This window comes from Budorcas taxicolor, chromosome 11, assembly GCF_023091745.1.
Source record: "Budorcas taxicolor isolate Tak-1 chromosome 11, Takin1.1, whole genome shotgun sequence".
Lineage (NCBI taxonomy): Eukaryota > Metazoa > Chordata > Mammalia > Artiodactyla > Bovidae > Budorcas > Budorcas taxicolor.
In genome coordinates, this window is record NC_068920.1 from 10121467 (window position 1) to 10243362 (window position 121896).

General features: G+C 51.5%; 4 protein-coding genes across 9 annotated transcripts; 2 read left to right on the forward strand and 2 right to left on the reverse strand.

Annotated features, from left to right (window-relative positions):
* The first annotated feature begins 27865 nt into the window (after positions 1 to 27865).
* Positions 27866 to 55293, forward strand: RIPK1 (receptor interacting serine/threonine kinase 1). 3 transcript variants are annotated; one of them, XM_052648612.1, is made up of 11 exons: positions 27866 to 28096; positions 35728 to 35926; positions 36615 to 36771; positions 37386 to 37523; positions 38793 to 39021; positions 40990 to 41139; positions 44244 to 44320; positions 48711 to 48801; positions 50260 to 50829; positions 52163 to 52315; positions 54414 to 55293. In XM_052648612.1, exons 2-11 carry the CDS (start codon positions 35775 to 35777, stop codon positions 54698 to 54700), a joined length of 2004 nt encoding a protein of 667 aa, XP_052504572.1. In that variant the 5' UTR covers positions 27866 to 28096; positions 35728 to 35774; the 3' UTR covers positions 54701 to 55293. The 3 variants fall into 3 exon arrangements, with proteins under 3 accessions (XP_052504572.1, XP_052504573.1, XP_052504574.1); XM_052648613.1 differs by having other exon boundaries at positions 50266 to 50829; XM_052648614.1 differs by lacking the exon at positions 40990 to 41139.
* Positions 55294 to 58110: 2817 nt separating this feature from the next.
* On the forward strand, positions 58111 to 78103 carry BPHL (biphenyl hydrolase like). The gene is made up of 7 exons (XM_052648624.1): positions 58111 to 58227; positions 63444 to 63547; positions 66257 to 66423; positions 67825 to 67978; positions 71927 to 72058; positions 74064 to 74187; positions 77796 to 78103. The coding sequence occupies exons 1-7, from the start codon at positions 58121 to 58123 to the stop codon at positions 77881 to 77883; spliced, it is 876 nt and encodes a 291-aa protein (XP_052504584.1). The 5' UTR covers positions 58111 to 58120; the 3' UTR covers positions 77884 to 78103.
* A 674-nt stretch (positions 78104 to 78777) lies between these two features.
* On the reverse strand, positions 78778 to 118404 carry LOC128055993 (tubulin beta-2A chain). 4 transcript variants are annotated; one of them, XM_052648619.1, is made up of 4 exons: positions 118345 to 118404; positions 81151 to 81259; positions 80717 to 80827; positions 78778 to 80033 (listed from the first exon to the last, which is right to left on the reverse strand). In XM_052648619.1, the coding sequence occupies exons 1-4, from the start codon at positions 118399 to 118401 to the stop codon at positions 78973 to 78975; spliced, it is 1338 nt and encodes a 445-aa protein (XP_052504579.1). In that variant the 5' UTR covers positions 118402 to 118404; the 3' UTR covers positions 78778 to 78972. The 4 variants fall into 4 exon arrangements, with proteins under 4 accessions (XP_052504579.1, XP_052504578.1, XP_052504580.1 ...); XM_052648618.1 differs by lacking the exon at positions 81151 to 81259 and adding an exon at positions 93859 to 93967; XM_052648620.1 differs by lacking the exons at positions 80717 to 80827; positions 81151 to 81259 and adding exons at positions 93425 to 93535; positions 93859 to 93967.
* LOC128055999 (tubulin beta-2B chain-like) lies at positions 115666 to 116730 on the reverse strand. The gene has a single exon (XM_052648628.1). The coding sequence runs from the start codon at positions 116563 to 116565 to the stop codon at positions 115666 to 115668; it is 900 nt and encodes a 299-aa protein (XP_052504588.1). The 5' UTR covers positions 116566 to 116730.
* Positions 118405 to 121896: the final 3492 nt, after the last annotated feature.

The following is a 121896-nucleotide window of genomic DNA, read 5'->3' on the forward strand; positions in this document are numbered from 1 at the left end:
ACGCAAATGCAAGCTCATCTGGAGACTCTACTGAGGTGGTAGGATGGTAATGGAATGTCCAGAATAGGAGTGTGATGGGAGGGGCACACAGGTCTTTACTGACCTTTGGGAAATCAGTCTATGACAGCTATATATTCAAAATCATTTAAGAAAGTAACAATAGCGTCAGTCTAGGTATTCACTGTTGTAAAGCCTCCTGAGGGAATGAGCTGAGAGTTGCTTTTTCAGAGCCTGCCGTGGGGGCCCCAGGGGTCGGGTGGGCTCTGAACCATCTAAGATGTGACTGTCTCAGTGGACTAAGCCCAGAGGCCGTGCTAAGTCCAGATCTGATAGTAACCCCCAGATGGCCGGGTCAGAGGCACGATGCTGATAGGCAGTTCAGACTTCCTAAGCCCCTCACCTCTTAGGGGTTATAAGTGAAAACCCCCAGAAAACCACCAAGAATTTTGTGCAGTTTCGGTAGAAGTGGGGAGCCCAGTGAATAAGGGCATTTAAGGACCCAAGGGATTGACTGGAGGAACACGAAGGATTCGTGCCCGAAGTTGGTGCTGCAGGTGGCCCGAGCTGCTGCTGGAGCAGGGCCCTGCCAGCCCGGGCCTTTCTGTCCGCCCCTCCGCTGAGGACTGTCCTCTCCCGGCCCACGGCCCCTCAGGAGAGAGGAGGGTTCAGGGCCGGCAGACAACCCAGAGCTCACAGAGGCCCCCCTTTGGCAACATCCGTATGGGAGCCCTGAATAAATTCTTCAGGAAGAAGAAAACCATCTTTCCAAGAGGTGGCAAGTTTAGAAGCATGGGTTATCGGAGATGAGGATGAAAAGCCTTGACAAGAACTTTACCTGATTCTCAAACTCCTTGGAAGAATGACCTAAAACATATTTGTGTTATGTATTATCTTTTTAAGGTCTGGTGCAGAACAAGAATTGATGATGTAATTGCATTGCTCTGTCCCCTGGCCCAGCGTTTGGCCTTTGGCACGGCCCCTGGCATGGGGGGTATTTCCCATTCCACCTCCCGGGAGGACGAACATCCTCACGGCGTCCGAGAGGCCAGAGCTCCTGGCCTGGGACAGCCAGGCACAGGTCGGGCGAGCCTGCAGGCCTTCCCACGTCCTGTGCCTCTCTGGTCACCCTGCCATCGGAGGGTAATGGGTCTCAGTCCTGAGGAGCTTAGGCCAGTCCTTCCCACTGTGGGTTGAGTCCAGGACTGGAGGAGACGGAAATAAAATTCCATTCTTACAATCAGGTCGATACTTGTCGGGGTGTGGCTGTGGCTGGGGGCAGAATCAGCATTCCATCAGCCTGGGTCTACAACGTGAACTTCTTTTATCTTCAGAAGAGCACAAAACTGATCACCTGAAATAACACAGTTAGACGCGATTTCTAATAGCCTGCTTGTCTCATCATGCGAGGCCGTGAGTCGCCCTGCCCTATTTTCCCATCGTACGTGTTGTGAAATCGAGTGGCAGCGAGCCGTGCAAGTCACCGCCGAGTGTGAGTGGTCTCTGTGCGTAAGGACTGTGCACTGAGCAAGCCTCCCTGCTCCGCTGGGCTGCGGTGATGCTACTGATGCTTTGCTTCTTCCTTGAATTACCACCGAGCGGAGTTTTTTCCCAGGATTTTTTTCTTGTCCAGATTTAGGTAAGAAGGTGGTCACTGTCCGTGTCTTCCAGGGGGTCCCCGAAGTGCCCCGGAGGTGGCTGAACTGAGCCAGCAGAGCCGCGGCCGTACCGTGCCATCTCTATGTGGTGAACGTTGAGCTGAGGGCCGCAGGGAAGATGCCTCCGGTGAGTTTACGGTTGATATTTACACCCATTCTCTAAATGTTCCCCTTCTTTTTCTTCATAAGAAATTATCCAGCTGTGACCACGTGTTGAACGGCAAAACAAGGTCCAGGAGCGGGGTTTAGGGAGGAGCTGGCGGCACCCCTTCATCATTTCAGAGCCATGAACACCCACCTCCAGTCAAAGTGCAGACAGACGAGCGCTTTGAGCTGCCGACTGACCAAGCTCACGGGCCTGAGACGGGCTTTCGGCACTGCTGGACCCGACAGCTTGTACTGGTTCTGTTTGCTGTCCTCAGAAGATGGAGCACCTAGCGCAGGCGTCTGCAAGGAGTCTGTGAGCACACGACGTGGTCCATTAACCTGCACTACCTGGTGTCATGAGCCTGTAAGTCACAAGCGACTGGACGCTCTCACAAGGGAAGGTTTTCTCATAAATACGAGACCTCATGCTCCATCACTTTCCCTCTCTTTCCTATCCAAATAACAGGTCCAAAAAAAAAATGCTCCTGCCAGATGCTGAGTCTGGGATGTTGAGTGGGCCATCTTCCCAGCAGCTTGGTGTCAGCATCTGTAGGATGGAGATAACAAGCTTCAAGCCTGTGTATTTTACAGAAAAAACGTCTCTGTGCCACAGGCATTCCGTGTCATACGGCATCTGGTACTTGACACGTGTTCCACACTTAGTTGGTACTGACGTCCGAGTCCACGGGAGGGTGGTCCTGGGGACACAGTCAGAACCACAAGGACCACAAACTTGATGTTCTGAGTCCCCAGGCCAAACACAGCTGGGGCTCCTCAGTCAACCGCATTCCTTTCACCCCGCTGCGGCCAGCTTGGACCCGGCCTTGCCACCATTGTCCTGGTCCCTGGGATCCCAGGACCCCTGCCCAACAAGGCTGGAGGACTGGAGGAGAGACCCCTTGTCTCTGTGCACCCTGATGCTTGTCCCCTGCTTGTGATCTTCACACATGGACGCTGGCCTGAAAGTCAACACCGGCCCACAGATCGATTCTCATCTGAGGTGCGGCCACCCCGAGCCGTGGAGCCCCCCGCGGTAAGCCCCTTACCGCACTTCCTGGCCTTGGGCCTGTGGAAGACCCCAGGGCGTCTGGGTCTCCAGTGACTCAGAGGGAAGGAAGCCCCGAGCCTGGCCCTCTGACCTGCTCCCCAGTACCGAGGGGGACGGGCTGGGCTGGGTGTTTGCTTCCCTCTAGTGGCGGGTGCTGGAGGGAGCAGGGACCAGGTGGCCTTCCTGGAGGGGCTCCATGACTCTTCCCCGCCCCCCGGGTTCCTCCCAGCCCAGTCTGTCATGAACACCCTGTGCTGGGTGTCACCACGGCTCTTCACCCAGCCGGTTCCCTCCGCTCCTTCATTCCCAGGGTGCAGCACAGCAGACGCCCCCACCCAAGCGGGTCCCACTGAGCTCACCTCCTCCCGGCCCTGCTCCCCGCAGCAGGGGTGTGAGCCGGCCCTCCCCGAGCGCACGCGTCCGCGTCCGGGCTCTGACCTGCCCTCCTCCGTCAGCCCTGGCAATCAGTCAGCCTGGACAGTCATCAGCTTGAAGAGCTGAATCTGAACATAGAGACGAAACTCCAGTTGGGACGTGATCACCTACTTTGCCCTCGTGGCCCCCTCTCTGGCGCTGTGTGACGCTTTGTGCTAAAGCAGGGGTCCCCAACCTCCGGGGTCCAATGCCTGATGATCGGAGGTGAAGCTGATGTAGTAATAAACTGCACAAGAAGTATAATACACATGAATCATCCGGAAACCATCCCCCGGCTACGCATGGAGAAGTTGTCTTCCACGAAAGCAGCCCCTGGTGCCAGCAAGGCCTGGGGACCGCTGTGTTAATAAAGGACAGCGCCTTCCAGCAATGCCCGCTGAGCGCTGACCCCCTGAATCCTCGGGACGGAGCCCAGGGCAGCCCTTCTGGCCGCGTTCTCTGTTGTGCAGTGCACCAGGCACCCCCAGGCTGAGGCTGCGGCGGGATGACACATGCCAGCATGGTGCCCCCAGGGCATCTGGCACCAAGCGCAGCCGTCTCATGCTGCTTCCTGCAGGATGCAGGATGTCTACGTGGAGCAAAGGCCGAAGAGAGGAAGAAGCGTGTCTCCAGGAGGAAGCGTGTCTGCTCAGAAAGGGGGTGGCTGAAGGCTCTGAGAGCAGAATTTTGAAGTGTGATGGCCACCACGGGAAACTGCTTTCTCACTCGGTGGGCCCTGGACCGTAGCTGGTCTCAGCCGCAGGCAGAAGGCAGAAAAACCGCAGGCATCACTCCAGCACATCCTGTGCACTGGGCCTCACCCCGCTCAGGGTCTGCTTGGCAAGGCCGCATAAGGGTGTCTGCTTTGAGGTTAGGGGCATTTAGTCTGTCTTGAAGGGGCTTTGGGATGCTCATTTCTCTGAGTGAATGTGGGGGGTGGGTTCCAGCTGACAGTCCTGTGTGATGCCTGTGCTGTGGGCTGCACATTTGTACATCTGAGGAACTTGCCATCACATGAGTTTTGCTCCCAAGGCCGCCTCAGAGAAAGGAAAGTGACAGGCGCTATGGGCCCAGGGGCTGGCAGTCCTCTGAGGACAATAACCAATAAACTGGGCAGTAACCGGCCAGGCACTCAGCCCACAGAGGGGGCCACTGGCTCTGGGGCAGTCTCCAAGGAGGCCAGGGGTCCACAGCGTGGGGTCAGGACCCCCACTGCATCCTACCCAGCAGGAGGTTGAACCCACCACCAGCACAGCCCCCTCTGCAGGGGAACCAGACCCCCGGTAGCACCCAGCCATCTGCGGCTGGGAGGGAGGGTGTATGTAGCCCGTGCTTGGAGGCCTCGGCCCTGCTCACTTGGGGTATGGGGGGCTGCTCCCCAGGGTGGCCTCTTGCTTGCCCAGCAGCTCCAGAGCCACGCCGGCCTGAGGCACACCTTCTCCACCGGGCCTGAAGCCCCCGCCAGCTGTGCTCTGGCGGGCTGTGTCCCTCGGCCCGGGGGCGCCTGGAGAGTTGCTGAGGCCTCCCATGCACTCTTTCAGCGCTCCTCTGATATATTCCTCATATTAAACTTCTATTTAACCTGCTACGTGCCTTCTGCCTCCTCAGTTCAGTTCAGTTCAGTTCAGTCGCTCAGTCGCGTCCAACTCTTTGCAACTCTATGGACTGCGGCACGCCAGACCCCCTGTCCTTCACCAACTCCCGGAGTTTTCTCAAACTCATGTCCATCGAGTCAGTGATGCTATCCAACCATCTCATCCTCTGTCACCTCCTTTTCCTGCCTTCGATCTTTCCCAGCATCAGGGTCTTTTCTAATGATTCAGCTCTTCACATCAGGTGGCCAAAGTATTGGAGTTTCAGCGTCAGCATCAGTCCTTTCAACGAATATTCAGGACTGATCTCCTTTAGGATGGACTGGTTGGATCTCCTTGCAGTCCAAGGGGCTCTCAAGTCTTCTCCGGCACCACAGCTCAGAAGCCTCGACTCTTCGGCGCTCAGCCTTCTCTATGGTCCAGCTCTCCTGGCAGCACCGGGACAGCTCCATTTCATGTTGCACGTAAAGGCTTCACATGGTCAGGAGCTTCCATGAATTAGGGTGACTGATCTCCAGTGAAGCCGAACCTCCCCACGTCTTCAGAAGCTGTTCCAGAGGCCCCTGGATGCGCGTCCCGTGACGCTGTCTGCTGCTTTCGTGGGGCTCATTCTCCACTACGGAGAGTTTCCGTCACAGATGCGTGTACGGAGCCATGTTTTCTTCTACCCTTGCTGTTTCTCCTTTCTGGAAGTAATGAGAATTTATGAAGAAAATATTGCTTACATTTAATATTTTAACTTCATTCTTGAGGACTTATCTGAAGAAAATTGTTTAAAAATCACCAAGTTACACTTTTCTTAAAGAAGAAAATTCTAAGTGTTATTTGATGAAGCAAGTTTCACTGTATTACACTGATATAATGGCATAAACTGAGAGGAAAAATACATGGTGTTACTCATGGCCTAGAAATCTGCTCACTGTGAGTTGGAATCAGGTGAAGCAGGATTATGCAATCATTAAGAATGGCCTTTATGTTGTTGTAGGAACCAACACAATATTGTAAAGCAATTATCCTTCAGTGAAAAAGAAATACATTAAAAAAGAAAAAAGATGAAGAAGAATGGGCTTCCCTGGTGGCTCAGACAGTAAAGAACCCGCCTACAATGCAGGAGACCCAGGTTCAATCCCTGGGTCAGGAAGATCCCCTAGAGTAAAGGAACGGCACCCCACTCAAGTATCCTTGCTGGGAAAATTCCATGGACAGAGACTCCTGACGGGCTACAGTCCATGGGATTACAGAGAGTCAGACGCAACTGAGTGACTCACATTTTCACTTCTTTTTTTTTTTTTTTTCCACAAGAAGGGGCAGCTCCTAGGGCTGACAAGCCATCCTGTCACATCCTATTTCGGCAGAAGTCGTGAGACTCTGGGCAAGACACAGGACGCTGTGACCCACAGCGAGAGAGCCGTGCTAGGGCTAACCCTTCTTCTGTGGTGGGCCCCCCTCCGCTCCCCCAAGGCCCCCCGCGGGTGCCTCCACCGGCAGAGGGCAGCTCTACAGGAGCAGAACCCTAGCTTATGCTTCCTGAACAGGAAAAAAAAAAAAGAAGCCACTGCGTTTAGAGGAAGCCAAGGCGAGCCTGCTGTTTCCTGGACAGGGATGCTGGCACCTCCTGGCGGCCGCCCGCTGCAGACGCGGCCCTGGGAAGCCCCTGGGGGAAGAGAAGGGACTCGAGCGCAGGGAGCGCTCGGCAGGCTTAGGGCCTGGGGCCTCGCCCTTCCCAACAGCAGAGTGAAAAGTAGGCGTGAAGCACGGAGTCAGAATGAAAAAGGCGTGAAAAACTAGTTTTGTTGACGTGGTTCTGTTTCCTTCGGCATTGTTCCTTGGGCTTGCTGCCTACAGATACGTGTGTGTAAGCGTATTTGTGTACGAGGACTGGGCAACAAGCACTGTCCGTCTGTTTGCAGAAAACCGGGCAAGAGAGCTCTTCCTGCCACCGCCGCCTCTGCCTGTCTCCTCTGCCAGAGGTGCGCGCGGGTGCAGGCCACCGGGAGGACACGTCGTCTCCCCTCGTCCCCCGTGGTGCACAGCTCGGCACCTCCCGGGGGCACCCTGTGAGCGCCAGCTCCGAGCTGCCCCCGCCCCCGCCCCGAGGCATCATTCATCCACGGACGGGATGGCTTTGTTTCTTCTTTTCCAACTCTTGTCCGCTTTTGCCTTCTTGTGTTTTTAGGGGAACTTCCTATACCATAGCTGGACATCCTTATCTCATTACTAATCTTGATGTGAATGCTTTTACGGATTCACCATTAGTATGAGGAATCATTGATGAATTTCTCCATTATTTGTATGTACGTATTAAGGTAAGCATGTTTTAAACTTCAATCTGTTGACTCAGTAAATTTTAGGGATTGCTTTCCTGATTGTAAACTAACCATGCTTTCTTGGGAAACCTACTTGGGCCATTGTGTATTATCTTTTTTATATCTCCATGAATTATGTTTGCTAATAGTGGATTTTGCATTTATGTCGATGAGTTAAGATTAGCCTGTAATTTTTTTTCCTCTTTCCTTGTCAGATTTTAACATGAAACTTAACCTCAAAAAATGAGTTGGGAGTGCAGCCTCTTTCTCTGTATCCTGGATTAACTTGATTAAGAGTGAAATTGTTCCTTGAATGTCTGGTAGAGCTGTCCTGTAGAGCCATCTGGATGTGAAGTTCTGACTTGACTCTATGCCTCTGAATTAGGTGAGGAAGGCACAGTCTTTCACCCAGTCTCTCCTGCTGAGTGCAGCTGTAAAGCCTGGAGAGATGCTTGAAGTGAAGTCAAGTCGCTCAGTGGTGTCCAACTGTTTGGGACTCCGTGGACTGTAGCCCACCAGGCTCCTCCAAACCATGGGATTCTCCAGGCAAGAATACTGGAGTGGGTTGCCATTTCCTTCTCCAGGGGATCTTCCTGACCCAGGAATTGAATCCAGGTCTCCCACATTGCAGGTAGATGCTTTAACCTCTGAGCAACCAGGGAGGGATGCTTAAAGACACTATTACAGGAGTGTAGCAAGTGAAGTTGCAGACGGATTGGGGACGGCCAGCGCTCGAAGTCCTACCAGCCTGGCAACGGGTTTACCATTGTTCCCCTCCAGAATTCCCCTGAACTCACCGCAGCCCCAGACCCTGAAGTAGGCGTAGGTTGAAGACAGAACATCTCCAGGAAAAGCCCTCTGGTTCTGGTTTGAATGGCAAGAATGAGAACTGCTCCTTTCCAGGGAAAGTGTGAAATATTCTGTTCTTTTTCTTTGGCAATCCAGCTTGCAAGCAACCCTGCCATGGCAATTAATGAAGCCTGTGATATCCCAAAGCCTTCCTCCCCAGTCATGACACCATGGCCCCGAGACGCTGGGATCAGGTCCTGACTCTTTCCATTGGTCTCCTCCCATCTCTTGACTTCAGCCAGGGGTGCACTTAGTGGGGCACGTGTCAGAGTCTGTGAGAATTAAAGTCCCAGCTTCCTGTCTGCAACTGGAAATAAGGTCCCAGAGTACCACAGAGTCCTGGGGAGACCATGGAGAGGCAGAGAGAGGAGCACGGGAAATTCATACCCTTAGGCTGCCTGTGAACTCCTGGGCTCACCTGCAAGCTACCACCCTGTAGCTCTGACTCCCGACCGCAGGGCTGAGAGCCGAGCACAGCTCGGGTTCCAGACTGGACACTAGGTGGCGCACACACGCTGGGTCGGAACAGCCCAGCCGAGGTTTTAAGACCCGCACCACCTGGAACTACAGCCCACTGGGACTATGGGGCTGAACCTAACCAGGTTTAAAGTGAAAGTGCAAGTCGCTCAGTCGTGTCTGACTCTTTGCAACCCCATGGACTACACAGTCCACCGACTTCTCCAGGCGAGAGTACTGGAGTGGGTAGCCTTTCCCTTCTCCAGGTGATCTTCCCAATCCAGGGATCAAACCCAGGTCTCCCTCATTGCAGGTTGGTTACCTGCTTTAAAAAACCCCCCAAAACTAACAGAATTCTCCATGGGATTTCAGTAAGACCCAGGGTTTCCTGACGTAATATGAAACATAGCTAGAACACAGTTCAAAACTAACTGCTTGGCGTTCAAAGAACCAGGAAGATCTCAAATTGCATGGAAAAGAAAATTGAGATGCTAACACCAAGAGGACACAGATGTGAGGATGAGCTGACACAGAGACTTCACTTGAGGAAGATCCCACACGCTGCAGGCCAACTAAACCCATGTGCCGCAACTCCTGAGCCTCTGCTCTGGAGCCCGGAAGCCACAGCTCCTGAAGCCCCCCGGCCCAGAGCCTGTGCTCCGCAGCAAGAGAAGCCACCACAGTGAGAAGCCTGCGAGCTGCGATGAAGAGCAGGCCCTGCGCGACACAGCTCGAGAAAGGCCGTGCAAAGCAAGAGACCCAGAACAGCCAAAAATAGATAAATACAGTCATAATTCATGGGCCAAAGAGGAAGACTTGAGGGAAATTAGAAAGTATTTTGAACTAAGTGAAAATGAAAATACAACATGAAGACCTGTGAGATCCAGCTAGAGAAGTGCCTAGAGAGAAATTCATAGCACTCAGTGCTTATATTAGAAAAGAAGGTCTTGAATCAATCTAAGCGTCCACCTTAAGAAGCAATAATAAAAAGAGCTACACACACCCAACAGAAACAAAAGGAAGGAAATAATAGAGATAGGAGTACAAGTGACATAAAAAAACCAAAAACAATGGAGAAAATCAACTGAATTCAAAGCTGGTTCTCTAAAACAATAGTGAGGTTGATAAACCTCTAGAAAGACTGAGAAAGCAACACAGGAAAAGACACAGATTATTGATATAATTATTAAAGACAGGCTATCACTACAAACCTGCAAACAATAAAAAACCTAAGATGCCAATAATACTATAAACATCTTTACACACATAAACTTTAGATGAAATGGACCAGTTCCTTGAAAACTACAAACCACTAAAATGTACCCAAGTTGCAATAGACAGAATTAATAGTCCTATAATTACTGAAGAAACTGAATTTATAACCTTTCAAAAAAGACGTCTCTAAGTCCATATAGTTTTACTGGTGAACTCTACCAACTATTTAAATGAGGAAAAAATCAATTCTACACAATCTGATCCAGAAAATAAAAGACAGAATATTTCCCAACTCCTTTTACAAAGCTAACGTTACCATAACAGCAATTAAGTAAATAAATAATTATTCTATCTCACGATACCTGTGGCATATCACTATACCCCTGTGTGTTTTTAACATAAAAGCAAAAATTCTCAGCAAAAAGTTTGCAAATCAGACCCAGTGACTTATCAGTTCAGTCTCTCAGTCATGTCCAACTCTTTGCCACCTCATGGACTGTAGCACACCAGGCTTCCCTGTCCATCACCAACTTCCAGAGCTTACTCAAACTCATGTCCATCGAGTCAGTGATGCCATCCAACCATCTCATCCTCTGTCGTCCCCTTCTCCTCCTGCCTTCAATCTTTTCCAGCATCAGGATCTTTTCAAATGAGTCAGCTCTTCGCATCAGGAAGCCAAAGTACTGGAGTTTCAGCTTCAGCATCAGTCCTTCCAAAGAACACTCAGTACTGATTTCCTTTAGGATGGACTGGTTGGATCTCCTTGCAGTCCAAGGGACTCTCGAGAGTCTTCTCCAACACCGCAGTTCAAAAGTATCAATTCTTCACTGCTCAGCTTTTTTATAGTCCAACTCTCACATCCATACATGACTACTGGAAAAATCATAGCTTTGACTAGACAGACCTTTGTTAGCAAAGTAATGTCTCTGCTTTTTAATATGCTGTCTAGGTTGGTCATAACTTTTCTTCCAAGGAGCAAGTGTCTTTTAATTTTGTGGCTGCAGTCACCATCTGCAGAGATTTTGGAGCCCAAGAAAATAGTCTGTCACTGTTTCCACTGTTTCCCCATCCATTTGCCATAAAGTGATGGGACCGGATGCCATGATCTTAGTTTTCTGAATGTTGAGCTTTAAGCCAACTTTTTCACTCTCCTCTTTCGCCTTCATTAGGAGACTTAGTTCTTCTTCAGTTTCTGCCATGGGGTGCCGTCATCTGCATGTCTGCGGGCGTGCTTAGTTGCTTCAGTCATGTCTGACTCTCTGTGACCCTATGGACCATGGCCTGCCAGGCTCCTCTGCCCATGGCATTCTCCAGGCAAGAATAATGGAGTGGCCATATCCTTCTCCTGGCATATCTGAGGTTATTGCTGTTTCTCCCAGCAATCCTGATTCCAGCTTGTTTCATCCAGACCAGTGTTTCTCATGATGTATTCTGCATGTAAGTTAAATAAGCAGGGTGACAATATACAGCCTTGACATACTCCTTTTCCTATTTGGAACCAGTCTGTTGTTTCATGTCCAATTCTAACTGTTGCTTCTTGACCTGCATACAGATTTCTTAAGGGGCAGGTCAGGTGGTCTGGTATTCCCATCTGTTAAAGAATTTTCCACAGTTTGTTGTGATCCACAGTCAAAGGCTTTGACATAGTCAATAAAGCAGAAGTTCATGTTTTTCTGGAACTCTTGCTTTTTCGATGACCCAATGGATGTTAGCAATTTGATCTCTAGTTCCTTTGCCTTTTCTAAATCCAGCTTGAACATCTGGAAGTTCACAGTTCAAATACTGCTGAAGTCTGGCGTGGAGAATTTTGAAGATTACTTTGCTAGCGTGTGAGATGAGTGCAATTGTGCAGTAGTCTGAACATTCTTTGGCATTGTCTTTCTTTGGGATTGGAATGAAAACTGACCTTTTCCAGTCCGGTGGCCACTGCTGAGTTTTCTAGATTTGCTGGCATTGAGTGCAGCACTTTCACAGCATCATCTCTTAAGATTTGAAACAGCTCCACTGGAATTCCATCACCTCCACTAGCTTTCTTGGTAGTGATGCTTCCTAAGGCTCACTTGACTTTGAATTCCAGGATATCTGGCTCTAGGTGACCATCATGGTTATCTGGGTCATGAAGATCTTTTTTGTATAGTTCTGTGTATTCTTGCCACTTCTTCTTAATATCCTCTGCTTCTGTTAGGTCCATACCATTTCTGTCCTTTATTGTGCTCATCTTTGCATGAAATGTTCCCTTGGTATCTCTAATTTTCTTGAAGAGATTTCTAGTCTTTCCCATTCTATTGTTTTCCTCTATTTCTTTGCATTGATCACTGAGGAAGGCTTTCTTATCTCTCCTTGCTGTTCTTTGGAACTCTTCATTTAAATGGGTATATCTTTCCTTTTCTCCTTTGCCTTATGCATCTCTTCTTTTCTCAGCTATTTGTAAGGCCTCCTCGGACAACCATTTCACCTTTTTGCATTTCTTTTTCTTGGGGATGGTCTTGATCCCTGCCTCCTGTACAATGTCACGAACCTCCATCCATAGTTCTTCAGGCACTCTGTTTATCAGCTCTAATCCCATGAATCTATTTGTCACTTCCATTGTATAATCATGAGGGATTTGATTTAGGTCATACCTGAATGGTCTAGTGGTTTTCCCTACTTTCTTCAGTGAAGTCTGAATTTGGCAATAAGGAGTTCATAATCTGAACCACAGTCAGCTCCCAGTTTTGTTTTTGCTGACTGCATAGAGCTTCTCCATCTTTGGCTGCAGAGAATATAATCAATCTGATTTCAGTATTGACCATCTGGTGATGTCCATGTGTAGAGTCTTCTCTTGTGTTGGAAGAGGGTGTGTGCTATGACCAGTGCATTCTCTTTGCAAAGCTCTGTTAGCCTTTGACCTGCTTCATTTTGTACTCCAAGGCCAAATTTATAAATGGCATGACAATGTGGGTATACATCTCAGGCATGCAAGGCAGTTTAATAATTAAAAGTCAATGTAATCCATTATACATTAATGCAGAAAAAGTAAATAATCATGTTAATTAGTACAGTAGAAGCCTTCATGACAAACAAAAACAAAACTTTCTCAGCAAATGTGGATAGAAAGAAACATCCCTAAGCTGATACAGAGCATTTGGGATACCTGGGTTCGATCCCTGGTTTGGGAAGATCCCCTGGAGAAGGGAAAGGCTACCCACTCCAGTACTCTGGCCTGGAGAATTCCATGGACTGTATATGTATAGTCTATGGGGTCACAAAGAGTCACGACTGGGTGACTTTCACTTTCACAAAAACCTACAGCTAATGTTAAACTTTTTCTGATAAAGACTAGGGCAAGGATGTCCACCCACCACTCCTATTCCACATCACACTGGAAGACCTAGTCAGGCAACAAGGAAGGGACATGGAAGTTACACACACAGCAAAGGAAAATCTAAAACTGTCCCTGTTTGCAGATTATATGATTGCTTACATAAAAAATTTTGCAGAATATACAAAAAAAACCTTCTAGAACAAATCAGAGAGTTTAGTGAGGTCACAAGATACAATAGCAAGCTGTATTTCTATATACTAGCAATGTACAGTTGGAAACTGAAACTAAAATATTTATGAGAGAAAAATGAAATAATCTAACAAAACACGTACATTGTCTCTATGCTGAAAACTACACACCGATAACAAAAAATTAGAGTAGATCCTTAAATATAGAAACACACCGTGGCTGTGGATTGGAAGAATCAATAGTAAGTCAATTCTCCCCACCCCCCACCTTACACATTCCCTTATACATCCATTTAATACAGTTCCAGTCAAAATCCTAGAGGATTTTTGGTAAATACAGAGAAGCTGATGCTCAAATGTATGCTGCTAGAAAAAGGCAAAAAAGCTGGAATAGTTAAAACAGTTTTGAGAAAGCATACATTTGGATTCACACTGCCCAGCTTGAAGACTGACCCTAAAGCTGCAGTAATGAACACAAGATCAACTAAAGAAGAGAGAGGGATAGACCCACACAAGTACAGCCAACTGATCTTTTTTAGCATTTTAAAAATTAATAGTAGGTTATAAATGAAAACTAAAGGAGAAATAGAGGACTTAAAAATTTTAAAGTGTTAAAAAAAGAAGAAAAAGAGAAGAAGAAAAAACAAACATCAAAAAAAAAAAAGAGAATTATCGTAAAGATGGTAAAGATATATCTAGGACTTTCTGTGGTGTTCTTGGGGGCAGTGTGGGGTCAGTTCATTTTCGGATAGTTCCTTGGTCCGGCTTATATTTCTCAAGATCTATAGGCCCCTTCCTATGTAGTGGGTACTAACGACAGGATTTTAATCTACTGCACCTGTCACTTCCAAGGCGGTTCCCTCACAAAGATGCCACAAAAAAAAGAAAACTACAGGCCAATATCACTGATGAACATAGATGCAAAAATCCTTAACAAAATTCTAGCAATCAGAATCCAACAACATATTTAAAAGATCATACACCATGACCAAGTGGGCTTTATCCCAGGGATGCAAGGATTCTTCAATATCTGCAAATCAATCAATGCAATTCACCACATTAACAAATTGAAAAATAAAAGCCGTATGATTATCTCAATAGATGCAGAGAAGGCCTTTGACAAAATTCAACATCCATTTATGATAAAAACTCTCCAGAAAGCAGGAATAGAAGGTACATACCTCAACATAATAAAAGCTATATATGACAAACCTACAGCAAACATTATCCTCAATGGTGAAAAATTGAAAGCATTTCCCCTAAAGTCAGGAACAAGACAAGGGTGCCCACTTTCACCACTACTATTCAACATAGTTCTGGAAGTTTTGGCCACAGCAATCAGAGCAGAAAAAGAAATAAAAGGAATCCAAATTGGAAAAGAAGAAGTAAAACTCTCACTGTTTGCAGATGACATGATCCTCTACATAGAAAACTCTAAAGACAATTACTCCACCAGAAAATTACTAGAGCTAATCAATGAATATAGTAAAGTTGCAGGATATAAAGTCAACACACAGAAATCCCTTGCATTTCTATACACTAATAATGAGAAAGCAGAAAAAGAAATTAAGGAAACAATTCCATTCACCATTGCAACGAAAAGAATAAAATACTTAGGAATATATCTACCTAAAGAAACTAAAGACCTATATATAGAAAACTATAAAACACTGGTGAAAGAAATCAAAGAGGACACTAATAGATGGAGAAATATACCACATTCATGGATTGGAAGAATCAATATAGTGAAAATGAGTATACTACCCAAAGCAATCTACAGATTCAATGCAATCCTTATCAAGCTACCAGCGGTATTTTTCACAGAGCTAGAACAAATAATTTCACAATTTGTATGGAAATACAAAAAACCTCGCATAGCCAAAGCAATCTTGAGAAAGAAGAATGGAACTGGAGGAATCAACCTGCCTGACTTCAGGCTCTACTACAAAGCCACAGTCATCAAGATAGTATGGTACTGGCACAAAGACAGAAATATAGATCAATGGAACAAAATAGAAAGCCCAGAGATAAATCCACACACATATGGACACCTTATCTTCGACAAAGGAGGCACGAATATACAATGGATTAAAGACAGTCTCTTTAACAAGTGGTACTGGGAAAACTGGTCAACCACTTGTAAAAGAATGAAACTAGAACACTTTCTAACGCCATACACAAAAATAAACTCAAAATGGGTTAAAGATCTAAACGTAAGACCAGAAACTATAAAACTCCTAGAGGAGAACATAGGCACAACACTCTCCGACATAAATCACAGCAGGATCCTCTATGACCCACCGCCCAGAATATTGGAAATAAAAGCAAAAATAAACAAATGGGACCTAATTAAACTTAAAAGCTTCGGCACAACAAAGGAAACTATAAGCAAGGTGAAAAGACAGCATTCAGAATGGGAGAAAATAATAGCAAATGAAGCAACTGACAAACAACTAATCTCAAAAATATACAAGCAACTCATGCAGCTCAATTCCAGAAAAATAAATGACCCAATCAAAAATGGTCCAAAGAACTAAATAGACATTTCTCCAAAGAAGACATACAGATAGCTAACAAACACAAGAAAAGATGCTCAACATCACTCATTATCAGAGAAATGCAAATCAAGACCACAATGAGGTACCATTTCGCACCAGTCAGAATGCCTCGATCCAAAAGTCTACAAGCAATAAATGCTGGAGAGGGTGTGGAGAAAAGGGAACCCTCTTACACTGTTGGTGGGAATGCAAGCTAGTACAGCCACTATGGAGAACAGCATGGAGATTCCTTTAAAAACTGGAAATAGAACTGCCTTATGAACCAGCAATCCCACTGCTGGGCATACACACCAAGGAAACTAGAATTGAAAGAGACACATGTACCCCAATGTTCATCACAGCACTGTTTATAATAGCCAGGACATGGAAGCAACCTAGATGTCCATCAGCAGATGAATGGATAAGAAAGCTGTGGTACATATACACAATGGAGGATTACTCAGCCATCAAAAAGAATACATTTGACTCAGTTCTAATGAGGGGGGTGAAACTGGAGCCTATTATACAGAGTGAAGTAAGCCAGAAAGAAAAACACCAATACAGTATACTAACGCATATATATGGAATTTAGAAAGATGGTAACGATAACCCTGTATGCAAGACAACAAAAGAGACACAGATGTACAGAACAGACTTTTTGACTCTGTGGGAGAGGGAGAGGATGGGATGATTTAGGAGAATGGCATTGAAACATGTATAATATCATATAAGAAATGAATTGCCAGTCTAGGTTCGATGCAGGATACGGGATGCTTGGGGCTGGAGCACCGCGATAACCCAGAGGGATGGTATGGGGAGGGAGGTGGGAGGTGGGTTCAGGAGTGGGAACTTATGTACACCCATGGTGGATTCATGTTGATGTATGGCAAAACGAATACAGTATTGTAAAGTAAAAAAAAAAAAAAGAAAGAAAGAAAAGAAAAACTGAAAACAAATTAATAGACCATTTAAAAGAACAGTTTAGATTTATAGACTAATTGAAAGATAGGGCAGAATTTCTGCATGCCCGTGGATATAGTTTCCCCTTTATTCAGTTCAGTTCAGTTCAGTCCTTCAGTTGTGTCTGACTCTTTGCGACCCCATGAATTGTATCATCCCAGACCTTCCTGTCCATCACCAACTCTCGGAGTTTACTCAAACTCATGTCCATCGAGTTGGTGATGCCATCCAGCCATCTCATCCTCTGTCATCCCCTTCTCCTCCTGCCCCCAATCCCTCTCAGCATCAAGGTCTTTTCCAATGAGACAACTCTTCGTATGAGGTGGTCAAAGTACTGGAGTTTCAGCTTTAGCATCACTCCTTCCAATGAAGACCCAGGACTGATCTCCTTTATGATGAACTGATTGGATCTCCTTGCAGTTCAACCGACTCTCAAGAGTCTTCTCCAACACCACAGTTCAAAAGCCTCAAATCTTCGGCGCTCAGCCTTCTTCACAGTCCAACTCTCACATCCAGACATGACCACTAGAAAAAACATAGCCTTGACTAGACGGACTTTGCTGGCAAAGTAATGTCTCTGCTTTTTAATATGCTATCTAGGTTGGTCATAACTTAACTTTCAAGGAGTAAGCGTCTTTTAATTTCATGGCTGCAGTCACCATCTGCAGTGATTTTGGAGCCCAAAAAAATAAAGTCTGACACTGTTTCCACTGTTTCCCAATCTATTTCCCATGAAGTGATGGGACCAGATGCCATGATCTTCGTTTTCTGAATGTTGAGCTTTAAGCCAACTTTTTCACTCTCCTCTTTCACTTTCATCAAGAGGCTCTTTAGTTCTTCTTCACTTTCTGCCTTAAGGGTGGTGTCATCTGCATATCTGAGGTGATTGATATTTCTCCCGGCAATGTGGATTCCAGCTTGTGTTTCTTCCAGTCCAGCGTTTCTCTTGATGTACTCTGTAGAGAAGTTAAATAAGCAGGGTGACAATATATAGCCTTGACGTACTCCTTTTCCTATTTGGAACCAGTCTGTTGTTCCATATCCAGTTCTGTTGCTTCCTGACCTGCATATAGGTTTCTCTAGAGGCAGGTCAGGTGGTCTGGTATTTCCATCTCTTTCAGAATTTTCCACAGTTTATTGTGATCCAGACAGTCAAAGGCTTTGGCATAGTCAATAAAGCAGAAATAGATGTTTTTCTGGAACTCTCCTGCTTTTAGGATGATCCAGCGGATGTTGGCAATTTGATCTCTGGTTCCTCTGCCTTTTCCAAATCCAGCTTAAACATCTGGAAGTTCACGGTTCACATATTGCTGAAGCCTGGCTTGGAGAATTTTGAGCATTACTTTACTAGCGTGTGAGATGAGTGCAATTGTGCGGTAGTTGGAACATTCTTTGGCATTGCCTTTCTTTGGGATTGGAATGAAAACTGACCTTTTCCGGTCCTGTGGCCACTGCTCAGTTTTCCAAATTTGCTGGCATATTGAATGCAGCACTTACACAGCATCATCATTCAGGATTTGAAATAGCTCAACTGGAATTCCATCACCTTCACTAGCTTTGTTCATAGTGATGCTCTCCGAGGCCTACTTGACTTCACATTCCAGGATGTGTGGCTCTAGGTGAGTGATCCCACCATCGTGATTATCTGGGTCGTGAAGCTCTTTTTTGTACAGTTCTTCTGTGTATTCTTGCCACCTCTTAATATCTTCTGCTTCTGTTAGGTCCATACCATTTCTGTCCTTTATCAAGCCCATCGTAGCATGAAACGTTCCCTTGTTCTCTCTAATTTTCTTGAAGAGATCTCTAGTCTTTCCCATTCTGTTGTTTTCCTTTATTTCTTTGCATTGATCACTGAGGAAGGCTTTCTTATCTCTCCTTGCTATTCTTTGGAACTCTGCATTCAAATGGGAATAGCTTTCTTTTTCTCCTTTGCTTTTCACTTCTCTTTTCACAGCTATTTGTAAGGCCTCCTCAGGCAGCCATTTTGCTTTATTGCATTTCTTTTCCATGGGGATGGTCTTGATCCCTGTCTCCTGTACAATGTCACGAACCTCATTCCATAGTTCATCAGGCACTCTGTCTATCAGATCTAGGCCCTTACATCTATTTCTCACTTCCACTGCATAATCATAAGGGATTTGATTTAGGTCATACCTGAATGGTCTAGTGGTTTTCCCTACTTTCTTCAATTTCAGTCTGAATTTGGCAATAAGGAGTTCATGATCGAGCCACAGTCAGCTCCCGGTCTTGTTTTTGCTGACTGTATAGAGCTTCTCCATCTTTGGCTGCAAAGAATATAATCAATCTGATTTTGGTGTTGACCATCTGGTGATGTCCATGTGTAGAGTCTTCTCTTGTGTTGTTGGAAGAGGGTGTTTGCTCTGACCAGTGCATTCTCTTGGCAAAACTCTGTTAGCCTTTGCCCTGCTTCATTCCGTATTCCAAGGCCAAATTTGTCCATTACTCCAGGTGTTTCTTGACTTCCTACTTTTGCATTCCAGTCCCCTATAATGAAAAGGACATCTTTTTGGTGTGTTAGTTCTAAAAGGTCTTGTAGGTCTTCATAGAACCGTTCAGCTTCAGCTTCTGCAGCGTTACTGGTTGGGGCATAGGCTTGGATTACCATGAGATTGAATGGTTTGCCTTGGAAACGAACAGAGATCATTCTGTCATTTTTGAGATTGCATCCAAGTACTGCATTTCAAACTCTTTTGTTGACCATGATGGCTACTCCATTTCTTCTAAGGGATTCCTGCCCACAGTAATAGATATAATGGTCCTCTGAGTTAAATTCACCCATTCCAGTGCATTTTAGTTCGCTGATTCCTAGAATGTCGACATTCACTCTTGCCATCTCCTGTTTGACTACTTCCGATTTGCCTTGATTCATGGACCTAACATTCTAGGTTCCTGTGCAGTATTGCTATTTACAGCATCGGACCTTGCTTCTATCGCCAGTCACATCCACAACTGGGTATTATTTTTGCTTTGGCTCCATCGCTTCATTCTTTCTGGAGTTATTTCTCCACTGATCTCCAGTAGCATATTGGGCACTTATCGACCTGGGGAGTTCCTCTTTCAGTATCCTATCATTTTGCTTTTTCATACTGTTCATGGGGTTCTCAAGACAAGGATACTGAAGTGTTTGTCATTCCCTTCTCCAGTGGACCACATCCTGTCAGACCTCTCCACCATGATCCGTCCGTCTTGGGTGGCCTCACATGGCATGGCTTAGTTTCATTGAGTTAGGCAAAGCTGTGGTCCATTTGATCAGATTGTCTAGTTTTCTGTGATTATGGTTTCAGTGTGTCTGCCCTCTGATGCCCTCTCACAACACCTACCGTCTTACTTGGGTTTCTCTTACCTTGGACGAGGGGTATCTCCTCACCACCACTCCTCCTGACCTTGAACGTGGAATAGCTCCTCTCGGCCCTCCTGCGCCCACGCAGCCACCGCTCCTTGGACGTGAGGTTGCTCCTCTCAGCAGCCGCCCCTGACCTTGGGCATGGGATAGCTCCTCTCAGCCACTGCCCCTGACCTCGGACATGGAGTAGCTCCTCTAGGCCACTGCCCCTGACCTTGGACGTGGGATAGCTCCTCTTGGTGGCTCCTGCACCATTGCAGCCTGGCATTCTCGCCTTTATTATCTTACATTAATATGGCATGTTTGTTACAGTTAATGAACTAATAGTGATACCTTATTATTTTTAGAAGTCCATAGTTTATTCAGATGATCCTGGTTTTTACCTAGTGTCTTTGCTTCTGTTCGAGGGCTCCCTTCCTGAGACCAAGTTGTACTCAGTTGTCATGTCTTCTTAAGCTTCTTTTATCTGTGAGAATGCTGAGATTCTCACTTTCAATGACCTTAAGGGTTTTGAAGAATGTTGGTCAGCTACATTGGATGTCCTTCTAATCAAATGTGCCTGATTTTTCTCATCACTAGGCTGGAGTTATGATTTGGGGAGGATCAGAGAGGTAGTGCCATTTTCATCTCATCATGTCGAGGGTACATACTTACAATAGGATTTATGATGACTGGTGTTGAACCCGATCTGATCAGCTGGCTGAAGCCATTGTATTCTGTATGCCACATTTCCATGGTGTGTGCTTTGGAAAGAAGTCACTTTGTGGAGGCTACACTTAAAGAGTGGGAGTCATGCTCCCCCTTGGCTAGCCTAGGGGGCTAATATATGCAAATACAGAAAGTTTGTAAATAATTCATTGGAATTTTTAATTTATAATTATAAATACATTTATAATTTATTTGGAATTCTTCTGCATAGAAGGTTTATTTCTTCTCTATTTATTTATTTAGTCATGAAATTAAAAGATGCTTACTCCTTGGAAGAAAAGTTATGATCAACCTAGATAGCATATTGAAAAGCAGAGACATTACTTTGCCACCAAAGGTCCATCTAGTCGAGGCTATGGTTTTTCCAGTGGTCATGGTGTGGATGTGAGAATTGGACTGTGAAGAAAGCTGAGGGCCGAAGAATTGAGGCTTTTGAACTGTGGTGTTGGAGAAGACTCCTGAGAGTCCCTGGGACTGCAAGGAGATCCAACCAGTCCATTCTGAAGGAGATCAGCCCTGGGATTTCTTTGGAAGGAATGATGCTAGAGCTGAAACTCCAGTACTTTGGCCACCTCATGCAAAGAGTTGACTCACTGGAAAAGACTCTGATGCTGGGAGGGATGGGGGGCAGGAGGAGAAGGGGACGACAGAGGATGAGATGGCTGGATGGCATCACTGACTCGATGGACATGAATCTGAGTGAACTCCGGGAGTTGGTGATGGACAGGGAGGCCTGGCATGCTGCAATTCATGGGGTCGCAAAGAGTCGGACACGACTGAGCAACTGAACTGAAATGAACTGAATTTATTTGTATCATTATGCATTCACGGATGTTATTTTCTACTTTAGGTGATAATCCACTGCTACTTTAAAAAAATTATTTTATTTATTTACTTATTTTTGGCTGCTGGATTTCCGTTGCTGTGCGGGCTTTTCTTTGGCTGCGGAGAGCAGGGGTACTCTCTGCTGCAGTGCATGGGCTTCTCCTCGTGGTGGCTCCTCTTGTTGTGAAGCACAGACTGTAGGGAGTGTGGGCTTCAGTAGTTGCTGCTCCCAGGCTGCCAAGCACAGACTTACTAGTTGTGGAGCACAGGCTGGGTTGCTCCTTGCTATGTGGAATCTTCCCCAACCGGGGGTGGAACTCATGTCCCTGCATTGACAGATGGATTCTTTACAACTGAGCTACCAGGGAAGCCCCAATGCAATTTTTAAGGTATCTTGCTCAATGTCTTCCAGCTTTGGCCACTGAGAACCATTTTGGAAACAAGTTCTGGTCACTGGGCCTGCTGGTTGCTCTTTCAGGCTCCCTCAGCTGGCAGAGTAAAGAAATGTATGTGTGCAGCCAACCTATGTGTATGCCTGTATGTGTAAGTATTTCTCTGTGCAGCCATCTGTATCCACATTAAGTTCTTACTGTCGTCTACTCTGTCCCTCCCATGCGGATTATTCTAACTGCCGCCTCTTTCTTATCTGTAAATTCTCTGACAAGAAAACTGGCTCCCACCATCCACCTGCTCAATTGTTCAGGCCCAGCAAACATGTATAATGGTGTCAGAACTGTGAAACCGGTGCACCGTGGGAACTGACTTTATCAGCTGAAATGCTGACCTGTGTTAACTGGTGCACCATGGGAACTGACTTTATCCCCTGAAGCACTGTCCTGTGTGAACTGGCGCACCGTTGCAACTGACTTCATCCACTGAAGCACTGTCCTGTGTGAACTGGTGCACCGTTGGAACTGACTTTATCCCCTGAAGCGCCGTCCTATGTGAACCGGTGCACCGTGGGAACTGACTTTATCCCCTGAAGCGCCGTCCTGTGTGAACCGGTGCACCGTGGGAACTGACTTTATCCCCTGAAGCGCCATCCTGTGTGCAGTTCCTTCTGCTTTAGCCTTAGGGCCTCCTCTCCTTTCCACAGAGACCAAAATCAGCACTTCCCCACCCCCAGCTCTCCTTGGTGTGGTCGTTTTGTACTTTTGTGATACAGTTAGGCTCTCTTGTCACAGTCTACTTTTTTTTTTTTTTTTAATCTCCAGCATTATTAGGAGCATAAAGTTCATTCTTGGTATAGTCAAGTTCTGTGGGTTTTCACATGTCTGATCTTATGTACTCATCATGACAGTGTCATATAGAATAGTTTCACTCGACTGAAATTCCCAGTGCTTCACCTGTTCATTCCTCCCCTTCCATGCCCACACTCCTGGCAACCACTGATTTATTTTTTTTTTAACCACTGATCTTTTTATGGCCTGTATAGTTTGCCTTTTCCAAAATGTCATAGAATGGAATCAAACAGTACGTGGCCTTTTCAGACTGGCCTTTTACTTAGAAATAGTCATTTAAGCTTCATCCGTGTGTCTCTGTGGCTTGATAGCTCATTTCTTCCTATTGCTGAATAGTCCACTGCATGGATGTACCACAGTTTATCCTTCACCTATTAAAGGACATCTTGGTTGCTTCCAGTTTTGGGAAATTATGAATAAAGCTGCTATAAACATCTGTATTCAGGTTTTTGTGTAGACTTGACTTTTCAATTCATCTGGGTAAACAAGAAGAAGTATAATTGATACTAAGACCGTGTTTAGCTTTTTAAGAAACTGCCAAACTTTTTCCACAGTAGCTGTACCATTTTACATTTCCAGCAGTAATGAAAGTTTCTTATTTTCCATATCCTCTTCAGTAACTGGTATTGTTATATTTTATGGTTTTAATTTTAGCCATTCTAAAAGGTATGTAGTGATGGCTATAATAAACAGCTCATTGCTGTTTTACTTCCTTTATGACAAATAATACTAAGCACCTTTTCATATTTTTTTGCCAGGTCCATATTTTCTCACTGGGCTTTCCAGATATTTTGCACATTTTTAATATGGTAGTTTCATTTTGTACTGTTGAGTTTTAAGAGTTTTTAAAGAATATTTGAATAGAAATCCTCTATTAGATACATGCTTTGCAAATATTTTCTCACAATATGTGAAACCTCTTCATTTTCTTAATAGTCTCTTTCCAGAGCAGAAGTTTTTCATTTTAAGAAAGCCTAATTTATCAATTTCTCTATCATAGGTCATGTTTTTGGTATTATATCTAAAAATTCATTGCCAAAGCCAGGGTCACCTAGATTTCCTGTTTTCTCTAGAAGTTTTATAGTTTTGCATTTCAAATGTATGACTGTGATTGTTTAGTTAGTTTTTGTGAAAGGAATAAGGTCTGTGTCTACATTTTGGGGGGAATATCATTCTAATTATTCCAATCCCATTTGTTGAAAAGTATCATTTCTCTATGGAATTACCTTTGCTTCATTGTCAAAGATTAGTTGACTGTATGGGTGGGTCTTTTCCTGGGTGTTCTAGTCTGTTCCAGTGATCTATGTGTGTTTTCTTTCATCAGCACAATACTGTCCTGACCTTTGTACCTCTGTAGAGTTTTGAGGTCGGGTGATGTCTGTCCTCCAACTTTATTCTCCTTCTACAGTATTGTGTTGGCTATTCTGAGGTTTTCTGCATTTTCATAACATAGTTTTCATATAGAATTAGTCAATATCAACAGAATAACTTCCCAGGCTTTTGTTGGTACTACATTAAATCTGTAGATAAGTTAGAAGAACTGACATTTTAAGAATATGTATTCTTCCAATCCGTGAATTTGGAATATCTTTCCATTTATTTATACCTTTGATTTCATTCATCAGAATTTTGTCATTTTCCATGTTCAAACTTTTTCCGTATTTTCTTAGATTTATGCCTAATTCATTCTTTGATGCTGATATAAATGATATTAAGTTTCAGCTGTTCATTCTTCTTCTTGTCCTACGGCACTTGCTCAGACTTGCAGTACAATGCTGACTAGGAGTGGTGAGAGGAAACTTGCCCTGCTTTTGTTCTTAGGGGGAAAGCATCCAGTTTCTTACAATTAAATATGATGTTATCTGAAGATGTTGTGTGTGTGTTTAGTTGCTTCAGTTGTGTCCAACTCTTTGCAACCCTATGGACTGCAGCCCACCAGGCTCCTCTGTCCATGTCAAGTTAAGGAAGTTCTTCTGAATTCATAGTTTGCTGAGACTTTATCATGATTGGGTGCTGGATTTTCTCAAATGCTATCCTGCATCAACTGATATATCGTTTTTCTTCTTTAGCTTATGGATATGATAGATTAATTGATTTTCTAATTTGAATAACCCATGCATGCCTGGAATAAATTCCAATTGATCATGACATATAATTTTTTGTATACATTGTTGGATTGAGATTTGCAAATATTTTTTGAGCTATTTTGTATTTATGTTTAAAAGATATAGTTTTCTTTTTCTTGTAATGTTTTCAGCTGATTTTGGTGTTAGGGTAACGCTGACATCATAAAATGATAAGAAGTAATCTCTTTGCTTATGTTTTCTGGAGATTGTGGAGAATTAATATATGCCTACTCAGATTATTTAAATTTCTGTGTTTCAATAGTTTGTCTTTCAAGAAATTGGTCCATGTCATCTGAGTGATTAAGTTTGCAGGCATAGGGCTTTTAGTCTTTGTTTAGTGCACTTTTTGATGGACCTGAGTGTGGAGGAGCTGGAAGGCTTTAAGCATATACTGAGAATGTATTTGCTCTACTCATGACGAAGGTTGGAAGGTGGGACAAGCATAACAAAGGGATATGAGCGTTCACCGAGTGCCCAAGGCTGGGAACGGATAATGAAGGGTTATACGCCTGGCCTTGAGCCATTTGAAGGCTTCCTTCTGACCACCTGTTTTTGGGAGCAAGGACTGTTGTTTTATGATACGACTCTAAGTTTTGCCAAAGCTATCTATGGCTTGGGCGGTGGGAACTGTATTTTATGTTTGAATGTTTTGATGTTTTATCAAGAAAGGCTATGTGCAAGTCTGTTTTATGTTCTGTTTTCTGAGACCATATATCTGCAAAAAGTCGGATAACAAAATTTGTCAGTCTACTAGAGGCTGTCCCTGAGTGTCCTTTTCAGAGTGCGGCCCTCTGAGCTTTACACCTGAGTTTGAGCAAGCTTCAGGAGTTGGTGATGGACAGGGAAGCCTGGCATGCTGCAGATCAGTCCTGGGTGTTCATTGGAAGGACTAATGCTAAAGCTGAAACTCCAATACTTTGGCCACCTCATGCGAAGAGTTGATTCATTGCAAAAGACCCTGATGCTGGGAGGGATTGGGGGCAGGAGGAGAAGGGGATGACAGAGAATGAATGTGCTGGATGGCAACACCAACTCGATGGACATGAGTTTGAGTAAACTCCAGGAGATGGTGATGGACTGAGAGGCCTGGCATGCTGCGATTCATGGGCTCGCAGAGTCGGACACGACTGAGCGACTGGACTGAACTGAACTGAACTGTGTTTTGGCAGAGCAGTCTTTTCAGTGTTTTTTTGGTGTCTCTCAGAAAATGAAGACCTAAAGCATCACACCTTGCAACCTGGAGATTTTATCTACTAGAAGAGATACCTCCAGAAAAACTCTCTTCAGCCTTTCTGGAAAGGCCCCTGTCAAGTGCTCCTAACCGACTCGCGTGACAGCAGACTCTAAGGGATTGACTCTTGGACTCACGCGACACACTTAAAGAGAGCGCTACCCCTACTGGACCTGCACATCATCTGGTGACCTGAGAGTAAAGACTGTTCAGAATTGAAGCAGATGACTTCTAATGAGACAGTTTTCCCAAAATACTCAGAACAGGCCTGTTGGAGTTGGTCACCATACCTTTGATGACGACACTTCAGATGATCGCCACCGTCTGTTATCCTGGAAATGTGTGAACTTTAGGCAAAAAGTGTTCACAGTTCTGCTACTCCTTGTTACTCAAACGTAACCTCAATAGGTTTGCAATCCACACTTTCCCTCGGATGTGAAATTGTACAAAGGAAAGGGCCTCCCTGGCACTGAGATACAAAGTCACTGACACACAAAAATCTCACACTTGGATCACCACTGCTTTCTGAGAGATTCTGATCAAAAGGGGGAAATGTAAAAAACAAACACACAAAAAACAAATCTCAAAGAGTCAGGAGATCAGAAAGGCTGGAGAATCTTTTCCAGCAGAAATCTTTTTTTTCCCCCGGCAATGACTCAGCCCATGAAAAGCAGTGGACTTTTAAAACATCTCTCCAACTTCCTTTTCCCCCATAAAGGTGTCCTCTCCATTTGCATGCAAGTTCCCAGGGTGGCAGACCTCAAATTGCAATTCTTTTCATAATAAACTTGTTTATGCTAGAGAAATAGTTGGCAGTCCATTTATTTTAGGCAGACAATATGTGGTGGCATCTCATTGGTTTTTCACAGTTTCCTAATATCCTATAATATTGAGCATCTTTTCATATACTTACTTGTCATTTGTATCGTGAGGAGTCTGTTGAGATCTTTTGCCTTTTCTCAATTGCATTTTTCCTTCTCTGGCATTTCTAGTATACTTTGGATAACAGTATTTTATCAGCTATGCTTTCTGCAAATATTTTCTCAGTTTGTGGCATCTCATTACCTCCAGATATCTTTTTATAGTATGTAATCATGCTACATATATAATTAACTTTCCATCATAACACTATAGCAACCATTTCCCATTTTGCTTCAGACTTCCCAACCATCCTCGTATGATGCTGGTTCCTCCGCAGCCCCACAGAAGAGATTATCCCCACGTCACAGGTGAAGGAGATAAATGCCTGGGAGCTTGCTACCTAGGGTTCCCGCGCTGCTGACCTGCAGAGCTCAGAATCCCCCGGGGAAGCAGCCCATCGTCTCCGGCCCTGCCTGCCGCGCCCGGCAGGTTTCTGTGAGTGGTTTCCGTGACTCGGCATTTCCTCTGTCCTCTCGGCCTCCCAAACCGCTCTGAGAGCACGATCCTCAGTCTGAGCGCGTCCCGGGGTTTCAGAACGGCCCGGAGGCCTCTCCAGACGCGGGGCGGGCGCTCTCCCCACCCTCCTCAGGGGCAGGAGCGGAGGCGGAGCGAGCAGTCCACGCCCTCCGCCGGCCGGGCTCCCTCAGTCGAAGCGCGGGCGGCGCGGCCACCGGATCGGTGTCCCGGAGCGCCCACCCCGGAGCGCGGGGCCCCAGCGGGCCCACTCCGCGAGGAAGCCGAGCGCGCCGACCACTGGACAGCACGCGACGGACGGCTGGCCCGCGGAGCCGGGCGCGGTGAGGGCAGGGCAGGGCGGGGCGGTCCCCGCCCGCCTCCCAGCCGACGGCTCCGCCCCGGAGACCCCTAATCGGGCCCGGCGTGCCACCCCGGCCTGCGCCGGCCAGGTACTGCCGGGCGTCGGAGCAACTCTAGGCTGCGCCGCCGCCTCCTTCCTCACCCGGCCTGGGGCCTCAGGAAGTCTCCCGCGAAAGCGAAAGCGAATCTCTCGGTGCGTCAGCGCGGGACCGCCGGGCCCAGACCAGTCTCTGGGGCAGGCTTCCGGCAGGGGGCGGGGCTTCGGCTTCCGGTGGGTGGGGGCGGGCGACGCGGCTGCCGGAGTTCGGGCGGTGGGCGTGGCCCGCGGCGTTCCTGAGGTCGGGCGGTGGGCCAGTAGCGTGGTGGGCGTGGCCCGCGAGTTCTCAGGAGGCAGATGGTGGGCCTTTAGGGTGGTGGGCGTGGCCCGCGAGTTCCCGGAAGTCAGACGGTGAGCCGGTAGGAGGGTGGGCGTGGCCCGCGAGTTCCCGGAAGTCAGACGGTGAGCCGGTAGGAGGGTGGGCGTGGCCCGCGAGCTCCCGGAAGTCGAGCGCCCAACTGCCAGCCGTCGGCGGTCCCTGCGGCGTCTCGTCTCGCCCGGAGTTTGGGTCTGGCGGGACCGGGCGGAGATTTGGCTCCCGCGCGATAACTGCCTGAGGTGGAGACGGCCCGCCACGTGGTTTGCGCTGTGGTGTCAGGGGAGGTGGCGGGTCTTCTCTGCGGTGTCGTTACGAGCTTTCGCCGCCCCGGGTCACGGGGGCGCCGGGGCCGCCGCTGCTCGCGACGCCGTCAGACGCCTTCCCGCGCCGTCTTCGACGAGAGCTGGGAAAGAAGGGTCGACGGGCACGGCGGGGAGGGCGTCGTCACCCGGTGGCGCGTGCTTTTACTAAGTGACTGAGCGCGCACACGCTCTCGTAGCCTCTTTAGAGTTTTGAAGAGGGTGAGCGCCACCCTTCTTTGCTCACGCTGGACAGCCTCCCACGGAGGCGGGGTTACTGTTCATTACTTTGTCTCTCGCTGTTCCTTCGGCTCTTCCTTGCTCGGAGCTCTTGCGTGTCCTGGACAAAGCCCGAGGCCCGTTACACTCAAGCGACTTTGCAATAGAACCGCTATTACTTCTCCCTCCATTCACACATGAAGAAATCAAGGCAGGAGTGACTTCTTACTTGATCTACGTTTTGTAACCATCAGGTACGTAGGTGCAAGAGTGGGGAGGAAATTGTAGTCAATTATAAATATGGGAAACTGCCCCCTTCTAAACACAAAAGGTAAAGAGGCAGCTTGTTTAAAACAGTTGAGGTATCTCATCATCGTAATTATTATTACTGGTAAAACAACTATAATGATTAACTAATTTGCATGTTTCACTGAGCTGAATTGAGCACCACAGATACATTGCACTTTCAGGATTGTGAATATTCGCGAGAATAAAGAAAAATATCCCTAAATAACAGTTTCCAAAATTGAAAATTTCTCTTGGATGCTTATTAATCAACAACATGGTAATACCACCAGTATGAGCTGGGAATTTGAAAAAGCACAGCTTCCCATGCTATGGTTGGACGTTATACTTCGGCAAAAATGATCGTGTTAACCTGTAGAATATTGATTTTGAACCGCATGTTTTCATATGTTTTTAAAATTTAGTCTGTACTTTCCCTATGTTTCTGAATGTAGCATACTTATTTACTATAGGTGAGCAAAATTGTAAGGTTAGGTCTTTGAATCTGATTTTAACGAAGACAAATTATTGTTTGCTCTCTGGAGAAGTAGCATGTGTTAGTGAACTGATAGTGGAAATTTGAGTGAAGACATTAAGACTCAATTCTGGGATCTGTTACTCTAGGTGAATCATTAAACTCCAAATTATAGTTTCTTAGTTTGTAACTTGGAACCGATGTATTAATAAGTTGGTACTTCACAGGATCATCATGTGCAAGATAACACTGGGTTGAACTCTTGTAGTTTTCTCTCTTGCTCAGAGCTCTTGTTTATCTGAGGCAAAGCATCAAGCAGTTAAAATCAAAGAACCTTGAGAAATTCCCATTGGATGCCTGAGTAAAAACAGAGTTCCATGTGCAGAGGAAAAGGGGGTCATGATAGTTGGGTAACCAGCATTTTCTGTCAGACTCATCATGTATGGTCCTCACTGAAACATTGAAAAAAATCACCCTCAACCACTTAAAGGTAAATATGAAATTTTTTTAACTTAAAAAAATTATTTATTGTGATACACAGAAAAGAACACACATCCATAACTGTTTGACTCTCTTAATTGTCCTGAAGTGAACATTAAGAAGAAACAAGTATTGCCATCACTCCCCGACACTTCCTTTCCTTCCCTGCCTCCTGCTTCCACCTCTTAGTAACTACTACCCTAACTGTTAATATTGTAGATTAATTTTCCCTGGCTTTTTGATGTTATATATTGTTAGTTATTTGTATTCTTTCCCAGTTTTACTGAAGTATAGTTGACAAAATTGAATATAGATATGAATATTTTTTATATAGACTTACAGATAACTTGTGAAGTTTCTTGGAATTTCCAATTTATTTCAATTAATTTCCAATTAATTTCAATTAATTTTCCAATTAATTTTGAAAATCCATTAAAATAGACCGTTATATTCTCTGTTGAAAGTACTTGGTCATAAGATGATATGACAGGTTAGTGTGTGTTCATTAATTACTCTGTAACATGACTTTACAGTGTGACTTTCTCCTTGCCTACTTTCAGAGTTTCTGTGACTCTTGGGTATCTAAGCCACTCACCAGTCCCTCCTAAGATATTCAGTACTTATAGAGTTGAATCATTCATGGGGGAATGGCCAGGGGAAGGGGGGGAGCAATAAAAACAAAACAAGTCATTGGAAACCATGCCAAAGGTGCGTGAGCTGAAGTGAGACCAGGCTAAACCAGCAAACCACAGACCAGGAGAGCCAGCTGGGGCCAGGAGGCAGCCTCACAGAGCACTGCAGGCCCGCCTGGAGGCCCCTCTCCCTGGAGCTGCATCGCTCCTGCAGGAGGCAAGGCAGGTCCTAGTTGGTCTTGGCAGCTCCAAAGAGAGAAGACCTGGCGGAAGGACAGAGAGCAGGCAGAAGTCCTCATCTGGCTGAATCTTAATACCCTGCGGTCATAGTGGAGGGCATGGTCATAACTCCTTCCTGTTCTGTACTGTCTGGGAGCCGTTTTTAATGTTACTAAACATTCATGCTGTGCTTAGTCACCCAGGTGTGTCCGACTCTTTGTGACCCCATGGACTGTAGCCCACCAGGCTCCCCTATCCATGGGACTGTCCAGGCAAGAATACTGGAGTGGGTTGCCATGCCCTCCTCCAGGGGATCTTCCCGACCCAGGATTTGAACCTAGGTCTCCCACATTGCAGGCAGATTTTTTACCAGCTAAGTCACCAGGAAAGCCTAAGAATACTGGAGTGGGTAGCCTGTCCCTTCTCCAGGGGAGCTTCCTGACCTAGGAACCAGAGTCTCCGCATTGCAGGCAGATTCTTTACCAGCTGAGCTACTGGGGAAGCCCACTAAACATTCACATATAACATCACTTTTGAAAACTGTAGGTGGCGTTCGTAACGTGACTGAGCCTTAACTCGCTCTCCCGTGTCACGCGTGTGTCAGCTGCGTTCTGTGCTTTTGCTGCTCTCTCTAACGTTACTGGGAATATCCTTGTGCGTAATCTATATCAGTGTCTCTGATTTGATTCCTTAGGATAAAGAATTACTGAGTGAGGAACTTAACTCCCTTTAAAAAAAGAAATTTTATTATAAAGGTAACTTGTGTAAAAATTGCAAAATGTAATAAATGTGTAAAGAAGAAATAAAAGTCACCTGACCATCCAGATATCCTTGCTAACATTTAGGTGTCTTTCACTGTGTCTGTTTTTCCTGCACATATAGCTGTTTGTGTCCCTAGCCATCTACCTATTAATGTATTGACTATATAATTCTGCATTTTATGAATGTGCTATAATTCACTTTGTTTTTGGATGATTAAATAGTTCTCTCTTTTTTTTTAAAAAAATATCCATTCAGTGGCCACCTGCCTCATGCCAGGTCATGTGCTGGATAGCGCATGAGACAGCTCCCTGCCTTCTGTGAGCGTAATTGAAATAGCTCCCAAATTACAGCTGTCTAACTGTTTCAGAGTACTGGGTGCTGTGAAAATGTCTAATGGGAAGACATAAGGATGGCTTCCCTGAGGAAACGACAGCTCTGAGACCTCAAGGAGGAGCAACTTTTAGCCAGGAGAAGAATGTGTCCTCAGAAGCTTGTAGGGGAGAGTGGACACCCCCCACCCCGCTTCACAAGGACTGGTCCATAGAGAGCTGCTGAGAAGAGTGGATCCCAGCGGCACACCCCCATTCTCACAGCCTGGGGAACAGCGTGAACGTGACGAGTAGGGGTAGATGGGTGGGCCAGACATAGCCAGAGCCACAAAGCAGGCACCAGTGTGCGTTCACATGTTCTCATACACTTCTCACCAGTCTGTGAGGCAGTCATTATTGTTTCCTTTTGCAAATGAGGAAATTGGGGCTTATGTAAGTTACCCAAGGACTGATAAATTAAAGCTAGAGTTCATATGGGAGAAAAGCCTGTGCGCTCTTCACCGTCGTGACAGCTTCTAGTAGCTCACCTTCGGGCCCTGCCTCCCCTGCCCCCACCATGGTCATGCCCTTTACTGGGCAGCCTCCCCACACCCAAAGATGTGCTGCTTTCCAGAGGGCACTTCCTCTTACTTGGAAGTGTCTCATGTTACGGGAAAATAGCTCATAGTGTCATCTGCTGTGCTGATATGTGAGCTTTGTTGGAGTAGCAGGGCCCACCGAAGACTTTGTGCAGGATGTAGAAGGTTGGTTACCTGAGCCAGACTACGTCAGGCCACTGACAGGACTGCTCTCAGCTTAGGCATTTCCAGAAACCCCTTCAGCCACTTAAAAGCTTCCCATCCCAACATTTTATTAAAAATTTCAAAGTGCAAAGTTAGGTTTTACACCTGCAGCTAACATCATGCTAACAATGAAAAACTGAAAGCTTCTTAAGATCAGGAATAAAAGGGGAATTCCTTGGCCCAGTGGTCAGGACTCTGTGCTCCCACTGTTGAGGCCCTGAGTAGAATCCCTGGTCCAGGAACTAAGATCCCACAAACCACATGTGTGGTGCTGCCAAACAAAACAGCAAGTCAGGGCCAGGGTGCCCACTCTTGCCTCTTTATTCAACGTGGTATGAGAAGCCCAGATCCATGAGGCAAGAGAAGGCATGTGAATGGGAAAGGAAGAAATGACGCTGTCACTGTTTGCGGATCATGCGAGGCACGTAGAAAGCTGAAGCACTCCATCAGGAAACTGTTAGGACTAAGGAGCAATTTCAGCAATGCCGTAGGGTGCAAAGTCACCAAGTAAGTAAATGCTAGTCGCTTAGTCTCATCTGTCTCTGCAACCCCATCGGCTGTAGCCCACCAGGATCCTCTACCCATGGGATTCTCCAGGCAAGAATACTGGAGTGGGTAGCCATTCTCTTCTCCAGGGGATCTTTCCAACCCAGCGATTGAACCTGGGTTTCCTGCATTGCAGACAGGTTTTTTACTGTATAAACCACCAGGGAAATCAGTATACAAAAGTATTTTGCATTTCTATATACTAATAAAATGAGCTATCAGAGAAATTAAGACAATTCCATTTATAATTCCATCAAAAAGAATAAAATACCTCAGAATAAATTTAACCAGAGAGGTAAAAGACATGTAATTGAAAACTATCACATATTTAGGAAAGAAACTGGAGACATAAAAATAGTCCATTCTCATGGATTGGGAGAATTAATATTGTTACACACTCCATGCTACAGATTGAGTGCAGTTCCTATAAAAATTCCAATGACATTTTTCACAGAAATTGAACATAAAATCCTAAAATTTGTATGGAACCACAAAGACCCCAAGTCATCAAAGCAATCTTGAGAAAGAAAAAAGCTGGAGATACCACACTTCCCAGTTTCAAACCATCTTACAAAGCTATAGTGATCCAGACAGTGTGGTTCCAGCATAAACACATACGTGTAGATCAGGGGAACAGAACAGAGCCCAGAGAAACCCCCACATACGTGATCAGTTAACTTACAAAGGAGCCAAGAAGGCCCCCAACTTTACGGTGGCTGGCTTGGTCATCGTGTAGGCACATGTATAAGAAACTGCCGGGGCTTTTCTCCAAGTGATGGTACCATTCTGTGTTCTGCCACAGATGTGTGAAATCCCTGTTCACCGGCACACGGTGGTGACCTTGTTCACTCTGGACACTGGTGGGTGTGCACGGCTGTCACATGGTGGACCCCAAGGGTTTTCATTCTTCGTTTCAGTCTGGGGAAAATAAATGAATCGAAGGGGAGGAGGAGGAAGCAAACAGTTGTGTTTATGTATATATCGTACACTTCATGGCCAGTTCCTCTCCTTCCCACATCTTCCTGTCCTTTTTAGATCATGCATTGTTCTCTTCAGAGCCTTCAAATTTATTTTTGTTGTTCATAATTACTTTTAAGCCTGTTTATTTCTAAAGCTATTCAGTAGTTTAATTACCTGAACGTCTTTGGTGCCTAATACAGCTTTTCGTAATATCTGTGGGACTTGACTCATTGTGAACTTTTTTCGTTTGCTTTTTTTGTTGTTTTATAATTTTGTAAAGGGAGCTCATGTTGAGTTAGGCTTTATTTATGGGACTCTTGTCTGGCTTGGAGGTGTTTTGTTTTCTTTAGCCTTATAACCCAGAGATGTCATCAGCCTGTGACCATTTTCTATATAAAAGTTCTTAACTTGGGGGATCTTGACATGAGAGATAAGAGGAGTATAAATTTAAAGTCCAAATCTATTAGAAGACAGGCCCAAGGTTAGGAACTGACACAGAATGTTTTTTCATTCCCCAATCCCAGTCTAAGACGAGTTCTTTTGCTGGTGAGTTGCTTTTTCTGTTGTCCACCCTTTCACTGGGGTAGGGGGCACACTGAGAAGCGCAGTGTTACGGGGGAGTCTTGGTTTCAGCCCTCTTTTCTCGCGTGTCCTGATCTCAGCTCTGGCCTCTGGCTGAGTTTTAAACCCTGACCTTTGGATGCTGAGGTTGGCGGTGCCCCCACCAGGCCACTGTCTCGGTCAGTTTGGCTCCTGTAACATTACCACAGACGGGGTGGCTGAAACAGCAGTGATTCCTCACTCTTCTGGAGCTGGAAGTCCAGCAAGTCCGGTGTCTGGTGCCGGCTCACTTGCTGGTTTGCAGATGCTGGCTGTCCTCTTGTACTCTCACTGGGTGGAGAGGCAGAGACTGCCTCTCGTGTCTGTTATAAGGACTCAAATCTCATTCATGAGGCCGCCTTCATAGCCTAATCACTGCCCGGCCCCACGTCCTCCTAATACCATCACACTGGAATTGGGGCTTCAGCGTAGGAATCTGGGGAGACACATACACCCAGTCCACAGCAGTGGTCACATGGCCCTGCCCACGGCCTGCTTGCCTTCAGTCCTTAGTGCCCTTTTCCTTTCTGCTGCGACTACCTGTGCATTTGATTGGATGTTTGCATTACGTTACCCAAGATACACGGGCCCTTTATAAGAGGACTTTTTAGATTTTCCTAATCTTCCATGTTTGTAGAAATGAAAGTCTAAGGAAGAAAGATTGTGGTCTCCTGTGATTCCTGGAAATAGGAAAAACATTCATCTTAGAGACTATAAATCTGTCTTCAAAAAATAAAGGCACACCAGGCGCGTGGCGGAGCGTTTATACGCTGTTTGAGTGACGACTTGCCTGTACTGGCCTGTCCTCTTTTCTTCACAGGGTTGTGTGTTTCCGGGGCATTCTGACGCTTCAGAAGGAAAGCGGCCATGTCCTTGGACGACATTAAGATGAGCCCCAAGGACTTCCTGGAGCAGGCTGACCTGGACAGTGGGGGCTTCGGGAAGGTGTGTCTGTGTTTACACAGATCCCACGGGCTGGTGATCCTGAAGAAGGTGTACACGGGCCCCAAGCGCACCGAGTGAGTCAGGGCAGAGTTGGGCAGGCCACGTGCTGTGCCAGGGCGGTGGAATCGGGTGGCACAGCCTTTACGAGACAAACATGGGTGCAAGGGTCAGCCCTGAGGCTTCATGTCGGATGGCCCTGCAGGGCGGTCATTGACATCCCTGACTCAGGAGGATTCAGACGCCGGCTAGGGGAGAGCCCTGAGCTGGGTAACAGAAGAAAACTGAAGAGGAGGAAGCAGAGAGGAGGCGGCCCAGGGCGATGCGGGGGCGCTGGAAGAGGAAGGGAGGAGCAGGCGCGAGGGGGCGAGGGCCTGCTCCACGGCGGGTGAGGCCCAGCCGCGAGCCTGGGGACGAAGCCCTGGTCCATGAGTCACAGCGTCCGGGACCCCCTCTCTGCGGCAGTCGGGAAGCTGTTGTATTTCCCTCCCTTCTCGCCGGAGTGGCTGTGAGAGAGGCCGCGGGTGTAGGCCGCTGTCCAGCGCGGTCCTTGTTTCCCGGCCGCATTTCCTCGCGGCTCTTCAGCTGTGCGTTGATTGGTCATCGGTTTAGCGCTTCCTGCGCACCGGCCGTGGTTCCCGGGAAGGAGGCCCCCGGGGTGGAGGGGCAGCCCTGGGGACCCTTGGGGGCGTGCCCGGGGGCGTTCGCAGGGCCGGGAGGGGAGCGGGCTGCCCCGCCCGTCTGACCCCCGCCCCCCGCCCCCAGGTACAACGAGGCCCTCCTGGAGGAGGGCCGGATGATGCACCGGCTGCGGCACTGCCGCGTGGTCAAGCTGCTGGGCGTCATCATGGAGGAGGGCAGCTACTCGCTGGTGATGGAGTACATGGAGCAGGGCGACCTCATGCGCGTGCTCAAGGCCCAGGTACGCCTCGCCCGCCCGCCCGCCCCTGTGCCTCAGACTCCTGTGCGAATGGCTGGTGGTTTGGATTTTCTCAAGGATAACAACACGGAATGAGGAGGGTTTCCAACAGCAAGATTCATCCTGTTTACCAAAGCCAAATAATTTTCATGCATTTGTTAAAAGTGTAGGTACCTGGACTTTCCCGGTGGTCCAGTGGTTGAGACTCCCTGCTTCCACTTCCAGGGGGCACGGGTTTGATCCCCGTTCGGGGAACTAAGATCCCTGCTTGCCCTGTGGGGCGGTCAAAAAACAAGTGTATGCGCCTGTTAAGAGCAAGGCCTGTGCTGTTTGCTCAGGAAGCAGTAGCAAGTATGACAGAGACAGGTAACGGGGCGCAGGTCGGGATGTGAGTGTCTGGTGTGGGGGTGTGTTGACAGACACGCCCTCAGCGAGCTGTGGGAACACAGCTGAGGGCCCTCACCCTGCGAGGTGGTCAGGACGCGTCTTCGGGGCCTGCCAGAAGGGAAGCTGCTATCTCTGTCCTCAGGTCCGGATCCGCTGCTCTTGAAGGAAGCTGGTCCCCTGGCCCCTTTGAGTCCCTTTCCGTCTCCCGGACTGACTGTCCCTTGTTCCAGGTCAGCATCCCCCTGTCCGTGAAAGGGAGGGTCATTATGGAGACCATCGAAGGGATGCGCTACCTGCATGGAGAAGGGGTGATACACAAGGACCTCAAGCCAGAAAACATCCTCGTTGACAGTGACTTCCACATCAAGGTAAACCGCAGTCAGGGCTTCTGGGGGATCAGCGTGATTCACATTCTCAGTGTGAGTCCTTTTTCCGGACATGATGTGTGCCCAGTGCAGAGCTAGCCCAGCTCCTCCCTGGTGACGGTGGTGCCAGAAAGCTCTACCAAGGAATCAAAAGAGAGAGACTTGGTGGAGGTAGTTATCTTTATTTATTCCTTTACTTACATCTCCTTTTAAAAAATCTGTTTCCTTTTGAAAACTCTGTGCACTGTAGTGAAAGGAAAAAGAGGGAGGGTTTTCTTTTCTCCTCTAGGTGGACTATCATGTCAAGTCGGCTTTGGCAGCAGGAATCCCAGCCGAGCACAAGGGTCTGAAAGGGGAAGTGACATTGCGGGGAGGACGCAGGAACTGCTTACCCAGGCATCCCTTTACCAGAAGATTCTGCTTCTAGCACTCTTATTCCAGCCCTGGACAGGGTTTTCCTTTTTTCCTGTGTCTTTAAAAGAACGTTCTTTACGTTAATAACTTACCTTTTATGATCTGGGTTAGAATTTGAGGATTTTAGACAATCACATGCCAGAAATCATCCCCAAAAGCGTGGGTTCCCTGAAGCAAACGTGGAGCTGCCGCCTCTGGCGTCTCCACTGTATAGCTCTGTCATTCTGCCCTGCCTCCTCCTTCTGTTCTGTGTCTGAATTTGGCGTTTTTTTCTTTGCCCTTTTGTCTGTCTTTCCCCTCTTCCACATCCCATCTTCTCTCAGGTTCAGGCTCCCAACTCAGCACGAGTGGCGCTGCAGTCCTTATCCTCAGTGTGTCTTTGGGATCCTTGGAAATTCACATCCATGGGCTTCTGGACACCTTTTGGGAAAACAGAAGGTGCAGTACCATGTGCTACACAACCTGCTGAAAAGAAAGTACCTGTTTTCCCAGCCTCAGAATCAACAGAAAACATGCAGAGTAAACGACGAGTTAGAACAGACGTGGCTAGCTGTTCTTCTCGGGAATACCTTCTGCTTTTCTCCCCATCAACCACCCCCCCCCCCACCCCCAGATATTGCGTAAGAATCGAGACGCCAGAATTTCACACAGACTTTTCTTAGGGGAGATTTTCCAGACGGCTGAGGACAGATGTTTTCTACTAGTTTGTTCAGAGATAGCTGTTTTAAACCTGTCCAGTACAGCTGTTGCTGCAAATGTTAGAGTCCCTTCATCTACTGGATAAGCCCCCGATTTAAAGACAGCTCTGATTTGCTTGCTGCCGTCACAGAAGCGTCCCGTTGGTTTGCTCTCCTGCAGATAGCTGACCTCGGCGTCGCTTCCTTCAAGACGTGGAGCAAGCTGACGAAGGAGGAGCACAACGAGCAGAGGAAGGCGGGCGGCAGCGCCGGGAAGAGCGGTGGCACGCTGCACTACATGGCCCCCGAGCACCTGAACGACGTCAACTCCAGGCCCTCTGAGAAGTCCGACGTGTTCAGCTTTGCCATCGTGCTCTGGGCGATCTTCGCCAACAAGGAGCCTTACGAGAGTAAGGCGTCGATAGAGGAGGGAGGCTGGGGGTCAGTGGGAGTTGTTCGGTGGGGTAACTGTGCAGTGAGGTCGTGGAGGTTTATCACTGTTTGTTCAATGTCTGTCTCACCCACGGGACTGTGAGCTCCACGGAGGCCGGGACCACATCTCATCCATTCACTGCTCTTCCCCTGGTATCTACACATAGAACGTAGTGGGTACTCGGCAAGTGTTTGTGGAATGGATAGTAATCTCAATTTAGGAATCGGGGGTCATAGGACAGATCGGAGCTTGGATAGTGCATCTCAGCTTGCAGGGTGCTCGACGATCCAGGCTTCCTCCCGGCCAGGAAGGCTTGCTTGGTTCTCCTTATGAGGCCTTTCAGGGCATACACTCCATACTTTCATCCATCCACACACTCCATACTTTCATCCATCCACTCACTCCTTCGTTCAGGAATTGTTTCTTTGCAGTACTTACTGTGGGCTCTTTACTTGGAACTGAGTCTATAAAGATGAGAAAGGGTTTGCGCAGGAGAACAGGTACATGAGTAGCTGTTCTTCAGTGTGTTAAAGTGAAGTCTCTCCGTCATGTCCAACTCTTTGCGACCCCATGGACTGTAGCCTGCCAGGCTCCTCCGTCCATGGGGTTTTCCAGGCGATACTGGAGTGGGTTGCCATTTCATTCTCCAGGTCAGTGTGTTAAGAACCTGAACTAATGACCCTTCTCCTGCCTGCTCTTCCTGGGTGATTGTCAGCTCCCAGGGTTCAGTCCCCTCCTTGCTGATGCTGCTCAAACCTCCAGTGGAGGCCTGGACGTCCTCCTGTCTGTTAGATCCAGTCCACGTACCAGAGGACCCCCCAAAGCAGTATCCCCCAAAACAAATCCATGTTCTCTATGCTGCCCAAGTGGCTCACTCAGCTCTGCTCTTACATCCAGAAAATGGTGTTACCGTCCACCAACCGAGCTGCCCAACCAAGAACCTCAGTTTCCAGACTCAGCCTTGCCCTCCCACATCCAATCAGACATCGAAACCTGTGAATTTGGGAATCCCTGGCAGTCCACTGGTTGGAACTCACACGTCCATTGCCGAGGGCTGGGGTTCAGTCCCTGGTCAGGGAACTAAGATCCTACAGGCTGCGCAGGATGGCCGGCAACTGTGGCCTCCGGGTGTATCAGATCCAAGATGCGCCCGCGTCTGTCTGTCTCCAGAGGACCCTGTCCGGTTCACACCCTCTGTGGCTCCTCATGGTGCCACTGCTCACACTGCCGTCAAACAGGCCGATCAGGCCTCTCAGTCATCTGTTTAAAATCCTTCCAAGACACCACTGACATTCAGGGTCAAGTTCAAACCCCTCAGTGTGGAGCACAGGGCCCTCTCTGGTTTGGCTAAGCTGTTCCTTCCCTCCCTCACCTCAGCCAACATGCCCAGTTACACTGCGCTGGTCATAATTTCCAGACACATCTTGATTTCTGCAACTCCCAGTCTATTCAGATCCTGCTTTCTTGGCCTGGAATCTTCCTCTCTGAATCTTCCTTCCCGGTTCTTTACCCGGATAACTCCTGTTTATTCTTTTGGACTCAACAAAGCCTTTTCTGACTTTCCAGTAGTGGTCCTGTCACCAGAACCCTTTGTGCTTACTTCTTGAATAGCCAGTATCGCTCTGAATTTTAAGTCACTCTTATTCAGCTGAGCTCCTTCAACACAACCGCTGTCTGCTATTTGTCTCTGTATTCAAATCTGGAGTGTGGCACTGGCTTTGTTTACATATTCAGTCATCTGCCAGGAGGCAGCTTTGCCGGTAATCCGTCTTTCCTCTGTTTGATCGTCTCTGCAGAGGAACAGGTCCGCTCATCGTCCCAGGGCATTCTGCCCCTCCCTGGTACAACCGGGAGAGATCAGTGGCCTGGTCCAGGTTCTGTCACCTCCCTGCCCGAGAGGAGTGGGCCCTGAGCGTCTCAGCTCTCCTTCCCGTTTGCTCTGTAGACGCCATCTGTGAGCAGCAGCTGATACTGTGCATCAAGTCTGGGAACAGGCCGGACGTGGAGGACATCATTGAGTTCTGCCCGCGGGAGGTCATCGACCTCATGAGGCAGTGCTGGGAGGTGAACCCGGACGACCGGCCCACGTTCGCGGGTGAGTCCCCTCCGTGCGGCCACCGCCTCCCTCCCACGTGGCCGTCTTCCTAGCGAGAGGCTGACGGGCGGTACTTGGGTTTTTAAGAAACCGAGTTCCACTCCTGATTTCAAATTGATTTCCTAGATTCCAGAGGCTTTGTTCGAAGAAAAGTTGCCATCTCTCTCCCAAGCATGAAGGCATACAAGGTCCTTTTGTTTCTTGGTGGTATTTTTCCCCATAGGTAAAGTTTTTAAATTGCATTAGAATATTCGTGACACATAATTCACCACTGTAACCATGTTTAGGTGTTCAGTGCAGTTCAGTTCTGTTCCACTGTCTGCAGCCCCACAGACTGCAGCTCGCCAGGCTTCACTGTCCATCACCAGCTCCCGGAGCCTGCTCAAACTCACGTCCATTGAGTCGGTGATGCCATCCAACCATCTCACCCTCAGTCGTCCCCTTCTCCTCCCGCCTTCAATCTTTCCCAGCATCAAGGTCTTTTCCATGAGTTAGTTCTTCGCGTCAGGTGGCCATAGTACTGGAGCTTCAGCTTCAGCATCCGTCCTTCCAGTGAATATTCAGGACTGATTTCCTTTAGGACTTGTTGGATCTCCTTGCAGTCCCAGGGGCTCTCAGGAGTCTCCTCCAGCACCACAGTCCAGCGGCATTTAGCACATTCACAGCATCTTCACTGTCCCCACCTGAAAGCGTGCTCGTTCAGCACTGGCTCCCCACCCCTCCCAGCCCCTGGCAGCCGCCACCCTCCTGTGTGTCTCTGTGAACTTGGCTTCACAGGGTCCCCCGTGTAGGTGGAATCCTACAGTGTCGTCCCGTCGTGACTGGCCTGGTTCACTGAGCACGGCGTCCAGGGTTCCTCCAGGTCATAGCCCGTCAGGATCTCCTCCCTATTTCCCGCTGAGCGGTGTTCCACAGCGTGAGGACCGCACCGTGTCTGTCCAGTCACCCGCTGCCGGATGCTGGGGTGCTTCGCGGCCGTCGGACTTCTTAGCTTCTTTGGTCTCGGTTCCTCCCTGTGTAGCTGGCGTCTCTGGAAGCGTTATTTGCCTTCTGCATCGGGCTGAGAGCAGAGGAGGAGGGAAGGGACTGGAGTCCGCCACACCCGTGTGCCTCTTCTCATGCCCTGCGTCACTGAGGACCTTGCCAAGGCCCTGGAGGCAGCGGGAAAGAGGAAACCGGGCCAGGAAGAAATAAGGAGCAGGAGGGGAGTTAGGAGGCTGCAGCGGGCTCTGCGCTCGTATTTCTGCTTTGAGGAAGCAGAACTGAAACCCCACCAGCCGCTCCCATGAGAGGCTATAGGGGTGACTGATTCAGTTGCCTGCCTTCTTGCTCAGTCAGCCTGAATCTTGTTCTGGCTTGGTTTCTTCTCATGCCTTTTCCACCTTTTTAAACTAAGATTCTGCTTCTGAGATCATTGTAGACCTGTACGCAGTTGTAAGAAATAATGCAGACATCCCGTGTACCCTTTACCTAGCTTCCTCCAAGGACCACACCTGGCCAGACTCAGTGCACACCACAGCTGGAACACTGACCCTGACACAGTCAGATTCAACACACACCGTCTCCACAAGGGCCCCTCCTGCTGCCATTCACAGGAGTGAAGCTGCTGTGGACACTCACGTTTCAGGTTTTTGTGTGAATGTAAACATTTCTCTAGAGTAAGTACCCAGGAGTTAAATAAGTGAGTCATAGGTGGTTTCATGTTTAGTTCAGTTTTTTTTTTTTTTTTTTTAAAGAAACTACCAGTCTGGGTATTCCCCGGCTGTCCAGTGGTTAGGGCTGTCTGCCGTCACTGCCAGAGGAGACCCAGGTTCAATCCCTGGCTGGGGAACTAAGTAAGATCCCAAAAGCTGTGCAGCATGGCCAAAGAAAAAAAAACCCTGCCGAACTGTTTTCCAGAGTGGCTGTACCATTTTATCTTCTCACCAGCTACGCATAAGTGATCCCGTTTCTCTGCACCCTTACCAGCACCTGGTGGTGTTGCTGCTTTTTAGTTTAGCCACTCTGATAGGCATGTAGTGGCGGGTCAGTGTGGCGCTGGCTTCATCTCCCCAGTGGCTGATGATGGTGGGCACCTACTTGCCAGTGTCTTTGCCGTCTGCGTCTCTTCCACGGTGCAGTGTTGCTCTGTGTCTTTTACCCACTTCCTAATTGGATTTTGTCTTTTCACTGTTGAAGGTAGTGCTCTCTGTATATGCCCTATAGTATTCCTTTCTCGGGCATGTGATTTTCACTTAGCTTCTCCCACTCTGGAGCTTGGGTTTTGGTTTTTTTTTTTCCATTCTCTTCTCAGGATCTTTCACAGACTGAAAGTTTTTATTTTGATGAAGTCTTATTCATTAATCTCTCCTGTTGTGGATGATAATTTTGGTGTCAAGTCTGAGGACACTGTCAGGATTTGATCCAAAATACTTCCTTCCCTTTTTTTTCTGAAAATCTTAGAGTTTTACATTTAAGTCTGTGTTAAGTTCTTTTTTTTTAATGTTTGTCAAGGAAAATTCATTATTGCCAGCAAAAGAGTGATAGCACAGAACTAAATATTTGGTTGTCTTTCTTTGCCATTTATTTTGTTTATGTCTTATTGGGAAAATACCATGATCCACGCCGAGTTAATTTTTGTATTTTTGTGTGAGATTTAGGCTGCATTTTGTTTTTTCCTTCTTGCCCTGCTCCACCTCCATTTGCTGAACGGCTGTCTCTCCCCGTTACTTTGTCTCTCTGACTCTTTATACCAGATCCCTACCCTGCATGTTCCATCCTGGATCACCTCTGATACCAGAGGGACAGAAACAAGGAGCCCACCCTTCCTTTTTCATCTGGATATTAGCCCTCTTAGGCAGGGCCTTGTGCTGCAACAGAGCAACTACCTAAAGCTGCCTTCTGTTAGGCAGGAGCCCTTGGTTTCTTTCCAGTGGTATCCCTGCCTTCCTTCTGTCTACATAGAAATTAGTCTTGTCTGTCTGTTTATGAAAGTGATTTAAAGTTTTATTCTGTTGCTTTGCCCACAGATTAAGGCACATAATTCAAAGATAATAGACTGTTAATATTTAAATTTTTAGAAAATACTTAAGAAATTTTAAAGTGTTTTCCTTTTTTTCGTATAGGCATTGAAGAAAAATTTAGGCCTTTTTATTCAAATCAATTGGAAAATTATGTAGAAGACGATGTGAAGAGTTTAAAGGTGGGTGACATACCAGGTGCATTAAAGCAAATACACAGTATCAGTCATGAAAACCAAAGCTAAGATTCAACTGAGATTCAAGCTAAGCAGCTGGGGAACTGGGGAGATCCCTTGGAGGAGGGCATGGCAACCCGCTTCAGTGCTCCTGCCTGGAGAATCCTCAGGGACAGAGGTGCCTGGTGGTTCCAGAGTAGGACACGACTGAGTGACTAAGAACAGCACGCGGCACAGCTTGGTAACCACAAAAAAAAACAAAATTAGCAGTTTTATGCAGAGGTCATCAAGTTAGCATTACTGGACCCATTCCTCTGTCAAAACAAATGAAGTGAGAGGAAAACCTATCTAGCAATATGGAAAAAGGTAAGCACAGCATTACTGGAATAGGATGGAAAGAAACCATAGGTGGATCAGTCATGTTGAAGAATTCTTAAAAGATTAAAAAGTCAACAGGATTATCTTTTGAGACATATAACAGGAAAAAAAGTTTTAAAAGGCCAACCCAAACATAATACTCAAGAACTGCTAGAGGAGGAAGTCTTGGGTCAGCGTGTAGAAGAACAGATGTCACCTGGCACGTTGGCGGGCATTGTCACCCGGGAGCCATGCTTGTGTTTGTTTTAGAAGTTGGCTCTTCCCTCCAACTCCTCCGTGCTGAGCAGCAGATGGGAGCAGACCCTGCCCGGGATCACAGAGGTTTGTCAGAGGCCGGAGCCAGCTAACCAGCCGAGAGGAGCAGAGACCTTCCCACTCACACGCTCGGGAAGCAAGCTACAGTCCTGCTGCTGCTAAGTCGCTTCAGTCGTGTCCAACTCTGTGCGACCCCAGAGACGGCAGCCCCCCAGGCTCCCCCGTCCCTGGGATTCTCCAGGCAAGAACACTGGAGTGGGCTGCCATTTCCTTCTCCAATGCATAAAAGTGAAAAGTGAAAGTGAAGTCACTCAGTTGTGTCCGACTCTTCGTGACCCCAGGGACTGCAGCCCACCAGGCTCCTCTTGTCCATGGGATTTTCCAGGCAAGAGTACTGGAGTGGGGTGCCATTGCCTTCTCCTAAGTTTTAACATATTGCTCTAATCATGAGAGAGAGAGACTGTGGTAAATAAAACAGGCAGGAAACAGAGGTTTTAAAATACATACAGACACACACACACACGTAGTCAGACAGTCAAGAACTGCCAGACTTTGGAGGGACACCTACACTGTAACAGAGAGGTGCCCAGTGCAAACCAAGGAAGGAATCACAAGGACATCGAGGAAGACAGTCGCTAAAGCAGAAAAGCATGAGTGCAGCGCTCAGGGAAATCTCACAATGATAAAAGCTTCATTTCACCAGAAAGATAATAGCCTGAAGTCTGTCAGCCTTTGAACAGCACAGATTTGAACTGCATAGGTCCAGTTAACTCAGATTTTTCTCAGTAAATACGTACTACATGACCGTCACTTGGTCGAATTTGTGATATGGAACCACAAATACGGAGGCCCGGCTGTAAAGATGTATTTGGATTTTCGGCTGTGAGAGAGATGAGTGCCCCGACTCCTCTGTCCTTCAAGGATCAGCTGTGTAACTTAGAGAAACCAGCTCAACTAGAGACAGAAAACCTGAATATTCCTGTAACTATTAAAAGAGTTAAGCAGTCTTACAAGAAAATTCCACAACCACATAACTTAATCAGCAATTTCTATCAGATATTCAGTGAAGAAGTTACCCTGATGTCGTACAACTTGTCTGGATAAGAGAAGAGGGAACTCTCCTGAGCTCATTTTATGAGAGGAGCATAACCTTGATTCCCAGACCTGAACGGCAGATACAAGAAAGGAAAACTACACAATGATTTCACTTACCAATATGGTTTTGAAAATCCTGAATAAAATATAGACAATTGAATCCACCAATGGACGATAAAGATTGAAAAGATATGTGGTTTCACTAACACAAAAGCAAAGTGAATTCATTATAATTTTTCATCCATTAGATCAACAACAGTTTTGAAAGATTGATATATCAAGTGTTGGTGAAAATGCAAAGTAACAGACACTTTCATGCAGGATTAGTAACAGTGTAAGTTGGTGAAGTCTATTGAAATGTGAAGCATCTCTCAGACTTTTAAGCATGAACTTCTCCTGCAGCTCTACATAGTAATCTATCCTGTTCACGTGTATGCTCAAAGATTTAGCTTCAGATGTTTGCACCTTTGTGAGACTTATAATTTGGAAATACATAAATTTGGAAATCACCCAAATGTTTCTAAGTAGATGTACTAAGTTATGGTTCAGTTCAGTCACTCAGTCATGTCTGACTCTTTGCGACCCCATGAACCACAGCACGCCAGGCCTCCCTGTCCATCACCAACTCCCAGAGTCCACCCAAACCGATGGTCGGTGATGCCATCCAACTACGTCATCCTCTGTCGTCCCCTTCTCCTCCTGCCCTCAATCTTTCCCAGCATCACGGTCTTTTCAAAGGAGCCAGCTCTCCGCGTTAGGTGGCCAAAGTATTGGAGTTTCAGCTTCAACATCAGCCCCTCCAGTGAACACCCAGGACTAATCTCCTTAAGGATGGACTGGTTGGATCTCCTTGCAGTCCAAGGGACTCTCAAGAGTCTTCTCCAACATCACAGTTCAAAAGCATCAATTCTGCACTCAGCTTTCTTACATCCATACATGACTACTGGAAAAACCATAGCCTTGACTAGACGGACCTTTGTTGGCAAAGTAATGTCTCTGCTTTGGAATATGCTGTCTAGGTTGGTCATAACTTTCCTTCCAAAGAGCAAGTGTCATTTAATTTCATGACTACAGTCACCATCTGCAGTGATTTTGGAGCCCAGAAAAATAGTCAGCCACTATTTCCACTGTTTCCCTATCTATCTGCCATGAAATGATGGGACTGGATGCCATGATCTCCGTTTTCTGAATGTTGAGCTTTAAGCCAACTTTTGCACTCTCCTCTTTCACTTTCATCAAGAGGCGCTTTAGTTCTTCTTTCTGCCATAAGGGTGGTGTCATCTGCATATCTGACGTTATTGATATTTCTCCTGGCAATCTTGATTCCAGCTTGTGCTTCCTCTAGTGCAGTATTTCTCATGATGTACTCTGCATAGAAGTTAAATAAGCAGGGTGACAACATACAGCCTTGACGTACTCCTTTTCCTATTTGGAGCCAGTCTGTGGTTCCATGTCCAGTTCTAACTGTTGCTTCCTGACCTGCATATAAGTTTCTCAAGAGGCAGGTCAGGTGGTCTGGTATTCCCATCTCTTTCAGAATTTTCCACAGTTTATTGTGATCCACACAGTCAAAGGCTTTGGCATAGTCAATAAAGCAGAAATAGATGTTTTTTCTGGAACTCTCCTGCTTTTAGGATGATCCAGCGGATGTTGGCAATTTAATCTCTGGTTCTGCTACCTTTTCTAAAACCGTCTTGAACATCTGGAAGTTCACGGTTCACATATTGCTGAAGCCTGGCTTGGAGAATTTTGAGCATTGCTTTACTAATGTGTGAGATGAGTGCAGTTGTGCAGTAGTTTGAGCATTCTTTGGCCTTACCTTTCTTTGGGATTGGAATGAAAACTGACCTTTTCCAGTCCTGTGGCCACTGCTGAATTTTCCAAATTTGGTGACATATTGAGTGCAGCACTTTCACAGCATCATCTTTTAGAATTTGAAACAGCTCAACCGGAATTCCATCACCTTCACTAGCTTTGTTCGTAATGATGCTTCTTAAGGCCCACGACTTCACATTCCAGGATGTCCAGCTTAGGTGAATGTGAGTGATCACACCTTCGTGATTATCTGGGTCGTGAAGATCTTTTTTGTACAGTTCTTCTGTGTATTCTTGCCACCTCTTCTTAATATCTTCTGCTTCTGTTAAGTCCATGCTATTTCTGTCCTTTATTGAGCCCATATTTGCATGAAGTTATGGTTAGTAACTATATAATCATTTAGGAGTGGTGGAAACTAACAAATGACATGGAAAGATCTTCAAGACTTATTGTAAGTGAAAAAGTAAATCCCAAAACCACAGAGCATGACTCTGCATGTGAGTGCTCGGTTGCTCAGTCATGATAAATGATAATAAAAAAAAATTTTTAATCAGTTGGCTTTATATGCCAGGGTTTATTTTGGTTTCATTATATTCATTGTTCTGTATGTCTTTCCTTAGTCCAATACCACAGTTTTGATTACTGTAGCCATGTAGTGAGTTTTGAAATCAGGAATCTTTTTTAAGATTGTTTTGGCTATTTAGGAAAAAAAGTTCATTCATTTTTTTTAATATTCACTGCTTGTAAGAACTATGTGATATTTCTACCTTCTGAAAAATACATTCTTGTAACAATTTTTTGGAACTATTTTCTACTGTTTACCTAAAGTATGTTGTTATGCTCTTAATTTTAGAAAGAGTTTCCAAGCCAAAATGAAATTGTAAAGAGAATGAAGTCTCTCCAAATTGACTGTGTGGCAATAGCTCCAAGCAGGTCAAATTCAGGTAACTTACATTGTGATTGAAAATCTATTTATTTACTTGTTCGCTCGTTCACTCACACAACGGCGTAAAATGTTATTTACAATTGTATGAGAAAAAGAAGCTGTAAAATTTAACGCCTGTCTTCAAGGAATTTATAGCATATTTGTAGTTAATATACATACCTTATGTACATAAGATACATATGGACTTCCCTGATAGCTCAGTTGGTAAAGAATCCGCCTGCAGTGCAGGAGACCCTGGTTCGATTCCTGGGTCAGGAAGATCCACTGGAGAAGGGATAGGCTACCCACTCCAGGATTCTTGGGCTTCCCTTGTGGCTCAGCTGGTAAAGAATCTGCCTGCAGTGCAGGAGACTTGGGTTCGATCCCTGGGTTGGGAAGATCCCCTGGAGAAAGGAAAGGCTACCCACTGCAGTATTCTGGCCTGGAGAATTCCACGGACTGTATAGTCTGTGGGGTCGCAGAGAGTTGGACACGACTGAGCAACATTCACTTTCAAGATACATATATTTGAAATACTAGGTAACAACAGGTTCACCAAAACCATAAAGTGCCCTGAACACATAATCTGATAAGGACACATAATATATCTGACAGGGAGGAAGTGACCGTTCATGAAGAGGAGAGGAACAGGTAGGAGCAAAGTCCTCGAGAAGGTCAGCGACGAGCCTGCCCAGAGGGCGTGCAGGGAGGCTGGCCGCGGGGTCAGGCAGGGGTGCTTCGCTCGCTATAACAGATGGGAGAGCAGTCTCAGAAATCAAAGCCGCTCGTCAGTTGTCTGTTCTGGGGCAAATTACTCAACTTGTTGTGAGCCTCATCCACCCTTATGGTAATAACTGCTCCTGGTCTGTTGCGCTAAGTCACTTCAGTCGTGCCTGACTCTTTGCAACCCTGTGGACTGTAGCCTGCCAGGCTCCTCTGTCCATGGGATTCTCCAGGCAAGTGTCCTGGAGTAGGTTGCCATTTCCTCCTCCAGGGAATCTTCCTGACCCAGGGATCGAACCCCTGTATCCTGCATCTCCTGCACTGGCAGGCGGGTTCTTTACCACCAGCACCACCCGGGAAGCCCATTCCTAGTCTTACAGGGCTTTTAAAGAATAAAAGAACCCACGGAAATGCTCAGCCCAGAGCCGCTGCCGTTCTCATTTTCCAGCCCTCATCACACCAAGGAGACACTTTCTCTGCTCCAACACGAGTCCCTTTCTTCCTTAGTCACTCCCACAACACCCGCTTTTCTGCTGCTTGCTCATAACTTCCTTGTGCTCTCTCACCCCCAGCAGGGACAGCTACTCACTGCCTGTACAGCTCGCAGGAGGGAGACCAACTAGTAACTGCTTTTGATCTGTTCTCAGAGTTTTCAGTCTGTTATCCGAGGTGCAGAGTCCCGATGGTGCTCGGGGTCTGTGTTACTTCCGAGTGTTCCGTGATGCTCTTTCCGATGCTGGTCATTTCTTTCCAGCCACAGAACAGCCCAGTTCACTGCACAGCTCACAGGGCTTCGGGATGGGTCCCGTGGAGGAGTCCTGGTTTGCTCCCGCCCCAGATCACCAGCCGGAGGAGAATGACTTCCTGCTAAACAGTAAACTCCAGGAGGAGGCCAACTACCACCTGTATGGCAGCCGCATGGACAGGCGTACAAAAGAGCAGCCCAGACCGAACATGACTCACAGCAGTGAGGAGGAAAGGAGGCGCAGGGTCTCCCACGACCCTTTTGCACAGCAGAGACCTTATGAGAATGCTCAGAGCCCAGGGATAAAAGGCTTCGCTTACCCTGGTGTGATGAGTCACACCAGTGCAGCCCAGCAGCCAGCAGGGCTAAGCAGCCAACCCCAGTCACCATACTGGAGAGATGCATCATTTCCTCTACCTGGGCTTGGAGTGAGACCGCTGGACCTGGGGACCACGAGTTCACGAGTTTGGTATGCGCCAAACCCAGGCCACATGCCAAGCCTATATAAAACTCCGGTGCCTGAGACCAACCTCCTGGGGAACACACCCACCATTCCATTCACCTCTGTGCCATCAAGAGGTAAACGGGCCTTGGAGTCACACTGTTCTTTCAAATTTTCCTGAAAATAAAGCCAGCCACTGCTCTGTCACCAACTAGAAGGTAACAAAGGTCAAGCCATTTGGAGTCTTCGGCCACCAGACGCACCTTGCCCCCCGGGATAGTGTCATCAGACCCCTCAGCCTAGGCTGTCCGTTCAGGTGGGCTTCAGGCAGCTGCCCACACATGCGGGGTGACAAAGCCTGTCCTCCAGGAGGCACCCTTGGCTCTAAGCCGCATCTCAGTAGCCCACTGTGTCCAGGCTCTGATGTAAGGGGAAGTAACTGCCTGTATTCTTTCATTTGCCCTTGCTGTTTTCTGAAGGTAAGAAGTCAGTCTCAGACACGTTCATCCTTTATCTTGTCTAGGCCAGAGACTACCATTTGTGATGAAAACCACATTGTTGGGCACCCATCCCCTCCAGAACTCTTCCTTCTTCCCAACCCAAACCTGTCCCCGTCAGACACTAACTCCCCTTTCTCCCTCCTTCCCAGCCCCCGGCAGTCAGCCTTCCGTTTTCTGTCTCTACGAATTTGTGACTCTAGGGACCTCATATGAGTAGAGTTATACGGCATTTGTCCTGTTGTGACGGGCTTACTTCACTGAAGAAGGAAATGGCAGCCCACTCCAGTACTCTTGCCTGGAAATCCCATGGATGGAAGAGCCTGGTTGGCTACAGTCCATGTGGTCACACAGAGTCGGACACGACTGGCCGACTTCCCTTTACTTCACTGGAGACAGTGTCCTCAAGGGTCATGCATGCTAGGTCATGGGCCAGAACTCCCTTATTGTGAGGCTAAAGAGAATGCATCACCATTGTGTGGCCCGTCCAGAATGGACCGCATTTTGTTTATCTGTTCATCTGCTGACAGACACTTGGGTAGGTTCCACTTTTCGGCTGTTAGGAATAATGCTACAAACATGCGTGTATAGATATCGGATTAAGACCCTGCTTTCAGTTCTCTGGGGCATATACAAGTAGAGTTCCTGCATCGTATGGCAGGTTTTTTTTTTAACTTTTTGAGGAACCACCACTGGTTACCACAGTGGCTGCATCTTTTTATATTCCCACTAGCAGCGCACAGAGGTTCGTTTCTCCACATCCTCGCTGACACTGGTTGTTTTCTGTATTTTTGATAGTTTCCAACCTAATGGATGTGAGATGATTCAGCCAACTTTTAAAGAAGAAAATTTCAAATGGTGGCGTAGGATGAATTATTTAACTTAAGCAGTCCTGCCCCTTTACCAGGCTGTCCTTTTTTCTCTTCCTTGCAGTCTAGATATACTACTTATCTCTGTGTTTCTTTCTAATTAGATGAGTCTGCGAAATATACCATACACAACAGTTCTGGCATTCAGATTGGCGACAGCAATTACATGGAGATTGGTGGAATGAGTTCATCAGTACTCGACAGCATGTACATGAACTTGAAAGAAGAGCCGGCTTCTAAGTACCAAGCCATCTTCGGTAAGCTGCCCTTGAAGGACTGATCCTACAGCAACCTTGAACTTTCTCACCTGATTATTTCTCTGATGACTCTCCCTGAAGATGCCCTATTGCTCCTCATGTAATTTCCGTGGACGTGCTTTGTACTTATTTATGTGTGCTGAGGCCATAATTAGAATATCTAATTCATGGGTTTGCTATAAAAGTGAAATGAGTCAATACAAACAAAGGGCTTATACACTGTCTGGCACATGGTAAGATAGAAAAGTGTTAAACACACCATCATCATCAATATGGCCACCCGGACCCAGGAGCCCATCAGGTCCTCGTCAGAAGGATTCCGTAAAAGACAGAAGACTATGCCCTCAGCTGCACTTGCGAAATAAAAATTAGAGGGCTTTCTCTTATGGGATTCCCCTATACAGCTTCATAACATTAATCCCAAAACACAACCTGGGGACAACAGTGCGATTTAAGAACCCAGCTTTCTAATCCACCCCAGGACTGGCATTCTCTTTTTTTCATCAAGGGCCAGAGAGCAAGCGTTTCCAGCTCCGCTGGCCCTGCCGTCTCTGTTGCAGCTGCTCAGCTGACACCGCCTCCATGTGGGCTTGCCTGGTCGCTCAGATGGTACAGAATCCGCCCGCAGTGGGAGACCTGGGCTGGAGCCCTGGGGTGGGGAGATCCCCTGGAGGAGGGCATGGCAGCCCACTCCAGTCTTCTTCCCTGGAGAATCCCCATGGACAGGGGAGCCTGGTGGGCTGCAGTCCTGGGGCCGCAGAGTTGGACGCGACTAAGCAGAGCACGTGGCGCAGCTGACCCCCAGCATGCCAGCAGCCCCAGGCAGTAGGTGCACGGATGGGTGTGGCCACGTTCTAATAGAACTTTGTGGTGGCTGAGAGGTTAAAGCGTCTGCCTGCAATGCAGGAGACCTGGGTTTGATCCCTGGATCGGGAAGATCCCCTGGAGAAGGAAATGGCAACCCACTCCAATATTCTTGCCTGGAGAATCTCATGGACGGAGGAGTCTGGATGGAGCCAGGCTACAGTCCACCGGGTCGCAAAGAGTCGGACATGACTGAGCGACTTCACTTTCACTTTCTTTTACTTTACAAAACAAGCAGCGGGCCACGTGTGGCTCACAGGCCATAGGTGGCCAAAGTGAAAGTGAAGTCGCTCAGTCGTGTGAGACTCTGCGACCCCATGGACTGTAGCCTACCAGGCTCCTCCGTCCGTGGGATTTTCCAGGCAAGAGTGCTGGAGTGGTTGCCCCATCTAACCCTCTCAAAGCCAGTCTTTGATGCACTAGAGCAGAGGTTCCTAAGGTCTGGGTTGACAGGGTGCCTTTGAGAACCTGCTGGAGCCCAGGGCCCCTCTCCTGGTGAAGCACTGGCAGACTCTGGCCGGGAGGCTGACATCTGGTGGTGATGGTCAGAGCTGCACTGTGGGAGCCGAGGAAAGATGGGCGTTCTGCCGGGGGGGGGATGAGGTGTCTCTATTATTCTGCTTACTGAACATCACGGAATATGGCTTGTTTGTGGTGATTTTATACTTCTCTTTGCTTCATTTTATTATTTTTACGAAGGCCTGAGAGGAAGGAACCAGTAGGGAGAGAGAGGTTACGGCTCTAGGAGAAAGGAGGACTGAGTGGGGCAGGGGAGGGATGAGCCCAGAAATGCTGCACCGGTGAAAAGACAGTGCAATCAAGGAGTTCCCACCGGTGGCCTCCGTGTCCGGGACCAAGTGAGAGGAGCGCGCACGGCTGGCTGAAGGTCTCCTGAGTTGAGTGACCTTAACCCTGGCCAGATGGAAGCAGAACAAGGCCCAGAAGGAACAAGAATGGTGTTTTCCCCCTTGACGTCAGGAAGGTGTAGTGTAAACGGGCTGTGGCTCAGCTGGTACGGAACAGCCTAGCAGCCAAGGGGGCAGCTCCCAGGAGGAAGCAGGTCCTCGCGTGGGCTGGTAGACAGGTGAGGAGCGTCCAGGGAGCCGACAGCCAGAGCATGGAGGAGTTAACCTCTTTTACTGACTCCTGGTACTCTGTACTTTATGCAGGTGTTTGAAGCCAGAGTGTTCACGTGGCCACAGCTCAATGCCTTCTCCTCTTTTCTGTTCGGCAGATACTACTACTAGTCTGACTGACAAACACCTGGACCCGGTCAGGGAGAATCTGGGGAGACACTGGAAAAACTGCGCCCGTAAGCTGGGCTTCTCTGAATCTCAGATCGATGAAATTGACCACGACTACGAGCGAGATGGACTGAAAGAAAAGGTTTACCAGATGCTCCAAAAGTGGCTGATGCGGGAAGGCAGCAAGGGGGCCACCGTGGGGAAGCTGGCCTTCGCGCTCTACCTGTGCTCGCGGATAGACCTGGTCAACTGCTTGATCCGTATCAGCCAGAACTAAGCCCACAGGCGCTCCTGCGGCAGGGGCCACCTCCTCCCCTGGCGAGAGCCTGCTGCCTGCGGAGACTCGGACTTCTCTTCTCCCGGATACAGGGGGTGCTGTGTCTGCGTCAAAGTCACTTCCTGCCTTTCACAGCTGGAGGATGGAAAAGGGAATCGCCAGCAAACCACCCACTGTGCAGGACGCAGGACCACCTATTTGTGGCCAAGGCCCAACCCAAGAAGCCTAACTGGGCTTCGAAAAGGAGAGAAGAGAGAGTTGAGAAAGATCATTTTTTTCTTTCATATTATCCCATAATCTTCATGCTATTCATTCTGGTTTCTGGGAGTTTTGTTTGAGCAAGGAAAAAGAAAAATTTGGAGACTATAACCTAAATCAGCTTTCTAATTTTACACTGTCTTCTCCACATAAGCGTCTGTTATAACCAAAGTGAAAAATAAAAGTTCTCATCCAGTCGGATAGCGGAAAACTGGAGGGGGAGATGGTCCCCAGCTGCAGGAGGGGGTAGGGTGATTCCTTTCCCAGATGCATCCCTTGTGACCACTGTTCTCTAAATTCCAAACAGGTTAACTAATCAGTGTCAGAGACAAAAAGCAGACAATATTTTAATGGACTAATTAAAATAAAATTTTGTACCTCAAATGGAAACCACTGAAATTATGTTTGTATAAACGAAACAGTGTGAGATTCTCCATGGTGACCCCCGGCTACTGGCAGGAGAGTTCGGGGAGCTAGGGAGAAAAGAGCTTTCCTGACATTGCATTTTGACTTTCGAGATGAAACCCACGGGCCTGAGAGTAAGCACTGCTGTCTCGCACACCCAGCTCAGGGGCCTTTCCTTCAGCCCCCACGGTCTAACTACTGGACGAAGAGGGCCAAGTTTACATCTCAGGAGTTTCAATATTAGGCCCAAACGCCACAAAAACACTCGTCCTGGGCAGGAATCAACGAAGTGGGACGACACAGACTACAATACGAGAAAGAAGGCAACCTGTTCTTGGTTCTGAGAAAGGTATCCAGACCCTGAGGTTGATACTCCTAAGTGAGACCCACTCCCAGACGGCAGACCCTGCTCTAGCAGAGTCCCCGCTTGTTGCTGTCGTGATAATCTTTGCTGTGGGTCCAGACAATGAAGTTAGATCTTCAGCAACACGAAAAGGAGTTATTTCTCACAACACATTTTAAATAGTTTAAAAAGCTTTTCTAGTTACAGTAATCATGTAAATAGAATAGGTCTGTATACAGTCAAGGTGTTAGAAGCATCTGATTACAAAGACATCACTGGAGGACCAGTTCTATGGTATAATCCAGACACAGGCCTCTGAAATCAAGCAGGCACAAGTTCCACTCTGGCCGTGCACCTGGGGCCTACTTCCTGACCTTTCCCAGCCTCAGTTTCCTCATCTATAAATAGGGTGCTAGGACATAAGGTAGGCGTGAGGATTAAAATAAGATGATGCATCTCACTTTAGGTGCCTGGCGCAAAAAAGTTATTTAAGATGTTTTTTGATGTAGACCATGTTTAAAGTCTTTATTGAATTTGTTACAATATTGCTTCTGTTTTTATGTTTTGGTGTAGAGGCATGTGGGATCCTATCTGCAATCACGGGTTGAACCCCTTTGCGTTGGAAGCCAAAGTCTTAACCACTGGACTACCAGGGAAGTCCCTAAAAATAGTATTTTTAAAATTAGTTTTTATTGGAGTCTAGTTGATTTATAATGCTTCATTAGTTTCAGGTGTACGGCAAAGTGAATGTTAAACATATATCCACTCTTTTTCATATTCTTTTATAGATTCTTTAGGTCATTATAGACTGTTGAGTTCCCTGTGTTATACAGTAGGTTTTTATTAGTTGACACCAGTAGCCTAAGACCTCAGCACTACCATTTTTGCTGACCAGTAGGATAACTGGTATTAAAACTGTACAATTATTTTTAACCCTCATCATCTCTGACAAGAAATCCCAATCAACATTTCATAAAAAAAATAAGGAAATGTTGACCCCACCTAAGATTCTGATAGTCAAAAAACAGTAGCTGGAACATTACATATTTCTCTTTCCTTCTGTGTAGGAAACTGATGTGACAGCTTTATGTTGAAAAGACATTTTATCATAGTCGGTATTTAAATCAAACCTCCCTTTACTGCCAAGAAACTCCCATGGGTCAGGGAGGACACTGCTGGTAATACAACTTCCCATGGCTGTAACACCAGGAAGCACTGTGCACAGAGGATTGTTACAATGAAAGGGTCTCCAGGAGAAGTAATATAAAATGCAAGGAAGCTGCTGGAATCTCCAAATCAAGACAAGGCTGAACAGCAGCCACCGATGTGCGGTTGTTTTCTGTTAAGGGAGAGAGCAGCCACAATCAAAGGGTATTGTTTTTCATTTTCCCTGTGGAACCTTCAGCTGCAAATACTGTTTATAATCTTCAAAGACTGAACTGGTCTTAAGAAGCACACACACTCAACAGTGGTGAAATACACATAAAATTTGCCATCTTAACCGTCTTTAAGTGTACAGCCCTAAACACATTCACATGGTTTCTGCCACGTTCCTGCAAAACTGAGGCTCTGCCCCATTAGACACTAACCCTGCCTCCGGCCCAGCCCGACACCCACCTGCTTCCCACCGGGGCCGCACGGGCCTCACTGATCTGGACTCACACGCGGCTCCATTTACGACCGAGCCTGCGGTCCTCGCCGCTCCCGCGCCCCGGGGGCGGCCAGGGGCCCCACGCGGACACAGCCCCCATCCTCCGCACCCGGCGCCCCCCTCTGCTCCCGCCACAGCGCCGAGAAGCGGGAGCCCCGGCCTGTCTGCGGGATTCATCGGAGGCTCCCCGCGGCTTAGCTCTCGAGACCCGGGCCCCCGCCCGCACCGCTCTCCAGCCGCCGCTGGCCCGCCCTGATCTCCGGGATCCCCGAGAGCAGGGGCCCTCACGGGTGTGGGCCGGTGTAAGAACGCACACAGCAAACCCCAGTCCCCTCCAGCTGTCAGGCTGGCGGCCCCGAGCCCACCCCTCCGCGAGGGCGAGACGCCGGTCCCCGTTAGGCTAGAGCTGGCACTCAGGGGAGACGCTCTGTGCCGGTGTCCCCGGGAACCGCGCACACAGGTGCGGCCAGGGAGCGCCTAGACACCCCGCGTCCCCAGCTCAGCGTCCAGACCGCCCCGCGCATGCGTGCTCGGGGCGGAAGGGGGCGAACTCGGGGCGGCCGCTGGCCGGGCGCATGCGTGCTCGGGGCGGAAGGGGGCGAACTCGGGGCGGCCGCTGGCCGGGCGCATGCGTGCTCGGGGCGGAAGGGGGCGAACTCGGGGCGGCCGCTGGCCGGGCGCATGCGTGCTCGCGGCGGTGCGCGCTCACGGGCTCCGGGAGACGCGGCGCATGCGCCCTCCCCGGCCGTCACCGGCACCCACCATGGCGGCCACGCTGGGCGGTCGGGCCGCGCGGCGCCTGAGGCTGCTGCTCTCAGCGCTGAAGCCCGGGCTCCAAGTCCCCCGGGCCGGACCCGCGGCCGCGTTCGGGTAATGGCGCCGCTCCCCTCCAGGGCCCCCCACAGCCTCGTCCGCGCGCTCGGGGCGGCGGGAAGGGGGCAGGGGCCAGGGGCCAGCGACCGGGCCGGGGCCGCGAGGGCGCCTCGCCCGTCAAGCCGTGCCCCGGGCGCGGCCGTGCGGACGGAGGCCAGGGAGGAGGCGCGCTTGAACCCCGGACCCTGGCTCCGGGGCCAGCCTGCGGTGTCCGCCCCGCGTCAGCCCTCGGAGCCGCGGGCTGGACCTCGAGCTGGGACGTGCGGGAGACCCACCCGCGGGGCCGGGAGATCCCCGAGGGGTGCAGGCCGTGGAGACGCCCGAGAGTCTGCCTTTCTCTCCTCCTACCTCCGCCACACACCTGAGGGAAGACAGCCCCTGGATGAACCTCTGAGCCCCAGCCCCAGAGTGGGCGCCCCTGGTCCAGGTGATAGTGGCCTGTCACGGGGGCGCGCGCGGGGCGGTCGCTGCTCACTGCCGGCGGGTCAGTTCCGCTCTTGACGAGGAAGGTGTCTGCGCACACGCTTGGCGGGTACCTGGCCTTCAGAGCTTCACTGTGCTTGATGGGGAAGCGTCCATTCCGAAGGCAAAAGAGGAGGTCTGACCAGCTTTCCGCTTTCATACTGTGATTTATTGGGTCTTGAATTTAGGATTTGATGTTGTTACCATTTTCGATCTACTAGATTTTCAGAACTGTTTTCATACAGATGGGAAAATAATGTCAGTGTCTGCACTCTGTAAGTCCGCTGGAAAATGCCCGTCTATCCGGTTTCCTGTTTACAGAAAGGGGTTGAAATGAGGTCACTGTGATTGCACCAGTATCTGTTTCTGTTGGTTAATGGTTGCAAGAAGGCCTCATCCACTTAGCAGTGCAGATCATTTGCCCTAAAATATCCCTGGGAAACAGGTTTCTCTGGCTTTTGAACTGCCGTTTTGTAAATGCAGTTGAAATTGATCTGACCAAGGAAATGGCAACCCACTCCAATATTCTTACCTGGAGAATCCCGTGGACCCAGAAGCCTGGTAGGCTACAGGCCATGGGGCTGCAAAGAGTCAGACAGGACTGAGCGACTTCACTTTCACTTTCACTGTGATGGGCCAAACAAGCAGTGTGTTGATTTGTGTTGATTAACCCTGAAACAAGAGTGCCGCTTGTGTAAGTAGGTGAGAGCACTCCTGTAAGACCGTGGCTTCAGAACAGCGGGTGCCCCACCCCACAATTGAGTTGTGTTCCAGAAGCTTCTGTGTACATCTGCCCTCTTCCACACCAAGCCTTTTCTACCTGAAGTTGTATGTTATGTGCAGTTACGGTATTAATAAGGAAGCCTAACAGCCCACCTGAAGACAGATGTCTTCCGGTTCAATCTGGGGATACTCTGCCTGAGGGGAAGAGACCCACCTGCCCCTGCCTCTGTCCAGCAGTCAGGGTGAGTGCTGGCCTAGTGTCCAGCCCTGCAGGGGACTCCATTTGGCAGTGCGGTTAAAGAAAAAGCATGTACACAGTCAAGTTATGTGACCTTTCTGAGCCTCACGCCCTGCAAAATTGTCCTCAGGATTTGAGACAGTGAATTTTACAGGCCTGTCATTTCCAACTCTTTGCGACCCATGGACTGTAGCCCGCCAGGCTCCTCTGTCCTTGGAATTCCCCAGGCAAGAATACTGGAGTGGGTTGCCATTTCCTGCTCCAGGGAATCTTCCCAGCCCAGGGATCGAACCTGCGTCTCTTTCGTCTCCTCCATTGGCAGGCAGATTCTTTACCTCTGTGCCACCTGGGAAGCCCCCATACTAAGTAATTAGCAGTTACAATTAATAATACAAATATGAATATCTAGATAATAATACAATGTATGAAAGATGTAAAAATAAGTCATCAAAATTCATGTTTATGCAAGCTAATACTTTGATGTTGCTAATAGTTCACTGTGGCTAACAGTCCCTTTAGAAAAAAATTTACAACCCATGGCTGATTCATGTCAATGTATGGCAGAAACCACTACAATTTTGTAATTAGCTTGCAATTAAAATTCATTTCTAAAAATAAATAGAAAAAATATACAAAGGAAATAGCTGAACATACAAGGTAGAGAGGATATGTTGGACTTTCAGAATGAGGACGTATCTGACGAGGCGGCTCCCGTGTTTATTTCTGAGCTGAGTGTGCCATGCCAGTGCTTGCTTCAACTTTGCAAATTGCAAGCGGGGTGACTGGGGCCCGTGACCTAAACTCCTAACACTCAGCAAGCAGGGTGACTGGGGCCCGTGACCTAAACTCCTAACACTCAGCTTCCTTGCTGGTAATGTGCATCATCAGAGGACATTATCTAGTTTAATAACTAAACTGACCAGCTAGTTTTGCTGGAGTTGCCTGCCGCAAACGGCTCGCTCTCCTTGCCAGCCCTGGGGTCACCTCTCCCTCATTGAGGGGTTTGCTGCTCTGTTGCCCCGCCCCCAACCCTCGCTCACACACAGACTTGTCTGTCCAGCCTCCCAGGAGGAGGGGCAGGACAGACGTGAGACGGATGGCTTTCCAGACTGTGTTTAAAAAGGAGGCTGAATTTTTCTCTCCTCCGAAATGAATTCAGTATAACCTTTCTTATCCTTGGTTGTCTATTGGATTCTCCTGGGGAATTTAAAAAATGCAGATGCCTTGATCCCATCCCAGAGGTCTTCATTTAGTGCAGCCTGGGCATCTGGAGATTTAAAGGTTTGCCAGAAGGTTAAAATTAAGCTTTCGACCCCCGCGCCGGGTATCATGGGGGCAGGAAGTGGTCTCAGGTACGAGGGGGCTGCGTGGGCAGGCGTGTTAGGGTGTGGAAAGCACCAACCTGTGTCTGCTGTGTGCGCCCCAGGCCTCCTGTCTCCGCAGCTTCTGTCAGAATATCAGTAGTTGGCAGACTGGTCTTCTCTGCCAACCCCTAGGCAGCATGGGTGCCCAGCACAAAGTAGGGGCTCTGGATGTACATGGATGGGTGAGTGATGCAGCAGCGTTTCAGAAAGCGCGTGCCAGGCCCTGCCCCACAGACACCAGCGGGCAGCGGGCCTCCCGGGATCGTCCTGGGCAGCTGTAGCTTTTAACTCCTCAGGTGGTTCTAATGAACACCCCTGCTTAAGAACACCTAGGTTAGAGAAGCGAGTAATAGGAGGGAGAAAGTGGTGGAGGAGTAAAGCCCCAGAGAAAGAGGTTCATTTTTGTTCTTTTAAGTTTTCTAACTTTTTCTGGGGCCTGACCTCCATCCAAGAGCCTTTTGATTTGCTGAAGGGAGAATGCAACACTCATTGCAAGTGTATCGATGTGGAAAGTCATTCAATCAATATTTTTTAAAAGGAAACCTTTTTCTTACATTTAAGTTGATCAGCTTTTGTCCAGTTTTCTGTCCTCTGTGTCTCCAGCCTGGAGATGGAGGCAAGGTTCCCGGAGCCTCCGCTGCCCCCGGGGCACACCCGTCGCCCTCTAGCCTGACTGTTGCGCCTCCGTGCTCACACTCCTGCTGGCCCAACCTCACCTGCCTCACTCCACGTGTATCCCTGACTCCTGGGCCCCGAGTGTACCCGTTCTCCTAGAAGCACCCTCCCCACCCCATTTTCTCTCCAGCATTTTGCCCATCTTGGAAGTTCATCTCAGAAGCCACTTCTCCACCCTTCTCCAGGTGCCTCTCACCAGCCCCCACAGGGCCTCTCATCTCTGAAGCCACCTTCAAAGTCCTCTGCCTTAGCAACCCTCCCCTGACACTGAGCACCCATCCACCCTGGTCTGGATGGCCTGTTTGTATCTCCGTGTGCTTAGGCATGGGGGAATCTACATGGATAGGGCAAAGCACAGGGAAGTGAGAGGCTTTTGGCAGCGGAGACGTGGGACAGACCACAAAAGGGAAGTCGGTGTGAGCCAGGCCCCAGGCGGCTCCCAGGCCTGAGAGCCCGCAACTCCCAGTCGTGAAAGCCCCGGGGCTCGGAGATGGCGAGAGACGGCCGGGGGCGCGTCATATGTGACACCTTCCCTGTGCAGAACGCCTTTAGGAGACGTCCTTCACGCTGCAAGGCAGGGGCCCTGGAGAACCTTGCGGGCTCGAGCAGTAGCAGGAGCAGTCCCTGAGCTGCGCAAGCGCCGAGTGTCTTGTCTGGGGAGCCGCCTTGTTCCTGTGCTGGACAGAGTGACCGCTTCTCTTCCTTCAAGACCCTCCCCTCCCTGAGGGTGTGCAGACACAGCTCTGCAGATGGCCGGGGGCAAAGGAAACACCAATAAACCATTGTTTCCCGAGATGACTCTAGGAGTAGAGCCTTGTGCGGTTTTATCTGGTCCTGGAGCTGTCCAAGGAGCAGGATGTTAATAAGGAGTAACAGCAGGGTCCGTGAGGCTCCACCCGGCCCAGGGGTCCTGCGGCATCTCTCTGAATTGTGAGCCTGCAGTTAGGTCAGTCTCACTACCACCCAGGCCTGTGTGTTCTCTGACTCGCTGCGCCTGCCAGCATCTGCCCTGGTGTGCCTTCATGGCCCTCCTGCGTGTCACCGGCCGTCTGGGGAGCTGCTGGGAGGCTCTTAGAGCCTGAGGCCAGGCCGTGTGTGCGCTGTTCCTCGGGGTCCCGGTGCAGTGGTCCTGGAGCTTCTGGGACAGTCACTGAGGGGTTGTCCAGCGCAGAGCCCCCAGGACAACACATGGTTAGGTGCTGCAGCCTGGGAGGTCTTGGGCCAAGGAGAGGGCGGGGTGCCGGACTCTAGACACAGACCGGCTACTTAACAGTCAGTGCAGAGACATCTCTGCATCTTACAAACCGGTCTGGCCACATCCGAGCAGACAGGCATTCTTGACCAGGGCGGCTGCCTAGAGACAGAGAGGCCAGGGGCCAGAAGGTCAGCCTGTGGACCCCAAGCCCCGCGTCACCCTTGGGATCACTGCCTGTGCAGCTGAGGGTCCAGGTGGCTCCTCCGGACCTGCCAGGGCCTCGACGAGGGGCTCCAGGCTCTGTGCCGGCGCCCCGCCCACCTCGCCTCCCCCAGAGGGGGCCCTGCCTCCAGCTGCGGGGCTGTGGGCCTGTTGACGTCAGCAGGCCTGCCAGGGCTCCCGTGGGTGGGCCCGGAGCCGGTGCTGCAGTGACCCGCCCTTGCTGGGTTTGGGAAACTGAAGCGCAGAGCCGGATGACCAGGGGCCGGGGAGGGTGCTGGGGCGGGCTGGCCCGCAAGCTCAGTCGCCCTCTGGGGTCGGGGCTTCTCTCTTGCAGCTCCTCCGTGACCTCCGCCAAGGCCGAGGTGAACGGCGTCCACCTGCACTACCTGCGGACCGGAGACGGAGAGCACGCCGTCCTGCTGCTCCCGGGGATGCTGGGTGCGCGGGCTTCCGTGGCGTGTCCGGCGCGCTGCCCTGTGCTCGGCCCCCAGTCCCAGATGCCCGGGCTTGATAGGCAGCCTTAGTGCTTTGCTGAGGTGCTTTCTGTAACCTTTGTGCAGTCAACTTTAGGTGACCCAGAAAGCTGCCTTTCTTCAAAATCTTACCTGTTTCTGGCTGCGCTGGGTCTTCACTGCCCTGGGGCTCTTCTCGAATGCAGTGAGCGACGGCTGCTCTCTAGTTGTGCTTGGCCTCCCCCTTGTGGCGGCTTCTCTTGCCGAGCACAGGCTGGAGTTAGGGTTCACAGGCTTAGCTGCCGGTCAGCATGTGGGATCTTCCCGGCTCAGGGACCGAACCCGTGTCTTCTGCATTAGCAGGCAGGCTCCTTACCACTGAGCCAGCAGGGAAGCCCCGAAGATACCTTTCTGCTTTACGCGATTTTCATCCCTTTAAATACCCACTTTTCTCCACGGAAGTCCAGTGTAGTTTCCTGCAGCCTGAAAGTGAACGTCGCTCAGTCGTGTCTGACTCTGCGACCCCATGCACTATACAGTCCATGGAATTCTCCAGGCCAGAGTACTGGAGTGAGTAGCCTTTCCCTTCTCCAGGGGACCTTCCCAACCCAGGGATCAAACCCAGGCCTCCCGCATTGCAGGTGGATTTTTTACCAGCTGAGCCACCAGGGAAACCCCTTCCTACAGCCTGGGGATGACAAGTCAAGGAAGGGGTGGGGGAAGGCAGGCAATGAGTAGGTGAGTAGGTGACCAGCTGGCCCAGTTTGCCTGGAATTGAGGGGTTCCAGGATGTGAGACTTCTGCCGCTAAAAGTTGGACTGATCTCCCTGCTGTGTGTGACTGTGTATTCAGCTAAGGTAAGAGCAAAGAGCAAAGCTGGGCTTTCACAGCCTTTCTGAAGGTCAGAATTAGTTTTGGCTTGAACGGAGCGTGGTAAAGCCAGATGGATCACCATCGCCTCCTGCAGGTAAGAAGTTTAGGTGTAGAAAGTTCAGGAGGGGAGTTTCGAGTGATCCCAGAGCATCTCAAATTTGATTTTAAGGTTTCTGTGACTTTTATTTTTTATTTATTTAAGTGGTCCCATCATATACTTATTTCCTTATGATTTGCTGCTTTATCCTAAAAGTAAAGTGCTAACATTTTTCAGTTACATGATGGTTCCAGCTGATGTAGCCTCAGCTGATTGTTGCCGCTATTGAGGCATCTGTGTCCAGACAGTGTTTAGTATCTTTCCCTCGAGCTAGTGTAATAGAAGAGGACCTTTACTCCAGTAGTTGATCCCGAGCTAAAGCGATGAAGTTTGCCAGTGTAGATGGCCATTGGTTCAATATTGCTGTCATTATCCTGGCAAAAAAGCTTTTGGCAATTTTAATTTTTGCTTGTGTAAAACAGTAACCTGATTCAAAAATCAAACAGCAAGTTTCTCCCCTGAACTGCTGTCCCCCAGCACTTCAGCTCCCCTCCCCACGGGCACCCCGTGTTGATATGCTTCCTTCTCGGGTATCATATATCGGTAACTACTCTGTAAAGTAATTTTTTAAGGTTTTCGTGTTCTTTGCACTGGTCTTCAGATGTGTGCCAGAAAGCGTGTGTCTTGTTTCCGAAAGTGGTGTTGAGCTCCACTGCTGCCTTTTCCCACCTTCTGCCCCTCCTGCAGGGCGGTTCCCTGGAAGTCCTTCCAGTTCAGGGATCACGAGAGCAGCCTCAGATGTCAGAGCAGTAGGCGTGCACTGAAATCCAGATTGTTCTTGGCTTGGGTTTTCTGGATGGTTTACCTGGTGTTGAGAAGGTACCTTTTGTCGGGGAGAGTGACGGCCCTTGATGATGTTAAATGATCCTACAGAATCTTGAAAGACGTTTTCTAATAATCACCAGTTTGTGAAGCAAGGTGTGGCCAGAGCTGTGAGTCCTTAGAAACCCAGCAGAGCTTAGAAATGCGATGCTGACTTGCCCCTGAACTGGGCTTCTTGGGAGTCTGGCCTCCTACACTGTGTGGACCTCACTGGGCACCTCTGCCTGCCAGTCGAGTCCACCACTGGCTTGAGAACAGTTCTACTTGCTAATATTCACACACTGTTGTCGTGAAACACACTGATTTATTCCCTCCGTATCCTGCCCTCCATCATTTCCGAGTTTTAGTTTAATTTTCTGGTTTCTAGTTATGACCAGAAAATAAAATCTCCAGGGCTATTCTCATTAGCTTTGTAAAAGACGTCTGGAATTTTAGAATTTGGCTTTGAATAATTTGGATCAAATCTCATTAATGTGTCTACAGATACTATTAAGATCTCTCTCATCTGTAACAGTCATTTTAAAAAAAGAAAGAGTAACCCAGAAGTACGTTGTATCAGTAGGTTTATTTCTAGGCAGTTTCATGAGTCCTTTTTTTTTTTTTTAAATAGGATGGTTAAATTGAAAAGATATCAAGCGTGCTGGAATATTAATGATACAGGACCAAGGGAAGAACTGCATCCTCCTCTGAGTAGCCACTAGGGAGAGGCGGGGGCAGGTCTGAGCTCCCGTGGGAGAGGAAGCTCCGGGTTCCCTCTCTGCCAGGCTGCTTTGCTGGTTACATATTTGCTGCTAATTTAACTAGAAACCAGTTACATTGTCCCCTGTTTCTTTTTGCTGTAGTGTGTTTGAAGCAATGACAGCGTTTCTTGGAGTGTAACCAGATGGCCACTTTTATTGATAGGCAGTGGAGAGACGGATTTTGGACCTCAGATTGAGAAGCTGAATAAGAAGCTCTTCACGGTGGTTGCCTGGGACCCCCGAGGATACGGACACTCCCGCCCCCCCGATCGGGACTTCCCAGTGGACTTCTTTGAGCGGGATGCAAAAGATGCTGTTGATCTGATGAAGGTGGGTCTCAGGGAGGAGCTCAGGGGAGGAAGGAGGCTGCTGTCCTCATTTTGCTTCTGCCTCCTGTTTCTTCAAGGGTGCCTCCTGTGGACATTCAGAGGGTTCAGAGAGATGCAAAGGGGAAAGCGCTTAGAGACACTGCTACCAGGCTTTGAGGCCCTTCTTTTCTGGGCGGCCTTGTTACATATATAAATACACAGTTTCCAGGCTTTGAGGCCCTTCTTTTCTGGGCGGTCTTATTCCATATATAAATACACAGTTTCCAGGCTTTGAGGCCCTTCTTTTCTGGGCGGCCTTGTTACATATATAAATACTCAGTTTGTACTGGTGGCATCCTTCTATCCCTAAAGGTTTTCCAGCTTACTGTTTCATTGGACAGTTTATCACAGAGATACTTCCATGTTAATAAATACAGAGATACTTCAGTTTATAATAGGCAGTATTCATTCCATTGTGTGGACACACTGTGTCTTAACTCCCCTGTCTTCTGATGGTAGATACATTATTTCTAAGCTGCTGCTGCTGCTGCTGCTGTGTGTGTGTGTGTGATTATACCGGAAGTGCAGTGAACACGTGTGCGTGGACATTGTGGCCCTTATCTACCGCTGTAAATAGTGCTGGTGTGGACTTTGTGGGCCTGCCCTGGTGCGTGTGTTTGAGTCCGGGCACATTAGGAGATGACTTGCTGCGTGATGGGGGATGCAGGATGGGGCCAGCGCATGCCCCGCAGGAGGCTCACCAGTTTACAGTCCCGTCGACAGTTGTCTCGGACACACAGTTAACTTACTTTCCCAGCCATCCAGTTTTTAACTGCTCGGGAGCATCTCTCAGGTGTACCCTCTGTCCGTTTACCCCGTCAAGCGCATTCTTGGAGCCTGGCTGACTCCCAAGAGGTTCAGTAGCACCCCCCACCCTCACCGCTGTGTCTCCTCTGTCCCAGGCTTCCTCCTGGGGCCGGTTCTTCCCAAAGCTGCAGTCAGTGACTTGGCCAGAGGCAGTGGCTCCAGCCCTCCAGCAGCTCTCAGGAGGCCCTCTCTGATCTGCAGACCTGTCCTCAGCGTCTTCACTCAGGCCTGTGTGGACGCACACACGTTGTCACGACCAAGTAGAGCTGATTTCCGCTGTGTCCTTCTCCGGGAGATGTGCACCCTGAAGATGTAGCTCCCTCCTGATTCAGAACAGTACTGGATGCTGTACGCATGCCTAGGCGTCTGTGGCAGCGGCCTTCTCACCGCAGCAGACCGAGCGGAGACGTTTATGTCACAGATCGTGGGCTCCAGGGTGTCTCTCTGATGACCCAAGGACACGCCACAGCTGTGTCGATCCAGGCATTATTGATCTCAGGTTCTCTCCGCAGCTAGGAGCCCTAACCGTGCTGTGCGTTTTGCTGTGTTTGTCCAGACGCTGAAGTTTAAGAAGGTCTCTTTGCTGGGGTGGAGCGACGGGGGGATAACAGCCCTCATCGCGGCCGCACGGTACCCCTCGTATGTCAGCAAGATGGTGATCTGGGGGGCCAACGCCTACGTGACTGAGCAGGACACAGAGATTTACCAGGGTAGGTCCCTCTGCCTGGCCCTGCTTGGATGTGTGTTCACAGGTGATGGAAATATGAAGCATTCTCAGCAAAGTCGTCCACTTCAGGCTGCGTTTTAAAGTTTCCTGTTTCCAGAGGTGACACTCAGGAAAAGGCTGAGAAGTCAGTATTTACATTTCCTGCTGTGCTGGTGACCCTCTGGGAAGGAGGGGGGTTGACATGAAGTGTAAGCTGCAGCCTCATCCAGGCACCCTGAGTGTGGAAGGGAACAGTGTACTCCGGTGGGAAACCTTAGTTCTGATGAAAAACTCTTGTGCTGCTCACACCCTCTAAGGCCGTCCTTCGGGCTCACTGCGAGGGCTCTTAGAGACACAGAGGAGGGGCTGGCAGATGCAGCCCGCGGGCCCGGCCACGGCCTGTCTGCGTCCCGCTGAGGCTCCAGTGCACGCAGCCGGCACTGTGGGTGCCGGGGACTGGCTGGGGTCCCTGCCCAGGCCCCGTGCAGGCGGCTGGCTTGCCCACCAGGCCCCCAGTCAGGGCATCCAGCTGCCGGCTCAGGAGCTGCTCGGCCCTCAGCAGCCGCACCTGCCCCGGTGACCCCAGCCCCGCCCCGTGGCTGTCCCTCCTCTCCCGAACCATTTCCCCAGTTTGTCAGTTTAACAAAACACAAAAAAACCCTCCTTGGGGGGTTCTCCTCACTGAGTGGGTGTCCACCCACCCACTTACTTCTGCTCCTCCTCCCCCGGCTTCCTCCTCCCCTCCCCTCCCCTCCCCTCCCCCTCCTCTCCCCTCCCTACCCTTTCAGGGACTGATTGAACTTTGTAGACTGAGTCTCCACTTCCCTGTTTTTATTCATCTCCATCTCAGTGTTGCTGTGTGTAGGGTTCTGCATAATTTCTTAACCTTTTTCTTCCAATTTTCTAGTTGTTTCACTAGCTTTATAAAGATTCTGATCGCTTTGTGGTTTTTTGATTCGGGTAAGTCCAGTTCAGTTGCTCAGTCCTGTGTGACTCTTTGCGGCCCCATGAACCGCAGCCGGCCAGGCCTCCCTGTCCCTCACCAACTCCTGGAGTCTACCCAAACCCATGCCCACTCAGTCGGTGATGCCATCCAACCATCTCATCCTCTGTTGTCCCCTTCTCCTCCTGCCCTCAATCTTTCCCAGCATCAGGGTCTTTTCCAGTGAGTCAGCTCATCGCATCAAGTGGCCAAAGTGTTGAAGTTTCAGCTTTAGCATCAGTCCTACCAATGAACACCCAGGACCGATCTCCTTTAGGATGGACTGGTTTGATCTCCTTGCAATCCAAGGGACTCTCAAGAGTCTTCTCCAACACCACAGTTCAAAAGCATCAATTCTGCGCTCAGCTTTCTTTATAGTCCAACTCTCACATCCATACATGACCACTGGAAAAACCATAGCTTTGACTAGATGGTTTTTTGATTAGCAGCAAATAATTGCTTACCCTTAATCTGAAAAAATTTTGGGCTCCAAAATCACTGCAGATGTTGATTGCAGCCATGAAATTAAAAGACGCTTACTCCTTGGAAGAAAAGTTATGACCAACCTAGACAGCATATTGAAAAGCAGAGACATTACTTTGCCAACAAAGGTCCGTCTAGTCAAGGCTACGGTTTTTCCTCTGGTCATGTATGGATGTGTGAGTTGGACTGTGAAGAAGGCTGAGCGCCGAAGAATTGATGCTTTAGAACTGTGGTGTTGGAGAAGACACTTGAGAGTCGCTTGGACTGCAAGGCGATCCAGCCAGTCCATCCGGAAGGAGATCAACCCTGGGTGTTCTTTGGAAGGAATGATGCTGAAGCTGAAACTCCAGTACTTTGGCCACCTCATGCGAAGAGTTGACTCATTGGAAAAGACTCTGATGCTGGGAGGGATTGGGGGCAGGAGGAGAAGGGGACGACAGAGGATGAGATGGCTGGATGGCATCACTGATTCAATGGACGTGACTTTGAGTGAACTCCGGGAGTTGGTGATGGACAGGGAGGCTTGGCGTGCTGCAATTCATGGAGTCGCAAAGAGTTGACGACTGAGTGACTGAACTGAACTGAACTGAAAACTGAAAACAAACAAAATAAATGGTGAGCATAAACTGAGAATGCTTTCCTAAAGAGCTGTCCACTTGCTGTCCCTGGGAACCACTGATGGTGCCAGGGGAGGCCCAGTTTCATCCCCAGTTCAGCTGTGTCCGCCCTCCCCCAGCAGTCACCCTTCCTCAAGGCATCCCTGCATTCTATCTGTCATACCAGTCTGCTGTGTTTTCAGGGTTCCTGCCTTTTATGTTCACACACGCACGCACTCATACTCCTTTTCATCAACCACTGCAGACTTCAGCGATGCAGCAGAAATTATATGTTATGAAAGAGCGCCTTGTTCATGGCAGGAGGGCCTGCGGCGGGTGTGGTCCGCTCTATGGCCAAGGGCAGAGCCAAGGGTCCCGCGCCAGCTGTCCGCATGCCCGCTCTCCCCTCTCCGTCCTCCCGTGCCGCCTGTTCTCCCCGCCCCGCCCCGCCCCGCCCCCCCCCGCCCCGCGCTCCCCTCCCCACCCCCGCGCTCCCCTCCCCCCCACGCTCCCTTCCCCCCTCCACTCCCCCCTCGCCCCCAGAGCTCCCCTCTCCTTCCTCCTCCTCCGTGCTCCCCTCCCCCGCCCTCACCTCCCAGTACCCCCCCCCCCGCGCTCCCCTCCCCCCTCCGCTCCCCTCCCCCCTCTGCTCCCCCTCCCCCAGCGCTCCCCTCTCCTTCCTCCTCCGTGCTCCCCTCCTCCGTGCTCCCGTCCCCCGCGCTCCCCTCCCAGTCCCCCTGCCCCCCCCCCCGCGCTCCCCTCCCAGTCCCCCCCACACACACACCCCCCCCCCGCGCTCCCCTCCCAGTCCCCCCCCCCCCCCGCGCTCCCCTCCCCCCTCCTCCCCTCCCGGTCTTTCTCTGGCTCTCCCTCCTGCACCACTCGCTCCTTCCCCCTCTACTTTTCAGGCTGCTTCTCTGCATCCCCCCTCCCATCCGAAGTCTCCTCAGTTCTGCCCAGAGCAGTTCAGCGTCCTCAGCCTCTGGAATCAACCCCAGCACCCATCTGCAGGGTAGGGGAGCAGGAGGAGAACGGCAGGCACTCTCTGCTGGGCTGCCTGCCCCGGGCAGCAGTTCGAGCAGCCCACTCACCCCGCGCAGCAGCCCACTCACCCCGCGCGTGCTGGGCCTCCAGGTGCCTGGCCCTGTCCCAGCCACCACAGGGGCAGCGCGCCACGTGAGCCCTGCGGTCCCGTCTTCAGGGCGGGTCATGCAGACGCAGCTCTGTACCTGAGGGGCGCGGTGAGCACTGTTCACTGTGCTCAGGAGCATCAGACTCTCCACAGAGTCACCGTGTTTTAAAGAAAAATGGAAAAACTGGGCTAAGGGATTGAATTCGCTTATCCATTCTGAAGCCATTTCCTTTCTGATCAGAGTCCTCTGTGAGACAGTTAGTAGTTAGAATTTCTCCAGCGTTAGAACTTGGAGCAAATGATTTTATGCATTTCTCAGTGTATGTAAATGCAATTCAGAAAAACCCTTATAAGTAATCTCATTTTTACTCTGCTGACCCCAGTTAGGGGAATACCCGCTTCTGTCTTATACCTTTAATGGAAGCCATTACTTTAGATCTGATTTCGTTCCCTCGGTCAGAATCTGCTGGTGCCCAAGGGCCACTGTGGGGGACAGAACGCGGCGGAACCCTGACACAGCGCTCAGCATTCACCCTGGATGCAGAAGCCGTGACCGTGCTGGGCAGCGGCACAGGGGGTGCTGGGGAAGGCCTGGCCGGCTGGGGTGGGGCCTGGCGAGCCACATGGAGAAGGGGCAGGTTGCCCACCAACAGAGCAGCCAGCGCCACGGCTCCAGGCGCGCTGCGCTTGGGGTTTTCACAGACGAGTTCTGGTCTGAAACTAAACCCATCCTTGCCCACACGTCTGTCTGTCTTCCAGGCATCCGGGATGTTTCTAAGTGGAGTGAGAGGACGAGAAAGCCTCTGGAAGCCCTCTATGGGTTCGAATACTTTGCCAGGACCTGTGAAAAGTGGGTGGATGGCATAGAGCAATTTAAGCATCTTCCAGACGGTAGGTCACACAAGCCACTTAACGGTCCTTTTGCTGGTTAGAGAGGCCAAGTGAGTTCCCCTGACGCTTGAGAGTTCCTCAGGGATTGACACGCTCGCCCACCATCCTTCCACACTGACGCGTGAGCAGAGGGTGATCGTGTACAAAGGCAAGCTCTTGGGCCGCACACCCTCCTGGCATCAGAGACAGACGTGTACGGAGGTCACGTTGTTGAGTCTCGTAGCACGCTGGTCTTTTCCCCTTTGTCTCCAGAAGTCTCGCATGCTCTTCTAACTCCAGGATGGTCACTCAAAAACAAACAGTGGCCACATAGACGTCCCCCTTTTCACATCTAAAGGCATCAGCCCACTGCCACCTCTGTTACCGACAGGAGAGGAGGGGGCTCTCTGTCATGACCTTTGGCCCCAGTGGAGTCAGGACAAGGAAAAGGGTATTCAGCCCTTTCCCATCTTCAGAGCGACGTTGTGTCACTTTGGCCGTGACAGGTGTGTTCCAGTAACAAGAACTGGCACCCCTGAGAGAAGCTCTGAATTAAAGTCTGTTCTTAGAGCTGTTTTCATTTGTAATCTCTCATTTTTCTAATTGCCAAAAGAATAGAAAGTAGGTGGGCTCTGACCTTGAAACACATCAGTTACCAAACAGTTATGATTCAGGGCCCAGTTTCATCTCCTCAGTAGCCACTTCCAGAATGAGTCATCTGTCAGAACTTTCATAATGAGAAGGACGTTTGCAAATGTTTCTTTTTTGCTGTAAGTTCAAAACAAGTATATCCTGTTCAAACGCAGTATCCACCCATAGAAACAGGCCCTTGAAATATGTTTCAGGAGGCTGGAAAGACAAGCCACAGGCAGGAGTGACTGTTTCCCGAAGGACGGGGGCCCGGGGCTTGTGGGGTCTTCGTTCCCTGACCTGGGATGGAACTCCCCTGCAGTGGAGGCGCGGAGTCCTAACCTCTGGACTGTCAGGGAAGTCCCTGCAAAACACTCTTAAAAGTGAACAGTAAGAAAACAGCCTAATTAAAATGCAGACCAAACAGTGAGATCCCGCTGCACACCTCTTAGAACAGCCGCTCAGAGGAATTGTAGGGCGGTGAAAGCACTCTGTGTGGTATCATGGTGCCGTGTCCGTGTCATCCCGCATTTGTCCAAACCCACAGCGTGAGAACCGCGGACTCGGGGTGGTGATGTGTCTGCTGTAGCAGACGTCTGATGGGGGTGTTGGTGACGGGGGAGGCGAGGAGACAGGCTGTGTGCCTGTGCCTGCCTTGCAATTCTGCTGTAAACCTGAAACTCTAAAAAATGAGGTCTCCTGCCAAAGAGAAAGGGAGGGAGAAAGTGTCCCAGAGAATCCAGCATCGCGTGAGTCATCTTCCAGCAAGGCTGTCAGTAGACGGCCTCTCCCCACACAGGGCCGGCTCCGTGCATCGGGCCCCTTGTCCCGTCCTCAGGGCTGTGGCCGCTCAGCTCAGCGTAGCGTGGGGACGTGTCGCGGGTTTGGTGTCAGACAGAACTGGTGTGTGCTCTGGCTTTGCCACGTGGCTGCCGTCTGAGCGGATTCAGGGAAACGGCAGGTCAGGACCCGGAGGAGCCCGGCCTGTGCCTTGCAGCCCAGGAATGCCGTCATCCCTCGGGGCAGGGCGGGTGGGAAGGCAGCTTCTGTCCTGCTGAAGCTGTGGCTTCGCTGTGAGGAACACAGAATTGGAAGGCCGGCGGGGGCCCCTGTATTTCAAGGGGGAAGCTTTTCAGATGCCCCAAGTAATATGAAGACTTGCAGGTTTTTTGTTCAACTGCTGTTTTATATAAATTATGAATCTTAATCAGCCAGGACTCCGTGTTCACTAGTAGAGCTTAAAGGAAAAAGGCCAGGAGAGACAAAGAAAAGGAAAGCTGGAGATTGTCGGAGCTGGAAGCACTCAGGCCGTCTGACCCAGGCCAGGCGCTGGCGGGGCTGGGGGTCCGCCCCCCGCCCCAGGAGGGCCTCAGGAGAGCTGTCTCATGTCTTGCAGGGAGCATCTGTCGGGACCTGCTCCCCCTGGTCCAGTGCCCCACCTTAATCATACACGGCGAGAAGGATCCCCTGGTCCCACGTTTCCATGCCGACTTCTTACACAGACATGTGAGAGGGTCACGGTGAGTCCAGCTGCAGCCAGAGCTCTGCCCCAGTGCCTTGGGACGCAAGCGAGAGGCGCTGCAGGAGGCGAGGGCTGAGGGCTGGGCTTTCAGGGTGCACCCCGCCCCATTTGGGAACAGAGGGGCCCAGGGGCCCTGGGTTTTGGCAGCGGGATCAGGGGCTCCCGCCCTGGTGGCATCAAGCCGAACAGCCGTCCGTCCCTCGGGAGCTCCCACTGTAGAAGCGCCGCCAGCCCAGCAAGTCTGTAGAATCAAGACGAGGCAGGTCGCCTGCCCCTTGCCGTCCACGTAAACGCTCCCGCTCTGGGCCCTGTTGTGGGTCCCTCCTGTCCTGGTGTTTTTTAACACAGATGCAGTCCTATTCTGTCTGCAACTTTGAGTCCTGCTTTTTTCCTGCCTAAAATGATGGTGTACACTTTTCACGTTAAGCCTTAAACATGTACACCTCAGAGAAGAACCTGTTCCTCAGAACCACGGGAGAGCAGGGCCTGCCCACCGGCCCCAGGCACGCTGCAGGGCCTAACGAGATGTGTCAGCGGAGTCTGGCCTCCAGTCTCACTCATTTCTGTTTGGAGCAGAAGTTTATCGTTTAAATACTCGGGCTGACGTGAGAGCCAGCTTCTGCTGGCACTTACTTCGGGATGAAAATTCCACATCGAATAAACCTGACGTTTCCCTGCTAACGCAGCGACACACACCGTGAAGGAGAAAGTAGTGTCTGGCCAGGAGGTCGGGTCCACAGTAAACACCCAGGGAGCCTTGACCCGTTGAGAGCCTGCGCGTTCACTCCAGAGATGCTGTCATTGCCCGGGACGTCTCTGGAATTGTATAGAATTCTTTTGAAATTGGCCTCATTCTTAGTGACCTAAGAACATGCTCCTCGGCCCCCGACGTGAGCCACTTCCAGTGCCCACCGCAGGCCAGCCCGCCGGGACCGCCCCTGAGCTGCGAGTAGACTCAGACACAGTCCCTCCACTTCCTAATTGTGCTGTTTATTCCACAAGAGATTTTAACAGACAGATTTCTTGGACAGTTTATAAATGTGGGAAATATGCTTCTTATCCTGCAGTAAAATATCGCTAGTATAAACTTGTATAATTTCTGTTTCCAAACAGCATTTCATATTTCAGAAGGCATCTTATTTTACTATGATGTCTAATTATACTTTACAGCAAAATCATGGAAAAAAATATTGTCCCCATTTTACAGATGGGGTAAAATCAAGGCTGAGACATGTTAGGTCATCTTCCAAGGTTGCATAGCTAGTAAATGACAAGTCCTGGATCTTTTTTTTCCCTCCCCCAACACAGCTGCCTCTCACACTCTTATTTTAATATGATGGTGAGAGGCCTGAATCACGTACTTTCTGACCTGGTTAAGTGTCTTCTGTCTTCAGAAATGACAAGTTTTTGCACACTGACGCTCATAATAAACGACGTGTGTTCTCTTAGAGAGTCAGGTTCAATAAAAGTCTGCAAGAAAGTTTAATTTAGGAATTCTGTTCCAGACCCATCTCCTAGCAACTGAATACATCAATATGGGAGGAAAATATTCCCTCACCGCTCAGATGTTAATGGTTCCAGTACCTTCGTTTATGGAAGGTCTTTTTCTCAGAGCAGGATTCTGTGGAACAATTGAGTCAAGAGGAAAGTGTTGCTGTGACGATCGTCTGAAACTGGCTGGCATATTAAGCTTGCACCCTTCTGCTGCCAGGAGCGCCCTGTAGGTTGGGCAAGAAGCTAAAACACGGTGGTTAATTTTGGACCCACAGAAGGAAGGTTGATTCCTTGAGCTCCAAGGTCCTCCTCCGACTGTGCTCATAGGCCTTCTGACCACTAGGGAGCCACTTAAGTGCAGGGTGCTTCCCATGAACTTGGGGCTTCATTTCCTTGCCAGAAACAATTAAAGACACAGTCTGTCCCCTCAAAGATTTTACCTGCAAATAGATATCAGGTAGAAAACAAATGCCTTTGTCTCCTGGAACTGCACCCAGAAACAGTCGTGTGTATTTCTGTATCCGTTTCCCAGTGGGTTCGGTGGTGGCTGCCATCCCTCCCTGCTGTCTTCTTGCGGAATGAAGGGGGACGTATGTGCACATCTGAGATGAACAGAGACTCAGCACAGAGTAGCTGCCTCTGCGGACGGGATGCTGGTGTGGGCGCAGGGGGTCAGGGCCCGAGACAGCCGAGGGGAGCACGGTGGTCGGTCAGCGGCGCCCTCGGGCCTGCTGGTGCTCTTTGCTGAGACCGAGCTCGCTACCGGAGGAGCACAGACCACACCGCGGCTGAGTGGACGGATTCGTAGCTGGTGTCGCTGCTTCCTGCTTGGGGATCTCCACAAAGCACGGAAGAGGGCTGGCCCCCTCAAAGTGGGGCTCCACATCAAGGTCTAGCTCAGTCCACGCTGGGAGGCCTGGGGCAGCCCAGTGCCCCCTTGCCTGCCAGCATCCTCGGCGGCTGGCTCTTTCTGTCCCTTGAGGATAGAGGCTGTGAGCGTCCTGCGAGCCCTGTCCCTCTAGAGGGCCGCTCGCCCTTCTCTTCTGAGCAGCACTGACCTTGACTGGGGAAGGCCTAGGCTACTGCTGATGGCATTACTAATCTTCCCCAGGGGCTCAGAAAGATACCAACCACAGATCCTCCTCTGTCAAGCTGGTGATCTTGACAGCCTGGATACCCCCTCACCCCCCCGCCCCATGTGGTCAGTTGCCAGAGACCCGGCATCGCCTAGGGACAGCTCTGTTCCGAGCTTCCCCCCTGCCCATTCACCGAGGTCCTGGAGCTCCCAGCCCCCTGCTGTGGAAAGCAGAGAAGCAGGCGATGTAACTGGCATTCTGCCTGAATATGGTCCTTTTAACATCCGGTCACAGTGGACAGAGCGAGTCAGACCTGCGTGTATATCCTGGAACCTTTGTTTAAAACTCTTTATGTCTGCACTGTTTTAGGCAGTAAGTAACGCAGTTTAGAACTCAGAGAAGCCTGCCTTTATTAAATTGCAGACCATCCACATCTGAGGAGCCCCGGTGAAAGGAAGCGCCTCTTGAAGGGGCCGGGGTATCCTGAGGGCCGCAGATCAGGCGGGGGAGCCGGCACCCCTAGCCTCAGGGAGGCACTGCCCTGCGTGGGGCCGGCCGTGTGCAGACTTACCCAGTCCTCCAGCACCCAGGGCAGCCTGGGGGCTTCAGCAGCAGGCCTGCTCAGGTGCCTTCGGCGGGTTTTCCCACTACGCAGATATTCCAGGAAGCTCCAGTCCGGTGGATTCTGGACCATCTTTCTAATCCTCTCTTAAAACCAGTCTTACTAAAATGCTTTTTCCCCTAGGTAACCACCAGGTTGCACGTCCTCCTCTCAGTCAGGTTTCCAGTCAAACCGCCCCTTACCTGACTCAGCCGCAAGTACAGCGTGTGCACTCCTTGGCTGTTGGGGCAGCCTCGGGCTCTCGCTCCCGAGTCTCTGTTCTGGGGCCTCCCCTTAAGATGGACTCACCCTTTCTCCTGATGGAGGTCGCAGGGGAGAGAAGACAGGGCAGTTGCTCAGTGAGGTTTCCCTGAGACGTCAGGGAGGGGGCCGGGTTTTCTGACGATTGCCACTAACCACCAGCGTTTCCTTCAGGTTACATCTGATGCCGGAAGGCAAGCACAACCTGCACCTACGCTTCGCAGACGAATTCAACAAGCTGGCGGAAGACTTCCTCCAGTGACCGTGTCCCAGGGCGTGTGGTCTGGTGAGGTCTGGGCCCGCGGGCCCGCCCTCCGCTCAGCTGCCTGCCAGGGTCCCTGTGCTTCCCCCGACTGCTCCTCATGCAGTGCCGCTGAGGACATAGCATCCTCTTTCATAGCTGCAGAGCTTGAATCTGACCTTTTCATACTGGGGTTTTCTTCCATTGCCTTAAATAAATCCCGTCGTGATTTCCTTTACTTTCAGGTAAGGTTAAGCATGTGTCGTGTTCGTGACTGCTGCTCTTAAGACACCCGAATGCACGTGCTGCCTTCTGTCGGAGGGCTGCAGGCGTGCACTGGCCTCTGCGGTCATCACATTGTCCAGAGAGGTGGGGCAGCTGAAAGCGGCCCCCGCCCAGGGCCCTGGATTCCATGTGTTCATGGGGCTGCTGGGATCAGAGCAAACCGGGGAGGAAGGCCAGCATGGTGCCCTGCTCTCTCCCTACAGACTCCTGGCTGCTAGTCCCTGGATGCTTTGGGCCCGTGGAGATAAATTTGCCTGCTTGCCTCTCTCCCTGGTGTCTCAGATGGTAAAGAATTCACCTTCAATGCAGGAGAGACCCAAGTTAAATCTCTGGTTTGGGAAGATCCCCTGGAGAAGGGAATGGCAACCTACTCCAGTATTCTTGCCTGGGAAATCCCGAAAACAGAGGAGCCTGGTGGGCTATAGTCCATGGGGTCACAGAGAGTCAGACATGACCGAGTGACTTAACACTTTGAGTACTTGCCTCTCTCTACTAAAAGAGCAGAAAGGCTATTCATAAAAAATATGAAAATAAAAATCCCATTAAAAGTTACTAAACCCAGAAACATACTTGGAAAGGAACCATTCAGTGAAAGAATAAAAATTATTTGCAATAAAGAGAGACCGCAGGTTTTGGACACATGCTTTTTTATTAGGATAGATATCTTAGACAATACTGCAGTTTCCAGAGGAGTTCCACACTATTACATCAACAGTGAATTTCTGACAGAGGCAAAACTGAGCACCATAGTATACGAATAGAAAGACCATGCTTGACTGAGGGCAACAGAAGTCGCTAAGGATGCACGATTTATCTGACAAGTTCTCAGGCCTCGTCCTCGCCCTCCTCCTCCTCGAACTCGCCCTGCTCGTCGGCCGTGGCGTCCTGGTACTGCTGGTACTCGGACACCAGGTCGTTCATGTTGCTCTCGGCCTCGGTGAACTCCATCTCGTCCATGCCCTCGCCCGTGTACCAGTGCAGGAAGGCCTTGCGCCGGAACATGGCCGTGAACTGCTCCGAGATGCGCTTGAACAGCTCCTGGATGGCCGTGCTGTTGCCGATGAAGGTGGCCGACATCTTCAGGCCGCGGGGCGGGATGTCGCACACGGCCGTCTTCACGTTGTTGGGGATCCACTCCACGAAGTAGCTGCTGTTCTTGTTCTGCACGTTGAGCATCTGCTCGTCCACCTCCTTCATGGACATGCGGCCCCGGAAGATGGCGGCCACGGTCAGGTAGCGGCCGTGGCGCGGGTCGCACGCGGCCATCATGTTCTTGGAGTCGAACATCTGCTGGGTGAGCTCGGGCACCGTCAGCGCCCGGTACTGCTGGCTGCCCCGGCTGGTGAGCGGCGCGAAGCCGGGCATGAAGAAGTGCAGGCGTGGGAAGGGCACCATGTTCACGGCCAGCTTGCGCAGGTCGGCGTTGAGCTGGCCCGGGAAGCGCAGGCACGTGGTGACCCCGCTCATGGTGGCCGACACCAGGTGGTTCAGGTCCCCGTAGGTGGGGGTGGTCAGTTTCAGGGTGCGGAAGCAGATGTCGTACAGCGCCTCGTTGTCAATCGAGTAGGTCTCGTCCGTGTTCTCCACCAGCTGGTGCACGGACAGGGTGGCGTTGTAGGGCTCGACCACCGTGTCCGACACCTTGGGCGAGGGCATGACGCTGAACGTGTTCATGATGCGGTCGGGGTACTCCTCGCGGATCTTACTAATGAGAAGGGTCCCCATCCCAGACCCCGTGCCGCCCCCCAGCGAGTGGGTCAGCTGGAAGCCCTGCAGACAGTCACAGCTCTCGGACTCCTTCCTGACCACGTCCAGGACTGAGTCCACCAGCTCGGCGCCCTCTGTGTAGTGGCCCTTGGCCCAGTTGTTCCCGGCACCGCTCTGGCCTGCCAGAGGGAAAGGATAGTATCAGACGCCAACACTTCAGTAAGGAATTCCAAACTCTGTCTTCCTGGCTCTGGACTAACTTTAGAGATGAAAGATCCTTCTTTTTCAGAAAGACTGTCTACCTACAGAAAAGTTTTCTATATATCAGTGATCCTCAGAAACACTGAAGATCTAATACAACAGAAGATTTAGTTCATAAGATGTTATTAATTAAGAAGATAGTTTAACAAAACCCAACTGGTTTAAAACTAGAACCTTCTGTAAATTCTTATTGATAAATCAACTGCTGTGAGCTGGCAGGGCAGCATCACCCGGGGTCAGAGGGCCGGCTCAGCTTCTGCTCACAACCTGCGCCTTTGGCTTTGGCTTCTTGAAGAGGTTACCTGTTGTCACCGGTCCTCCGAAATGACCGGTGGCCTATGAACTGCTGCTGGAAGCTTCCCTTCACTCTTTGTTCTGTTCTGCAGTGGGAGGGCTGCAGCAGCCTCTGCAGGCTGACCCTGGCCTTTGAGCTGTGTGGACAGGGGCCAGAGAGCTGACAGCCCATGGACCAGGGACAGTGAGGCTGGGACTCGGGGCCTCTGTGGACACACAGCGTCCCCCAGGCACCCAGCAGTGACCCCCATGGGATCAGGAGGAAAGGGGCCCACTGAGCCCGGGCCCACACATCACCCCTACATACCAAACACGAAGTTGTCGGGCCTGAAGATCTGGCCGAAGGGTCCAGACCTGACGGAGTCCATGGTGCCCGGCTCCAGGTCCACCAGGATGGCCCGAGGCACATACTTGTTACCTGCAGGGACAGAGCAGGACTCAGGCCTGGCGCTCGCAGAGCAATCAGGCAACGCCCTGCTCTCTGTGCCTCTCCAGGCAGAGCTCATCCCAGAAAATTCCAGCAAGAGATTAGAGGAGGTTTCTGCTCTACAAGGGAGGTGAGGGCCTGCCCGGTGATGACCCGAATGCAGGGGACTTCGGGGGCTCTGAGGGTATTCTGAGCAGCTGACATTGAAATGCACGCAGGAAGCCTTTCTTTGTTGTGTGTGTGTTGTGTGTGTGCTACACTGGGGCTGCCAGAGAGCGGAACAGGAGAGGGCCCGAGCCCGCGGCAGTCCTCACCAGCAGCCTCGTTGTAGTACACGTTGATTCTCTCCAGCTGCAAGTCACTGTCTCCATGGTAACTGCCAGTGGGGTCGATGCCATGCTCATCGCTGATGACTTCCCAAAACTGGAGATGGAGAAAGAAGCACGTGATGGCCTGGCATCCTAGGTGTCAGCACGACGGCCCTCCCCTTCCTCTCCCGTCCTTGGAACAGTGGCACTGTGGTCAGACAGGCCAGCAGCTGCCGCCCTGTTCCTCCAGCAGCTTCTGCGGAGGGGCTCGGGGATGCGCAGAGCATCAGCTATGTCAGGGAGATAGACTGGGAAGCAGGGAGGGGCCCTGGAGGAGGAGGGGGTCACGGCTGCGGATGCTCTGGAGGCTGGGCCCCCAGGCAGGGCTGGGCGTCAGCATCCCAGCGGATGGACGGGTCCTGGCAGGACCCAGGACAGGTGGACCCCGCCCTGCGGCTGCCTGCAGAGATCGCCGTGTCCTGGCGCAAACCTGACCGGCCCTCCAAGCAGCGCCGCGTTAGGCGCGGGCATCCGCCGGGCTCCTGGGTCACTGACTGCAGAGGCGGAATGGGGGGGCGGGGGTGAGGGGCAGGGTGCAGCGTGCGTCCGCAGTAGGAAAGGCGGGGGGCGGGTGGGCAATATGGCGGTTGTGAAAGAGACCACGTCCTTGTGCGGGCGCCCGCCCACACCCGGGCACCCGGCCCGCGGGGCCTCGCCCACTGCGGCGGCTCGGCCCGGGGCGGCCACCTGCCGCCGCGCCCACGGCAGTCAGACTCTGGCGTCACCCGCCACCCCGTCTGGATGGTGCACCGCGTCTGTCGGACCCACGAGAACCCTCCAGAGCATCTGTCACCCAATGACACTGCAGTTTTTCCATTCGCACCGCAGACAATATCCGCAAAATAAATTCCGCAGGAGGCCACGGGATTTTCTCGACCAAAGCCCCCACCCAAATCTCAGAGGCTAATCTACCGGGGAGGTACCAACCGCGTCCCTCACAAGCGCTTGGGCCGGGGCCGTAATTAAAGACCCACAGCTGCGTAGCCCTGAGCATCAGTGCGGGCTGTGAGGCGCCCGGCCCCGCCCCGCCCTGCGCCCGCGCTCCCCCCGGGGGTCAGCTCCCTACCCGGTCCCGCTGCGGCCCCGGCGCGCACCCTGGGGACCCGCCGCCCTCTCTGTCTCTCCAGGGTCCCCGCCCTCGCGCCCTGCCCACCCTCCCCGCCCCCTCCTGGTCCCACACCCTGGGGACCCGCCGCCCCCTCTCTGTCCCCCCGGGACCCCCGCCCTCTGGCCCCGCCGCCCCCTCCCCGGGGGTCAGCTCCCTCCCCGGCCCCTCTCCGGCCCCAAGCACAGCCTGGGGACCCGCCGCCCCCTCTCTGTCGCTCCACGGCCCCCGCCCTCGGGCCCCGCCGCCCCTCGGCCCCGCGCCCACCTTGGCGCCGATCTGGTTGCCGCACTGGCCCGCCTGGATGTGCACGATCTCGCGCATGGTGCCGGCTGCGGAGCGGGTGGAGGCGCGGGCCTGGACGGAGAGCGGACCGGCGGACTCGGCGCAGACCCCGCCGCCGCCGCCCGGGCCGCGCCTTTTAAGGCGGGGCCCCGCCCCTGTGACGTCACGGCGGGGGCGGCGCGGGGACTGCGGCACCGCGAGGGGGAGCCGGGGCGCGGCGCGAGGTGCGGGCGGCCGGCCGCCGCGCGCGCGGGGTCCCGGGGGGGCGCGTTCCCGCCCCCGGGGCCTGTCCCGGCCATCGGCCTCCGGCTCTTTCTTCCCGGGGTGGGGATCGCGGCGGCTGTAGACGCCGGGAGGGGGAGCAGGGCGGGGGGAGTGGGGGTCCCCGGCCGGGGCTGAGGGTGGCCGTCTCGGTGCGGGGCTGCTGGGGGGGCCCTTTCGCCCCCGCCCACGTTGGGAAGGTGCTCAGTTGGGGAGGAACTAGGAAGAGTCGCCGGGCGCTGGCTGTCCTGTCAAGGCCGCTTAATGTGGAAAATTCCATGTGTGTGTCCCCACGGCCTCCTTATGGAGCTTGACGTGTGTGTGTGTGTGTCTGTGTGTCTGTGTGTGTCTCTGTGTGTGTGTGTCTGTGTCTGTGTGTCTGTCTGTGTGTCTGTCTGTGTGTGTGTCTGTGTGTGGGGGGAGGCGCGTGTGTCTCCTGCGCGTTACGTCCCCTCGTCCCAGTGCCACCCTTATGGAGGTGAGTGTCCTGCTCCAGGCCAGCAGCCACATGTGACCGCTGAGCCAGGGGAGTCTGCGTTGAGATGTGCTTTGATGTGCTCATCCGGTTCCATGGACTCAGGAAGTTAAAAGAATGGAAAAGATTCCATCACTAATTTTGTATATTGATTACTGATCAATATAATATCTTGGATACATTTTTGAAATTAATTTCACTTGTTTCTGTTTTTTTTAATGACTGCTACGCTCATAGTGACTACTGGAAAATTTTAAATTACCTACGTGGCTCACAGCATATTTCTACAGTTCTGGAGTAGTAAGCATGATTACCATCCCAAGTTAACAGCTTCAGAAAGGAGGTTCATAGTTGACCAGCCACAAAGCTTCTAAGTGAAGGCATAGAGTTTCCTTCTACAAAGAAAAAGGGCAGGGGAGTTTTAAAGGCTTGGCCAGGATGAGGTTAAGACCCAGCCTTCATGATCCCTAGGGACCGTCCTGACCTGGGGCCAGGGCAGCAGAGACCAGGGACTGCTTCTTTCACAGGACGTCCCTTTTCCTCTCTGGGGCCAGTTCCTCCAGCTTTAAAGTGATAATTACAGGTGCCCTGCAGCCAGCTTTGTGAGTAGGAAATGAGAGGCTCTATATGAAAGCGAGTCGAGTTTATGGAGCAAAAAGGCCCCTGTAAAACCCAAGGTGATGCTGTCGTTTCAAATATTAAGCCCATTTGCCATGTTAATGGTGGGCAAAGTCATGGCTCTGTCACCCCTGCTCCAGGAAGCCAGTCCTCAGGGTCCCTCCCTGCCCAGGCAGGTGCCTGGTGCCCCTCGCGGGAGAGGGGCATCTCCAGGGCACCCTCCCCTGCCCCCTCCGGGGCACCCACCATTCAGCCCCCCTGGCTGGTGCCACACCCACATGCCGAGGGTGTGGTCTCCACCTTCTCTCAAGCGCTGCCCTCAGCTTCTGTGCCCTGGGCTCTTCACGACCAGCGGGACCTTTCCAGAACCTGTGCAGAGGACAGGCCTGCTCCCTGTAGCTTCTGCGATCGCTCGGTTCACAGAGGGTTTCTGGAGACAACTGCCTCTTGGCCTTTGTTGTTTCATTCAAGGTGGGGAATTGGGAGCCGAGCAGATGAGACCTAGAAGGGCTGGTACTGGGGGGCTGGTACTGGGTAACAGGTGGGCGTCTCCTGCGAGGGGTGGGGTCCACTTTCCTGCATCCTAGTCAGGCAGTTAAGCAGGTCATCTGAGCGCTCAGCCCCCGGTACGGAAACCTGGAAACTGGCTTCATTACGCTGTGATGACGAGAGAGGGTGTCTGGGAACAGTGAGTGAGTGACAGCGCTGGTTCCAGCAGGCCCAGGCCATGGGCGTCCCTGGCAGCAAAGGCCATCTCCTCCGCACCCAGCGTGCCCCAGGCCCGCCTGTCCCAGCCCCGCCCGTGTCTGAGCCAGGCAGTCAGAGACGCACCGGTGCAGAAAGGACACCTGCCCGACCGCAGGTGACTCATCCGGGGACTCCGCGCCAGCCGGAATTGGCCACGTGGACTGCAGGAGGAAGTGGGGCCCGCCGAGCCTCCCCCCGCCAGGATGGGCTTTGACAAGGCCTCAGGAGAAGGTGGCTTCTCCCCACACCTCCCTGTGTTAGAGAAGGGCTTCATCGGGCCTGGACAGGGCGACGGGGGCGGGGAGCCAACCTCTTCCAGCCCCAAGTCGGTTCCTGTCTTGGGCTGATGTCACCGGTGTTCGGGCCGCCCCACCCCTAAGGCCCTTCGGGTGACAAGACAAAACTCAGGCGGGAGAGGGAAGCCGAGAATTCCCTGCGCAAGGCTGGGCGTGCGTCTCCCTAAAGGCTCTGCCTTCCCCTGCTGCTCCCGCCTCCCTGCGAGCCTTTCAGCAGACCTGCCCTTGTCCCTGGTCCCGTGACGGCGGCCCCTGCCCTTGGCGGGTGCATCAGTAAGGGACAGACGTGGTCCGGGGAAATGTATGTCAAGCATCAGCTTCCTCTAGAATAACGAGAACCCGAGAGCCATCCAAGCAGGAGAATGGTCTCAGTTATTCTGGAACAGTCTCTCTCACCGTCTTTGTGACCTCAGAGAAGGCCCAGGAGACCGGCTCCTCAGTAACAACCCTGTCTGCTCCTTTATACACACATGTTCAGGTTTTTAATAAAAGTGTCTCTTTATGAAGATGGAGGAATTTTGCTTAAAGCATTTGAAGTGCAGCTGCCTAAAACATAGAGTCTGAACCACAGTTTGAAGACAGTCAGCTCAACCGAAGTTTATAAATTTTTGCAGAATAATAATTTGGAGTAAATATATAATAATGTTTTTCAACTGCTTTCTGGGATGTTTCATGTCCCGGTATGAATTATTTTTACTAGAATTGTCAATCTGGACCTTTCTTAACTGAAAAAAATATATAGTATAATGTGTGTGTGTGATATGCACGCACATTGTATATGTTATTGTGGTAAGGATGTCTTGCATATACACACATTTTCTGAGTATAAAATTTTAAAATTTATAAAATACTAAACAGAAGTATGTCTTCCCAGTCTCCTCTAGTTCTACCTTTGATGTTTGATATTTTCCTTTTTCCCTGCTTTCATGGGTTATTTAGATATTTTTGTTCCTTTTCATCACGGTTTCAATCATTTTTGCCTTGGACATTAAGAATGAAAAATACTGTTATTTTTACACTATGACTTAAGTGAGACATAGACCCACAAATTATCAAATACATGTTACCTTCTCCCAGCTGCTACCATTTTCCCTGTAACCTAGCATCTCTGGATCATACTAAGTTCTCTGAACAAACTCTGCTTCCCACGGCCAAGGCTGTTCACATGACTGTGTTGAATGTCCCCCCACTCAGCCCGCCCCCACATTCCCTGAGGGGTTAACAGCACAGGCCCGCATGGTTGGAATGGGTGCGGATCCTGCCTCCGCTGCTTGCCAGCTGTGTGACCTAGGGCAAGGCACTTAACCTCTGTGTGCCTCAGCTGTGCCATCTATAAAGTGGGGGTAAGTGTGCCTCAGTTGTGCCATCTGTAAAGTGGGGGTAAGTGTTCTATCAGCTGCTGACATGCGCATTGCTGTTCCCTTCTTCCGGAGAGCCCTTCCCCATAAATCAGGGCTCAGTCCCAGTGCCCCGGGTCCGTGATGTCCCCTCCTTCATGCCTCGCAGTCCACTGTCTCACCTCCATGCTGCCCTCCTGGCCCCTCGGCCACGAGGCTGCCCACAGCCAGGAAGGGGCCGTGGGAAGGGGAGCTGCAGGGCTCCTAAGCAAGCTGATGCCCCACTGAGGGTCTGGAGGTCAGCTGGGGCCCCAGCACCATGCAGGACGGTTCTCAGCCTGGGCACCCTGAGAGCAGGGCATAGACTGGGCTGGAGTCTGGGGCCTCAGAGAGCTGCTCCTGCCGCTTCCCAGCTTCCTGGCCCCCTCACTCCTGTCTTCTGAAGGCAGGATTTCTTGCGCCAGAATCTGAATTGCCAGAGACTTGGGGTGAGGCCAGCCATGCTGACGCCACCGGGCCATGCCGGGCACGGAAATGGTGCTGGCCACTTTCTTGGAAGCTCCAGAGCTCACGGTTTGCTCTGTTTCACTTCTAGGGCAAACGTGGAAAGATTGCCGTGAGCGTTGCCCTCCCCAAGGTGAGGAAGCCAGGAGTTCCCGCGGAGCCTGGAACTGTCTTCTGCTGCGAGTGTGCAGGGCAGAGGCGGAGCAAGTGGGCTGGCATCCAGCCAGCTGCCCGGGTCGCTTCCCCCACACTGCCCTCTGCCCTCTGGGGACTCCCTGGCTCGCCAGCGCCCCCTCCCCACTGGAGGGTTCTCACCTGTGACAGAGGAACCCCTCCCCCCATCCCCCCACCTGATGTCTGCACAGCTTTCTCTAGAATAGTCTTTGCAGTGGGAACAACAACAACCTACCATCCAACCTGTAAAATCCACTAAGGAAGCTGTGACTAAAATATGAAGCGCCTTTCTAACTCTAAAAATCACACTGAGGTACATTTTAAAAGTGTTTATTGGACCTTTGAGCATTTGCATTCTGGAAGAACACGACCTGCCCTCCTGATGCAGTGGGCAGTATGTCCATCTGTCTCACAACCTGAAGGTCTTACGTTCTGGAAAAATCCAGGTCCCAGGACCGCGTCAGCCGTACAGCCAGGAGTCTTGAGAAGAACCCCAGATCATCTCCTGTTCACGGTTCCCATCTTTGCTGACCAAGTCCCAGACATACTTGATCTGATCGTGAAGGAATGTTTCTACTTGTTTATAATCAGTTTTTATCTACACCTGATTGTCATGTGCTAGAAAAATAGTAATGAGGATCATTTCAAACACAGGGTGGATTAATGTTGTTAAGTTTATTACTCAATTATACAGACTTTGTTGCGCACTCTTAAGCTGATGCTGTGCACCTTGCTGCCCGTATTCTCTTGTTTTTCTTAATTAGAAGAAATATCTGTTGGGTTCACTCTTTTATCAGCCAGGCCGGTTTGCCACTGGGCACTCTAAGCATAGCCCTTGCTAGTTCTCAGGACCTAAGAAAATGAGGGGTATGGCTGACAAGTCCAAAATATGAAGAGAAACCTGCAATAGTGAAATTAACACATTTAATTAAATTAAATCTACATCAATTAGCCAAATGCGGCTTAGCATTTATAGCATAACAGAAATTACAATGAAGTAAACATTTTACAAGATAGAAATTTAAATATTTTTGATATGATGTGAGTGGTGCCTCCAGAAGTAGGAGTATCCTCTATCTACAAAACTCTTAAATTGGCTTCGCCCATCCCTCACAATCAGTATCACTGTCTGGATACAAATAAATTATTTAAACTTTTTTGGTAAGGAGAAGGGAGAAGGAGGTTAAAGGAGATGGAGATGGGTAGGAAAGGGGTGGTCCGAGGGAGATTTAACAGAGCCATGAATTCTGCAAGGGAGGGAGGCACACGTGTGCACCCGGCCACCAAGGAAACCAGAGGTCTTGGGCCAGTCCTTTCCCCGCGCTGGCCAGCAGGGGGCGGCTGGTCGAGGCCCGCCTGGTTCCTGAGCATTAGGGAAGGAGACGTGAATTACCGGACAGGCAGGCAAGCAGCCAGACACGTCTGTGTGCTGGGCGTCCACAGTCAGGCTTCTGTTAACTCATGGGAGGCGTGAATACCGTGCAGATTCTCAGGTGACTCTGAAGACTGGGTAGTTTTATAAGTCACACAGCATTTGGGTCCCCCTGAGATGACGTCAAGGCCGTATATTGTCACCCTGCTTATTTAACTTATATGCAGAGTACATCATGAGAAACGCTGGGCTGGAAGAAGCACAAGCTGGAATCAAGATTGCTGGGAGAAATAGCAATAACCTCAGATATGCAGATGACACCACCCTATGGCAGAAAGTGAAGAGGAACTAAAAAGCCTCTTGATGAAACTGAAAGAGGAGAGCGAAAAAGTTGGCTTAAAGCTCAACATTCAGAAAACTAAGATCATGGCATCTGGTCCCATCACTTCATGCGAAATAGATGAGGAAACAGTGGAAACAGTGGCTGACTATTTTTTGGGGCTCCGAAATCACTGCAGATGGTGATTGCAGCCATGAAATTAAAAGACACTTACTCCTTGGAAGGAAAGTTATGACCAACCTAGATAGCATATTCAAAAGCAGAGACATTACTTTGCCAACAAAGGTCCATCTAGTCAAGGCTATGGTTTTTCTAGTAGTCATGTAGGGATGTGAGAGTTGGACTGTGAAGAAAGCTGACTGCCAAAAAATTGACGCTTTTGAACTGTGGTGTTGGAGAAAACTCTTGAGAGTCCCTTGGACTGCAAGGAGATCCAACCAATCCATCCTAAAAGAGATCAGTCCTGGGTGTTCATTGGAAGGACTGATGCTAAAGCTGAAACTCCAATACTTTGGCCACCTGATGCAAAGAGCTGACTCATTGGAAAAGACTCTGATGCTGGGAGGGATTGGGGGCAGGAGGAGAAGGGGACGACAGAGGATGAGATGGCTGGATGGCGTCACTGACTCGATGGACATGAGTTTGAGTGAACTCTGGGAGTTGGTGATGGACAGGGAGGCCCGGTGTGCTGCGATTCATGGGGTCGCAAAGAGTCGGACACTACTGACCAACTGAACTGAACTGAACTGAACTGAAAGATGCCGGGACCGAGGTCAGAAGAATGAAGCAAGAATGGGGTGCAGGCCGAGGCTGGCCCTGGTTGGGGGCACGGCAGCCTGCAAGTGAGCCGCAGGTCCACCGGAGACGATGCTAGCACGGGTCCAGACCTGCTGTCCAGCCTCACTGCTGGGCCGGAAGGACGGGCTGGGAAAGCAGGACCAGGAAGCTCAGCGGTGAGTGTGAGCGGGGCCTCCCCTTGCAGGGCTGCTGCTGCTCCCAGTCCAGCCTTTGGGAGACAGAAATTTCCATTCCGACTTCCTGCACTTGCAGACTTAAACTGCTGCGTCAGAGCCAGTCGAGGGAAGTTGCAAGGGTGACTCAGCTTCCTTTTTCACTTTTCCCACCTCTTGGGACTCTTCCATCAACTTGAGTACACATTCCCCCATTCATGAAAATTGGGGCCCAGGAGATATCTTAATACCAATCAGAGGAGGCCTTACTCTGATGAGCAAGAGGGTTAACTCCTCCAAGCATGACCCCAGAGAGGCACCGACCCCTGTGGTCACAGGGATCTGAAAATCCAACATGCACAGTTAAAGGCGCCCCTACGCTGGCCTGTCTTCGCCCCATGCGGGACTCCTGACGAGAAGCCACGGAGCCTGCCCTGAATGGACTAAGGCCCAGAGAGACGAAGACTTGCCCAAAGCCACACAGCAGGTAAACAGAAAACCACATCCTCAGAGCACAGGTCCAGGTGTCGGAACCAGAGTGTCCAGAGGCCACGTCTGCCCACTCCCTAGCTGCCCACTGGTGGCAGGCAGAACTCTAAGGCCCAGGGGTCACCAGCCGGGACTGCACACACCTGTGCCCAGTTGTCCAATGCTGCACCAATGTCAGGGCAGCGTGAAGGGACTCCACAGGTGTCATGAGGGGCCAGGATCAGCTCCTCTTGAAATCAGGAGCTCACCTGACTTGAAGAAGGGCTGCTGCTGCTAAGTCGCTTCAGTCGTGTTCGACTCTGCGAGACCCCATAGACAGCAGCCCACCAGGCTCCCCCTGTCCCTGGGATTCTCCTTCTCTAATCACGCGAGCCCTCCAAGGAGGGAATTTTCTCCAGCTGGTGGCAGAAGCCTCCCGAGTTTCAACCCAGTGGAGACCCTCTGCGGGCTGCTGTGCTGGGGGCCTCGTGGTGGGGTCAGCAGGCACCTCAGAGCCCAGAAAGGCCTCCGGCCAATAGGGACCCCAGAGCCAGGACTGTGAGGAGCCGGGCGCTGACGACCTCCTGGGGGACCCCGAGGGCCCTGAGCTGGGGATGGAGCGGCCAGGATGGTCAGCTGTGCACAGCCCCGGGCAGAGGGTCTGCCGGGCCCTGCTCTCTGCTGTGAGTGTGTCACGGAGGCCACCCCTCTGGGCTGGGGGCAACGTGTCACACGCTCTGCAGTAGAAGAGGGCACACTGCCTCCCCTTGGGTCTGAGGTCAGTGCCCCGGGCCTGAGGCGAGGATTTTGTTAATGTTTAATGATGATATGCTCTTTTACAATCTTTATTTATTGTGTCACTGATTTACAGTACTGTTTCCGGTGTATAGCAACATGTTTTCCGTAGTGGCTGCACCGATTTACATTCCCATCAGCAGTGTACAAGGTTTCCCTTTTCTCCACAGCCTCTCCAGCATTTGTTATATGCAGACTTTTTGATGACGCCATTCTGACCGGTGAGAAGTGACTCCGCTTGCCTTTCCCTAATAATTAATGATGTTAAGCATCTTTTCATGTGCCTGTTGCTGTTGTGGTTTAGTTGCTAAGTCATGTCTGACTCTTTGCACCCCCGTGGACTTGTAGCCCGCCAGGCTTCTCTGTCCATGGAATTTCCCAGGCAAGAATACTGGAGCGGGTTGCCATTTCCTCCTCCAGGGGATCTTCCTGACCCAGGGATCGAACCCATGTCTCCTGCATTTCAGGCAAATTCTTTACCACTGAGCCACCAGCGTACCAGCCAGGGTGCCTGTTGGCCATCTGTATATCTTCTTTGGAGAAATGTCTCTTTAGATTTTCTGCCCATTTTTTGATTGAGTTGTATTTTTTGTTGTTTGTTGTTTTTTTTTTTTGATGTTGAACTATAAGAGAGATTATATATTTTGGAAATTAACCCCTTGTCGATTACATTATTTGCATATATTTTCTTCCAGTCCGTAGATTGTCTTTTCATTTTGTTTATGGTTTCCTTTGCTGTGAAAAAGCCTTTAAGTTTGATTAGGTCCCATTTGCTTGTTTTTGCTTTTATGTCTATTGCCTTGGGAGACATAAGAAAATACTTCTACGATTTAATTCAGAGACAGTTTTGCCTGTGTTCTCTTCTAGGAGTTTTATGGTGTCGCGTCTTACATTTGAGCCTTTAAGCCATTTTACTTGGTGAATGATGTGAGGGTTTGTGCTGACTTCATTGATTTACACGCGGTTGCCCAGCTTTCCCAGAACCACTTGCTAAAGAGACTGTCCTGTCTCCCGTCGTATATTCTTTCCCCTTTGGTCGGAGGCTAACTGACTGTAGAAGACTGGATTTATTTCTGGGCCTGCGACGAGGATTTGAGTGGAAGTTTGTTGGGGACTGATCCCAGGCAGTGGGGCCTGAGCGGGGCAGGAAGGAAGCTGAGTTCCGCCCGGGGTCTGAGAGCCCCTCACCCGGACTGCCCCCGCCCCGAGTCAGGGAAAGTGGCTCAGTTGTGTCCGACCTTTGCAACTGCATGCACCATACAGTCCATGGAATTCTCCAGGCCAGAATACTGCAGTGGGTAGCCTTTCCCTTCTTCAGGGGATCTTCCTGACCCAGGGATTGAACCCAGGTTTCCCGCATTGCCGGCGGATTCTTTACCAGCTGAGCCACAAGGGAAGCCCAGGAATACTGGAGTAAGTAACCTATCCCTTCTGCAGTGGATCTTTCCGACCCAGGAATGGAACCAGGGTCTCCTGCATTGCAGGCAGATTCTTTACCAACTGAGCTATCAGGGAGGCCCGAGTCTGGGAAGCTGGGTTCTTAAGTCCCCAGCGTGTCCTTGGCTGGTCCTCCTTCCAGAGGGGCGTGTGAGGGGGCCTGAAGGGACAGTGTCAGCTGCAGGGATGCTTGTTAGGACTCTTCCCCACATTCGGTGACATGAGCCGTGGAGCCCGGGGTCCTGGTTCGGCCGCTAAGCTGGGGGCCCTGCTCCTCACGCTCGTCAGACCCTTGCCGTTTCCATGCCGCCCGGGCGTTCTCGTCACTGGACAAACACCTCCACGCTCTCCCTGGACCCATGACCCAGGATGCTGGGTCCTCTACTGTTTGGGTGCGGGGGACCCTGGGTCGATGGTTCTGGTTGAGAGCTGTGACGAGCCAGCTTCCTGGCGGCCGCCTCGCTCTGCTGACTCACGTGAGGCTGTGTCTTTGTGGAGAGGCACCTCGCCCTTCCTGCCTCACTGCTTGTAGAGCTGGTGCTATAGGGGAAGGCGTTACATTACTGCCTGAGCCCAGACCTGGTTCTGAAGGAAGGGCCCCGTGTTCACAGTCAGTTTGCTCAGGCCTTTGTTCAGTATTTAAAACCTTTAAATCAGATGCAAGCAGACGGAAGGGTGGAGGCGCCCGTGGTCAGAGGGCCGGCTCAGCTTCTGCTCACAACCTGCGCCTTTGGCTTCGGCTCCTTGAAAGGCTTGCCTGTTGTCACGGGTCCTCCGAAATGACCGGTGGCCTGTGAACTGCTGCTGGAAGCTTCCCTTCACTCTTTGTTCTGTTCTGCAGTGGGAGGGCTGCAGCAGCCTCTGCAGGCTGACCCTGGCCTTTGAGCTGTGTGGACAGGGGCCAGAGAGCTGACAGCCCATGGACCAGGGACAGTGAGGCTGGGACTCGGGGCCTCTGTGGACACACAGCCTCCCCCAGGCACCCAGCAGTGACCCCCATGGGATCAGGAGGAAAGGGGCCCACTGAGCCAGGGCCCACACATCACCCCTACATACCAAACACGAAGTTGTCGGGCCTGAAGATCTGGCCGAAGGGTCCAGACCTGACGGAGTCCATGGTGCCTGGCTCCAGGTCCACCAGGATGGCCCGAGGCACATACTTGTTACCTGCAGGGACAGAGCAGGACTCAGGCCTGGCGCTCGCAGAGCAATCAGGCAACACCCTGCTCTCTGTGCCTCTCCAGGCAGAGCTCATCCCAGAAAATTCCAGCAAGAGATTAGAGGAGGTTTCTGCTCTACAAGGGAGGTGAGGGCCTGCCCGGTGATGACCCGAATGCAGGGGACTTCGGGGGCTCTGAGGGTATTCTGAGCAGCTGACATTGAAATGCACGCAGGAAGCCTTTCTTTGTTGTGTGTGTGTTGTGTGTGTGCTACACTGGGGCTGCCAGAGAGCGGAACAGGAGAGGGCCTGAGCCCGCGGCAGTCCTCACCAGCAGCCTCGTTGTAGTACACGTTGATTCTCTCCAGCTGCAAGTCACTGTCTCCATGGTAACTGCCAGTGGGGTCGATGCCATGCTCATCGCTGATGACTTCCCAAAACTGGAGATGGAGAAAGAAGCACGTGATGGCCTGGCATCCTAGGTGTCAGCACGACGGCCCTCCCCTTCCTCTCCCGTCCTTGGAACAGTGGCACTGTGGTCAGACAGGCAGGGAGCCGCAGACAGGCCCATTCCTCCAGCAGCTTCTGTGGAGCCATGTCGGGGAGACAGACTGGGAAGCTGGGAGGGGCCCTGGAGGAAGAGGAGGGGTCACGGCTGCGGATGCTCGGGAGGCTGGGCCCCCAGGCAGGGCTGAGCATCCCAGCAGATGGACGGTCACCTCTGGGGGCAGTGGCCAGAGCTGGGACCACTCCAGGGAGCGAGGCAGGGAGAGCAAGCCGGTGTAAAATCAGCTGGTTGCAGCCGGAAAGTGTTCTCTGCCATTAGCAGACCGGCAGCCTGAACCATCAAGGGTACAGGCTTCACCTGTGCGCTTGTTTCAGCCTGCGGCCCATGCAGGGAGGCTGGCCAATGTCGGGTAAGACGTGGGCAGCTCTGAAGACCCGGCCGTCGCTCCTGGTGTCTCGTACGGATCCAGTCTGTGGTCAGACGCTCCGAGGGACGAGTTAGGGTCAGTGTGCGGTGGACACGGGTTGACCGGCTCTCAGGGCTGGGTGGACTTCCAGCTTCTTGTTGGCCCTGTTGTCATCTGCTGAGCAAAGTCCCTGAACCAATGCTGTTAGAGGGTCTTAGAGGCTGGGGCTTTCACAAGGGGTGCTCAGGAATGTTATTTTAACAAAAATTCTAGGTTAATTAGGGAGGAAAGCACAGGAAGGGAGCTGTTGAGAGGACTCTGAGATACTGGGCCTGAAGCGCATTTGAAGGGCAGAGTGAGAAGGGCAGTGGCGATGTGATGGTCTCTCAGTTTGCAGCGTTTCGGCTGGTGGCGCAGACATGTATGAGGACGCCCATGCGGCCGTTACTCCTGACCTCTGCTCCAGGGCCCCTGTGGTCAGCCGGCACCACGTCCAGTGCTGGCCAGCTATGGAGGGCCGTTTGCTGAGTCCCCGGAGTCTCTGGAGATGATGTGAATGTCTGGTAAGACTGTCCTCTGTGCTGGTTGCATCCTGAAGCAGAGTGTGGAAGGCGTGCGCTTCTGGCACTCAGCTGAGCAGCTCCAGACACAGGTATTCACATGAGAGCGCCCAGAGCCCTTAGTCTCTCTCTTAAAATAATTTTATTTGGTGCTGCACCTGGTCTTAGCTGCGGCATGGGAACTCTTGGTCATGGCCTGTGGGATTCGGTTCCCTGACTAGGGGCCGAACCTGGGCCCCCGACACTGGGCGCGTGCAGCCTCGGCTGCTGGATCACCAGACAAGTCCGCAGACCCCTTAGCCTCTCGTTCCAAGGCTTCTTGAGCACCTGGCAAGGAAGGAAGGTCAAAGCCTGTTCCTGCGGCCTGAATCTGCACGTCAGCTCGTAGCTGTAGTGTGCTTGAGTTCCATAAAGACGGCCACAGAGAGCTTTCGGGTCCTCTAGTGCCTGGAACAGAGAAGGCAATGGCACCCCACTCCAGTCCTCTTGCCTGGAAAATCCCATGGAGAGAGGAGCCTGGTAGGCTACAGTCAATGGGGTCGCTAAGAGTCAGACACGACTGAGCGACTTCACTTTCACTTCTCACTTTCATGCATTGGAGAAGGAAATGGCAACCCACTCCAGTGTTCTTGCCTGGAGGATCCCAGGGATGGGGAAGCCTGGTGGGCTGCCGTCTGTGGGATCGCACAGAGTTGGACACGACTGAAGCGACTTAGCAGCAGCAGCAGCAGTGCCTGGAAACCGAATCAGAGGTAACAGTGGTCCTGCTGATAAAAGAAGGCCGTTTGGTCAAAGATTAGATAAGGGCTGGTAAATAAGACTGGCAGAGTAACAGGGTCTGTTCATGTGCAGGTGTGGTCTTCCCTATGTTGGCCACACCCTGCCCGAGGGGAGACCTTGTAAAACCAAGAGGTCGTATTGCCCAAACCTGGCCCTACGTTGCAGATCCTAGGGTGTCTGAGTTTCCTGCCCCAGCTGCTCCAGGCCCGCTTCCAGCCTCTCCCCTGGGGTCTCCCTGAGGGCAGGTGATTGAAGTTAGTGCGAAAGGCGGCCTGCAGCGTGTGGTGAGGGGGTGACGGGGTCGAGTGGGTGGGCAGGGCCATCCTCAAATGTGCCCAAGAGGCTCTCTGAGCACAGGACTCAGGTAAGTGCCCGGGCCGGCCGTTCTCCGTGCCCGTCGTCACGTGTGGATGCGTGTCCCGACCCCGTGGGACGACCACAGAGACAGCGTCAGGTCCTTCTCCAAGCTCAGCCTTTGCCCTCTCCCCTTGGCTGATTTCTGCGTCCTTTCCCTGTAGACAAACAGAAGTGTGAGTGCAACAGCCCTCAGTCAGTTCTGCGACTCCTCCCAGTGAACCATCCAGCCTAAGGGCCGTCCTGGGGACCTCTGCTCTTGCAGTTGCTATCAGAAGTAAGACTAGTCCTGGAGACCATTCCCTCTGACCTCACAGTCGGCCCAGAGGCTTCACGGTTGGTGCCAGCAGTGGCATTTGCTCTAGTGACCCTGACTCACGGAAACCTAAGAGGGAGGGTGATGGGTGGGGGTGATGAACCTGTGGCTCCTAGGGGACCGCAGGTCAGCTAAGGTGTGGAACTGGAGCCATGCTGCCGTTAGCTATTGGAGGTAAAAGTCACCAAGGGAATTTCAAAATGATGGCCCCGGCTCCCGAGGAGCCCGCTCCTTGGATGCCTAAGAAAATGCAGAGTAACAGGCGACTGTCTGTCCCTGAGTGGTCCCTGGGCGGTGGCTGTCTGTAATGACCGAAGTGAAGGCAGTGTGTTAGGACGGAGCTTGAACTGAGCCAAGCCTGCGCTCAGGCTGCTCTGAGCTGGCACAGGGATGCCACCCAGGGGACTAGTCAAGGCAACGGCACAGATAGCCAAGATCCACGAGACCCGGGGGCAAGTCCAGTGGGGTTCAAGTCTGGGAGCAGCTATCGCTGGATAAACAGAACAGACACCAATGGGATCAGAATGAAGGTCTTCCTGCGATGCTCTCTGAAGTTGGGGGGCCCACGGGAGCCCCTGCCAGTCCCCCCACCTTGAGGGCCTTCAGTCTGCTGGAGGTAGACCGGTTCTGGAACGACTGAGGAGCCCCTGGTCCCCGCAGCTGCCTGGGTTTTGCTGCAGAAACCGCTCTATTGACTAGGAGAGCGGCCCGGTTTGCGGCTGGCACACTGCCTGGACAGCAGCCACCCCAACTGAAGGAGGTAGAAAGCAGTCAGCTCAGTGGACTGGAATGCAAGCTATTTGCCTCTAAGTTTGGGCTTTCAGTGACTCATAGGTTGTGGCCAATGGCCTGGCCCTGAGGTCAGGCAGATGGGCAGTGAAGACTGGGCTGTTAAAGGGGTGCCCGCATGGGGAACAGCCCGGTGGAAGCTGGTCTGGGGATCTGAGAGGCACATTGACTCGGGGCCCTTCTCTGCCACGAGAAGAACTCGCTCTGGGATTGGGAGGGGCTGGAGTTGGCAAGTGGCCCTCCTTGGGGTGGCCTCCAGGGTCCATGGACTCAGTGGACGTGTGGGCACCACAGCCGCACAGAGAAGGGCTGGCTTGAGACGTGTTTGTCTTGAGGCCGGTGGTACAGTCTGCTCGCAGAAGTTCCGAGGGAGCAGGTGGCCGGGGTGGCGGCTGCAGCGGGAGGCAGGTGTCCACAGCCGTCAGGCGCGGCCGGTCTGACTTTGAGCACCGGCTGCTTCTAGCGGGGTTTGTGGCTGGGGCTCTGGGTCACGAGGCACCAGGAGCGATCTCCCAGGAACTGGAGGCCCAAGGCCTGGGCGTCCTGGAGGAACTGGCACTAGAGGCTGCGTGTGGGCGGCGGGTGGCCAGGCCGCAGGAAGAACTCAGAGCGTTGTCTCCACTGGCAGCAATGTGTGCGTGCCGTCACACGTCGACGTGGGGGTCGGCGTGACTGTGTTCCCGCGGGGAAAGGATGACTCGGTCCTCTGTTGGGGCCTCCTGGACACCTGCCTGAGCTGCTCCTCCCTTGCCTGATTTTAACCCATGCCCTTTCCCTGCAATAGACCATAAGCAGAGTATAACAGCTTGTAGTGGGTTCTCTGAGTCCTTCCGGTGAATTACTGAGACAGGGTGGATTGGGGCGGTCCAATCCAAAGTAGGGGCGGTCTTCTGTGTGGATCCAGAACCCCCAAACCTTGTAGTCAGCCCTCTTGAATTCAGGGGTAGGTCGGTAGGTAGTTAGGTCACTCAGCTGTGCCTGACTCTTTGCAGCCCCATGGACTGTAGCCCACCAGGCTCCTCTGTCCACGGGATTTCCCAGGCAAGAATACTGGAGTGGGTTGCCATTTCCTCCTCCAGGGGATCTTCCCGACCCAGGGATCAAACCTGTGTCTCCTGTCAGGAGGTGTTATCGCTGAGCCCATCGGGGAAGGCTGACTCAGGGGACATGTTGAGTATTTACTCCAGAAGCTGAAACCACCAGGCTTCTCCTCAGTTCTCAGAGTGGGGAGCAGGATGTGGGTGAGGATATTGTGGGGAGTACGGTCATCTCGGGAAGAAAGCCCTGATAGAGTGATTATTTTGCCATCTTGTGCTATGTAAACCCCCCAAATTTGATTAAGACAAAGCATTTATTATTAAGCACAGATGCGAGGGCTGGGTGAGTGCATTTTGTCTAGCACCAGCCACTCTGGGGCTCCATGTCCCGGGCAGCTTTCCGAGGGCCAGTGGTGGGTAGGCGTGTTGGTCCAGTGAAGGATTCACCATCCATCTGGCTGTTGGCTTGAGGTCATCCATCAGGTTAGCCGTGCTCCTGCACGTGGTGGCCCAGGGTCCCCGTGGTGGAGAGGGCAGGCCCCAGTGCACAGGCCTCTCTTCACGCTCATCACCTCAGCTGCTGTTCCATCAGATCTGCACCCCAGTTACTCAGCGATGCCTGCTGAGTGGGCGTAGAAAGGAGGAGAAAGTCCACACTGAGCTCCCCTGTGTCCTCCAGCCAGCCAAGGCGCTTACACGCACACGCACACACACATGTGAGGGGGATCAGATCTCCCCTTCAGACACAAGGAAACGGCTGCAGAGGGGTTAAGAGGATGGCCTAGAATCACACACCACCAGCGAAAAGAATCAGCTGCTGCGTCTCCTGCCGCCTGCCTGCACATTTCCTTGAGTTCCGCATCCATGCTGTTTCCTAGGAAACCATCACACAGCCCACAGGACTGTCTGCATGAAAGAGGGGGGTGGTCCATCCAGGGTCCATTCTTTCCTTCTTTTCCTGCATCAGCAACGCTGCGGCCCTTTGTCGGGGCGTTAATGTGGTGAAAACAGAATGCCCAGAGCTTGCCGCTGGGATTCCATTTCCAGCGAGATGTTTGTACTCACTGAAGGACCAGGTTCATTGAGTCTCTCGCCGGTCAGAGCAGTGAACCCGTTTCTGTTTGTTCCCCTCCCGCCTTTCGCTTTCCCACAGGCTCTCTGTCTTCACGGCAGGCTCCCCTCAGGGTGCTGCAGCCTGAGAACCCTACTCCAGGAGCCTGTGCCCTTGACCCCAGCCCCCCTTCCCCACGGGCGGAGTCTCTGCAAAGCCCGTCCTGCCCTGACCTTCTCGTGACCGCGACAAGGTCCACGGCCAGCGAGCATCTGTGCCGTGAGGCCTGGCCACCCTGGGGCTCTGTCTTCATCATCGTCTGCCCCATGGTGGTCCCTTGCAGGTGGCTGCGGGGAACTCAGGAGTCTGACCCCTGCCCTGACCCCGAGGCAGGCTTGGGGAGGAGGGCTTGGGCGAGGGGCAGGAGCCGGAGCAGACCCTCCTCCCCACCTGCAGTGGTTTGATCTCGCTGCCTCCAGAGCATCTCCTGCGCTTTTCTGGGAAGCTAAAGTGCATTTCCTGTTACAAGCAGCTCTCTTCTGACGTAAATATTAATGAAAGGCAAGCTCCCGCACGTTGCTGCTGGGAGCCATTTTTCGTGGCAGGATCTTGTGCAGGAATGAGTCAGAATGCCTGGGTCCAGTCCCATGATGTTCGACTGACATCTTCACCGGCCATTGGAAACACCCACAGCTGCAGCTGGGCCCGGGGCGGGTCAGGCAGGCATCAGCCTGGCCCTGGGTGGTCGGCGGGCTCAGGGCCGTGGCCTCTGTGAGAAGGTGCCCGCATCAGGGGTCTGAGCTGCTGGGAGAAGGTGCCTGGCGCTTCTCTGGATGGTGTCCTCCCCGAGTCAGGCCTTTTGTCCTGGACAGCAAGGGGCAGAGTGGGGTCAGGGCTCGGTGCCTGGTAGCCAAGCTGGCACCAGGTCCAGTTGGCGCACAGCCCCCCGGTGATGCAGCGGGATGCTAGGGGGTCCTGTGCACTAACGACATGCTTCCTGGGTGTGGGAGCAGCTTTGTGGCCCTGGGAGAGGGTGTCTTTGTCCTCAGAAGCTGTGCTCTGATTCAGCGTTGTGATGTCTGTGGTCTACATTCAAATAATTCACGCAAAGCGCGCACACACACATACAAGCCAGGGGCACACAATGGGCAAAATGTTAATGGCTGTTGAAATTTGAGGACGCCGTGTTGGCTGCTAATCTTTCAACTCATAGGTTTCAAGTTTTATTTTGTAAATAAGTTACTTTAAGGACCAGTGATTAGTTTCTGGGGCTTCCCTGGTGGTTCAGTGATATCGAATCCGCCTGCAATTCGGGAGATGCCTTTTGCAGAGGAGACGTGGGTTCCCTCCCTGGGTTGGGAAGATTCCCTGGAGAACGGAATGGCCACCCACTCCAGTATTCTTGCCTGCAAAATCCCATGGACAGAGGAGCTTGGCGAGCTACAATCCATCGGGGAGCAAAAGAGCTGGGCACAACTGGGCAGCGAAAAAACAGTGCAACATGAAACAGATGGCCTCGTAACGGGCCTAGAGTGACCCCCTAGGAAAAGCGGAGGTTTCTTACTGTTTGGGTGACTTCCTCCTTATTAAGGAAGAAGAGTCCAGACAGGATGCACCCTGGTGAGAACTCTGCCTTCAAACCCAGCCGTGAGAAATGTGGCTCACAGAGCGGGCTGGAGAGTTCTATTTTTATCTTGGGCTTTCTGGTCCTTGCATTTTCAATGCTTAGTTGTTTTCTTCTTTCAAAAGAGCGTTTGTATCCGCTGGCCGTCCTGCGGCAGGCAGAGTGGGGAGTGGTGTCTGGAGACGCCCGAGAGTGGAGAGCGAGTCTTCCAGTCCTCCCGTGGTTTGCTTGTATCGCCTCGAGGAAACAACTCCATCAACCGAAACACAGGCGGAACTGCCACACAGCGGGCCACTTGCACGTAATTCATGAACCATTTTAAGAAGCAAGTGTTCTCTATGCTGATGCTCATGCAGAGATGAGTGCCTGGCTCGGGAGGGTAAATGCACCGTGGCTCTGCCTTTCCTCCTGGACTGTGAGGCTTGTACGGGCAGGACCGTGCCTGTCTTATTAATGCGTGAGCCCCACTGCCCAGCACCGTAAATATTCACCGATAAATAAACGAACAAAGAAGTGAGAACAGGAGAGAGAGATGTGATGACATCTGAATTCTACAGCAGCCAAGGATTATGCAAATCCCTAATACCTTTGTTTTCGTGATCTATCATGCTTGTAGCAGATGGACGTGCCAGCGCCAGGGGAGGAGCTTAGGTAATGACGCAGCACCATCGTACGTAAGTCTGTGCTGTCTGAGGAAGGATCCTGTCTTGAGGAAGGATCCTGTCTGAGGAAGGATCCTGTCTTGAGGAAGGATCAGACCCTCGTTAGAAGAAAAAAGAGGAAGACGCTCTTGCCTTAGTGCCGTGAGATTGGAGGCAGCCTTCTTTATCCCGTGTTCCATCTGGTTTTTAATAAAAGTGACTTATAAACGCTAATGACCCCCGCAGGCGTGCAAACCGAAGCCGTTTAACAGGAAAGAAGTGGCACGTGGAGAACTGCGCGCCTCGGCCTGTGTGGCACCTAGATTCTAAGATGCGCCGGTTGAGCTTATGAGAATATCGGGAGAGAGAAGAGAGAGGCCGGAAGTACAGAGTCCCGAGCACTGCCAGCCTGGCGCCTGGCCTTGGCTCCAGCAGCCACCGATGGGGATGAGCAGGAAGGTGTGCGCGTGAGAGCAGAGTGCAGTGTCCATGGGAACACCGCACACTCGTGGAAAGGCAGGAGGGCAGCTTGAACGAGAGGAGTTCCTTCCTTAGGTGGACCTGTTTAGTGCTGAACAAACTGTAAATCTCAGTTTAAGGGTAAAAACAGTGGCACTCATGTCTGTGCCGTGGGTTCCTCTTCAGACCCTACAGTGTTCTATTTTGTGAACGTTAATTGCGCATCATTCAAAAGCACTGTGGTGGATTCGAAAATAATGCTCCCAATAACATACGAATAATACTTATCCTCAGTGATAATTAGGAAATACAAGTAAAATGATCACGATACATCCTTTTTCTTCAGGGTGGAAAAATATTTGAATTGTCCATTGTTAGAGAAGATGAATTTTTAGCACATAAATTTAAAATGTACATTTATTAAAAATTTGTAAATGTCCTAAGTTTTCTAAAATCAGCCTTAAATTCTATCTCAAGAGCCCCCTATTCTGTTGGCTGGAACAACCACCTCAACTTAGTCAGTGTGGGTTCATCTTTGTCAATTCAGAAGCCATCTGTCAACTCGGGGTTTCAGCCTCCCCTCTCCTCCCCAAGGCTGGTTCTAAGTTAGAGGCTGTGGATGTGGTACCAGAGCGTCCGAGAGAGGGGCTCCCACTCCCTTCACCACCATCCACCGGAGCTCACGCCTCTCAGTGCCCGCATCCCCTGTCATCTTCCAGGAGAGAGCTGGTGCTGACTTACCCTGCCTGGCCCCGTTGAGATGGTTCTCTGGGTGTGTGCGCTGTATGGGCCCCCTTGCCTGGACCATGGCAGGCCCAGATGGTTGGCAGATGTGATTCCAGGAGGGTCTGTAGTGGTGATCCTGGGTGAGGTTGGCACATGATTCAACAAACCCAGTGAAGCAGGTTGCTCTTCCCAGCGTGCTGGGCATCCCCTGATGCATCGAGGTCCGAGTAGAACAGAAAGACGGAGGAAGGAGAACCTGCTGTCTCTGCCTGATCCTTTGAGCTGGAGCCTCGGTCTTCCACCCTCAGCCTGGGACGTGCACCACCCACTGTCTCCGACTGCAGCCACCTCAGCGACTCCCCTGCTCCCGGAGCCTGCGGATGGAGGGTGGGGGGGCTTCCCTGGCTCCCAGTTTGGTGACAAATCTCCTTATTGGCTCTCTCTGTCTGGAGGATGCCCGCTAACACACCTGTTGTCTACACAATGTCGCTTTGGTTCCCCTGGCCCTCTCCCCTCTGACCCTGCCCTTCCCAGGACAGACATGGACGCTTCCTGAAGCTCTCTTGCGATGTTCTGGGGCCCAGCGAGGTTGCTGGGGATTCTCAGGAGCACTTAGGTCTGGACATGCGTCTGCTATTTCTCCTCTCCTGACGGCACGTAAACTGGTGGAGGGGAATGTGGTCAATTCGCAACTTCCCAGGGCCCAAGACAGAAGCTGGTATTGATTTCTGACTTGAGAAACCACCCAGGGGTTCATCAGCTGAGATGCTTTTGGCTGCAAGAAACAGAAGCTCCAACTGGAAGTAACTTTCCTAGTAAGAGGCGTATTACCTTGTATAACAAGAATATCAGAGCAGCAGTTCTCAAAGTGTGGTCTAGTGAGCCCCAGGGGGTCCCTAAAACCCCTCCAGGGCACTTGCATGGACAAAATCATTCATTCCAAGTGCAGGACAGACCAGCGGATTTTAATGTAACGGAGGAGAAGTCAGCAGTTACTTACAAAAAGTTTATTACAAAAAAGGTTCTGTAGGTTTTTGACTGGCACACAGCCACACTTGCCTAACTCTTCTGCTGCTTCTGTGACAGCCTGGCAGAGCTGAGCGGCTGAGACAGAAACTGCGTGGCCTGCAAAGGGGAAAACATTTACTGTCTGGCTCTTGGTGCTGTATTAAGTCGGTTCCAGTCGTGTCCAACTCTGTGACCCTGTGGACTGTGGCCCCCCAGGCTCCTCTGTCCATGGGGTTTCCCAGGCAAGAGCACTGGCGTGGGGTGCCATTTCCTCCTCATGGGGATCTTCCCAACCCAGGAATCGAACCTGCATCTGTCTCCTGCTTCGCAGGCAGGTTCTTTACCACTGGTGCCCCGTGGGAAGGCCATCTGGCCCTTTGCTGCTGCTGCTGAGTCGCTTCAGTCATGTCCAACTCTGTGCGACCCCACAGACGGCAGCCCACCAGGCTCCCCCGTCCCCGGAATTCTCCAGGCAAGAACACTGGAGTGGGTTGCCATTTCCTTCTCCAATGCATGAAAGTGAGAAGTGAAAGTGAAGTCGCTCAGTCGTGTCCGACTCTTCGAGACCCCATGGACTGTAGCCCACCAGGCTCCTCCGGCCGTGGGATTTTCCAGGCAAGAGTACTGGAGTGGGATGCCATTCTTCTCTGATCTGGCCCTTTAACAGAGCATAACACATTTTTGGAGATAATCTTAGATTCTACGTCAGAAATAACCTTTGAAGAACTACCAGTTATTAAGTTTTCGGTGTACTGTCAAAGAAAAATATCGCCAGTTATCTGAACAGGAGGGTGTGAATGGAGGATTTCAAGGAAAGTGCAAGAAAATAAAATATTTTCCAAAACCCTTTTCCCATAGAAAGAATGGACTTTTCTTTTTTTAAAGCAATTTAATGGCAAAAGTGAAATGGTCACAAAGCTGCCAAATGAGGAAGGATCAGCTGCTCCACACAGGAGATGAAGCAAGACAGAACTTGTTTCAGAAGCCCTGAGGCCTCTGAACTTACCTTTCCATCTCATCAGCCCGAAGCTGAGGGCTTCCAGGGAGAAGCGGATCTGAGGTCCCGAGTGGCCCCCTCTGTGTGTGGGGCAGGCTGTCTGCCCCATCCCCACTTCTGCCTGCCCGGCGTACCTTGACCCGACAGCTGGGCTGGGCAAGGTCCCCTCCCCGGATGATGCCCGGGCCCCTGGAGCATTTCTAGTCCTCAGCTGTCTCTAACCCGGGCAGGGCGGACAGGGCAACCAGGGTGAAGGGCCTGGTAGCAGGGCACCTCCACAGGCATCTCCACAGGCAGGAGTCCCTGCCAGGGGGCGGAGAGCTCATGCCTAAATCCAGCTTGCAAAAAGGTGTTGACGGCCAACAACGTTTTCCCACACTCAGCACCCAGCCTCTTTCCATGGAGGCACTTAGTGAGCATCTGTTCAGGGAGTGAAGAAAGGGAAGAAAAGCATTATTTTCTAAAAAATTTATATTAAATAGAACTCTTTTTTTAAAGGCTGCACCGTGCAGCATGCAGGGTCTTAGTTCCTGATCAGGGCTTGAACCAGTGTCCCCTGCATTGGGAGCACAGAGTCCTAACCACTGGGTCGCCGAGGAAGTCCAGGAAAGCATCATTTCGCACAGGCTTTGTGGGCTGGCCGCGAAAAGGGTAGACTAGGAATCCTCCAGGCCGGGGGCTCTGGGAACGCCGCCCGGGTGTTAGAGGCCCCGTGGCCCCCTTGCTTCACCTTGTGCTTCACATCTGACGCTGCAGGGAAAACCCTTACCCCGGGCCCTCTGGAGCTAGACCTCAAGCCCGCCGACATCACCCCACATGCCTGCCCCTCCCAGGCCAGCGGCTCAGCAGCACATCCTGGGCGCTGGCTAGAAAGGCTGGACTTCCGGCCCCACCCCAGACGGCCTGAGTCAGAGTCAGCCTTTCCCGAGGTCCCCGGGGCGGAGCAGGGTCTGAGGTGCCCCTGGTCCCTGTGCTGGGTCATCAGGACGACCTGGGAGGGAAGCTAGCAGCCTGAGACCCCGCTGCCTGGGGACAGACTTGCGGCCACATTAACAGGAATCTGGGGTTTTCTCTACAGACCCCAGTCATTTCACAGGGTGCAGGCTCACACTTCGGGAGGGGGTCCAGAGGGTGTCCAGAGCCCCCTCCCCAGTCTCTGAGGAGTTGCCAGCTCCTGCTTGCTGCCCTGGGCACCGGCCATGCCTCTTGAGAGGGGGACGGGGCTTCCCTCGAAGGGCGCTGAGTTCAGGAGGTGACAGTTCTCACCCACTGGTAATGCTACCAGGCGCTGCAGAGCCCAGGCGCTGTCCCGGGGCTGTGTCTGCAGGCGCCCTCGGGGCAGGTGTGAGGCCAGTGCCCACTTCAGGGGCAGCAGTGACAGCCCTAACTCCCAGCCCCTGCCTGCCCCTCCTCTGCTTGGCAGCCTCATGCTGTGCCCGCTGTGGGCGGGCTCCCACGGGGCCGATGTGGGGCTGACGCGGGGTGGGCCTCGCTCACACCATCTTCCTCTGGCCTCAGGGCTCCCTTCCGAGCCTCCGGATCTGCAGGGAGACGTCACAGATGGACCGAAGAGATGCCACTTGTCCCCAGGGATGCCCACACCCCCCACGTCTCTTTACAGTCTCTAACGTAAGCTTTGCACAGCTGAATGTCGGGTTCTACACGAGGAAACAAACGGTCACTCTTATGAACAGAAGCAAGGTGCACACGCGGTGTTGCCCACAAGGCGGCTCTGGGTGGGGCCGGGCGGACGGCAGCCTCTGCCCTCGCCCTGGGCCAGCACACAGCACCCGCTGGCCTTTCAGGAGGGACATCCAGACAAAGGCGCAGGATGTGAACTGCGGCGGGAGGAGCGTCACAGGTCAGGAATGCAGAGAGCGCAGTGCGGCTTTTTCTGCAGAAGGACGGAAAACGACAGTGGGGGTGTCGCCCCCGAAGAGAAGGAGCTGGAATCTGCAGCAAGCCCAGCTGTCCTGCCTCCTCCCAGAAACCTGTCAGGATTGCCAGCGGGGAGAGGAAACCAGATCAAGACAAAGGAGACCCAGCTGATGGGGACGGTGAGCGGCGCCCAGCTCCATGAAGGGGGCGCGCTAATTATACAGCCGCCTTTTCCGTAATAACAGCGTGCCTGTTTGAAGAGCTATTGTTCAAACCAGGCCATCATCCTCCTACAAGAACCCTGGTTCTCATTAATATGTGAATCACAGCAGACCTTCCGGTCGGTCGGAGGGGCTGTGCATGTTGCTGTTCTGTGGAAGCTGGCCTGATTTCAAACCGGGGAGGCAGCGTGACTGTCTCCATAGCGTCTTGCGCAGCCTGCGCATTTGGCCGTGTTTGCTTCTCTCCGCCCCGACTCCCAGCCCCACCCCGGCTTGGAAACTCCTTGAAGGCTGGGGTGTGTTCGCTCCTGTTTGCGTTCTCAGCACAGTGTCAGGGACGGGGCAGGTGCCTGATGAATACTTTCTGACGTAAACAGAGGGTGAGCTTGGAGCCTGAAGACTGAGACTTCAGAAGTGACTGGTTCCAGGACCCTTGGAAGGTAGCGGCGGTGGGACCACAACCCTGAGTCTCCGTGAGTCATCTTCCTCTCGCGCTGCGCACCGCCCCCCACCCCCCAGCCCCCGCCAAAAAACAGGCCAAGGAACTAACCCTACCAAACTGAAAAGTCAAAACTCCCGCTGCGCACTTCCCTGGGGGTCTGGTGGTCAAGTCTCTGAGCTCGCACTGCAGGGGCGCGGGTTCCATCCCTGGCTGGGGACTAAGATCCCACACGCTACACCACGTGGCCAAAACAAACAAAGAAACCAGACCAAACTCCATTTCGGAATCCATAATGTGGAATAAGGGACTGACAGCAGCAAAGGAACCAGAAGGCAGGGTGAAAATGGGTAAGAGAGCTGGACTGAAGCAGACCTCAGCAAGTGAGCCGCTGAAAACCCACTGTGCGAGAGCGGCGTGATGGGGAGCTGTGGACACGCAGCTCTGAGAACTACCCTGGCCTTTCTGTTACTCCTGAGACTACGGGAAAAGCCGTTTTGCTTTAAAAAGAGCAACAGGAAAAGATCATGATCAAATCCCATACAGAATTATCCATAAAAGTAAGAAGAACTACAATAATGTCTCTTCAGATAATGGAAGTACGGCTAAAAGACAACAGATCCAAATGGGTGAAAACTGCAACCTAAAATTCCAGAATATCTGAAAAAATTTTAAAAAAAGCAAAATATAACAGACCTGAAAGAAAAATACATTAAAATTAGAAAAACTATAAAATGAGATGTTTTTTTTTGGTCGGGGGGGATTTGTAAATAGGTTGAAGGAGGAAACAGAACAGGCTCTGTCTTGAAAGCAGGACTCCATCCTGGGCCGGACTGTGGACTTTGAGCTCTATGCCCAGTATCTATGGAAACGACAAACCAACTAGAAAACCAGGCCCTCCCAGAAAGAGCCCCAGGGTTCTCCATCACCTAAAAGAATACCCTAATTATCTGTGTAACCAAATAGAATCATACATTCTATTATGCTTATTGGGGTATGACTACAGGCCTATTGATAACTGTCCACTGTTAACTACCTAGGCTTAAGGCATATGAATCATGGGTTAACTTTGATTGGACCTTTCTTTTCCTTTGTTCAGACTAGTTTCAGGGAATTTGGGGAGGTGGGTTTGTGCATGTACACTTAGGATATCTAAGGTTTCCACAAAAACTGGTCAGGGTCCTTGGCTAAGAGGAGACGCTGCCTGGGGCCAGCACTCCACTGCCTGCATCGTCCTTCTGAGTGAGTGTGTTTCCCGGAACGTATGGCTACTGCAAGGTGAAAGAAGTAAGAAAGAGAGGCAAGAAGAAAGGAAAAGCATAAATGGAGTCCAGACTAAAAGGAATACAAGAGCAAATACACAGGACAGGTACTGCTGTGGATAATTAGTAGGTGGAAGGGCAAAAAACCACTTTAATCAAAAGGAAAGGAAGGGAGGAATTCTACTTTCAGCCAAGATGGGCCAATAAGAAGTAGATTCAGCCTCCTGAGTGAAGCAAATGAAAATCTGAGTAAGATGCAGGAAACAACGATTCTCAAGCTCCTGGCCACCGGGCGATGAGTGGCCGCCACTGAGGAAAGGGAAAGCAAGGTATCGTGCGATGCCCCAGCCAGCTGTTGCGAGGCAGTTTCCAGGCTGCAGTGGCGGCGGGGGGGGGGGGGTGGAGCCCACACAGGGTTTGGGGATCTCCGTGTCACAGCAAGACATCAGGACTCAGAGGGCCCAAGTCGGGCTGAGGGAGGGACAGGGCAGACGACGGAAGAGGAAGGCGCTCCACAGAGGATCCTCTCGGGGCCTTGGCTGAACTCCATGCCCAGACAAGGTCAGAACCTGCTGCTCAGCAGAATGTTGTAAATCAACGACACTGTGGCAAAAGTCAAGGAAAAGGAAAGAAGCTACTGCTCGAGAACAGGAGCGGACTTCCCTGCGGGCCCGGCGGTTAAAAACCCGCCTGCCAGTGCAGGGGCCACGGCTTTGATCCCTGAGCCCAGTGGTTTGTTAGGACCAAACTGAAACCAGGACAGGCTCTAAGGGGCAGGCTAGGCCTGAGGTTTAGTCTCTAGGAAAGCTGAGGCATTGGGAACTCCCGCAGGCAGTGTAGCTCGACCAATCAGAAAAAATCCACGTAGGCCCCCCCCACCCCCGCCACCGCCCGGGCCAGACCTGAGCCAATCCGGATAGGGACGCGAGGTTAAAAGTCCCGCGTGCGCCTACGGTTTAACCAATCAGCTATGCTGTTACAGGAACAAAGAACCGTCTGTATAAAAGTAGATGTGATTCAGAGCTGGGGGCTCTCGTCAAGACTCCATGGCGCTGGATGAGCCCTAGCTCGAGCTAGCAATAAACCCCTTTATGCTTTTGCATTGCTTTGGACGTCTTATTCTCTCAGTTTTGGGGACTCGGACACTAGGCATAACAGGTTAAAAACCCACCTGCCAGTGCAGGCGACATGGCTTTGACCCCGGGTCTGGGAAGCTCTCACGGGCAGAGGGGCAGCTAAGCCCCACATCTGCTGAGCCGGAGCTCTGGAGCCCGCGAGATATAGCTGCTGAAGGCCACGTACCCAGAACCTACGCTGCGACAAGAGAAGCTGCTGCGATGAGAAGCCTGCGAACCTCAACGGAGAGGAGCCCCACTGGCCGCAACTAGAGAAAGCCCGTGCGCAGCGACGAAGACCCGGCACCCAAAATAAGTAAATGGATAAATATTTTTAAAAAGAACGGAGGGAAACTACTGGAAAGCAGGACCAAACGAGCCCCAGAGCTCACCCGGGCCTGGGGATGCCCCGTGTTCCTGTTAGACAGAGCGGAAGCACTCCTCATGCACAGGCATGGCTGTGATGCGGGCTCAGTCGTGTCCGACTCTCTGCGACCCCATGGACTGCAGCCCGCCAGGCTGCTCTGTCCGTAGGATTCTCCAGGCAAGCGTACAGAGAGGCTTGCCATGGCCTCCTCCAGGGGATCTTCCCGACCCAGGGGTGGAACCCAGCTCCCCTGCATTGCAGGTGGGTTCTTGGCCTTACTGGGGTGAGATTACCCCTGGGTCAAAGACTAACTCTGGACTCACCCTAGTAAAGCCGAGAAGCACGTTTCATTAAGATCCTTCTAGTTCTGAGTAATGTCTCTGGGCCAGAACAATGTCCTACGACATTTAAGGGACTGTAACAAAATAGGGAGTCAGCAACATAAAACTCGCAATGTCTGGCCAAAGATACAAAAAAGGGACTGACCCGGTGGTCCAGTGGTTAGGACTTCATCTTCCAATGCAGGGCATGCGGGTTCAGTCCCTAGCGAGGGAGCTACAGAGATTTTTTTTTTTTTTATGGTCCACATCAAAAAAAAAAAACAACTTAAAAAAAAAGCTACAAAGAAGTAGGAGAATATGATTCACAACCATTGTTACTGTTCAGTTGCTACGTCATGCCTGACACTTTGCGATCCCACGGACTGCAGGACATCAGGCTTCCCTGTCTTGACTGCAGCAGCCCAGGCTTCCCTGTCCTTCACTGTCTCCCAGAGTTTATTCAAACTCATGTCCATGAAAAAGATCAGTTATAGCCATAGACCTGGAAATGACAAAGAGGGTGAAATGGCTGACAAGGCTGTAAAGCAGCCAGTGCGTGGTCTACACGTGCAAGAAACTGGAGGAAAACCTGCGTGTGAAAAGGAGAGAAGCGGAAAATTTTCAGAAGACACAACAGAACTGTTAAAAATTAAACACATCACTATAACATCTGAGATGAAAACCACTTGCACGAGAATGACAGCAGGCTAGACACTGCAGAGGACAGTGGGTTAAAGGTGCAGCAGGTAAAACCCGGGGCCCAGAGAAAAGACTAAAGAGCCAAGAAGTCTAAAATGCATATGCTTGGAATCCCAGAATAAAATGGGGAGGACAGAAAAATAATTGAATAAATTATGGTGGAAATCTTTATGGATTTGATGAAACTATAAGTTCAAGGAACCCTAAGTAGAATAGAAAAGAAAGCTACCCCGAGGGACATCAGATTAAAACAGGAAAGCAGTGATTATCTTGAGCAGGTCATCTTAAAAGTAGCTGGACAGAAAAATAAAACATCGAGGGAAGCGAAGCTGAGAAGTACTGGTGATGTCTCATAGAGCACAAGTCAGGAGACCAGAGAATTACGTCTTTAAAGTCCTGGCAGGAATCAAGGTGTCCACCGAGAGTTCCATATCCAGAGGAAATGCCTTTCAAAAACGAGTCCAAATCCTTTTTTCAGACAAAAGCTGAGAGACTTATGGCCAGCAGATCTGCGCTATAAGAAATGTTAAAGGAAGTTTTTCAGGCAGAAGGAAAAGTGATCCACCCCAAAAGAGGGAAGTAGCCTGAATTGGTAAACATTGTGGATAAATCTGGTTTTCTTAGTGTTTAATCTCTTTAAATTATAATTGTTTAAAGCCAAGGCTTGACTCTTTCTGTCTTAGCCTCTGAAGGCTGTCCCTTCTCAGCAGTACCCCAGGGTCTCAGCTGCATGTGGAGGTGGCCACCCCCCAGCTGCCCCGCCCGGCTGGCTCTCCAGCCTGCTGCTGACTTGCCTGCTTCCCTGGCCTCTACCAGTGTCTTCCAGGGCAGGCAAGCAAGCCTTAGAAAATGCATGAACGGTAGGGGAGGTGGGGAGCAAAAGCCTCCAAGAAGTAGAGGAACGAGTGAGTCTTTTTCAAGTGAATGTCTGAACATTCCAGTGAATATCAAACATTCATGTCTGATAAAAGCACGACCCTGTAAGAGAATTTCCTTTATACACTGGGAAGAAATCAGCAGATAGTAGTTGTCAAGTTCTGTTACAAGTCACAACTAAAGTGGGTGCGAGTAAAAGGATGCTCATGAACTTCCCACTCATTTTCACAAGAAGGACCCCAATGGAAAATTCTTCTTGCAACCGGAATTGCATTAGGACTCACACGCGGTGATTTAACCCGGAGATTCCGCACCTCCTGACCACAACCCCGGCAGAGACAAAATGCTCCACACTGGCAGTCAGGGTGTGGACCCAGGGGCAGCTTTGGGTTTTTCCTTGACACCAGGATGCGTCTCTTTCCAATCTTCACAATCCTCGTGTGGCCTTTTAACAATGGGACCTGCGAGGTGCCCCTGTGGGGAAAAGATCAGAGTCCAAAATCTGATTTGCACAGAGCGTCCTGTGAACTGAGGCGAAGTTCTCTGACCCTCCATCTCCTTAGTTACAAGATGAGGAGGTCTGACTAGCTGACCGCTTCAGGTTACTTTAGCTCAAGCTCCTATCAGTACGACACAGTGACTACATGGGGGCTCATCTCTGGGGCCGAGGCAGAGATGCAGGAAACCTGCAGCCTGCTGGGGTTCCCGTTCTTTCTGACTCCTGGGGTGACTCCAGCCCCCGATCCCCAACCGCAGCTTCTGAATCCACGTCATATCTCAGCAGGTCTTGTTATTCAGGTCCCACACCTGCCCAGAAGTGAACATCCTCCTGGCGGAATCTCGGGGTCGGGGGGAGGGATGGAATAATTCCTTTGAGGAAATGGTGTTGGAAACACATACCGTCACCTCCACTAACAAATCCCATCACACAACGCTAATGTGACAAAGGAAATATCGGCTTCAGAAAGTGTCTGGTAACCCAGGTGTTAGTCCGTGCATGTCCCTACCTCCCAAGTCTTTTCCTAAGCAGCATTTCAGGTCCCTTTATACTATGGGCTTTTCCAGCTTTGCCCTGGAGCGTCAGCTTGACGTTCAGTCTGGCACCCCCGCTGGAATTGGGCTGAAGTGAGCCCTCTCGGTGCCCACGCAGGTTTGCTGACAGGCTAGCAGCCTGCCTGCTGGGCGCCGCCTGTCCACTGCTTTCCCCCGAGTGGAAGGAGAAGCAGGGCTCTTCCAGGGTGCCGAGGGGCACCAGCAGGATCCCCCCCACCTCCGGAGCTCTGCGTGCTGTGTCTGACCGGCTGCGGGAAGGCCCGGCCAAGGGCAGACCCGGGCGCCCTGGCAGCTGTCCAAGTGCTCCGGAGCTTTGGTCCAACGTTCCCCTTCGGTGAGATTGTTGGAGGCTTTCCACCAGCTCAGCAGGAAAGGCACCCGCCAGTTTGGTGTTAAATGTAGAAAATGAAAGCAGAAGCCACTGGTTCCTCACCCATCTGACAATCCTCAGCATGGGTCTGGGTTTTAGGGTGTGTAATATCATGAAGTGAACGGCTGCTCATTTCCATGGGGGGCGGCATCTGGTAAATGAACCTGTTTTCCCACTACTTAGAATGGCACTGCTCACATCTTTCCTTTGAAGCGGTCTTCATGCTTCAGTCTCTTGAATCTGTGAATCCTTTATCCACCCTTCATCTTTCTCATCCTCGTGCCCCTCTCCTTCCTTCTTTTCTTCTTTAAACACACACACACAAGTAGGAGTAGAACCAAGTAGAATCAAATAAATACAGGGTCAGATTTAAAGTAATATTTCCTCTAATTTTCAATTTATCTAAAAATTAGAAAAAAATCATAAATCTAGTTTCCTTGGTGTTTTTTTTTTCTTCCTGAAGTGGTATGTAAATGTTTTGCGCATTCATTTATTACTTATTCTCCACTCCTCTTCCCAAAATATGAAACTATCTGGCCCAGCTTAACTGACCCTGCCTTAAGGCAGAGCATTGGCACCTTTCTGACAGAGTATAATTGATCCCAGAGAACCATATAATCGTAGCTGAAAAATCACATGTTAAAAACTCACAGGCTCTTTAGTGATTGAGGGAAAGTCTAGAGGTTGGCTTGGATTCAAATTCCAAATCTGCATAAGAACCCAACAAACTGAAAATTACAGTGGCTTACCTATTTAAAGTTCTCCAATCCAGAATTTATAATTTCATATAAATTCAGGTAGTTAACATGCATAAACATAACCGCTGGAAGGAAAAGTTGCCTGAGGATTTTAGTGTATCAAGGATTATGAATCTGTGGCTGTTCCTAAGCACAGGGGATTTCATTACCTTAAAATGTCGCAGTATCATATACCCTTTGACAGAAAATTCCACTTAGGGAAATTCACACAAAATTATTCACTAAGGCACTGTAAGAGAGAAGTATAAACAACGTGCACGTGTGGGAGTTGGTTAAATAAAATACAGCACGGATACTATGCATCCGTTTAAAGCAGGCAGGTAACTGCATTTTGAAGATACACTGTTTACTGAAAAAACAGGCAGAGGACAGTATTAGTATCAATGGCACCCACTCCAGTCCTCTTGCCTGGAAAATCCCATGGATGGAGGAGCCTGGTAGGCTGCAGTCCATGGGGTCGCTAAGAGTCGGACTCCACTGAGCGACTTCACTTTCACTTTTAATTTTCATGCATTGGAGAAGGAAATGGCAACCCACTCCAGTGTTCTTGCCTGGAGAATCCCGGGGACGGGGGAGCCTGGTGGGCTGCTGTCTATGGGGTCAAACAGAGTCGGACACGACTGAAGCGACTTAGCAGCAGCAAGGTGTAAAGAAAGAAAACGGGAAATAATCCACATAGGTGCGACGACAGACAGAATAGCTCTGCAAGGATGCAAGAAGCAGAACAATAGAAGAATGCCTGCCCTCCAGGGGAGGGAAAGGAGCCAGAGGCGCAGGCGGAAGTCAGGCTGACTCTCCACTCTGCGCTGGGAACCTTGTGCTGCGTGCACACACTATTCCAAGTTTTTCTCTTTTTTTGTGGGAGATAAAGGTGGAGTAGGATTTCTCCATGAAAAGAGTCAGTGTGCTTTCAAACAGGCATCTCTCAGCTAATAAAATATTTACTTAAAGGCATCTTAAGGGAATTCCCTGGCAGTCTACTGGTTAGGACTCAGCCCGTCCTCTTCCACTTGGACAGTGGGACAGGGTTCGACCTCTGCTGGGGGAATCCCCACTAGCCTCACCTCGCAGCCAATAAAAGTTTTTTTTTAAGGGATCTTAAAAGTCGGATTCATTGCCCTTCCTAAATGGGTTGGTTTGATTTTATCCTTCTGAAGCTGAAGAGTAAATTCATCTGAGCATTTATCCATCCCTTCGCTTGCTGAAGGAAGGACTCAGTAGAATGTGTCTGAAAGTGACATTTAAGTTGATAAATAAAGAGCAGGCAGGAAAGAGGACACCGTTAGGACACAAACGTTTATGTCATTTCAGCCATTACAACAGTAGATCAGAAGGGTCTCAAAGGTTACATGGACGTCATCAATATTAAAAAAAGAAAAAAAAAGGGACAGGCAACAGTGAAGAGCACCAGAGAGCCCCAGCGCCCGCCTCGATGAGCCCAGGCCGAGCTTGTCTCCTTGCGCGAGCCCCCCTCCCCTCTCCTCCCGGCCTCCCTACCCGGCCTCCGCGCCGCCTCCAGCCGGCTCAGGCCTCGTCCTCGCCCTCCTCCTCCTCGAACTCGCCCTGCTCGTCGGCCGTGGCGTCCTGGTACTGCTGGTACTCGGACACCAGGTCGTTCATGTTGCTCTCGGCCTCGGTGAACTCCATCTCGTCCATGCCCTCGCCCGTGTACCAGTGCAGGAAGGCCTTGCGCCGGAACATGGCCGTGAACTGCTCCGAGATGCGCTTGAACAGCTCCTGGATGGCCGTGCTGTTGCCGATGAAGGTGGCCGACATCTTCAGGCCGCGGGGCGGGATGTCGCACACGGCCGTCTTCACGTTGTTGGGGATCCACTCCACGAAGTAGCTGCTGTTCTTGTTCTGCACGTTGAGCATCTGCTCGTCCACCTCCTTCATGGACATGCGGCCCCGGAAGATGGCGGCCACGGTCAGGTAGCGGCCGTGGCGCGGGTCGCACGCGGCCATCATGTTCTTGGAGTCGAACATCTGCTGGGTGAGCTCGGGCACCGTCAGCGCCCGGTACTGCTGGCTGCCCCGGCTGGTGAGCGGCGCGAAGCCGGGCATGAAGAAGTGCAGGCGTGGGAAGGGCACCATGTTCACGGCCAGCTTGCGCAGGTCGGCGTTGAGCTGGCCCGGGAAGCGCAGGCACGTGGTGACCCCGCTCATGGTGGCCGACACCAGGTGGTTCAGGTCCCCGTAGGTGGGGGTGGTCAGTTTCAGGGTGCGGAAGCAGATGTCGTACAGCGCCTCGTTGTCGATGCAGTAGGTCTCGTCCGTGTTCTCCACCAGCTGGTGCACGGACAGGGTGGCGTTGTAGGGCTCGACCACCGTGTCCGACACCTTGGGCGAGGGCATGACGCTGAACGTGTTCATGATGCGGTCGGGGTACTCCTCGCGGATCTTACTAATGAGAAGGGTCCCCATCCCAGACCCCGTGCCGCCCCCCAGCGAGTGGGTCAGCTGGAAGCCCTGCAGACAGTCACAGCTCTCGGACTCCTTCCTGACCACGTCCAGGACTGAGTCCACCAGCTCGGCGCCCTCTGTGTAGTGGCCCTTGGCCCAGTTGTTCCCGGCACCGCTCTGGCCTGCCAGAGGGAGAGAGTCTTCATAAGTCACTGATGATTGCATTAAATTCCTTTTCACCTTAAACCCTTTAACAGAGCTCAGTGAGTCAGAGTTCAGATAAGATTTCAGGTTATCATTAAAATAACCAGACATTAAAATATTTGGTTATGGACATAATTATAAATAAGGAAGGTTAGGGACCTGGCTATTAGAGGTTGAAAGACCTTTTGTTTTAGGTTATATATTAAGACAAAATGAGCACAGAGCTCCATACTTTCTCTAAGGCGGTCACACCCTGAGCTGTCCAGCATAAGTTTAGCTCCCAGGCCATCAGCCATGCCAGTCACTCACCAAACACGAAGTTGTCGGGCCTGAAGATCTGGCCGAAGGGTCCAGACCTGACGGAATCCATGGTGCCCGGCTCCAGGTCCACCAGGATGGCCCGAGGCACATACTTGTTACCTGTGGGGATAGAGCAGGACTCAAACCTGTGGGCGGACATCTCAGAGGAGGGGCCCCTGGTACCAGCTTCCTTCCTTGCAGGCACTGCTTGTATCCCCAACAAAGGACACAGGACGGGATTCTCACAAGATTCTCAAAGGAGCACCCCCCTCCACCCCCCACCTCCGTTCCAAGCCCCCCACTCCAAAAAAAAACCTCAAGGAAAATAGGACTCCTACATCAGCTAAACCACCCTCCCCGGGGCTGCACTTCTGGGGTCAGTCCCTTGGGGAGGGGGGCAGGGTAAAGGCGATTGATTACCGGTGGCCTCGTTGTAGTACACGTTGATTCTCTCCAGCTGCAAGTCACTGTCTCCGTGGTAACTGCCAGTGGGGTCGATGCCATGCTCATCACTGATGACTTCCCAAAACTGAGACACAGAAAAGCTGCATTAGGCCACGCCCCACCGCCGAGAGGCCCGCGACGCACAATGAAAAACTCGGTTCCGGCAGCCCAGCGTCTCCGCAGCTTCAGGGCAGTCAGACCCGCACAGCAGCAGGGCTTGAATTTTGCAGGGTCACCGAGTTGAAACTGGGCGTTTCCTGGGCGAACAGCTGCTCGAGGCGGGAGGCGGGAGGCGGGGGTCTCGGCGGGGAGGGGAGGGACTAGCAACTGGGCGGCGGGCGCGTGGGGCGCCCAGCGGCGCGGGGGGGTGGGGGGGTGGGGGGGTGGGGGGGTGGGAAGGGGTCGGGGACCTGAGGGCTGAAGGAGGGGGTCGTTAGATTCAAGGCACGTCCGGGGACCACGAGATGCTCGTCCTCCGCCCCTCCCCCCGCCACTCGACTACAGTTCGAGCGAGTAGAACCGATTCTCCCGGAGTCCAGGCCCCGCCCGAAAGGGGCGCACAGCCGCGGACACCCCCGCGCGCGCTCCGGGCCAGCGTGCGAGGTTTAGAGGAGAGAAGGGAGGGGCGGCCAGGGACCGAGGGGCCAGACGAGTCCCAGCCTCAAGCTGAGGGGTTCCCCCCACTCCCGCCGAAAGTCGCCGCGGGCGCACGCCCGGCTCCGCAGTACAGAGCCGCGGGAAGGTCTGCACCTGGCGAGCCGCGGGCCCGCTTAGGACGACGTTCGCGCCCGGAACCCCGAGGGGCGTCAGGCTGGCCCGTCCCGCCCGGCCCCGCCCGGGCGCCGCGCCCACCTTGGCGCCGATCTGGTTGCCGCACTGGCCCGCCTGGATGTGCACGATCTCGCGCATGGTGCCGGCGCGCTGCTTCTGGCCCGGGTCGGCGTCTGGTCGGTCTGTCGGTCCCCCTGCACACCCACTGCGGGGTCACCGGGAACGCGCTCGGGAAGCAGCCGGCTGAGAGCGCCGGCCCCGCGGGTTCGGCCTTTTATACGAGGAGGGTGGGGCGGCCCGCGCAGGCCGCGCCCCCAGCCCGAGCCCCCCAGTCCCCTTCGCGCGGGCGCTCTCCAGGCCCCGCTGACGTAATGCTCCGGGCCCCAGGGACCGTCCAGGGGGCTGGACCACGGGCCCGCGGCCAATCGGCAGAGGCTTTCGGGCCGGGCGCTGCCGGGGGCTGCGCGGAGCCGGGTGGGGGGCGTGCGCATTGTCTAGGATTGGGCGGGGGGGAAGCTGGGCACCGAAAACTGGGGGTGGGTGAAGGAACCGAGGGCGGGAGGGTGGAGACGCGAGGGTGACCAGCATGGCAGGCCGGGTGTGGGGGTAGAGCGGGCACCGGGCGAGTGGGGGTGGGAGGCTGGAACAGGTGCAGGGGCCGCCAGGTGCTCCGGAAAGGAGCGCGCTGTGCTGGGGCGCCGGCCGGTGGTAGCGGCGGTGGCCTGGGTTTCGCTACCACCGCGGACTGCGGCGCCTCTCCCACCCTCGGCCGGACCCCCCTGAGCCACCCTCCCCGAGGAGACGGCTGCCCCTTTCCCCAATCCACCGGGCGGTGCGGCGGCCGAACCTCGGCCCCGGGAGGACGTCCTTGTGACAGCTTGCTGGGGCCGGAGGGCCGTGACCCTAGACACGTAAGGCCCAAGGGCCCCAGGGTGCCCTCCGCCCCGCCCCCAGGATCCGTGCGCCCCCTCTTTTGTCTCTGCCAAGGGTCCCTCGTTCCCTTTTTCTGTGACCGCGGCGTCCGGGGACCGGGCCACCTCGGGGCCTCTACCGCCCTGCCCGACCCTGTCCAGGAGTCCGCAGCTCCCCGGCTGGTACCCAGGACCCCTCCTCCCCGCGGCTTTTGTTCCTTGGGAGCCGGTGGGGTGGGTGTGGCTGGCTGGCCGCGCAGGGTGGACGGTCCAGCGATCAGAAGAGGGTGGGGTTCGGAGGCGGGGCGGCGGCTGAACAAAGAGCTGGTAACGCGTGGGCCGCCCACGCCCGAGCGTCTGACCGCCACGCTGGGCTCAGTTCATCTTATGTCCACTACAGGGACGGGTCCCCAGGGAGATCGCCCCCTGCCCCACCGCTGACATTCTCATTATCCACCAGGCGCAGGAAGCCGAGGCGGCCACGAGGTCCCCAACCTTGGTGCTGCCGATGCGGGCGAGGGGCCCGCCTGGAGACTGCAGCACGGGCGGGCGGGGCCGCGCGCGACCCTGACGGCCCACGGCGCGAGTGCGCGGACGCGGCCCCGACACGCCTTCAAACCTTCCATTTCTAGGGAGTCCAAGAAGGAGCTGATCTCTTTGTTACTTTTCGTGTGTGTGTGTGTGTGTGTGTGTGTGTGTGTGTGTGTGTGTAAGAGAGAGAGCGCTGGAACCTCGTCCCCGCAATTCCGTGGGCGAAGCTTCCTGTCCCCCACCTCGACCCTTGACGGGTCGTCTGCGAGGTGACGTGACCCCTTTTCATCCTCAGGCCAGAGGGGTCGAATGACCCGGGTTCTCTCTGCGGAGCGCAGCCCGCAGCTGTCGAGTGAGACCCGCCCCTCGCCCCCCAAGTATCAGCAAGCTGTCATCGCCTCCCTTCCCGCTGCGGGCGGAAGGGGGGCTTTCAGCCCAATTCCAGCGCACAAAGAGAGGCGGAGAGAACAAAAGCTCGGCGCCCCTAGACACCCCCAGCTTGGGATGGCGGTCCCCAGACGCGGCTGCCGAAGTCCGGGTGGGGAGGGGCCGGCCGAGGGGCAGAGCGGCGGAAGGTCGCCCACGTGCCCGCTTGCGGGGCTCCAAGGACCGAGTCCTTGTCCTCTCCTGCAGATGCAAAAGCGTCCAGGGAAAAGGATGCCCCAAGTCACGCCGCAAGTCAGAGTCAGGGCTCAGGCCCAGCCCTCAGGAAAGGGATCGCGTCCAGGCAGAAAGGGTTGTGGTGGACCCGGAGTGACGGCTCGGGCGGGACCGAACCACGCGGGAAGGGGGCAAGCGAGGGCCACACCCGCGCAGCCAGAGCGAAAGCGCCGGCGCGGTTCGAGCGGGCCAGGGCAGAGCGCCGCCGCCCTCCGGGATCCGCCCCACGCCCCGCGGCTGAGCCCCGCCGGCCCCTGTCTCACCGCCAGGGGTGGACACTCGTGTCCAAGAAGATGTGGGGAAAACGCCCTTTCCCCGGGCTTTCTCTCAGGAACGGGGCTTAGAACGGGGTGAGGCTGGAACTCGTCCCTCGGAAAGCCCGGATGCCCTCGGGGACGCAGCATTTCGGGCCCCAGCACCGCTTTCCTCTCCTTCCGTTTGCTGGGCACCGTCCCGCGCCCCCGCCTCTACTGAGCTGCCAGCCTCGTTGGCCGCTCCACGCCCTCTCCTCAATTTGGAAACACGACACTGCGTATCTTACTTTTCACAAGGAGCTGGCTTTGCTTGGCAAGGGTGAGTCTTGAAGGCGGCCAGCCCTCCCCCTGAGGTTTCAGTTCGTCCGCCAACCCTCCTCACCTGTATTGGGTAGCTGCCAGAGAAGAGGCTGGTGAGGGGCTTTCACAGCAAAAAAAAAAAAAAAAAAAATTAATCTCAGTTCCTTTTCCCGGCATCACAGCATTTCTTTTTGCCTGTTTATCACACACAGTTCCTCTCCATCTGGGTCGCTGTGCATCAGACGTGAAGGTGTTAGAGCAATATATTTTACCGTCCTTTACATGCTATTAATTTTAATGATGCATTGACATTTCTAAATTGTCCCCTCCCTCGACATTGTGGAGATAACACTGTAAAATAAAATCCAACCTTTATTTCATGCATGACATTCTGTGGCTGTGGCGAGTAAGATACCCCTTAAGCTACTAAAATTCTATTTGCTCTCACGCTTTTCAGAGTATTTTCAAGGGCAAATTCTCAAGTGATTTTGCATTCATCGGTAACACAGAGAGTCATTGTGTTAATTAACTGAAGAAGTCTGATTGGGAGGGGGCATTGCATAGCCGAATGAGTAGTGACTTGTTAAAGCATTATTTTCTTAAACCAAGGTGTGTGCTTTTGCATAGACTGAAACTGCAAGGCTTAGAGCTTTCCGGTTTTCCCACTGCCCGCCTGCATTCACTACTTAACACCCAGCTCGCGGCGCGGGTAGCCTGACAGACTACTCTGCCGTCGAGATGCCCGCGGTTTCCTGGGCAACCGACACTTAGCCAATGAATGAAGAGGAACTGAAAGAAAGCGACTGCAAATCCATCATTATTTTCCTTTTCACTCGTCTCCATGCGCTCCAGCTAGAAATACTGGAAAGCTACCAGCCCGAACATTTATGTAAAGGAGTCGATGGCCGCAGAACCGGGACTAGAAAGGGGTCCAGCCCTACACTGTGACTGGGGGGTGGGGGTGGGGGGCTCCTGGG

Coding starts and splice junctions, on each gene's coding strand:
- LOC128055993 (XM_052648619.1), bottom strand. CDS start 118,401: ATGCGCGAGATCGTGCACATCCAGGCGGGCCAGTGCGGCAACCAGATC. Junction 81,260..118,344: donor GCAACCAGATCGGCGCCAAG/GTGGGCGCGGCG, acceptor CTCCATCTCCAG/TTTTGGGAAGTCATCAGCGA. Junction 80,034..80,716: donor GCCCGACAACTTCGTGTTTG/GTATGTAGGGGT, acceptor TCCCTCTGGCAG/GCCAGAGCGGTGCCGGGAAC.
- RIPK1 (XM_052648612.1), top strand. CDS start 35,775: ATGTCCTTGGACGACATTAAGATGAGCCCCAAGGACTTCCTGGAGCAG. Junction 36,772..37,385: donor TGCGCGTGCTCAAGGCCCAG/GTACGCCTCGCC, acceptor CCCTTGTTCCAG/GTCAGCATCCCCCTGTCCGT. Junction 37,524..38,792: donor ACAGTGACTTCCACATCAAG/GTAAACCGCAGT, acceptor GCTCTCCTGCAG/ATAGCTGACCTCGGCGTCGC.
- BPHL (XM_052648624.1), top strand. CDS start 58,121: ATGGCGGCCACGCTGGGCGGTCGGGCCGCGCGGCGCCTGAGGCTGCTG. Junction 63,548..66,256: donor GCTGCTCCCGGGGATGCTGG/GTGCGCGGGCTT, acceptor TTTTATTGATAG/GCAGTGGAGAGACGGATTTT. Junction 66,424..67,824: donor ATGCTGTTGATCTGATGAAG/GTGGGTCTCAGG, acceptor GTGTTTGTCCAG/ACGCTGAAGTTTAAGAAGGT.
- LOC128055999 (XM_052648628.1), bottom strand. CDS start 116,565: ATGGGGACCCTTCTCATTAGTAAGATCCGCGAGGAGTACCCCGACCGC.